Here is a 144,179-nt window from a genome sequence, read left to right as displayed (position 1 = left end):
TGCTTCTCTTTCTCTTTTCTACAAATACTATAATGGGCACTGCTCTAAAGAGCTAGTGTCTCTTGTGCCATCTACTAAAATTTATTCTCATGTTACTCGTCATTCAGTTAAGTGTCATCCTTTTTCTGTGACTGTTCTTAAGTGCTCCAAAAACGCTTATTCGTCTAGTTTTTTTCCTCGAACATCTGCTCTTTGGAATTCGCATCCTTCATCTTGCTTTCCTGATTCATATAATTTGCAATCTTTTAAGTTGTCCGTCAATCGTTATCTTGCTCTAGAATCTTCATCTTTTCTCTTTCAGTAACTTTCAACTTTAATTAGTGGCCTTTTTGGAAGTGAAGATGTTTGAAAAAAAAAAAAAAAAAAAAAATTTAAACATAACTTATTATTTTAAACCAAAGTGGAAAACAGTTTACTTCATACTACCAGTAAAGAATTTGCAAGCGTGTTTTTTATGTGATTAGCAGCTTTTGCCTCAGATTTCTAGTCGGTCAGTTCGTGAGTTTTTTTGTACAAACAAAATATTACTAAACATTTTGCCTTTTTTATTGATTCCGGGAAAATACCATAGTTTATTAAACATTTTATAATATAAATAATGGTCTGGAAATGCACATTTTTGGTTTATATTAAAATAGATTTGGATTTATATTAAAATATAATGGAAAATGATCACTAATATCAGTTTTGAAAATATCTGACTTACACGACGTTTTCTATATTATTTTTAATAAAATTATTATCAAATGCAGTTGCAAAACCTTTTGTTGAACTAGTTGGTTTGTTTATAACTGGTAAGATATTTTATTTAAAAAGCATATCAAAAATAAATTTTGCTTTTGAATATTTTTTCATGCTTCTTTCTTAACCGATGTTGCAAAACTTGCCCAGTGGTGGGGTTTGAACCTGCGTTTTTTCTGAGGCAAGTGCGCTACCACTGCACCATGGTAGCGCACTTGCTCAAGAAAAACAACCCTGCTTCAAACCCCACCTCTGGGCAAGTTTTGCAACATCGCTTAAGAAGGAAGCGTGAACTTCCAACTCAACTGTTTTAAGCCTATAAAGTGGAACACGTATGTTAAATAATGTTGACTTCTCATTTTTCAAAAGGTAATATGATTTTTAACTCAATTTTCAGTTTTCTATAGCAGTTTTTATTAATATTTTATTCTGTTATTAGTTTGTTTTTTCTTTTGTAATAGGTTTTCAATATGCAGTATTTATGGATACCATGATACCAGATATATTATGCATAATGTCTGATATAAAAAGTCTTTATCTGCAGTGAATATCCTGGAGGAAAAAACTGAGCTTGAAGATTTATTATTTTTTTATGATAAAATAAATGGTATAACAAGGTTTAATGAAAGTGAAATAATTTGAAATAATAAAGTAAAGTTTTATTTGTTGTTAAATTCTTGTTTAAACTTATGCATAAAGTTTTATGTATAAAGTAAAATGTGATCAAATTAAGTACATTCTATAATTTTTTAAGGTATTTTTTAGCGTCTGCTATTAATGTTTTGGATAAAATTATTTATAAATGTGTTATAGCAATGTTTAAGTATATTGAAACTTCTGGAAATAAATAATTTAAAAAAACTGTATTGTATATAATAATTTTAGGTAATTTTTTAATAAATGTGGTGTGTATATTGTTTATATTGTTCCTTTTATATACTGTGTGAAATTTTACATTACTTATTTTTTATTATTATTATTTAAATTTTGATTTATTTATTTATATGCTAGTAAAATGCATGAAAGATTTCTATGGTTATTTTGTTTTTAGTAACATTAATGTCACATAATGCGAAATTCAATTTAGTTGATGAGTTGGTATTGCGATCGTTTGTAGAGATCTTATAAAAGAATAGCATAAAAATTACTTTATTATGTTTTCGTATGCCTAAATTGTAAAAATTAAACACAAAATATTTAAACTTTTAGTTATATATCCAGATCAAGGCTGTTAGACCGAAGTTTTTATTTGTGAAAAGGTTTTTTTCTGTATAACATAAGTTATTTACTTAAATACTTATACTTAATAGAAAAATGTTTTTAGGAAAACGGTAAAAACGATATAACGTTATATTTAGACTTAATAAAAATTGATAAATTACGTATTCAGAAAAACGTCCGTTAACCCCTTCATATGGACGTTCAAAAAACCAATAAAAACTGTTTTTGTTGGGCCCTTAAAAAATGATCACAAATGTTTTTTAAAAAATGTCCGGTCACTGTTTTATATAGACGTTTAAAAAGCTATTAAAAACGTTTTTACGGGGCCACTAAAAATCGTTCGCAAAACGTTCTTGATCAAAGCGTTTTTTTTCAAGCTTTTGTAGTTGTGCTACAACACAGTTTGTTTAAAAAATATTGGTGTTTGATATTGGTACAAATAAAATACAGATAGCTTTGATACGTTACCAGCAATCGTTTTTTGTCTCCATAGCCTTACAGTTTTAAAAACAATTATCATTCATTACTCCGACTCTTTAAGGTTGTTTAATTTTAATTTCTTTTTCAATGTTTAAATTTCAGCGAAGAGTTTTTTTACATTTTTTATTTTTTTTTATAATCATTTTCATCACTGCTTTCAGTAAAACAATCAATACGAGATATCCGTTTTTTCGATTTTGATCCTTTATATCAACAGATTTTAACTTTAGGTCGTTGTTGTTTGGGGAACTTTTCCCCAGTACTATCTTTACGCTGGGTAAGTCTTCTTCAACTTAAGATGTTTCTTCATTTACACTCTTAATCTAACTGTTGCAGGCAAACGAATTTCAAGCTTTAATATCATTCCTTTTTTACGTCTTGAATGTTTTTTTTTCGAACTTATTCCAATCATATATTATTCATTAAATTGTTTCTGTGAAAAAGATTACGAATGTCTCTTTTTGTAGTTTTAGAAGCTTTTTTATCATTACTACGGTAACAAGTTCAGGTTTACTTCTTTTAATTTAATTTTGATCGACATAAAAAAGTTTGTTAAATAACTATGTGTTTTTTTTTAACGTTAATGTTTTTTAAAACGTTAAAAATCCTTTAAGCAACAAATGTAAGCGATCGTTTCCGAGTCATGCGCAGACTCAAATATAACTATAAAACATGAAACACTTTTCAACGAATTAAATGCATGCTATTTTTGGAATAAATGACTTTTTAGACATTTATATTTAAAGTCTAGTTAAATAATATTAATACTAAGTTAAAATTAATAAAATGAAATAAATATTAAAACATATGTAGATATAAATTAGTCTTTTAAATACTTTATATTTTATTATAAAACAATTGTTTTTATTTAAAGTATTCATAATATTAAACACTTTCTTTGAGGAACTATAATGCGTTTTAATTCATCGAGGTTGCAAAAAACATTTTCACGGTACCAGATTTTCAAATTCGTGATATTTGAACAACAAATCCATTTATAAACATCTTCAATAAAATTAGTGTCATTGTGAAGTTGAAGATGTAATTTTTCACAAATACTGAACCACGGGAAAATATTTTCTTCAAAATCCCTTTTAGTTATAGAATAACGTGTTATTGATATCAATAGCATTTCAATTTTAGCTTCAGGTTTCCACCCTTTGAAATTTGTCGGACGCTTTAAGCAGACTTTGCGAACATTAGTTAAACATTCAATTAAAAGAGCTTTTTCTTCATCATTTAAGTGTTTTTTATCGATACTTAAATAAGCTAACTTTCCTCCAGATTTTATGTAATGATGTACGAAATATTTATCACATGCAATTTCGTAAGATGTTTTTCCATCGTTAATAGAAATACTCAAGTTGTTCATTTGTTTATAAATGATTGATTTTATTTCATCATTAAAAAACGATTGACTTTCATAAAAGCATTCAATGAATAAACTTTCTTTATCTTTATAATCATTGCTATTACTTAGAAAATCTAAAGAAAAATTAAATAAAAATTATTAATATGAACAAACAAACGAGAGGTAATATAATTATTAAAATTATAGTATTAAATACATTATAATTTTCTGCATACTTATATATACATCATATACTACGTATTCATACATACATCTGATTTTGAGGAGTTGCTACTGACAATCATCAAGCAAACTTACATGGATATAGCTTGCATTATTCATAATTTGTTAATCAGTAAAATTTGTTTTATTATCCTAATAGTCCAGATATTAAAATATAATTAAAAATATAAATATTTTATGAAAGTGTCCGCATTGTTAGAAATATCAGAAGTAAATTATAACACCGTAAAAAATTTGTTATTTCATCATTTACATTATTGTTCATCTGGTTATGTCACTTATAAAGACTTACATCTTCTTCACTCTAAAGACGACGAAATTCAAAGTAACTAGTAAAAAGCAGAAAAAATTACATATCAAAGTCTTCACCCTGGTAATAAGAAGCAAAAAGTTTGTCTCGCACTATCGATTTTTAGATGAAGCAACAATTGCTAACTTTAAGGGGTTTTTTCCATAGAGATGTGATATTTCTTGTTTCAATTTATAGAACAAATGTGATTACCCAAGTAATAATGAATTACTAATGCAATTTTTTTTTAAACTGAAAGGAGATATCTTAGATAACTCTTTTACCTGAAACAGAAAAAGTTGCAACAGCAAATGCTGATGACATAGCAAAGAAACTGATTAAAAGAAGCAAATGATTGATAAAATTTGGTAATAGAAATTGACAAAAAGAAGCTAAGAAATTGATAAAAAAAGCAAAGAAATTGATAAAAATAAGCAAAGAAATTGAAAAAAAGAGGCAAATATTTATCTAAAACTACAATTAATGTCTTCTTTAACAGTTAATGATAATTATTTTCACTGCAGGAAAAAATGTTAAAATTTTTAAAAGTAGAGAAAAAAAACCTAAATAGACAACAACATAAAAATAAATAAAAACGTAAAAGAACACAAGTTTTTACAATTAACTTTTTTTAAATTCCAACTGTTGTCAATTTAAATGTGTAGAGTACAGGTATAAAAATATATATTTTGGATACAAAAACATATGTATATATATATAGATTGTTTTTGTATCTAAAATATGTGCATGCATACACACATATGTATATATATATATATATATATATACATATATATATATATATATATATTGGCTCTCATAAAAGTGGTTTTCAAAATTTTGAACTAAATATTGAATCTGAAAAAAAGAATATAAAAAAACAAAAAAGAAATAAAAATTTGACTTGGTTTAATATAGGAAAAGTGCTTTTAAAATTGGCCAATAAGCACTTCCCGTCTTCTAATTAAATTAAATTTTTAATCGAAATGCAATTAAAAGTAGCTACAGTTTCACAATACGCTCAAAGCAATGGTTTGTTTAACATAATAGAAATCCGAAATGAAAAAACGACAGAAAATTGTAATTGTAAACAAAAAAAAAATTATCCAATGAGTAGAAACTGTTTATCGAAAAATCGTGGTATATAAATGTGTTGTTCCCTCTAAGAATGCACCTGTTTTGCAATATATTGGTAACAGAGGGTGAATAGAAAAAGCCTTTCTCCAATCATAAACAATCCTTTAAAATAAAAATGTATTTAAATAACATTATGCTGTTGGAATTAATATGGGAATTAAAAGATAAAAATATAGACGATTTTATACTAAATTGTTCCATCCTTAAAACAGCACCTGCATATAACAATATTTACAAAAAATGCATCTTATATCTACAAGTAATATTTGAAATAATTATACAAATGAACCAAGAATGTTTGTTAAACAAAAAATCGGAATTGATTTCTAAATGCAGGCACGAAAATAAGTTTCTCCTGAAAAACTATAAGAATAAGTGCTCAAATAACAATTACATTAAATCCTCCCCCTCCCCCCCCCCACTCACTCCCCTTTACAAATTATTTTAATAAAAGCAGAAGTAATCATTTTCTAAATCAAATTCTATTAAATTCTTTAAATTTTATAAAATTTTCAAAATTTATTATTATACAAAATAAGTTTCTTTTAATATTATCATCTTGATAGTCCAAATATTAAAATATATTTATTTTATGAAAGTTTTCACATTGTTAAAAATATCAGAAGTAATTTATTACACTGTAAAATCTTGTCTTTTTTTTTTTTATAAAAAAATGTATTTTTATAAAAATGCATACTTTTTACTTTTAGTAAAGAAGTCTTTTTTTCTAAGCAGTAAAATCTAAAATAATATTTTTTTTTATAAAATGATAATTATTTTTGACATTTTTATATAATTTGGATTCTTTTGAGACCTAACATGATACACTTTTAAATAAATTTTATTTTAGTATAAAGTGTTGTATTAGTACAACCAAATTGAAACAATTTATTTCACGAGAAAAAGTACTTCAACAGGATTGAAAATGTCAAGAAGAAGACTTATTTAGCTATATCACCGAGCCCCAAGTTTCTTTAAAAAGATTTTAAAATTTTTATTTAATATTATTTCAACTTATTTGCTTTTAAAGAAGTAAGTTTAGTAAAAGAATGTGTCACAGTTATTCTGAAAACGATTTTTATGTATCACTAAGGTACCCAAACAAATACTGTGCGCTGCTTTACTTTATGTTTCATGTTTCTAAATTTAAACACGGACAATGAAGATAAATATACTGTTTAATGGGCAGAAAATTCCATATTTTAGTAACACTTTTAAAAAATCTATGTATAAAATTGTCATGTTTTCAATTAAAAAAAAATACATGTTTGCCATGTTTAATATGTTTTTAGTGAAGAAGAGGAGCAAATCAAAACAAATTTTAAAGGAGATAACTTTATTAGGATGTGCATTATTGCGTAGGTCATTATATTATCGAACTTTGTTCTCCAGCATATGAGAGGGTCAAGTTTAAAGTTAGATTTAGATATCGTATTTACACTATATACACTAGAGATAAAAGAAGATAAAAGATTAGTCCATTGTTTTAGTTATACTTAATCATATTCTGAACAATTTTCTGACATTTTTTAAACTGATATGTATTTCAATTTAAAAGCGAATATTTTGTCAAAGTTTTATAATATAATTATGATCATCCTGCTACTCGTACCATTTAATCTAGTACAACCTGTCTTAAGCCCTATTGCTTGTTGGATTCGCTTTTCTGCGAAAATAATTTTTACTAATTTGGGGCTCACTATTGATAAAAGCTAAACTCTTTATTAAGAAAAAGACGCTGTTTAAATAAAAACAGTCATCTTTGTCAGTTATTCACTGCGTCCAACAAACGATTATTTGAGTTAGAAAGAAGTTTCACTAAATCAACATTAAACCCGATATTTATCTAACAGGCTTTTACATCATTAATGTAAATTTGTGTTATTATAAACTCCCTAAAATAATAAGTGCTAGATCTTTTTGACGTCAATCATATTTTTTACTTTTACCTCCTTGGTAGTAGCTAACAGTTCTTTTTGTTATCACCTAATAGAGAAATAGCTCTAAAACTCTTTTAAGCTCTGAAGTTGACTGCTAGGATCTGCAAACTCTTTAGGAACTCTTTAAGAACCTTTTATGCTAACCACACTGATTGACTTGGCTTCAGTATTATTATTCTAGCTGGCTCTAAAGTTCAAAATTTTTATTTTCTCTATTTCTTACTTACGAAAAGTAAATTTATGATTTGTTTTCTGAGCAACTCCAATCACATAACTTTATTTCTTGACTTATATCTTGTCTTTAGCTCTACCTTGTGCATAGGTACTCTTTGTTTTTTGGTAACAACCTTACCAACATTAACATCTTGTAACTCTTCCATACAATATTTACACTACTATTGAACATCTTATTACTAACTTTAAACTGACATGGGTTTTTTCTAGATGTTTTTGTAATCTTTAGTATAATGTCTTTTTATGTCAATTAGTTTTTATTTAATATCCTTTACAATCTTAGTTTTTAACTATTATTTAATGTCCTTTTTAATCCTGATTACAAAAACGCATGCTTTTACTCCTTGTTATCGGTTTCAACTTTTGTAAACCATTTTAACTAATTGTTTTTTTTCCATAGAAAGTGAGTTAAGAGCTATTTCTCTTGAAATATCAAGGCTTCCAATTAAGTATGTTATTTTTGTCTTCTTAACGAGTTTGCTCTAAATAAGCTTTATGAGTTGTAACTGAGAAGGTTTTCAATATTATTAAACTAACCTTTTTTAACATTATTATTTTCATCTTCACAAAGAAACACTCTCTTTCATTGATAGCCTTTTTAATCTAACTTCTAAAGCACTACAAGACAGGGGTGGCTGAACAATTTTTTGGTGTTTGAAACAACTAACTTCCAGATATAGAGCAAACTGTAAACATATGTATGTTTATACTTATCTTAAATAAAAATGCTTTGCAAAACACTGCGATGATTGGAGCCTGGAAACAAAAAAGCTCCAAAAGTTTGTCTTGCCTTGTCCCAAACTTAAAAGCAACAAGTTGATAAAAGTTTTTAAATTTTTAGGAGTAATAGTAAATATTTTAGCGTTTAAAAGTATGACCACATATAGTTTGAATTCTCTTAAGTTTGAAGGGGTTACAAATTATATGTTGTCGTAATCTTTGAACGTTAAAAGATTGTATTATGAAACTTAAAGTTTTTCGATGAATATAACGCGACGTTAGAATTACTAAGTTAAAATGTTGTTTTTACATGCCATCTCCTAAAGTTTTTATTTTTCAACCGTTTTATCTCAAACACAAAAATTTAGAGAAAAAAATAATTCTATCGTAGCCATAAGCCTAATTGAGTAGTACAAAAATACTTCATCAACTTGTTGCTCTCATATTTGAGGCAGGAAGGACCCAAATTTTGGGGCTATTTTGTTTCAAAGCTCGAATTGACGGAAATTTTTCAAAGCATCTTTATTTTACTTTATTATCAACGTATAAACGTTTGGAGTTGGCTCCATGTTTGAAAGTTAGCTGTTTCTAACACCAAACGACTTTGTAACCTCCCCCTGCTGTCAAACCTCCTGGTTTGGTCGCCCCCTGCTATAAGGTTTTTAATTGAATTTGTTTTAAAAAATGTTTTTAGTTATTTTCATCGCTTTGATTTTAATTGAAGTACGTATGAGTAACTCAGATAATTTATTTTACTTTAAAAAGTTGTTGTAAGGGAAACCATTTGTGTAGAGGAAATCATTTGTGAAGGGGAAGTTTATATGGTCGATATTTACTTTTAATTTTTTTGGTGTTTAGAAATTTTTAGATTAATAAGGTAGTAACTTTTGAAATGGTTTTTTTGGTTTACTTAATAAATTTCCAGAATTATTCCTGTGTTATCTTTATCACATATTTTTTGATAATGTAATAAAATAAAGATCAGATGATTGGTTTTCTGTTATAAGAGATAATCATTTTTTTTTGTCGAGACTGAAATACAAAGATGTTTTATTAGAGAAAAATAAACCTAAGTGGTTTATACTTTTCTAATGAAACATCAATGTATTTCAGTCTTGAAAAAAAAATATTTCTTATAACAGAAAACCATTTATCTGATCTCTATTTTGTCACGAGCTTCCACTGGTTGGTGATGTTTAAATTTAAAATCTATTTTATTCAGTGCAATCAATTTTAACAAGATTATTAATATTATTAACGAATAAAAATCTTAATGAATGTTTTATGTTAAGTTTTCTTTAGTTATCATTCACTATTAAAGAAGAAAGCCCAAGATTTAACACTTGGATTACCATCCAAGCGTTAAACCTTGGGCTTCCTTCTCAATGGTTAGTAAGAAGAACTTCTTTTCGATAAGTATTACCACGCTTCCTGTTTAAAATTTTATTTGTTTGATTTATTTCTTTGTTGCTTTTCAATTCTTTTCTTGTTTAAATATTTTTCATAGTCAGATAAAGTCTCCCTTAAAATCAACTGTTTTCTGTTTTCTTACTCTGAATGTATGCATACTATAGTATTTTTAGAGTATAACATGTTTATCGGAAAGATGTCTGCACAGTGCATCTAATGTTTCTTTCCATTAAGATATTATAGATAAAATCTGCTTCTAAGAGTTTAAACTAATAATGAAGATATAAATATAAAGAAGAAACATAAATAGCTAATACTTTAATAATAATAATAATAATAATAATAATAATTAATTAATAATTATTAATTATATTATTAATAATACAAGTTAAACTTTCATACCTAAAATACTTATAATTCCAAAACAATCAATCACTCTTTTTTTAGAGAAGAAGTTTCAGGGTTAGGGTTAGGGTTAGGGTTAGGGTTATTTTTAAATTTCTTTTACTTTACAAATAAAAATTAAATATATATATATATATATATATATATATATATATATATATATATATATATATATATACATATATATACATATATATATAAACAAGAAGAAAATCACTCAGCAAAAATATATCTCATTTAACACTGTGTTTCATCAATAAAGACTCATCAGAAATCCATCAAATTATTGATGAAACACAGTGTTAAATGAGATCAATTTTTGTTAAGTGGTTTTCTACTTATTTATAATTGTTCTGTTCTTTTAAGAACATTGAGCACTCTATTTGTAGAATACATTTTAAAATTGTTCAAATATATATATATATATATATATATATATATATATATATATATATATATATATATATATATATATATATATATATATATATATATATATATATATATATATATATATATATATACATATATATATATATATATATATATATATATATATATATATATATATATATATATATATATATATATATATATATATATATATATATATTTATATATAAAAGTAACCAAGGTTAAGATGTATTTATCGCTCCTCGAATAACAACGTAAATCTACTAAATCAGATATTGTGTCTGTAAAAACTGCATCTCAATATCTAAAATCGCTCGGATATGTCTATTGAAGAGAAATCCAAAGGGACGTTATCCATAAAAAATAAACTTTCAACACATAATGGAAGGGAGAGAAACTAAAAAACTTGTTCACAGTTTATATAAAGCGACATGTAATAAAGTAAAAACAACAGGCAAGCGAGAGGTTTTAAAAGATGAATATAATATTGCTTGAGTCTTTAAAGTTGGCCTTAAGAAACTGCATGCCTATGTATTTTATAAAACGCAAATAAATGACCATATACACTCACTCAATCTTGATTGAGACACAATTACAAAAGTCCAGTAGATAATTCATTTGTCTGTAAACTAATACCTTCAACTGGAATTTGAATTAAAGCTATAAAGTATACTAAATTACAGCAATCAAACCAATATTGAATGTACCAAAAAATAAGTGATTACAAATTAAGAAAAAGTAAAGACCAGACTGATGAACCTTGATGTAACTAAATCAAAGAATTTGATGAATTCATCAAATTCTTTGATTTAGTTACATCAAGAATACATCATTAGGTCCTGAGAATTTTGCGGACGCTTTTGCACTACCCTTAACACTTATCTTCATTTCCTCAATTGCAACTCCAGTAGTTTTAGATATGTAGAAGAAATTGAAAGTCACGCCAATTTTCAAAAGAAATGTGCGTCAATTTGTGGTAAAAATCGACCAGTCTCGAAAAAATTAAGACCGCGTATAAAACCTGAGGAATTAATACACGAATCAATCTCTGATTTCTCGCTACCAACAGTTTAACTACTAAAGCTCAGCAAGGTTTTGTAAAAAGAAAAGGATGCACAACAAATCTGTTGGAATAATGCAACACTTTTAATATTAACAAACCTGTCATTATTGTCCATAAAAACTTGTCTAAAGCCTTTGACAAAGTATCACACGAAAGACTTATACATAAGTTAAATGCTAACAGCATACAAGTAATGGATCAAATTATAGCTATCCGTGCGTCTACAAAGAGTTACATTTGGACATGAAAAATGGTTGGTAAAAAATGTAACAAATGAAGTTCCACAAAGATCCCTTTTAGGCGTCTTACTTTTTGTGATAATCATAAATAACCTTCCAGACAACATTGCTAACTATATAAAATTTTATGTGGACGATAGCAAAAATAATAAAAATAATAAAGACAATAGCTGATCCTTGCAAAACAACATTGACAAAGCCGTTAAATGGACTAGAATAAAATGCATGCTTTTGAAATTTTGATAAGTTTTAAGATTGATCATTTTCTAAAGTTATTTTAGTGAAACATTTTTGTTGCAAAAAAACCTTATATAATTACAAAATGTTAGGCCTAGACGGGCTTTGTCATCCATTCAAACGTACCACAGTCTGATTATTTAAAAATAAGATGACAAGTCAATGCAGTAGCAGCAAACACAAACTAGATTCCAGGTAATCTAAAAAAAGCATTCAGAGGACCCCTAAGAGGCAATATTAATAAATTAAAACATTGAGTAACTTCAACATTGTGTAACAAAATTAATAAACTCTCTCAGACAATGCTTATGAACAAAAATTAGAAGCACTGAGACTGACGACACTTGAAGAGAAAAGGAAAAGAGAAGATCAAATAGAAAAATTTAAAATTGATCAAAATCTTGAACAATTAGATTTTTATGTACCACAACGTTATCATTTTTCAAAATCAACGTCAAACAACTTAGACGGAACCACGTGTTTATGCTTCAACGACAACTAGTCAAAAACTTTATAGAGAGATTCTTTTTTACAAATTGCGTTTGTGCACCATAGAATGCACTTTCTAGCAACACCATCAACACCATCAACTCAAAATCTGTAAATCAAAATCTGCAAAGGTCAAGGTTGCAGCATAAGAACACTCGCAAATAAAAAAAACTATACGTATCAAACTCATCAGCAAAGCATGGCCTGAAGCCAAGCTCCGTCAAACTTCATAATATTTTTTGTAAAATTTGACAACTGAAATAACTAAAATAGATTAAATATATGCATGTTTATCTAAAGTCACTAATAATATTCCAACAAAATTTGAAAACTTACCAAAAACAGAAGAAGATTCTTTTGAAGAATTTAGGCTAACAAGAAATTTTAATAAACTATTTTGGTCTTTATTGGCTAGTCCACAAATCATTGGTAAACAACTTCTTAACATTTTGTTTGTCATAATATCTTCCATGCTTAAACAATTATATGCATATACAGAGGCACAAAACTCCATTATAGTCAAATGTGAGAACTGAAAATTGTAGCCTAGATTTGTTTCAATCTTTTCAATAAATCCAAAAAGACTACCATCAGTCTGATCAAAGCCGCTGACAAAAGTTTGAATTTCTTCTTTTGAAAAAATTATTTTATTTTTAACAAACAATTCATAAGCAATTTTACAAATATTTAAAATACTTTTTATAAAAAGGATCTTCCATTATCTCGTATATCAACTTATTATTATTGATAATATGTTTTTGCAAAAAGTATAAAAATATATTTGCATACAAATCTGTCATTGTTAAATAGGAATTTGTACGCATTATTTCCGAATCACTAATAATTTTGCACATGGAAGATAAAAAAAATGGAACAGAAGCCATAGCTTTTGCAATTGGAAAATTCTTTAAAGTTGTTTTTACAGGTTTCTTTATTTCTTCTAAAACGTTATTTTCAATATAATTGTTTATCCCATTTTCATTAAATCCCATAATTTGAATAGTTAATTTATCACAATGCTCTGTATATATACTTTGATATTGATCAACTGCATTAACTCTACCAGATATCACATGTTTAAACTTTTGAATATCTGCTAAAGCATTAACGATTGGATAGTTAGAACTCAAATTTTTATTTGCTAACTCATTTAAATATTTGAATTCATCTAACCCATCAATTATAAAAAGTGCATCACAACTACTAAAATTAAAACCATTTATAATATCTTTATAGAAAACATTTAACAGTTCATTAATGTTCGAAATATTCTGATGTTGATTAAGTCTCCTGCATTCCAAATAAAAAACAAGTTCAACATTTTTCCAAATTAAATTATTTGACCAATCAAGCAAACATTTTCTAAGCAACCAAGTTTTTCCAATACCAGCTATTCCAGATATTAAAATTACAGGTTTTTCTTCCAGAAATATTTCGTCATATGAAATTGATGTATAACTCATTTGCTTCTGAAGAAAACCCTTCAATTCAACATTAAAAACAGCATTTCTTTGAACAATTACTGCATCAACAATGCATAGATCAACAAATTTTTGATTTAGATCAACATTTGCAGGAGCTTTTAATAGTGTTTGAACTTCATTTGTTTTTCTATAGTTTACAAGGTAATATTTTTTTAGAGCTGTGCATATCTCTGATATATCTAAACATAAATAATATGTCATCATCATCATTATCGTCATCATCATCATCATCATCATCATCATCATCATCATCATCATCATCATCATCATCATCATCATCATCATCATCATCATCATCATCATCATCATCATCATCATCATCATCATCATCATCATCATCATCTTCATCATCATCATCATCATCATAATCATCATCACATCATCATCATCATCATCATCATCATCATCATCATCACATCATCATTGATATTTTTAACTACCTTTATTGACCTCGCTAGCAATATCAGGTGGATTTGACGAATCTAAATGATAGTTATATAAAGTTACTTTCTTCTAATCACTTACATATTAATTGAGATTACAGTTATTTTCATTAATAAAAATATATATTATTATCAAAGTTAAATAAAGGATTCACATAACTTCAAACATATTATTAGTTATATGTAACAACTCAAAGTCGATCCAAAAGTATCGTATTTATAGCACTTTTTGAAATGGCAGTTTACTGATGATTGCAGACGATAAAAAATTTATTTTACCAAAATTGATATTAAGCTTCTATAATCAAATATGAACTTAAAAAATTAGTATTTGATTTGAGTCAAACAAACCCTCACTCAATGTTGAGAAAACAATATATACTTTATTCCATTAAACACATAAAAATTAAACATTCCTCTTAAGTTGCGCAAACTTTATTGAAATAACATAATTATTTAAAATCAAACATGTATAAATTTCTTAAAAATTCATGTGGATAAAAATTTATCCTTACTTCCCCACATAAATTAAATTCAGTCAAAAGTTATTAAATTATTCACAGATTGTATTAAGTTTGATAAGTACTCAAACAACAAAACTTTAGTATATTTATCGGATAGAAAACCAACTTGCAGAATTTTGGGCTCTGAATATAAATGAAAACATGCAAAATCTCCTACATAAGCTATGAACATGATTGATGGATTTAAAATAGTTACCAACCAGCATATAACTTGTATGTACAGATACTTCAACAAAAACTTTGAAATAAGTCTTAATGAAAAATCTAATTTATATTCAAATGGAAACAATAAGAATAAATTGCCTCTGAAATTTAGTATACTCTCAGAAACATGTATAACCTAATCGAGGACCTAATTTATGGAATGTATGTCAAAACAAATATTAGTTTATGGTAAAGTCCTTAAATTCATAAACATTTTAAACAAAAAAAAATATTTTTTTAAAATTTCATTATTGGAAAAGTATTCCAATAATTTTCATATTAATTTTTTTTTTTTTTTGTGACTATTTAAGGGTAAATTTATTTTTACTTTTTTTTTTTCTACCAGTTTTTTATCATTGCGGTTATTTAAAACGGTATATTATTTAAATAAAACGGTATATTATTTAAACAAAACGGTATATTATTTAAATAAAACGGTATATTATTTAAACAAAACGGTATATTATTTAAACAAAACGGTATATTATTTAAACAAAACGGCTCAATTATAAAACTTATATCGTGTTAAAAGAAATAATAAAAAACATAAAATGTCTATATATAATGTCGTCAGCATAGTTTGTTTCTATAATGAAACCTAGGTACTTTAAACCTAGCTACTTTAAAGCTGTTTACTAATATATTGAATGTAAACAACATGTCAACAGGTCGGAGATTATGAAGTGTCTATTTTCTCCCCGTGTTCATTGTGTCCACGGTCTCCCTTATATGCATGAAACGTAAACTTCATGATGATGACACACCAGAAAGTGTGAAGAGGTAAAAAAGTTATATATTTATATTTCAATGGGTATTAAGTTGTTTATAAGTTTTTTTGATATTGAGATTTATTTATTTTTCCATAATTAGTAATAAAATTAAAGTTATAACACTTAAACAACACATTTTTTTTAAAAACATCTATATGTGTAATTACATTGCAAACTGTATTAGGAGCAAAAATCGTAGACTTAAATTATAAACCTGAAAGAATCAATCTGTAAGGCTCAATCTGTAAGCTCAATCTGTAAGCTCAATCTGTAAGCTCAATCTGTAAAAGTAATGTTTTGAAACGTTTATCAAAAAATATGAGTGAAAATAAAAAGGATAAACATCTTGATATTGTTAATGATATCTCAATTTAAGTTAAAAGAAAATGATACAATCGTAAAATGTGTGTAGATACGCATTTTACAATTGTACCATTTGGACAATCTTATTCAAGATGATAAAGATTAATAAAGATTCAAGAACACCTTACCACGTGGTCAAAAATATGAAAAGAAATTTCGCAAAGCCAAGCGTGATAAATTTTCTTTAATAAAAAATAAACACACACGAGTCAACACACACGAATAAGTAACGACAGCATTTAATTCAATATTAAATATTATAGAATTTAGAAAGTATAATAAAATCATTAGTACTTAAAAAAAATTACTTGCTATTATATCAATTTCTCTCAGTAGATCATTTCGCTTCATCTTCCGTAAAGCTGTTTTTAACATTCCAAGTGTTGGATTTTTATTTATTTGCATCCATTTACTTAACATAGAATATCCTTTTTCATTGGTTTTAATATAATCATGATCAATCATGTCTAAAATGTTGTCTTTAATTTTTAACCAACGTCCAAGAGTTCTCCAATATACTCCGACGGTATCACTAAGTTTTAATTTGAACACTTGGTTAAATATAACATTTTCATCGTTTTTTGGAAATGCATTACTTTTTTTCATTTTGAGGTTTCTATAAAAAAAAGAAATACATAAACATATATATATATATATATATATATATATATATATATATATATATATATATATATATATATATATATATATATATAACCTTTCCCATAAAATACCCGCTTTGTACTTTTTTTTTCGTAAACCTTTTCTAAATACCAGATATATTTCAAAAACTTTAAATTATTTTCTTTTTTATTATTTTATTTTACAAACTAAACTCTCAGTTGATGTAGCAGCACTCTCTTGAAGAAGCAGTCCATAAGATATTCGCTGTAGCAGCACTTCTTGTTGCAGCGCGATAGTTGATGCTGCAACACTTTGCGCATGTTCTTCTGTAAAAAATTTAAAAAAATTTTAGTCTTTTAATTTGCGAGTTTCCTCAATTTAATTAATGCACATTGACTTAATCAATATTTAATTATGTCTTGAGAAGTTAAGAGCTGTTTTTTACTTCAAACGGTAAATTTGCAAAAGGTATTTGAGATTTCCTATTTATATATATATATATATATGTACATTTATTTATATATATACATTCAAACTTTCTTGTTAGTACAGTGTGCAATTTTCGTAAATATTATTATATGCAGGTGCTGTTTTAAAGATGGACCAATTCAGTATGAAATAATCAATATTTTTTTCTTTTAATTCCCATATGTATTTTGAAATGTTCTCTTTTGAATACTTTTTATTTTTAAAGAAATGCTTATGATTGACAAAACGTTCATCTAATTTCTGTTGAAGCCAACATATTATTTTTCAGGTACATTCTTAGTAGAGAAAACACATTTATACACCACGTTTTTTGATAAAGAATTCCCACTTATTGGACAGTTGTGTTATTGTTTACAATTACAATTTTCTGTCGTTTTTTCATTTAGGATTTCTTTTTTGTTTAACAAAGCATTATTATGACCATTTATAATTCTTTTAACATTTTTTATGCAACTGTAGCTAACTTTAACTGTATTTCGATTAAAGATTTTATATAATTTATTAGAGGGTAGGAAATGCTTATCGACCGATTTTAAAAACCCTTTTTCTATGTTAGTTGAAACATTTTGATATATGGGGAAGGGGGAGGGTTAAACTAAGTAACTTTTCTAGTTCTATTTCGTCTTTTTGTATTCTTTCTTCCAGGGTCAAGTTTAGGTTTAAAATTTTTAAAACATAGTTATTTTTTGGGCTCATACTTATTCTTTAGACTAATACTATTACTTTAACTTACTACTACTCTGATGCTGATTTTGATTTTTTTAGTGACTTTCCTAATTGACGGTCTTCGGGGTAAATCTTTTCTATCTCCACTTACAAATGCGTCACCTACTTAACCTCTTAACAGCTATGCCTATCCTACTCCATACTACTTGTGCATTTGCTATATTCAGTTGTAATATTTTGTTTTATCTTTTTTAAAGGTGCAATATTTTGAGTAAAAACTTTTTATTTCTGCGAGAAATCAACTTAAAATGATGACAACCTGAGGCAAAGTTTACTGAGAAAAGTAAAGCTTTTCTCATTAAACTGAGAAACGCTTTACTTTTCTCACTAATTGGAATCTTGAATTTAATTGTTTTACTTTTCCTGCCATTCCTGTTAATCAGGTTAGCCCATTGTTAGTTATCCAGATCACTCCGGATACCATTTCTAAAGTTAAATAAACTTATATACGGCTTGTTGTTCAGAAAAAATTCCGCTCATTCAAAAGTGCTCTGTAGGACTTTATTAGTTTTCTCTAAACTTTTGTTTTAAGCGTTTGATTGAATCTCGTTTTCTTGTTTTATTTAGCTTACTCTCTGTGAATCAATAAGATTATAATCAAAAATATGGTTCAATTTTCCTATACTACGCAGAATTGTTAACGGCTAGTTTGCAATAATTGTAAACTGCATTACTACCTTTCTCTTCATTGTTGTCAACTAAACAGAAAAACAAACAAACAATTGATAGTAAATTTTTACTTTGGTAGTAGGTTATTAAGTAGGCTAAATAGATCTTTGGTCTATTTAATCTGCTCTAACAGTCTACAACCTTATCAATAAACTATAATTTGATTGAAAACTATAATGATTTTAAGAACCTGAAATTTTAAACCTACTTCAAAGGAAACTTTGTTTTATCTTTTTTAAAGGTGCAATATTTTGTTACAGTTAATTTTTAACTTCATCAACCTTGTTATTGTATTTATAAGATATAATAACACAAAAAGTATGATTTGTTAATTGTAATACAATAACTTTTAACTGCTAATTTCTATTAATTGCTAACCAGTGGCTAAACGATTCTATTGAACATTTAGATGGCGGTAGAGAGGCAAAGATTATTGCTCTTGATATATATTTCTTTATTGCTTAGATATAAAGAAATATATATTAGAAGAAGAATGACGTCAGATAGTGACTATTATACTGCGTTTGGAAAAAAATGATTTAATAATTTAAAAAATTTTCCAGAATCACCATATACACAAGGTCATGAAAAAGACCAGCATGCGAAACTTTATTAAAAACTTAAAACATATTGAGAGCAGTAACCTTTGCTTCTCAGCCTTTATCTAATCCACGATAGAATCATTTAGCCACTTAGCCACAATCAAGAACATCAAGGCTCTCTCTGAGGTCCTGTATTGTTTATCTACATTAATGATTTTCATTACTTTATATAAAGTTCTTTTATATAAAGTTGCTCTATTTGCTGTCAACTCAATTTTCTTGTTCAAAACGTTTATTACTTTTTCGATCACTTAGAAATAATTCTAATTCAAAACCGCTTCTCTTTCTTAAAATAAATTTAACTTCTCTTTTCAGTGTTTAAACAATTTTATTGAAATATTTACAGAATTTTTGTTGTATTTAAATAAATAAAAGATTAAATTGTGATAAAAAATAAGTAGTGACAAAGAGTAAGTGAAAAAATTATTTTTTTTGAATATTTAAAGGTCTTGCACTTTCAAATTCTAATTACTTTTTATAGTCAATTTAATTCCATTAATTTTTTTTTTGTTATTTATTCAAATATTTTATTATATGGTTTCAATTTAATCACTATTTTTACAAGTTAACTTTCTTCAAGTAAACCAACTTTCTTTTTAAAATTTTTTTTAACACCTGCAAACAAATTTATTTGCAATCTTTTTAGAAATTTTATTTCTCTAGTATTTTATTTGTAGTTTTTTTCTAGATTATGATTAAATCACATTCTATCTGTCAGGGGCGACAACATGGGAGTAACCCGTCAGGGAGCAAAACACTTTTTTTCAAAAAGATCTCATTTATTTTGTTATTATATTTAGAAATTTTTTAATATAGAGGCCTTCTTTAGAAATAAAAGATTGTGCACCTCTACTTCAAAGCCCGAGTCGTCGGCCCTAGCTGTAAAGTTTTTTTTATATTAACTTTCTCTAGTATTCCATCTGTAATAATGTTATTGATTGATAATAAAAGATGTTTTATAAATTATTCAATATATTTTTATTTGTCATCTGATGCAAGTAATCTGAGTTGGTTGAACTAATTGAAAAAATTTTTTTTGTTACTTTTCGATATCATAAAAGTTGTTTAAAATACCTAGTAGTAAGCAACCCGTTTTACGGGTTAGTAGTAATTAAATCATTAATAACAGTATAAATTGAGATATTATCTAAAAAAATATAATTAAATACAAATTTATTTATAAATAATCGCATATCGTGTAAAAATAATTATATACGATAGATGCTTTAAAACTGTAATTTACCAACTCTACAGGATGTTTAACTCCTGTCTATTAATGCACTTTCAAAAGTTTTCCTAAATTCCAAAACATTGGTGATTCGTATATTCTTTACTTTAACACATGGTGAATCTTAACACTGATCCCAAACTATTTATTAAGATCTACTAAACATAAAAAGAATTAATTGAAACAGTTACTGGTAAAAAATATTTTGAATATTTCATATAATAACTAAAACTATTTTTAAATTAAAATTTAGATAACTATAGCAACCACTTTATTGTGACGCCTTTACACTTCACAATTAAATAAAAACTAGTTAAAAAAAATTTTTTATCAATATAAATCTATATAATTAAAATGTTACACAAAGAAATACACAAATGAATTTTGAGTTTATAAAAAGTGAGGATAGTTATCAATTTAGATAAAAAGTAAAGAAAAAAAAAAGTTATTTTAAAGCTGTTTAACTTTTTCTAATTCTGCTTAAGTAAAACTTTGAAACTGCGACAAACAAATAATAAATTTGACAATGGAAGCTAAAAAATAACAAACATGCATTCGTATTCATATCATATTACAGTGTATTATGATATGACTATGAATGTGTTTATATGATTTCAAACAAAAATTACAATTATTGTTCTACAGCACATTATCACATATATAATACAAAACTCAGTTATATGAAATGAAAGTGAATGTGTGCTTGTAATTACTTAGCTATGTTTAATTTAATACTTATTGTTGTAATAAGATTTTGACTAAAGAAAAAATGGGTTACATAATAGTATATAAAATATATGACTCTGTATACTGGAATTTAAATTATTTGATTACATTTTTATCTATCAAATGTTATAGCAATTCTCATATTTAATTTTTTCTATTTTTCATTTTTTTTTGAAAGGTATGTGCGTGTTTCAGGTTTATGGTATTTTTAAGTAAAAACTTTTGAAAGCGTTTTTAGCGTCTAAGTTGTAACGATGAGTTTCGTGTGTGTTTTTTGTAGTTACTCATTTTTTATTTACTTTATCGCAATTAAAAAATTATGTTGAATTATTTTTCTAACTTATATAATTTTTTATGTACTTGCATAATTTCATAGAAAAATAATTCTCTTCTGCCCTATTATCTTAGAAAGTGGAGTTATCGAACATTTTATTTGTTCTTTGTTGATGTTTGGGATCTTGCATAAATAGTGTACGCAGTAATGGGAGAAGGGGAGGTTACCTAAAAGCGTTCAAACACGTGGATATTAAAGGAAGCAAGTACGAATACGGTGTGATTATATCTCGTTTTCTATTTTTCCTAAAACTTGTTTTACATAGATATTAAAAACTCTACGTAATAGTGATATTTCAAGTAACTAAATTTTTTTATTATATTTTATATATTTTTAAACATTTATGCGTTGGGCAAGGAGGTAGATATGATTTATATCAAGTAATGCGTAAGTACGCAGAAGAAAGAGGGTCAGTAAAATCAAAAAGATGCTTAAAAGGGGGAGAATTTCCTATATCATAAGCAACCGTAACTCAGTGGTAGCGCACTTGCCTCTGAAACAAAGGATCCGTGGTTCATATCTCACCTCTGGGCAAGTTTGCGAAATCGGTTCGGAGGGAGGCGTGAACTTCCGTTTAAATGCTCGTCCGCGGTGCTCTGTGATAAGACCGTAAGGACTTCTTAAGGCACCTAAAATACTGCGTATATAATTTGTATTTGCCCCTTTATGTAAAATAAAAATAATAATCTGATCCAAAAATACCTTTTGTTAAATATCAATTTTTAGCGATGGTCATAAAACTTAGTAAACTAATGATAATAATTTTTGTACAGTTATAAGCTTTAAATAGAAATTTGGCAATTGGTTTTTTAGGCTCTTTTTAATGATTTATAACAAAATGTTGTTTAGATAGTTTCAACTTTTGCACGCGTAACTTTTAAAAAAAGTTGCGTTTATAATTACAAAAGTAAATTAGAGAGTTAAAATAAATTTTGTTATATAAACTGTTCCATTCGTAAAATCTGTTCCATTATTTTTACACTTTTGAGTCTATATAAAAACAAAAAAAAGATTTACTCAAAAAATTATAGGTGTTATTGCTTATTATATGTTTTTATTCACAATATCCAATAAATTAAGTACATAAAATAGATAAATAAAAACTAATACGTTTTTATTTATCTATTTTATGTACTTAATTTCTAATAAGTAATGATACTTAATTTTTAATAATTAAATAATAAGTTTTGCTCAGATTTTATTTTTGCGATCTCAATTATCTATATTTAGACATACAATATGTACCATCTAGTTTAATAACCCTAGGAATATTTCAGGACCACCCTATACTACTTCTGACCACTTGAATGGTCATGACAACTTTTTTTAGAACAAATATGCCTCGATTCAAAACTCCCCACCCGCAATTAATCATATTTAGAAATTCAATATGACCCATCTAATTTAAAAACTATCAAGACATCCCGTGACTAATTTTGACATGCCCTAAATAACGATTGGTATGCAGGTATACAGGAGTGGTAAACCATATAGCAGCAGGTGATGCCATAATTCGTATTACAAATCTGAACCGTTTGTAAATGTTTAGCGTTTTACAAGTTTAGCGTTTATTGTGAATTGTACGACTTAGATTAGGATTTTGAACTTTTAATAAAACGCAGACTCAAAAGCCGTAATCTCTTGATACTAATTAGTACCAAAAGTATATATAAAACTAATAGAATTATAGAATTAAATATAGAGCTAATAACTATAAGTAATTATATTAATACAAATACCGACAATCATTTTCGACACCTGCGTTTTAACAAGTTTTCAAAATCTTAGTTTAAATCATTCTTAAGAATGCCAACCTTTTCAAAAAGCTATATATTAGAAAAGATTATTGCGCAAAACTACCTAAACAAAACAATATAATTTTAATGCGCTCGCTCTTAAAATGACGACATTGCAAAATAAAATGTAAACATTTATTAAACAAATTTTTGTGATATTATGCAACTCTGATGAATAACTATAAGACGCTTGACGTTAACAACATTTCATTTTCTTGTTTCTAACAACTGAACACAGTGATTAGTAATCTTCTTATATGATAAGTAAAGTTTTGTAAAATCCTATCAATAAATACTAAATGGAGTAATTAATATATAAATGGAGTAATTAATGTAAAGTAAAAATAGTAAAATTGATATACTTAATATTCTAAATTTCGGTAATTTTTGATTTAATAAAATTAAAATATTATTATAAATTAATAAAATTTAACATTATTGACATAATTTTTTTTTTAAATAAGATCTTGGTGATGACGTATATCATACATAAGTACATCAAGAGCACCTTAGCCTCCACAGGTTGATTGGAGTCTTTCCCTCATTCACTCCTCCTCATTCTGGAAGCCTTAGTATTGTAGCTGCAAAGCATTTTCATCATAAGATCATAGTTTGTCTGGAGCTTGAAAAACATTCATTGTATGGTGCTCTCTTGTGTCTTTTTGTGCTCTCTGTTATTTTTGTGTAAAAAATTTATGTGTATGAAATGACTATTTTTCACAAATAGTTTATTATTTAATGAACAATATTTATTATTAAATAAACAAAACCCATTTGACCTTTTTAAAGTACAATTTTCTAGGTGAAATGGCATTTTAGAAAATTTATTTAGACGACATTAAAACCAAAAGTACTAGATGATATAGTTTTCTCACTTTCAGTACTACGAGAAATTAAATAATTTCTCTTTTTTAAGCTAAACTCTTCTCTTTACATAAATACAAACTCTTTGCATGGATAAATACAATTTTTATATCCATAAAAACAAAAAATTAATCTTCTTTTCTATAAATATTTTTTTACTCATGTTCACATAAAATTAACACAACACAATTATCCATAAAAGTGGAAATTAAAACAGTACTTAAACATAAGAAATAGTAACTAATAAAAAAACCATTAAATTGAAATCCCAAAGTCGTCATTGAATGTTCCATAACTTTTCACAAAACATTAAAAAAGCTAAAAAGATTTTGAAAAGATTTAAATAATTAAAACTGTTTTTCATGCGTCTTCTTTAGTTTTTTAAAGTAAGATCTACAATTGGATATCATTTATAATAAAATACTTAACACCTAATGCGCTCAGCTGAGTTCAGAAAATTTGGTTTTAAAATATTGCCATTTTCGAGGTAAAATTGATTAGTAAGTCTAAGATACTGACCTCGAAAATGATAGTAGGGAAACATTTTATCAATTTAAAAGTGCTGGGGTCTCTAAAATGCATTTATAAAAAAAAATTACTCCAATACAGAAGTTGGCTTTAAAGCATCACCTCTGGCCCACTGAGCAAATTTTTGTACTTAGTTCAAAAAGATGACTTTTCAATTGGAAATTTAAACAATTTTTATTTGCGTTATAGGCAATATCTAGACCTAATGCCTTCGCCTGTACATTTATTCTATGCATTATTCAATCTTTAAAGACAAATTTAAGGCAATAATAAGTAATTTCCTTGAAATAAATAGATTAGATTTGTTTAAACGCTTTTTTGATTTTTAACTATGAATACGGTGCGTGTGTTTCAAATAAGAAAACTTTTATGAAAATTTGAACAATGCTTTAACTTTGAAAAGTCTTTATTTCTAAAATAGCTATTACAATGACCCCTAATCAATCACTGTAGTGAATGACGTCTAGGCTTTTGCATTTAATTAATAAGTCATTCTGGTTTTGATAAATAGAATAATTTTTGTTGTTACTTCTGTTTGCAAATATGGTATCTATAAGTTTTTATGTACACTGTGAAAAATATCATTGTTAAAAATTTTTTTTTGAGTCGCCTTAGCATTCTATTCGGAATTAATGCGGCTGACTCTACTTTTGGTCTGACGTTAAGGTCTTTAGAGACCATCACACTAAGTTCTCGTTCGACTACAGTCTTTTCGAGTGGATCATGCGTGCCGTCAACGTTAGCCATTGAATTATTGCGCGTCGACTTGTTACATGCGCTGCCAACGTGCATTACTTTGCATTTCTCAATTTTGAAGTGATCGAACCGTTTTTGTTTCACATCTTTATTCTTTCTCTTAAAGCAGGCTGTTTAACAGTTTATCAGGAAACAATATGTTGCATTCAAAAAAGAATGTTTGACTGAGCATGGTTTGAACATAAAATTTGGTTGACATAGTCAACCAAAAAACCAACGTATTTTGTACTAACTACTTTACAAAAAGAATTTTCATTGATCTGTCAAAGACTTTGATACTGTTTAACAACAACATAAAAATACAAAAATTTTAATATTCGAACAATAGAAAACATTTTATATAATATTTGCAAAACCAAACAATTCTATATGCTGTAACATGTGTGACTCCCCAGGGTTCTATTTTACGACCGTTATAATTCCTAGTGAATACAAATGATTTAAATTTAGCAACAGACTTATTAAATTGTATTCTTTTTGCAGATGTCCCTAATCTTTTTTATTCTAAAGAGATATTAAAGCACTTTTTAAAACAGCTAACGAACATTTGGGTAAAGTTAATGAGTGGTTAATAATTAATAATCTCTTGTGGATAGTATATTTAAATAATTAAGAGAATTATATATTAAAATTTTAAACTTTTCCAATCTAATTTGAACGCAAAAAAGGAATCTATGGATAAACAAAGTTCAAAAAGTTTGACAAAGTTGCAGTTAAATGAACGTATCTAGAAAAGCAGATTGAAGAAACTGTTCAATTTTGCAAATATGCACTTGCCGATTAAGTGAAAAAATTTAGTAAAAAATTTTTTTTAAAAAACTTTTGAACATAAATAAATAGTAGAACTTACACCAAAAAACCATGAAATGTTTAATACTAAATATTTGCGGTAGTAAATATTAAGTATTAAACATTTAAATATTTAAATTTAGCTACACAAGCATTATTATTGGAGAGAAAAATAAATGACTAAAATTAGTTCAAAGGAGGGGGGGGGGGGATTTTTTTAAATTGTGTTTGATAAGTTCAATAATTAGTATACGAGCTTTTAATGAAAATTAAACAAAATGAATCTTAAAAAGCACCCACTTAACTATTTTTATTTTAAACAAGTAAATAAAATTTAGTTCAAAAATTCATTAAAGTAATTTGAATAGTTCAAAACTCAATATTTTTAAAATTTTCACTATTCTATGTTTTATCAAATAGTATAAAACATCTTATATAAAAATAAAATTGTAGAATATCTCTACAAAGTTTTAAATAAAATAAACAATTTTAACTATGGATAAATAAAAATAAATGTTGCAATATTGTCAATTCGAAAATAATATTTCTTTTATAAGTATTAAAACTTATGAAATTTTTTTTTTTAAGTAAAACAGTTTTTTTCATTCACTTTTTTGAAGAAAAAAAAAGATTTTTATTTTTTATATTATTTAATACATAATAATAATTTAATTATTGAAATATTAATGCAATTGTAAGTAATTTTATTATTGATAGTTTATTTTAATATTGAAATTTCATTTCAAAAAAAAAGATAAGTTTTAGAAACACTTTGCACCTATTTAAAAAAAAATTTACATAGCATAAGTTCCAAATAGCATAAATTCCACAAAGCATAAATTACAAATAACATAAATTCCAAATAACATAAATTCCAAATAGCATAAATTCCAAATAGCACAAATTCCACATTGCTTCAAACAGAGCTTATTTAACTTCTCTTAATTTTCTTATTTAACTTCTTCTCCTTTTTCTTTAATTTTTATTTCCTTTAAACTGAAAGTAAAATAATCAATATTTTCCTGCGGGTAGTTTTACGCTAAAGTTCATATTATCAACTTCTGATTCATTGTTATTCAAAGATAAGAAAAGAAAAAAAAGAAAGAAAAATACAAAAACAACAAAAAATGTTAAAAAAAGTAATTCTTACTTCGAGTTTTTTTAGTTTTATTTTAAAGCTAATTTATTTTCTTTTTCGTTTATTTGTTATAATATTTAACTATTTATTTAACTATATTTATAGCATTTTTAATGAATAAAACTATTGTTTAATAAGTAGTATTTAAGCCATAAAAATTATTTCAAAAAATGTTTGTTTTTTGATCACAAATTTATAAATAAATACAAAAAAACATTCCATCTAACCTCCAGACTCCCCTTTATATTTATATTAGTTATTTAAATTTATATTTTATATTATACTTTATATTTATATGAGTTATTTAAATTATACCATGTTTATACCATTATAAATTATACAAAAACAGAAATAATTATCAGTAGTGTAAAAATAATAATATTAAATGAGTTTTAGGAAAGTCTAAAAAATCTAAAATAATTTTGCAGAAAATGTAAATTAAATTTTTATATATAACTTTGTGCATGCATGTGTGTATAAATATAATTTCGAAATATTGTAGATAATTTGAAATTTACTTTTTTATTTGATCATTATAAAAAAGATTAAAGATCCTTACAAAAACGCTCAAGTTAAATATATTATTTTTAATATATTATTTTAAAATATTATTTTCCTAATATATTATTTTTAAGTTGTATAAATATTTTTTTTCAAAAAGTCGCAAAAAAAAAGTTTAAAACAATTTTTTGTACAAATAGTAAAAAAAAAAAAAAAAAAGTGAAGCTAATATTAATTATCAACTGTTATACTGATTTTTATTGACCAACTATTTATTTGATAAAATTGATTTTTAATCTAAAATAAACCTGCTCAATGTGATGTAACAACAATGGAAATTAACATGTTACTGTGGAGATTTATTTCAACTTGGGATCAGGAAGTTGTTATTTTGTGATTTAAAATCCCTTTTAAAAATGTTGAAAATATTAAAAATATTGAGTTCTAAACTATTTTGTTGTCTTATTTTTAAATTTGCTTTAAAATTTATTCCATTCATGAATTTTATCTTCAGAATTTCTTTTATTATTTACTCCAATAATAGCTAATGGTGAATAGTCTTAATTAAAAAAAAATCCCTTTTTTGCCATAACAAGTTGATTTCATAAATAGCTACATTCTATCCACACCCTAACTTGCCAGTTGATGTATGTGCACCTGCTACACATATACGTCAGTTATAGCCTATCCAGCATTTCTAAGTAAGTGCATATATAATATTAGCAATAAGCTTTAACTTGATATTGCAAGTTACAGTATTATTCTTTTCTTTAGCAATTAAATAAAATAAAATTTTAAATTTATTTGGTTTTTAGCTATTTTTTTAGTTATGTGCCATTGTGCAAATAAAGTACCTGGTAGTTTTTTAAAATGAGCTGCACATTTTTATGCTATTAACAGACAAACCGTTTGTTAAAGTGAAAAATGATCTGACTTTTGTAGATAAAAAAAAACGCTTAACTACTTTTTTTCAATATATACAATTCTCTTTTGAATATAGGAAAGTGCATTTAACTTTGTGTCTTTTTTTGTTTTGTGTTTTTGTTTCATTTTTTTTTTCTCTTGAGTGATCTTTATTAAGTGGTATGTTCAGCTTTTGTTGTCTTTTTTTTTAGATATAGTCAAACCAATAGTTTTTTTTGCTTGATTAATTTCCATATATAATTTTAGACATTCATTCATTCGTTGCAGACAAAAAGATAAAGTAAATAAAATTAAAAAAAAACTAGTTTATTAATCAATTAAGCAAAATGCATGAATAGTTTCATCTATGTAACAACAATTCTCACCATTTCAGTCTTTTAATTTCTAGCAATTACTGAAAACCCAGAATAACCTGTTAAATTCTTTTGCATAATTAACATGTTAAATCATTTGATTGCAGTTCTAGATTCTAATCAACGATATTTTTAAAAAGGTTCTTAAATTGTTTTAAGGAGTTTTGATTAATCTGCAATTGTCAGCGCCAGGGGCCATATTCACATCTTTCCGTTAGGCGTAATTTAGCTTTATAAAAAATTACCAATATTAAGAAAATTTTAATAAAAAGTATTAATAACTAAAACCATTAATAACTTAAAAGTCTCGCCTCTCACTTTTTCATCTGTAGGTTTAACAATCTAATCAACGGTTTGCAATGATTTATCAACATTTTTATCTAAGGCCTTCTAAAAAAATATTTCATGATTGTGGTCATATTTCAATGATTATAAGTAATATAAAAATGGAAAAATGGAACTAAATTTATTTTATTCCATAAAGTAAATTAGAAAGTATTCTATTCAATATTATGGACTTAATTTGTGAAAAAACTTTTCTTAGATTGGAAATATTAAAAAGGATAGTATAAAACAATTTATAAATGAATTGAAACAAGTGTTATTACTAATGGATTTTAAAATATCCGATTTTAAATGCTTCTTTTAAATTAAAATTCAATTATTTAAAAAATGTCACAGATTGTATCAACTTTGTATGAGATAATTAAAAAAAAGTTTGAGTATCCAGCGTGCAAATTAGTTTTAGCCAAAAGAGAAGTAGTAAAATTATTCTCACAATAGTTAGAGTGTTAGTATTAGTAATTTTATTCTAAGTTGTCGAGAGAAAGTTATGCAGATTATCTAGAAGAAGTATGTTTTTCAGCAGTTTTTATTAAATCAATGATTTTTGTTTATGTTATGGGACGCGCCCGGTTTGCATTTTGTGGAGTGCACTTAATTTATTCAAAATAAGGTACAAGTGGTTAAAGATTATAGAAAAGTTATATTTATAAAACGTTGTGTACTGTGTGTGTATTTTCTTTTCTAAAAATTGATATATTATACAAATATTTTTCAATTAATTATATGTTAACAATCGTGGTCCAACCTCCACATCCGCCTAACTTTCTATCTTTATTTATTTTTTGAGGCCTTTATTTCTTCCAATAAGTGCTGGTACAGGTCATTAATCATTTTTTCCTCTTTTGCTTTATATTCAAAAATTTCTTCAAAGTTTTTAATGCATTTTTCCACCTCCTCCACCTGTTTTTTGGATAGGTATATATGCTTGACTTTTTTTTTTGCGTTTCTACTAATAGACAGTCATACACATATATATACACTCATACTTAAACCAGTGTGTATATCTACGAATCTTTATGAAAATGAACATTAATGTGTACATACATGTATATGAACTTATACTACTAATGTACGCACGCACGCACAAACACACACACACGTGTCTATTTACCTAGTAATAAGTCGTTTTAGTTGATGTTGTTAGAAATCTATTATTTATAAATTAGTTCAAATTACAAGTTAAACATAATGTTTAAATGATATAGTCCAGTTTACAAAAATCTTTCAATTATATCAAAAATTTGTCAGTGTTTGTAGTAGGTGCTCGTTTTCTGTTGTCCATGTTCCGTGGAATTTCTCTAAAAGTTGAGTGTATGAGAGTTTCTTTAATAGATTTTAGGTTTTTGCATGTGATCGTTGTTCTTTGATTGAATACTTTTAAGGTGTTTGTCTTTTTTGATTATTTTTCAATATTTTAGTGTTTTGCCTGCAATATCTTTTCCTATTGGGTCAAACGGCATCACAATTGGCTTTTTGGTTTTTCTTAGGGTGTTGGTGTGAGTAGATCCTTTTGTGTTTTTTGAGGTGCTTCTGCATGTATTAATTGACTAGGTTAGGTCGGTTTTTTTTGATAATGATTATTTTTGTCAGATTTTTAAGTTTTTTTAAGTCTATGTTATTAGTGGTTAGCCTGTTAAACCTTGCGTCTGTTCGTAAATAATGCTTTCTTGGTGGAAGTGGATTAGACTGTTCGTATCAGTAGTTTTGCAAAACAAGGTAGACTTGAGTCTGCAACTTTTTTTTCTTTAGAAAAAAATAGATACATGAAAGGTAGAGATGCAATTGAGGTGGTAAAAGTAAACTTGTTTGGCTCATGCAGGTTGTTCATAAATTCTTTGACACCCTCCAGCTCATTCTCCGACCGGTGAAACGTAAAGAAAATGTCGCCAAACTTATTTTAGTTTTTTATAGATTTTGGGAACTTTCGGGAGGTTGCTTGATAAATTTGGCCCATAAACAGATTAACTTATGGGGTGCTATCCTTGTACTCATTAAGGTTCTCAATAGTCGGTGGTAATAGGTTCTACCAAATTCAAACGTGCCGTTTTCGAGGATGGTCTGAATCAATGTGATTATGTGGTTGATTGGGGGAATGGCTGGTGTTAGTGTTAAGAGAAGATTGAGTGTTTTGTTAGATATTATTCTACCGCTTTGAATCCCTAATTGTTGGGTATGTTTGTAAAAATATTATTCTACCGCTTTGATTCCCTTATTGTTGGGTATGTTTGTGAAAAGGTAACATCTGCTGTGACCAACCAGTAGTCTTTGGTAGTTATGTCTTGATTGGAGAGCCCACGTAGTAGATCGGTGTTGTCTTTAAAATAGGCAGGTGTTCTTTCTGCAAGGGTTAAATGTATTCTGTGACAAATTTGAAGACGTTACCCGTGAGTCCATAACATCCCGAGACAATTGGGCGGAGGGGTACTCCTATTATGTGAATTTTCGGTAACTTGTAAAATTACGGACATCGGCATGGGTTATCTGGTCTAACTTTTTCAGCTTTTTTCTCAACTATAAAGTATTTATTACGCATATAGTCAATTAGAAAGATTGTAATATTGTATTCTCTTGTATGTTTTAGGATCTTCAAACATGCTCAAGACCTGAAGTTTGTAGTCGTCGGAGTTCATTGCGCAGATCCACCTTACACAAAGGCATCTTAAAGTTGTCTCGAAAGTTGGCTTAAAGATGTCTTACACTCGTCTAATTTTTTTAAATACATAAAAAGAAAAAAAAAAAAAAATATATATATATATAGATAATAAAAACAAAAATAATATATTTCTTAATACAATATTCTATTTTTAATTGTTTTTCAAATTTATTTAAAACATTTTTTATTTTACATTTACTTTTTTGTGATCTTTTATATCGATATTAATATTGGAATTGCTTATTTATTATTTTTTATTTTTATTTTTTTTTTTTTTAATTTTTATGTATAATATTTAATAACATATACTTGCATAATGGAATGTGTGTATGTGATGTGAATATATTGTTTACGGAATTTTAGGGGCTTGGTGACAAAACAATTGCGTCTTCTTTTTGCCCCAGCCATTGGTAAATTTTAAATACAAAATTTATAAACATGTATTGACGGCTTACAGAGAAAAAAAATAAATAAAAGGAATGCACACACTCACATATATATATACATCATAAAAAATAAGGCGTACTTTTTATATAAGATTTCAAGAATATTTATTGTATAAACTTTTTTACATCCTCGGTAATAAACAAATGATAAAATTAAATCCTATACATAAAGTTAACAAATATATTCATAGCTATATAATCAAATCATAAGAATGCTCTTATTCAACGCTTTAGAAGAAATTTGGATAGACTAAAGTTATTTTTTGAGAATCTTGTGCTATATATATGATTTACTTTTTTTAAATGTTGAGTAAAATAAAGGCCGACATAATAAAATAAAAATCATCGGTCCTAAAGTCCTTCTTTAACTTTTTGTTTTGTATTGGTTTCAAAAAATTTAAAAAAGAAAAAAAAAAGGAATTAGTACAAAGAAACTGTATCACTAAAAAGCTTCTAAGCAAATACACATAATCCTAAAGCTTTTCTTTTACACCAGCATATACCTTGAAATATGTGAATAATTCTTAAAAACCATAATTTTATATATATTTATATATATAAAAAAAAGAAAAGAAAAAATGAGAAGAATTTAAACACTAACAAGTGGCATAATCCTTTTCAAAAAGCTAGCTGCATAACAGTATTGTTGTTGATGATGATGATGATGAGGATGGTGATCATCATCATAATCATCAGGATATGGTTTTCTGTTCGTTGTTGCAACAAGGTCATCGGCTTCTTCAAGATCTTCGAGCCGATAATGATAAACCTCTAGTTGTTGTGTAAGTTACAGAAGCAATCATTAAAACTTCAGAAAAAGCTGAGGGCTACGTTGTTCATCAGTAGTTTTTGCTTCAATTTGTTCTTAAATTCATTAGGCATAACAATTGTATTAAGTTCATTAGTTAATGTTTTATTCCATAATTTTGGCCCTCTTGTAGAAATTGAACAATCAGTCGCCACAAAATAACTTTTGGGTTGAATAAAACTGTTATTTGAAAATCTGGTTAGATATCTGATCTGATTTGTATTGAATAATGCTTCAGAGTGTGTATAACGGCCCACATTTGAAATAATTTTGATAGCATGCTTTTGTTTATTAAATAATTTTTTTATTTTATTTTTATTTTTACTGCACCAAACAATGTTTGCATAGTTAAGATGGCAATGAATGAACGAAAAACATAAAAGCATTAAGCAAGTTGCATTTAAAAAAGGCCTAGCTCTGCGTAGCAGGCCTATGTTCCTCGAGATTATATTTCAAGATATTGTATGTGATCTCTTCACGTTACATTTTCATCAAGAAGCACGCCGAAAAAAATTAATGTGGTTTCACTTTTTATGTTCTGATTGGCAATACAAAGTTTTTGAAGTTTTAAAGGAATTTTATCTTGGTTATGAAAACGATGGGAAAAAAGTATTATTTGTTTTGGTTATATTTAGAATTGATTTGTTTGCATAAAACCATTCAGTAAGGTTATATAGCTCTTTGTTCACTGACTTAAACAGAATATTTATATCATTATGTGTATAAATAAATTTGCGTCACCTGCAAAGAAAATTGTTTCTAGTTCAGTACAATACATCATTAATATAAATGAGAAATAGAAGTGGTTCTAATATAGATCCTTGAGGAATCCCATATGTTATGTTCATATTGGTCATTTTATCTTCATTATAAGAAATGTATTGTTTTCTATTTGACAAATAGCTTTTAAACCACGCAATATTTATACGTTTAATACCATACTTTTCTAATTTTTTTAGTAAAATGTAATGATCGACAGCGTCAAAAACCTTACTGAGATCAATAGATACACCTAATGTATAATTATTTTGATCAAATGATTTAAAGATATCAAGAACAAGATGAATAATAGCCTGATCAGTAGAGTGGTTCTTTTTAAACCCTAATTGCTTACTATAGAGAATATTTTTTACATCTAAAAAATAATACAATCTTTTATACATAATGTGTTCTAATAACTTTGAAAAGCATGTTAGTATGGAAATGTAATTAAAGACACTAGTCTCTAGTTACATCTCCAAACCTGGAGATGTAATTAGAGACTAGTGTCTATGTTGAAAAGCATGTTAGTATAGGCCTGTAATTAGAGATACTAGTCTCATCTTCTGATTTTAGTATAGGTTTTACCCTGCAAATTTAAGCATTTCGAGCAAGATTCTTTGGTTTAAAGAGAACGTAAATACACACAAGCGGATTTTTTAAATAAGGCATTAATTTAAATACTACATTACTGCTTACACTATCAACTCCATAAACTTTATTTGGCTTAAGAAAGTACATGGCATCAAGCAATTCTGTTTATGTTTGCCTACTATTGTCCATTGTATTATTATTAGAGTTTAGGTGTGATTTGAAGCAAGTTTTACTTTTTTTATTTTTGATGCTAAACTTGGACCTGCGCTAACAAATGCATAGTTAAACGAATTAGCAATTATGGTGTCCTTAATAATTTCGCAGTCATTTAAAATTAGTTCTTTTGGCAAACGACTTACATTCATATCTTTTTTACCTATAACCTCTTTTATTAAATTGCAAGTTTTTTGTATATTATTTTTGTATTTTAGTAATTGGCTACTAGGAAAACTTTTTTGAGCGCTTTACAATTGTCACAAAATATTTTAGTTTTTAAAGTTTGTTTCATTTTTAAAAGTTCTTTTTTTAATGAACTTTTCATATAATCGTTGCTTTTTTTTTGAAAATTTTATGATTCCGGGTGTTATCCAGGGATTTTGTAGATTTTTTGTTTTAATAAAGTTAGTTGTTATTGGGAATGCTTTATTGGTTTATTTACATTCAAAAATATGATAAAATTTTTTTTTTATACTGTTATTTAGGGGCCCCAAGAAGACTTAACGGTCTTGTCACAGAGTACCGCGGAAGTGCATTTAACCAGAAAGTTCACGCCTCCTTCCTTACCGTGACCCGAAAATATGTCCAAAGCTCGTTTCGAACCTGGATCTCTTGCTTATAAAGCAAGCGCTCTAACCACTTCGCCACGACCGCACATTTAATATAACGTAACATTTAACATTTTTTTTTTTATTAACAATTTTTGTTTTCAAAACAGTTTCCCAGTTTGTATAAAAGGCTAATAAATGTCACTAGAAATGATTCGTCCTTAATTGCTCGTTTTTTAGTTTTTACTTTTCTAGAAATAATGATTTAATGATTAACGATTTTGATTTAACGATTTTTGTGCTGTTATAAAAACCGGAAAATGATCAGATATGCCAGTATTCAATATTTCCGTTTTAATTTTTATGTTTTTGAATTTATTAATTATAATTTGATCAATTAAAGTCGCAGTATTTTTTGCAATTCGAGTAGGTTTATTTATAGTAGGAATAAATCCATTTTGAAACATAATATTATCCAGATTTTTTTGTTTAGTATAAGCGATTCAGTCAAGGAATATTTTCAATATGTTCTTAATTTTTTTTTTAATTTTCGTAAATTTTATAAACAAATTGAAAGACTAACTTTACTCTCACTTTAGAATGTAGGTATAAAGAGTGCAATGTGATTGTAATAATATGCCTTATTTCACTCACTAGTTGCACGCTCCTTAGTCAACTCTTTTTCACTTTCAATAAAATCTTATAATATGATTTTTTTCTCTTACGGAACACCTTTTTCTTCTACATTGTTTAATTGATCATGTCGAGTATTAAGATGCTTATTCAAAGATTTTACTGCCTCTTTCATCTGCACCAGTTTGTAAAACACTTTCCTTCAAAATCATGGTTTATTGTCAATTAGTATACTGTATTCATATCGGCCAGTTTTTCACTACAGTCTTTACAAAAACACCACTGATGATAAAAAAGTTCAGTCTCTACAAAAACACCACTGATGATAAAAAAGTTCAGTCTTTACGAAAACACCACTGATGATAAAAAAAGTCTTAGTCTTCCTTAGAGCTTCAAGAAGAGTTCCATGGATATATTTTTTTTTTAATAAAATAATACTTCTTTGATCCATTGGAAAACATCATTTCTCTGAGTAGCAGAGGCAGTACTTGGATGGATGCCATTCAAGCAATCAGAATGTGGCGCGTCTAAAACAGATTTAATAGAATAAATCAATGTTCATAAAAAGCTTGAGCATTTCAAAAATGTAATCTAACAACAATAATTTTATAAATTCATAATTTAATAATATTTATGAACTGTTGATAAAATAAATAAAAAGTAACACATTGTAACTTTCGCATTTTAAGACCTCTCATTTTTGAGTTTATTTAGTATGAAATTTGCTAAACTAAAATAAAACTAAAATCATTTTTCAAAATATAGGTTAATAATATAAGAAAAAAAAATAACTCATAGATCTTCGTTGAAAACAAGACAAAAAAAAAGCAAGTTAAAAATATATATATTATATACCTCTATGGAATGAAGCCTTTATCAATAATAATCATACATTTTGCTGTTGAGTAGCGCACACCACAACTATATAACATAAAAAAAAATTTTTTAAACCCAACACGATTAAATTAGGCAATTTTAATCACATTATGATTCACTCAGTACCTTTTAGACCATCTGAGACAACAGGAAATAAGGGATTGAAAACTCTTCCAGAAGATAATGCAATGCTTATAGCTAAACATGGTAATCCAAACTAACAAAACACTATTTTTATATGGAGAACTGAAAACAATATTATAGGTTGTATGATAGATTGATCTATCATTTAACTTATGTAATATGAAAATTTGGTTGAGAGGGAAATTGTAAAACACATTTTAATTTACGCTTTTTGACTGGAGAAGATTCTGCAATAACATGTACTTCTTGGCATTCAAAATCTAAATTAAAACAGTTTCAGTTATAAGGTAAAGAAGTCTTGCTAAAAATAGACAAACATAAAATTAAGCAATACAAAGAAGTAAATAGTAATAACGTTTTCTTCCGTAACCTAGTACAATAATTATAACACCATATGGACAACAAACTTTTTTGGACCAATTTTGGATTTCTTAAGAACAAAGTTCTTCTCAAATATGCATTTTTAAAGAAATCTTCATAAGCAGAATTTAAAAAACATTAGAATTAACACCTAATGATAAGTTCTTTAAAAAAATGTAAAAAATGGCTATTACGGCCTTCGGTTCTTACGGCCTTTCTTAGACCAAAAAAAGAGAAATTAAAAGTAGGGTAAGTCACTTGTATTAACTTATGGTAATCAGAACCTAATGCAAAAAATCAGAAAAATCCTATTTTTAAATTAAAAACAAGTTTGGTATCCTAATAATACAAAGAAGTTTGTCACTTTAAATATCCTTAATTAAAAAAAAAAAAAAACTTTAATTATGTAAAGGGTTAAAAGCATTTAAACTACATTAATGAATTTAATAGTTTTAAAAAGAGATTTAGTTAACTTAACTAATAAAAAAAAAAGTTTCTCTAACCCAGAGTTTAATCTTCTTTAATTTAATGGTTGTCGCCATCTCTTAATCATCTGTTAAAGGAGTAATTTAGGAATTAATTTAATTTAAAAGAGTAAATTATAGAAGACCTATTTATAAAGTAGAAAAGAAGGATGACAAAATTGTTTAAGTTTCAACCAATGTCATTATTAATCTAATAATGAACTTACCCTCTTCTACCACAGTCTAATCTGAATCTGTACCATATGTTGTATACGCACAACTTTCACATGACTCCAAACTACCTTACCAACAAAACTAATCAACTTTAAAGAAAAATAAGTTGATTATTCATATTTACAGCACAACCTTAATAACCATTTCTATATAAGAGCTCTTGCTAGGTTCTTTTATAACCATTTTTATATAAGAGCTCTTGCTAGTTCTTGCTTCTTCTTGGTTCTTCTTTTTCTTCTTGGTTTTTGTATAAAAAAAGGTTAAATATGATAATCTTTGACATTAAAAAAAGTTTTAACTTCACTTTCAGAAAAAATATAAAGTCTATGTACTTGTGACGTTCCTGTGTATAAGTTTACCATACAACCAGTCTTGACATCTGCTTCTTTCTCAAAGCACGTTTTTTTTTAGATTTTAGTGGGTATCTAAAAATACCTTTATCCTAAAGCTTACAAAGTGGAACCACACCTTCTTTTTCCACAAGCACCCTATTTTCAGTTTTCCGTTTTCAAATAGCTCGAGTATAGCATTGATCTTTACTCATTTATTTTTATACTGCAAAATGAATATGAAAGAAAGTATGAAAAAAAGATACATGATTTATTATAAAATATATTTCAATTATATATTTCATTTTATATATCACGCAACGCCGCACAAGACGCAATTTAGACTAGATAATTTACAAAGCCACGCTTGAACGGTAAACAAACACAATTTCGTTGTTCATTTTTATGAAAAGTGAGCTTAGGAAAATTTTAGTTTTTTTCTAGGAAGTAAATTCCTAAAAATTTTGAGTCAATTGTATGATCATAAAATGACTTTAAGCAACTCTTTGTATTAACGTCACATTTGTAAGTCGTATTATTATATGAAAATGTAATAAAAATAGTTTCTCATCTTCATTAAAAAATCAATCATCACTGCTGCTTGAAGCAACTTTCTCTGCATTAATTTTTATATTGCTCTTATATTTAATTTCTTCTCTGATGGCACGCTTTATTATTTTTACATTTAGATTGTTGGGATTCTTGACAATTTTTTTAGCTTGTGCAAATAATTTTCAAATGGAAAGCAAGATATTTCGTTCAAAGAACAATTGAAACTTTCTTCATCATCGCATATGCACAAAATTATGAATGTTTTCCACACAATATATGTTTTACCAAAAATTTCTTTGTAATTGTTCACAAAATAATTAAGTAATTAGTAATCTTAATAAATTTTATATATAATAATAAACTTTTTATTAATTTTTATATAAAATAATAAACAAAATAATTAAGTAATTAGTAATTAAACAAAATAGTTAAGTAATTAGTAAATAAAAGTAATCAGACCATTTTCCGGTTTTTATAATATCAACAAAACAAACGTTCGATCAAATTTCCGAAAAAGTAAAAATTGCTAAACGAATAATTAATGAGACTTCCATTATTCATTTTAAAAGCCTTTTATCTTCCACAGATTGGGAACCTGTCTTGAAAACTACAAATTTATATATTGATTATAACAGTTTCAATCAGATATTTTAAAACAACTATAATAAAGCATTTCCAAAAATTATAAAACTTATTGTAAAAGAAACATATCAAAATCCGTGGTTAACACCGGGTATCATAAAATCATCAAAAAAAAAAAAACAACGCCTCTATGAAAAATTTATTAAAAAAAGAACCTTTGAAAATGATTCGAATTTTAAAAACTACAAACGACTTTTTGAATCAATTATAAAGTCCTCAAAAAAATCACACTAGACTAACCAGTTAATAAAATTTAAAAACAATTCACAAAAAACATGGCGTTTAATAAATGACGTCATTGGTTTAAAAAGTATAAATTGTTACAGTCTTCCGTAAAAACTCACTATAAATAACTGCGAAATTGTTAATGAATCTTTAACTGCACAATCGTTTAATCATGCATTTGTTAATTCAGGCGTAAATTTAGCATCAAAAATCAAACTCAATAAATCTGATTTTAAATCATACCTAACCGCTTATAATGCCATAATGGAAAATAATAAATTAGCTGAAAAAGAATTATTAAATGCTGCCTCTAATTTAACACCAAACAAAGGTCTAGGCGTTGAGGATGTTTGCAGTAATGTAATAATAAAATCAATTTCTTATTTAAAATCTTCGCTCAAGCATATTTTTACTTTGTCTCTTGAACAAGGAATCTTTCCTGATAAACTTAAACTTGCAAGGATGGTACCAGTCTTTAAATCTGGAGATGATACCAGCGTTTCCAATTACACACCAATCTCAATACTACCATGCCTTTCAAAACTATTAGAATACATTATGTATCATAAACTATTTACTTTTCTAGAAAATAACAATATTCTTTATAACAAACAATTTGGATTTAAAAAAAGTCACTCCTCCGATCTAGCAATTATTCATCTTGTACAGAATATTTTTCACGCGTTTGATGAAAATTACGGGATTAAGCATTCTTATTTTAAATGGTTTCAAACCTAATTGTCAAATAGGAAACAATACATTTCATTTAGCTGCGGAAAAACTGATAATATGAATATAAAATGTGGTGTTCCACAAGGATAAATTTTAGGACCACTCTTATTTTTAATTTATATTAATGATTTAAGCAAATCTTGTAAGTTACTAGACACTATTTTGTTTGCGGATGATACAAATTTGTTTCACGCTTATCACGGGACTAAAACGTTGATAGTAATAATAACTAAAACGTTATTCAGTTAGCATGGAACTCATAAAACTCACAGAATGGCTTAGTGCAAATAAATTATCAATTAATTTAGATAAAACAAAGTAGTCTTTTTTCCATCGCTTTCATGAACGTTATAAAATCCCTTTAAAACTTCCAAAACTTTATATTGGCAATTAATTTATAAAAAGACAACAATGATTAAAATTTTTAGGAGTACTCCTTGAGAAAAACGTTACTTAGAAAAATCATATACATTATTTTGAAAGTAAAATCTCAAGAAATATTGGCCTACTTTATAAAGCAAGGCCATTTTTAAATCAAACAAATTTAAAATTGTTATATTTCTCCTTTGTTCATAGTTATCTGAATTACGCAAACATTGCTTGGTGTAGCACATATCAAAACAAAATTAAAAAATTTTTTAATAAACAAAAACATGCAATGAGAATAATATCTAATGTAGGCTGTTTTTCTCACTCCAAAGAACTATTTATAAAGCTGAATATACTCAATTTCTACCAAATTAATATTTTTCATCTTTTAATTTTCATGTATAAAGTTAATAAAAGAACAACATTTTTAATTCGTTATTCAAAATAAATAAACATAGATAATTAACCAGATTCTCAAAAAGCTTAAAATTATTTTTGCCGCAACTGAGTTTTTATTATCCATTATAGGACCAAAAGTATGGAATGAAATCCTATCTAATAAACTTAAAACTCTTGAAACTCTTGACGAATTTAAAGTAAAATTGAAGCAAATGCTCCTAGTTAGTGATGGAGTGCTTGACTTTTTCGGGTGACACAGATAAGTTTTTTCGACTTAGTTTAAAGTTTTTCTTTGTCAACCTTTTTATGGATTTGGTTGAAGCATGATTAAATACATATAAATATATATATATATATATATATATATATATATATATATATATATATATATATATATATATATATATATATATATATATATATATATATATATTTATATTTATATCTATTTAAGCATGCTTCAACCAAATCTATAAAAGGGTTGATAAAAATATATATATATATATATATATATATATATATATATATATATATTTTTTTTTTTTTATTTGTATAGGGTGATCTTCTTCTCAATTCTGGGTCTTATTAATAATTTTAGTATTTAATCTTAATTAATTAAAAAAAAAAAGGTGTTAAAAAACCGTTTTTTTTATTTTTTTTTTATAGCAAGCTTTACTTTGTGCAAAATTATATTAACGTTTATAAATTTATTTAATATTTATTTCTAAGAATTTGTTATTTTACTTTTTATTGATTACTTTATTACTTTTAAAAAGTAAAAAGTGTCCTTATTAAGTAAAAGTTGCAATAAATTTTAAAAATTTACTAAATTTTTAGCTTTAAAAAAAAAAAAAAATTCTTTTTCACCTTGTAACTTTTTGTTTTTGTTTTATCTTTTTAAAAACAAAGTCTTATTTTATATATATTGGTAACATTTATATACTTTATACGAAACTATTTATTTTTTACAGAATCAATCTCGGGCCTTGGCGATAAGACAAATTGTTTCTTCTTCTTGCCCCGGCCATCTGTATATCGGAAATATTGGTTGTATTTACATTTTTAAACGGCAAAAATAAAGAAAAAAAAAAAAAAAAAATCTTTACAGTAAGTTAAAAGGCTTTTACGTAGGTTACCTTCTGGATTCACCAGAATGAAGACTGAAATTGACAGTGAAATATAGTGTTATAGACAAGTTCAGAAACAGTTTCTTCAAAATAAACTGGTCCAGTGTATAAAAGAAATTGCCTGAAATCAGTTGCTTTCAACCTATCAACTTTTAGGAATGATGGAGGCCTTCTGGCAAAATCATTTGAAATGTAATTTCTAAATTCGATTAAGTTTTCAGATTTCTTTAAAATATGTGCCTAGCCATAGGGCCTTTACGAAAATAGTTTGAGATTCTTTTTACAACCCCAAGACATATCAAATGCATAGAGTCAAGGCAGAACCCGTAAACACATATAATAACAGCAGCTATAAGAAAAGAATTTCTGATGTTAGCTTATACGACTGGCAGCTAAAATTGTTACCTGTTCTCCTGCTAAATTTTGTTCTTAATTAAACACTGCCCTTCCTTCCCAAGAATCTTTAATGACGCGCTTTTCACCAGAAAAAAAACCTGTATGGCCAGCAGTCCCTTTTAAAAATAATCTTGCTGGGGCATTGCAGAAAAAAGCTGTAACTTCTTCTAAAACTGATTTATTCAAAACTAATTTATTCTAAAACTGATATATTTAAAAGTGATTAATTTTAAAACTAAATTATTTAAAACTGGTTTATTTTTTTGTAATTCTTTAAATAATCTTTTCTCGACGCATGGGTATCTTTATTACTTTTTAACAAAAAAACTAGCTTTCGTAATTGTGTACTCGGTCTAGTACGTAGTTAGAGACGTTATGAACTGGTTATCACAGAAGATGTATTAAAGTTGTCTCAAACTAGTTGTTCTTAAAATACGCTTCTTAAAGGCGTGTTAAAGACGTCTTTTGTTGGGTGGGATACTCATTACTCCGCAGTGTTTTAATTTTTAAAAAAAGTGTTTATTAACCGTAATTATTGATAGTAAATAATTCTAAAGTGAGGTTGTTTTTTTCAAATTAGTTTAAAGTAATTCGATATACTGTTTCAATTATTGCGTTTTAAGTTAATTGGCTTTTCCAAAAACCATTTAATTTAAAATGCAAAATAAAAATATTTTTTTTTGCAAAAATGAATCATTTTTATTAAAATGCTTACAAATTCGATGATACAGGTCTATAAACAGGTCTATAGTACTGATACAGGTCTATATTTAGCGACTTCTGATTAATGATTATTTTTGTGAACTGGACATTAGGGGAATAAAATAAACAACTTTACAATACATCCTTTTATACAACCCACGCTCCAAATGAATTATAGTTCCAAAAGGATTTTTGATAAAATACACAACTCTAAATTTATTTTAAAAAAAGAGGTGGAAGAGCTTTTTTACGCGGCAATTTTTATTAAACTTATTTAATAAAAATTTGCCTCGCAATTTTAATTTTTGATTTAACTTAATGCTATGTGAGCGAGAACTTTTTTGTTTTGTTTATTAGTCACATTTAGCTTTGCGTAATTTAATCTAATCATAAAATAAATTGAATAAGGCATTGCAAAAGCAGTTATTACACAACCATTCTATCTGTCAAACAAAAATCCTATTGCAACCAAAATATAAAGAGACGTTTGGAAAAAAAATTAGATTTACTATGAAAAAAGTAAAAGTAAACCTCAAGAGTTAGTAGGAACAATATTTATTATGCCAGCAACTTTGCAAATAATTAACCAATACACCAGCTTGGCATCAGACTGTGGAAATGCGAAAAGACAAAAAATAAAATTCACATAAATTTTTAGAACTAAGGGCTAATTTGAATTTTCCAATAATCGACAAAACATCAGTGCCAACTATAATAGATTAAAGTTGATTAAATAGAGACAAATAAAACGCAAAAAACCAGGTACTTATAGATTTGATGATATATTAGATGTAAAAAAAGAGAATGGATGAATGAATGGATGGAATTTGGTTGCATTCTGAAAATGAAAATCTTTATTTAAAGCAATTAAAGACATCAATAGAATTGGGTATACTACAATGAAGCCTGATGGTTCTAAAAAAATTCACCCTTCAAAGAAATTTAAAATTGGAAACATTACATCAATTTAATCAACTTCAATTTTGAATGAATACACAAAGGAACATGAAAGTAGTAATGCGTCAGTAGTGACTGGCAGTGATTTTGAATCTTTGACAAACCAATTTAACAGCCTCTACTGAGGGCAGTCGAGGCTGTTAAATTGGTTTGTCAAACAAAGCTAGATAATGAAAAAGTTGCCACAGCGTTTCAATATCTTTATATGGCTGTTGTCAATCATCCTGCACCAACTCAACCAGCAATCAATATGGCAGTCATCAGAAAAGGTATATATTTACGAGATAAACTGAGAAAACAACTAAAGGTCAAGAATTGGTATTTGCATTTTGATAGCAATAAAAGAGCTGGGGTGAAACATCAAGTAGTTATGATAAAGAATAATAAAAAAGAGGTTTAACTAAAGCCAATGAAGATTAAAAACATTGAAGATTGGAAAGACAGAGACGATTTCTGAGGAACTTTGAAAATTTTTAAATGAATTTGATTAATAGGGATCTATAAAAATAATTGTGATAGACACTGCCAATGTTAACACTAGGAAAACAAGTGGCGTAATAGAAAAGATGACATATTTTGAAAGTGTTAGCTTTCAGAAACTTCTCTGAGTTGGTTTTCAACACCATCTATTAGATTGATTATTAAATCAGTTATATGCCTGGATGCCTTTTTTTAGAGGTAATACCAAATCACCTGAGCTGTCTTATTATTTTGTTGTAGCAAAACGCAGTAAATATTTACTATATATCATATAACAGTATGACTGTTTAACATTGAACTTTGACAATAGCGGTATGCAATTTAAGGAGAATGAACTGAAATGAAGAGAACATGCAGATTTTGAAGCAATTGATTAACAAAGTGAAATTGATTAAAAAAGAGAAACATTTAGTAAAAACTAACTTCTTAAGGTTAATTTTTAAAGTTTTCAAAAGATTAGCCAATCTAGAGGGCCATTTATTTACTACTTGCTTACATACTAATTCATTCAGAAAGACAACGACCTGATATAGCAGTTAAGCTTTTTGCTGGAAAATCGGCAGATATCTGGTTTTCAAACCAAATATTTAACCCTGAAATTGATTAAGAACTGGATGAAGCTATTAAACTTCAAAAGGCTACCAATACATTCACGAAATTTTGGCGTGATATTCCTTCGCCTATAGATACGCAAAGATCAAACATTTGTGCCGAACGAACAGTAAAAGTTTCAGAAAATAACAAAAGTGTTAATGTAGTTTTATCAATATAGTTTTTTAATATTTTGATGTTTTGCTATTTTATCAATATAGCTTTATTTACGAGATATACAGTGGCGAGCAAAATAATAGGTGCGAACCAAAAAATTAACAAATACGAGAATATCTTTGAAACAAATAAAATAAAAATTTGAATTTTTATTAGAACTTTTATTTTATTACATGAATAAACAGAAATTAATAAAAATTAAGTTATTAAATATATATAATATATTTTAATTTAAAAAAAATAAATTCCACACCGAGCAAAATAACAGGTGTACAATAAAAAATGAAGATGGAAGTCAATAGGGTTGCAAATTAATAATATTTTGTTGCATACCCTTTATTTTTTAATACTTCCGTGCATCTTGATGGCATTGAATCCACTAGTTTTCGGCAAACTTCTACAGGAATGCTGTACCAAGCCTCCTGGAGCATCATCCACAGTTCATTTCTATTTTTTGGATTTTGTCCAGAAATTTTGAGTTTTAACTGCCTCCATAAATTTTCAATAGGATTTAGATCCGGTGACTAAGGTGGCCATTCTAAAACTTTTACATTATTGGTCGTAAACCACTCTTTCGCTCTTTTGCAGCGTTGGATTTCGCAGTCCTGTTGGAAATGCCAAATTATCGGCATATTTTCTTCGGCAAATGGCAACATGACATTATTTAGTATATCTACGTATGTATATTGGGTCATAATATCTTTGATCCAGAAAAGTGGCCCCACACCGTACCAGTTAAAGCAACCCCACACCATTATATTTCCTCCGCCGTGTTTCATTGTTTTCGCAGTGAAGCGAGGTGAAAGTTCTTGCTTTGATGGTCTTCTTACATACTGTTTTCCATCAGAATTAAATAAATTAATCTTAGTTTCATCACTCCACAAAATATTACGCCATTTTTTGGTCAATTCCAAGCAATATGATTTTTCTTTTCATAATGTTCTTTCTACCAAGTAATGGTACTTTCCTCGGAGTTCGAGCTGGCAACTTACTTTCTAAAAGCCTTCTTCTAACTGTCCAAACACTAATATTTTCATTAATTTCATTTAATATTTTTGTTGCTGGCTTGAATGGGTCTTTTTTTAAAATAATTGTAATGTGATCATCCGTACGCTGACACTTTTTGCGTGATCTTCCTCTATTCTCACGTGATTTTTCTGGTTTTAAGGCATTTGTAAATTTATTTTGAGAACATCCAATCGTAACTGAAATTTCCTTGTAAGTTTTTCCTTGTTTTCTTAAATTTCTAATAAGTTTTCTTTCTATCGCTGTGCAATGTTTTCCTCGTCCCACTTTATATCTAATTCTAATTCAATACAAATATGATATGTTATTATTTTATATAAGTTGCATAAATATTGACCTTACCTTTATATCAACAACAAATAAAAATAATAAAATGTTTTTAATCCTACAGCGAACAGGTTTAAATAAACACACACCTATTATTTTGCTCCGCCAAATTTGTAGGTTAAATATATAAATACGGTATTTCCCTCATAAATTTGTAAGAAATTGGAAATATACTGCTCTCTGTTATAATAAAATAAGCATAGTTTGTGTAGCAATCAGTTCCTAGATGTCACTTTATAAAATATACTGTAAAATGTCAATTTAAGTGAAATTTACTATTTACACCTATTATTTTGCTCGCCACTGTATATCTTTATTACTTAATTGAGCATAACATATTATTTTAAAACAAAGCGGAAAACAGTTTACTTCAAATTATCTAGGCGAGTTTGTTATGAGATTGGCAGATTTTGGATCAGATTTCTTGTGGGTCAGTTCGTGACTTTTTTTGTAGAAATATAATACTACTGGCCCTACATTACCCTTTTTATTGATTCGGGAAAATACCTTTCTTTATTAAATGTTTTATAGTATAAATCAAAGGTCTAGAAATGCACTTTTTGGTTATATTAAAATAGACTTGAATTTATATTAAAATATAATGGAAAATAATCACTAATATCAGTTTTGTAAATATCTGACTTACATGACGTTTTCTATATTATTTTTATTAAAAATATTATCAAATGCAGTTGCAAAAACTTTTTTGTACCCTAATTGGTTTGTTTATAACTGGTAAGATTTATTTAAAAAGCATATCAAACTAGATTTTGCTTTTGAATACTTTTTGTCAGAATGTTCAAACTTTCACCGGCAATATACAAACTTTTTTGTTTACTTTATTTGTTTTTAAGATTGCAATTTTTATAAATTTTTTAAACAATTTAAGTTTACTACTCGGCGGTTGATACAAGCCCCAACTGCAATTTTTTATTTTTGTCACTTATATTTTCAACTAATAAACTTTCATATTTAAGATTTAATTAACATAGTTTATTTTTGAATTTTGTACGAATTTTTGTCAAAAATATATAGACCAATTCTTCTTCAAGCTTTTTCACGCGGTTGACTAATCAATTTATATTTGGGCATATTATACTTAGACTTAGAATCAAGTGTTTCATGCCAAGTCTGTGAAAGAGGTATGTCGTCAAACGTGTAATTTATAATATTTAAAAAGCCTTTAAACTTGTCAAAATTTTGAATAATGGTCCTACTATTTATGTATAATATAGAAAATGAATATATTAACCTTAAATTCATAAAAATCCAATTGCGGTGTTTTTCATTAAATTCCTTTGAGTTTCTTGAAAAACATTTGTGTTGTTTATTATATTGTCTTAATTATGGTCAAAATTTATATTTTTAAAATCGTTTAAAAAACATAATTCGAGTCCCTTTTTTCAATTAAAAAATTTTATTGGAATTTAGCTTCACCCAGAGAGCACAAGACGTTGATTATACGTCTAAAACACGTAATAAAATATGTTATTACGTTATATTAACGTATAAAACACGTTTTGTGTCCACTAGGTACATGTATTGAAAAATACCTTTAATGAGGTATTAAATTTCCGAGCTTTCAGAGTTTTATTTTTTTTGTTGAACTTTATAGACAATTAGTTTAATATTCACAGCTTTAGCATAAAAGCCATTTTATTAATGATTTTAGCCGAAGCGAATAACTCTTTTCGAACTTTTCTAGTTGTGCTACAATAATCTTCGTTCAGAAAATATTGATTTTTGGTATTGGTGCAAATAAAATACTGATAGTTTCGATGCGTTGCCAGTAATATTTTTTTTTGTTCCCATAGTCTTGCAGTTTCAAAAACAGTTATCATTCCTTACTCCAACACTATGCGCTCGATTAATTTTGATTTCGTTTTCAATGTTAAAATTTTCAGCGAAGAGTTTTTTGACTTTTTTTTTATTCTTTTTTAATCCTTTTTATCGCTGCTCTTTGTAAAACTATCGATAACAATGCGATAACTATCGATAACAATACGATATCTGCTTTTTATCAACACAATATCTGCTTTTTATCAATACGAAATCTGCTATTTCGATTTTGATCCATTATGACAACAGATGTTAATTTAGGTCGTTGTTGTCTCGGGAACCTTTCCCCTATATTATTTTTACGCAGGATAAATCTTCGTTATCTTTACATGTTATTTCATTTACACTCTAAATCTAATCTAATCGTCGATTTTCATTTACACTCTTATCTTATCTAATCTTTTCTAATTGTCGCAGGCATCACAAACAAATGTCAAGCTTTAATAACATAAAAATTCTTTCTTAGATCTTGAATGTTTTCTTTTACTTAATTTTTACAGTATTCATATTGACTGTTTCTGTAAAAAGGTCAAGATTGTCTCTTTTTGTAGTATTAGAAGCTTATCATGTTTACTACGGTAACATGTTCAGCTTTATATCTTTGATATATATTTTATGTCTTTGATAGACATAAAAAGTTTGTTAAATAATGTTTCTTTCTGCGTCATGCGCAGACTCGAATATAATAGTAATACTAAATACTAAATAAATATTAATAAAATAATCTCGTAAATATAAAAATAAATTTAGATATAAAATAATACATTAAATTTTGTATTTTTTTATTTTATAAAAATTGTTTTTAATCGATATATTTATAATATTAAACATTTTTTTTGAGGAACAATAAAGCGTTTTAATTCATCGAGGTTACAAAAAACTTTTTCACGGTACCATATTTTAAAATCATTGATATTTAAACAACAAATCTTTTCGCAAACATCTTCAAAAAAATTTATGTCATCGTGAAGTTGAAGATGTAATTTTTCACAAATAGTAAACCACGGGAAAATGTATTCTTCAAAATCCTTTTTAGTTTTACAACAACATGAAATTGATATTAACAGCATCTCAATCTTATCTTCCGGTTTCCACTCTTTGAAATTGTTCGGAAGTGTTATGCAGACTTTGCGAACATTAGTTAAACATTCAACTAAAAGAACTTTTTCTTTATCATTTAAGTATTTTTTATCAATACTTAAGTATGCTAACTTTTCTCCAGATTTTATGTAATTATATACAAAGTATTTATCACATTCAGTTTCGTAAGATGTTTTCCCATCATGAATAGAAATACTCCAAATGTACTTTTGTTTGTCAACGAATAATTTTATTTCGTCATTATATAACGATTGACTTTCATAAAAGCATTCAATGAATAAACTTTCTTTATCTTTATAATCATTACTATTATAAAAAAAATCTAAAGAAATTAAATGCAATTATTAATATAAACAACAAACAAATGATAACTAATATAATAATCCAGATTATAGAAATATAAACATAATTCATGAAATATAGTTATTACATAATTCATGAAATATAATTATGACATAATTCATGAAATATAATTATTACATAATTCATGAAATATAATTATTGTTATTATTATTTTTATTACTAATACTATTATTATTGTTATTGTTGCTGTTATTGCTATTATTATTATTATTATTATTATTATTATTATTTGACGTCAGAATTCATTCCATTGTTTTTTTTAAATTTTGTAACGTTATTTTAGTTTTTTTTAAAGTTGTATTTTTAAACGTTTTTTCTTGGTTTAAATATATGGCTGATGAGTGCCAAACGACATGAAACTTTAAGTACCGTAAAAAATTTGTCTTTTCTCATCTAACCCTCTATTTATTTATTGATTTATTTTGTGATTATTCCACGACATATTGATTACTCTCAAATCGAAAAAGAGTTGATTATTATCACATAATCAAAACAACGATATATACATAAATATATATACATATATATATATATATATATATATATATATATATATATATATATATATATATATATATATATATACATATATATATATATATATATATATATATATATATATATATATATATATATATATATATATATATATATATATATATATATATATATATATATATATATATATATATATATATATATATATATGAATTCTCGAAAACAACACATTCACCAACCCAGATAAAACTCAGACGAGGCAAACAAAACTACGACATACGAGAATAGAACAGATTTAACGTAGGGAATAAAACAGATTTAACAGAGAAGATTGAAAGTTAGCAAAAAAATCAGCTCTTCTGATTTTTCATCCGTAGTGGTAGAGTGCAAGAGCCTTGATAGATGACTTGTTTTTGTTTAAGACTTGGCTCTTGGAAGATTCTAGACATGTTAAAGAAGAATTAATATCTAAGCCAAAATCGGTTTTTTTGCTTTAAGCTTTGACGAGTTAAGATGCTTTTTTAAATATTGGCAAAAGTGTTATCAATAGCTCTAGGGAAAGAATTACTTTATGCACATTAAAGTACCATATTAATAATTTTAACGAAGAACTATTAAAGATAAACGAGTGGTTTACAAGTTTTAGGCTTTCGTTAAATGTAGAAAAAACTAAATTTGTTCTATTCTCCAAACCTAGTACAGGTGATGATGTTTCCCTAAAATTACCTTATCTTTTGATTAATAAAATTTTTATTAAAAGGGAACCATTCGTTAATTTTTTAGGAGTAATATTAGATAAAAATTTGTCATGAAAACCACATATAAAAGCATAGAAAATAAAATCTCAATAAATATTTCCATATTATATAAAACTAAATCATATCTTAACACCGCTTCCTTGAAAAAAATAAACTTTTAATTTATTCATAGTTTTATCTCTTTCTGTAATATTGTATGGGGTAGTACTAATTATTGTAAATTAAAAAAATTTATAGTAAGCAAAAACACGCATGTAGGATTGTATTTGGTGCACACAGAACTTTTCATTGCGAACCTCTTTTAAGGAAGCTTGGTGCCCTAAGTATCTATAAACTTAATATACACCAAGTTCTACAACTCATGTGTAAAAACATGGGCTTTCTCTTATTGTATTTCAGTCTTACTTTAGAGAAACCTCGCACAAGTATCCTACTAGATTTTCAATTAACAACTTTATGGTACCAAAAACTAATTTAAAACTAAGTTCTTACCAAATCCAATTCCGTGGACCGTTTCTATGGAAATACTTTAAAAATTTATTACAAAAAAAAGAATATTTAAAACATCTCTTTGGAACAATTCAGGAAAGAATCTAAGAATCTTTTATTACAAAATGACTTTGATTTAAAATATCTCTTTTAAAATAAATACAAAAATAATATAAATTATCTAAAAAATAGTCAACGACACTACTGGTCTTTTGTTGCAGTTTTATTTTTATTTAATTTTATTTTGTTAAAAAACTTTAATGCCTTTAATGTTGTTGTTAATCTTTGATAAATTGCGTGATAATTCAACATTAATATTTATATTATATTAATATTTATATTGTAACTAACATATGTAAAATTCTTATTATGTACTTAACTACTTTTCTTTTTTGTATATAAACTGACGATTCTTTCAATGTAAATGGGGCTCGATGATAAGACAGTTTATGTCGTTTGCTTGCTCCAGCTCTCTTATTTATTAACACGATTTATTTCATTGTAAATTTTAATATACGGCACATAATAAATAAGATTAAAAAAAAAAAAACTGTTAGGCAAAAATTGTTTTAGTTTAAAAAAAAATTGTTAAACGGAATACGCAATAATTCAATTTGGACGAAAAATCTCAAGCTCCTTTGATAAAAATCAGTTTTCAATAGGAGTTTTTTTTGCCCTTTATAAGACTTTAATTTTTAACGTAAATCATAATAATTTGTTTCAAAAACTTAAATACTACAGTTTAAATAAAAATCTGTTAAAATGGTATTAAATTAACTTAAAAGAACAAAAGCAATAAATTCCGTATTGCTAAGTAACTTTAATTTGTATCGCGTTGGTTCAAATGTAATAAATTAACTAAAATACCAAAAATCTTTGATCTTCTTTCATTCGCTTTCAAAACAGCGGTTTTTGGCCATCAATATTTCCTCAAATATTTATTGATAAAATTGAAATGAAAAGAAATTATGTTACTAAACTTTTAGGTGTTTATTTTAATGAAAATATCACTTAAAGTTTTGTATTGCTCATCGCGGACCTCTCAAAACAAACTAACATTATGTTTGCAGATGATATAAACTTGTTACTCTTTAACAGTGCTATCTTTGATATTTATAAAACAACTAACTAAGAGCTCATGCACGTAACCATATCAAAAGCATTTGATGGTTCAAAAGAAAATCTACACGTATATCGTAGGTGTTCAACCAACTTTGAGATTTAACATACCAGTTGGAAACATATTTAGTTGATGTATCTTACATAAAGCCAAATTGACTCATAAAGTAGTTCATTTTCATAAAGATATTTGTATGCTCTGTTGAATTTGATTCCTTCAGAGATTGTGTGCTCTATTGAATATAAATCCTTCTGAAAATGTGGAAAAAACAGAGACTAGATGAAAATAAACTTTTTTGTAATAAAAAACATCAAAAACGGCATCCAGAAACTAGAAAAACACAATTATTCAACATAGTGCAAAAACATGAAACTTAAAGATAAAAATCACATAACTTTATTTCAGCTCAAATCACATAACTTTATTTCTTGACTTAAATCTCGTCTGCAGCTCTATCTTGTACATAGTTACTCTTTGTTTTCAGTCGGTGGTTTAAATTATGTAACACTCTTACCAACATTTACATCTTGTAATTCCTCTACACAATATTCACCCTAATACTATGCATCTTACTAGTAACTTAAGACTTACAAGTGTAATAATACAGTCTCTCACGCTGAAAGACTGTATTATGAAACTTTAAACTTTTGATGAAAATAACTTATATTAAGAAGAGTACAGAAATACTATATCAACTTGTTGCTCTTACGTTTTAAGCAGGAATGGAAAAAAATTTAATGCTTTTTTGATCGAAGGCTCCAATTAGCGCATTTTTTTGCAAAGCATCTTTATTTGACTTAATTAAAAACTAATAAATGTTTGGCGTTACGTATCTGGAAGTTAGCTATTTCAAACACCAGATACATGCTTCGTCGCCCATGCTACAAGGTTTCACTATTTCTAGGACTATTCCTGTGTTATCTTTTTTTCAAGTTTCTTTATAATGTAACTTCTAAAGTAGCTTCTTTTTTCTGATAACACATCTATGTACTTCAGTCGTAACAAAAAAAATATTATAGAATAGACAATCAGTCATTTAATGTCTATTTATAACGGCTTGAAGCACCCACTTGCTGGTGATATTTAACCCAAAAACTCACTTCTTCGGTGCAAACAATTGTTACAATATTGTTAATATTGTTGAGGAAAAGCAACAATCTTTCTGAGTCCTATGAATTACCATTTCTTCTAAAACCATAAACACTCTTTATTAAAAAGTTAATAAATGCTAAGGTTATCTATATTTATCACTGCAACCTTTTTCTAAGTGTTGCTAACCCCCCCCCACCCCCAAGCTGCACATTTTGAGGTTCCTTCTCATGGTTATATGGATGAATCTATTTTTTTTATCGATAAATGCTACCATGCTTATTGTCTAAGTTTTTATTCCTTTGATTTTTTTCTTTGCTGTCTTAAATTCTTTTATCGTTAAAATGATTTTTCAAGTTTAATTGTTTTTTCGAGTGCATACTTAAGTATTTTTAGAGTATACTATGTTTATAGGAAAGATTTCTACTTAAAATATCTAATATTGCTTTTCAATAAGTTTTTCAAAGGCAGCTTTTTAAATAACTTTCAAGAAATTGAATACGTTCTTATTTAAAGAATTTTGGCTTTGCTTGCTTTCTGTTAAAAATGGGGTTTGTTTTAGAATTTCGGGTGGATGGATGCGGGTGGATGTGGGTGGATGTGGGTGGATGTGGGTGGATGTGGGTGGATGTGGGTGGATGTGGGTGGATGTGGGTGGATGTGGGTGGATTGCTTCAAATAAAATTACTTTACATATTATTCATCCTTTTATTTTTTTAAGAGAGGTGACGAGGCGTGACAAAAAAATTCACAAATTTTAAATTGATAATTATTTCAATTTGAAAGCTAATACTTTAATAAAGTTTTATAATATCATCATAATCACCCTGCATCTGGCAAGACTTAATCTAGTATAACCTGCCTTATGTTCTGTTGCCTTGTTGGATTCGCATTTCTTTGCAAAAAATTCAACTTATTTTGGGTTCTTTCTTGAGTAAAAGTTTGAGATTTTTTTATTCAAACACTTTTGAGAGTGTTTGAATAAAAAAACACTCAAAACAAATTCTTTGGCAGCTTTTAACATCCAGTTGCAAACTGTATCCAACAAAGCATATATGGGTAAGAAGAAATTTTAATTAATCAACTCTGTACCACGTCTTTATCTAATAGGTTAGAACTGATGTGCACTTGTAATATTGTTCACTCCCTAAGATGATGAGCGCTAGATCTTCCTGACTTCAATAATAGTTTTTACTTTTTTTGACTTGGTAATAGTTAGGAGTTATTTTTGTTATCACATAAATAAAAATCACATAATTACTCATTCTTACATTCTAATATCATATAAATGTGTGATAATGTGTGATAAACGAATACTAATATCATATAAATGTGTTTTTTCCACCAAGTCAATACAGACAAAGTATGCTTTTAAAACTAGTTAGAAGCTTAAATATTAAAAAAATTAAACTTTCATACCTATTATACTTTTAACTTCAGAACAACCAATCACTCTTTTTTTAAAGAAGAAGTTGCCTATGAAAATTCATTTTAAATGCAATAGAATTTTAACTTGTTTAACTTTTCAAAAATGAAAATAAAAAAAAAAAATAATAAAAAAAAAAAAAAAAATAGCCGGCGTAAACCAATAAGTTTACTTTTATGATAAGGTAAAACCCCTATATTATTTAAAGTTAAGTTACTTATTGTAAGGTAAACGAGATTCGTTATGTTAGATGCAAAATGTTCGCTATTTTTACGTAACTAAAACGTAGCATTTTACCTAGCAGTAGCTTACACTGCCCAGTTAGCACAAATACGTGTTTTTAGCATCTAAAATGTTAACACCTTTAGACGTCTAAATTCAGATATAAGACATCTTATAATAAATAAGATATAAGACATCAAGTTGATTTACATTATATTTATTTAAAATTTTGTAAATGTAGCCCCTTGTTACCAATTGAAACCGATTGAGGCGTAAAGTAACTTTAAAATGATATTGGGTTAATGTATACTACATCATGTTTGTATGATTTATCCTTTCATAATAAAAAGATAGTATATTAATTATACACTAATTAGATTTTTAAGTAAATGTTAACATGACATAAAATACCATATATATATATATATATATATATATATATATATATATATATATATATATATATATATATATATATATATATATATATATATATATATATATATATATATATATATATATATATATATATATATATATATATATATATATATATATATATATATATATTAGTAGAAAATCACTTGACAAAATTTTTTTTCCATTTTACACTGCGTTTCATCAACAAAGATTCATCAGAAATGAATGATCAAATTAATAAAACTTCAATTTATACCAAAAATTAAATTGCAGGAAGTTGCAAATGTCTTAACTACTGTAAATTTTCACACATTTGTGGAATTTGCTGACACTATTATAAAAAGAATTCTTTAGAAATGATTACTTATGCTGTTTTTTTTAATGTTTTTTTAAAAAGGGTAGTTAATGTAAATATTAATTGAACTCATTTATTTTTATAGTTTTTTCGCACAAACTTATTTTCGTGCCTACATTTAGAAATTCTAAATGTAGGCACGAAAATAAGTTTCTCCTAAAAAACTATAAAAATAAATGAGTTCAAATAATATTTACATTAACTACCCTTTTTAAAAAAACATTTTAAAAAAATAGCATAAGTAATCATTTCTAAAGAATTCTTTTTATAATAGTGTCAGCAAATTCCACAAATGTGTGAAAATTTATAGTAGTTAAGACATTTGCAACTTCCTGTAATTTAATTTTTGGTATAAATTGAAGTTTTATTAATTTGATCATCCATTTCTGATGAATCTTTGTTGATGAAACACAGTGTTAAATGGAAAAAATTTAGTTAAGTGATTTTCTACTAATATATATATATATATATATATATATATATATATATATATATATATATATATATATATATATATATATATATATATATATATATATATATATATATATATATATATATGTATATATATGTATATATATATATATATATATATATATAGATATATGTATATATATATATATATATATATATATATATATATATATATATATATATATATATATATATATATATATATATATATATATATATGTATATATATGTATATATATATATATATATATATATATAGATATATGTATATATATATATATATATATATATATATATATATATATATATATATATATATATATATATATATATATATATATATATATACACATATGAATATATATATAAAGGGTGTAAAGGAAAAACAGGGAATGTCAATTTTTCACAAACTGAGAGAAGTATTACTTCTGCTACCTGTCAGTGAAGCGTAGCGTAGTTTACTGTTTGTTTGTCTGTAATCAGTATCCAGACAATGTTTGAAACAAGTTTATATAAAAAGTTTTTAATGAAAGCCTTATGTCACCCATGTCCAAAAATGACATTCCCTGTTTTTGCGTTGCACAAAATTTTTTTCTCTTATAAAACTAAAGTGGACACTCATAAATGACAAAGAGACTTAACCAAACATGCAACATTGTCAGAAATAACAAGTATGCTACATTTACAAGCTACAATTACAAAAAACTAAACATAAAATAGAACAAAAAATTAAAACATAATTTAAAATATATTAAACTCATTTGACTACAAAAATATTTTTAAATCAAAATATAAAAAGAAAATTCAAGAAAAAATACAAGGAAAAAACAGGCCTTGATAGAGGGCAGCAGCTATTCATAATTAATTTTCCTCTTCATCGTCAATTCCAGAGGCATCAATCTCATCGTTGTTGACGGTTGATTTTTCATGATATGGAAGACTGCTATAAAAATCTTTTGCCTCCTGTCGGCAAAACTCTTTAATTTCTGTAGGTCTTTGAACTTAGCGGCTGAAATAAGCAAAGGTAACCTGTTGGATGGTTGAAGGGCTGCCTGTAAAGTTCTTTTTATACCAACAGGCATTGACATAACAGCTGTGATAAATAATCGATTCCAGCTTTCATGAAACTGCATCAGACGAGGGTGGTCTTGTGAGAAGATCAATTCACGCAGAGGTTGTGTCTTGACTGGACAAGATGCTAAATAGAAGTTGTAAATGTAATTTTCCAACTTCTATTTAGCAATTTTTATTCAGTAGCATAGTGTTAGTTACTGTGACAACCTTGAAAAGAGTAGATTTTTTTCTTGTTTCCCTGAAATGCTGGTACCATTCTTCTGGTGTGTTCATTGGTTGTTTTTGATTTATGACAGCCATGTCCGCGAATAGGAAAGGTTAGTTTCACATTGGTAAAACGTCTTTTGTGGTGAACCATGAAATGCCGGAATTGTATGATGGTCCAGTTTTTGTTTTGACCAGGGCACGAATCACAGAATCCAGCTTTGTAACTTCAGCAGGTAGCAGCTCTGTGAAAAAATAAAGTAGCATAGAAGCCACGTCATTAGAGCCTTTTCTCCCCACAGTTTCATCATAGGAGAAAAGGTTGACGTCACCACTCCATAAATTGTGTACATTAAAAGTATACGTTGATAATTGTCGCATGTAGTAAACATCATTCGTTGTTATATTAGATTTTTCCAGAAATCAAACGCAACTGCAGCAAAATCTGGAAGTATCTGGACTTTCCGCAAAGCTATAGTTTATCGGTCATAAAAAACTTGACACTTCCTCAAATGTAGCTCATTTTCTGTTGTCAGTCGCCTTAACTCCTCTTCTGAGTGATCTTTGGCAACTTCTATTTTAAAGTGGTCGCAAGTCGAGCAAGTATACTTGCGTGGATACCCAAATCCAATGTTGAACTTATAAACAAAGATGCGCCTGTTTGTAACAGAAAAAATACATTATTAACTTTGTTGTTTACTTTGTTCGTTAAGTTAAGAGTTTCACACCCACCAAACACAATAAGGTCATAACTGAGGCAGAAAAGGTGACTGAGCAATAAAAGAACCTAGCTTAATATAAGATGGGACATAATTTTATATTATTTTTTGTATAAGGTTACAAATTTTTAACAGTCAACGAGCCACAAAATAAAAAGTTGTCAAAATATAAAAAATTCATTAAATCTTTATTTTACTTGATTATCCACTCTGAGCAAACCTTAAAAAAAAAATTGTAACAATTCTTTAAAAAACAATAATCTTAAGCTAAATTATGTAACAACCCAGAAGAGGCAAGTTTTTTAAACTAGCAGTACTACATAGAAATCAGATACCTGTAACTTTCTCTTGAACATGCTTTTCCTCGATGAGCTGTCAGATACATTGCATGCATTTTGGTCAAATTTAGCTCCTCTGGGAGGTAAAGTTTTTTGTATCCTTCAAAGTATAGTGAGACTGTCGTCCTCGAAATGAACGTATGTGATTTATGATGGAGGTTACTTTCTCCTCCATGAAGGATTTCGGTCTGTTGTTGTGCTTGCCTCTCTTGTCAGTGGGTGTTAAACCTGTGAAATAGATTTCAGATATAAAGGTGTTATTCTACACTTCTATTAATGAAATTACAGCTAATTTTGAAGATTAAGCATAAAAATACAGCTAAAAGATCTAGATTTACTCACTTGATGATGTCAATGTTTTCTGAATTCTCTCAAGTCTGGATTTTGTCACTCCAAATATTGACAATATTGCCTTTAAGCAAATCTTCATTCTTGAGCATAAATCTCCATCAGGAATTAGCAAATGATACTGATATGAATAACTGTGCAGGTTGGCCTCAATCTCCTCTTTACTAGGTCGTCTTTGTTTCACCGTTTTTTGAATTATGACGTCCTGTTTGTCTTTTTTACCCAGCCTATTAAACCTGTACAAAATTGTCTGCGTTGCATGCATACTAATGTTTTCAAAGCATTTTAACCTTGCACAGTTGCAAGCTTCTCCCATTAAGTGACTTGACAGCTTCATTTTTTTTGCATTTTCTGTTTTTCTTCCATTTATTGGCCGTTTTCTTCCATTTATTGACTGTTTAGATGTGTGCTTACATCCGCCATCTTGAATTGCTGTCACGTGACAAAAATACGGCAAATACATAGGTCTCTAGTGAAGCGGCAATTTGACTATCCTTGTTTTTATGTTGCAGAGGACTGACAATCCATGTTTTTCTGTAGCAGAGGTATTTTTAATTGGCTATTTTTACCTGACTATACTTGTTTTTTCACATCAGTACTTTGACAGAAGCTAGCTATCGCAGTGCATAATCGGCAGGCAGGGCTATCTCAAAATTTCGAAAAACTGACATTCCCTGTTTTTTCTTTGCGCCCTTCATATATATATATATAAACTACAAAAACAACCGAAATTATAATAATAATATTCCCCATATTTGGAAAAAATAAAAATAAGCACCTCTAAAGAATTCTTTTTGTAATGTTGTTAAAATGTTTCACTATTGCAACATTTTTCACATTGGTCACACTAATTAGTGTCACTAATGTATAAAATGTTGCATAGGTGTAAAAAGTTGTGGTAGTTAAATGTAAGACTTCCTGCAATTTAATTTTTGGTATGAATTGAAGTTTATTATATTTAGCATTCATTTCTGAAGAGTCTTTATTGACAAAGCATTGAGTAAAAAAATTGAAATTAATAAGTGATTTCTAATAATTTATTATTGCTCTGATCTTTTAAGAACATTGAGCACCCTTTTTATAGAATACATTTATAATTGTTGTTATATATATATATATATATATATATATATATATATATATATATATATATATATATATTATAATAATTATAATAATTTATAACAATGTAATAACGTTTATTTTACAGCAAAATTGGCTAATAAGATAAACTTCACTTAACCGAAACATTTTAAGAACAAACATAGCTTTAGAAAATATAAAATGAATTTATTTTAAAACGCCTCTTTGTCAAACCGTATGATACCGAATCTACTATTTGTTTATACTTTGTTACATATGGTACGTTAGATCCATGTTGGAACAATGTATTTTACGGAGAAAGTTCTGTATTTTATTTAACGGACTTTTTCCGTTGATTTTTACGAAAAATTGAAATTTTGGAAACCGCTAATTTTTTAAAAATTAAAGTATTAAAGTTATGAATATACATAAGTATATATATATATATATATATATATATATATATATATATATATATATATATATATATATATATATATATATATGCAATAAATGTTGGGTAGTATATTTTTTTGTTTATTAGTTTCTATAAAATTTGAAATTAATGATAAAGAAGGATTGGCTTTCCAAAAGCTTAAGCTTAATCGAATAATTCTTTGTTTAATATTTAGATGATGACAATAACATACCAAGTAAGTTATTCTCTTTGTCTATTATATAATTAATGATTCAGCCAAGGTTTATGTTACTTGAGAAGTAATATAAATCGTGGTTATAAAGATTATTGTTATTTAATCATACTGCGTATGATTAAATAACAAGTGTTATATAATCATACACAGTATTATTGTTTGATATCACTGTATGGTATATAGAAAGTCCTATATTACAAGAGTATAGCAATAAAATAATGATTGGATGGGCAGTAAAGCTATTTATATGCTTTAAGACGAAATCGTAAAAAGGTTAAATAAACTTCTCTTTGTTGAAATCATACCAAAAAGAATTTAAGCGCAGTCGTGGCGCAGTGGTAGCGCATTTGCCACAAAAACAAAGGACCCCTGGTTACCTCTGGACAAGTTTTGCGACATCGGTTAGGGAGGAGGCGTGAAATACTAGTTAAATGCTCATCCGCGGTGCTTTGTAATAAGACAGTAAGGACTTCTTTGGGCACCTAAATAAAAATAAAAAATAAAAAAGTTTTAAAAAAAGTTTTTTTTTTTGGTGTTGCACTTTATTTTTATTATTATTTTATTAATAAAAATTTGTTATTTAATTTAAAAAAGTTTGTTATTTACTTTAAGATGTTTTTTAAACTAAAAAGCTGATCTATTGATTACTGTCAATATTTTTTGTTTTTCAAGAAGTATTAAATTGTTATAATTAAAAAGTTGAATAACATTTTTGTATGTTTTCTACTATAGTTTTATTTTAGCCTAATAAAATATTATTCTAAAAGTGAAATAATCAATTTATTTAATTTATTACAACATCATTACATGTTTTAAAGGTCACGCAGGTAAAAAATTCAGTTTTTTCCTTAGGTGAGGTGACAACCTCACCTAAGAAAAAGCTGGGCCGGGAAAACGCTGGGCACCTAAGGAAAAAGACAAAGCTTAATTGTTTGCTAGATACTTTCCATGAATTTAATCTCTTGATTACTCTAAACACATCTTTTGTGATATAGCCGCGAAACAGGCTAATCTATTGTTTGATATTCGAATCACTCCAGTTTCTATATCTAAATTTATTTCCTCCTTAAACTCTTCTACAGCTTGTGGTCCAGACAACAATCCTGTTTTAGTCTTGCAGAAGTGTTTTCTGGAGCTGTCGTATATACTTTCAATCTGTTTATTAAATGCTTATCAGAGTCTTGTTTTCTAGCCGCATCTGTATCTGTTATCCCTTTCTTCAAAAATTCTGGAGAACAATCTACTTGTTTAACTACCGTCCCATTAGCCTACTTCCTTTCAGAAGCAAGGTTTTTTTAGTCTTTAATTAAAAAACATTTAATCTATCATATTGAATCTAATAACTTACTTTCTGATCATCAATATGGATTTCAATCTTCCTGTTCAAGTGCTGATTTGTTAACGGAAATAACCTATGGGTTTATTCGTGCATTAGATAGATGTGGAGAGGCTAAGGCTTTAGCTCTCAATTTTTTAAATGTTCTAAAACCTTTGATAAAGTTTCGCCTACTGCTTTTCTTCATAAGCTCTCCTCTTATGGTGAATTAGGTAACATCTTTAAGATTATTAAACACCTTCTTACCCACCGTAGTATTAAAGTTACTCTCGTTGGACATCATTCTTCCTTTTTCCAGTAACATTATGGTTTACTCGTTGTTCTATCCTTGAATCTATACTTTTTTATTTATTTACATAAATGATCTCCTTGAAATTCTCATATCTAAGGTGGTATTGTTCGTTGATGATATTACCATTAATTCTTGTCTTGATAAGAAATTAACAATTTAAGATTGCTTGGATGGAGCATTTGTGCTTAAAAAGGATCTGCTACGGCATATGGATGTTTAACTCAAATAACACACAATAAATTTCCGGCTAATCGTAATTGCAATAATCTAGATTTTCCTATATTTATTATCTGTAATGTACTCAATTAGTCATCTACCTTTTTGTCTTTTAAGAATAACTCTTACTTCCAATTTATCTTTGAAACCATGTAGTAAACTGATTGCAAAGTTAGCGTCTGCTAAGGTTGCATCTGTTTATTGTGCTAGACACTTTCTTTCTCCAGATTCTATTCTTTGTCTCTATAAATCTCAAATTCGTTATTCTTTGAAATATTGTTGCCATATTTGGGGTGGATGATGCCCTTTCTCTTTGAGACAAGGTGCAAAAACTCATTATAAACATAGATAGACCTGCACTTGCAGCCAACCTTCAACCATTGTCACATTGTCATAATGTTGCTTCTCTTTCTCTTTTCTATAAATACTATAGTAGGCGCTGTTCTCAAGAGCTAGTGTCTCTTGTTCCGTTTACTAAAATTCATTCCTGTGTTGCTCGTCAAATAAGTACTCATACTTTTACTGTGACTGTTCCTTAATCTTTGAAAGTTCTATATATATATATATTCATATAAATAATATAAGGTGACAGTTAAAATTTTTAACAACAAAGTCTAAATCCTTAATAAAAAATAAGAATAACGTTGGACCCATAGCGCTACCCTGACACTATCCACCAATAATAGTAGATGGTTTTGATAGTAAATTTCTGAACAAAACTTTCTGCTTTTTATTGGAAAGATATGCTGAGATCAAATTATTTTTATTTACTTTACTGGAGTTTATTTACTATACCAAACATTGCAAGTTTTTTTAAAAAGTTTTGTTTAAGGTACAAAAAGACCAATGGTTTTTGGAAATCGTTGTATCCTACGTAAGTATTTAAATGGTTATCTAGACCTTTTTTCTAATCATTTACAGATTCAAGAAGGTTTTCAAATGGAAAGGACTACAGGAGAACAAAACCCTCACTTTTGTGCAATAAAGAAGATCTTGATTTGATAAAAAGTGCCACAATTAAGTTACGTAGTTTTGAAATCTTGCTGCGTTTGCAAAAAATGAAGAAAATATAGTTATAAAAAAATGTGTCACCAATGAGAGTGTTGAAGCATAAACTTTAATTAGAAGAAAATAAAACTAAGTGTTAAGATTTAAAAAATTTAAATTTTTTGGCATTGAAGCGTGTTTTAATTAAAATAAAAAAATTTTTCGGCAAGCATTATTTATAAAATCACCAGCTGCAATTTCCCAATGAAACACTATCGTCATCTGTTGGCATCGCAACGTTTAGATGCAATAAGAAAAACAGCACTAAAACTAGTTACTCCAGCTGGGTAACGGGGAAAGTTTTTTCGAAAAAGTTAACAGAGTAGTGGAAATGGAACCTTTAATGGCAGGATTAGAATATCATTTATCTCAGTTTCAATAGTTGCCGTATATATATATATATATATATATATATATATATATATATATATATATATATATATATATATATATATATATATACATATACATATATATATATATATATATATATATATATATATATATATATATATATATATATATATATATATATATATATAGATATATATATACTATATATATATATATATATATATATATATATATATATATATATATATATATATATATATATATATATATATATATATATATATATATATATATATATATATATATACGTATTTATGCAGTGGCTTGCCTATTATTAGACGTAGTAAGAAAAACAGACAATCCCAGTGGGCATCAACGTCTCTCTCACGTCGATGCGATGTTGGTTTTAGGTGAGCGACGTCGCCAACGTAAAGTCAACATTGCACCAACGTGAGAATGACGTCAAAAAATAACATTGAGTTGCAATGTTGAATCAACATTAAAGCGACGTATGACTCGTGAATTTATCCAACATTGATTTTTAATTTGGAAATGAGATCGCACAAACGTCGTTAGACAATGTTTGATCGAAAAATCACTGGAGAATAAATTATATTATTAAAATTGGCACGCGTTGATATTCAAGTTAATTCAACTAATAAAAAATGAACTCTTATTTAAAACGTTGGAGAAATAAAAACAAAGATATTAATAAGTCGCTGATGAAAGAATTCGATTGGGATTATTGACAACACAGTTAGATTTTTAACAGAAAACAATGTTAATGGTAAAGTTGAAAATGAAAACAACGAGTTGAATCTTAAAGACGATGATTATGATGGTAACATTAACTCTGACTATGCATCTGATTCATTTTCAATTTACCAAGCTGCAAATTGAGACGTTTCATTGCTTGGTAATGCTCTATCAGACAACGAATCATGTCAAATAACATCATCTATACTTGTTAATAAATCTGATGTGCTAGCTAGCGATATAGCAGCATGAGCTACACGCAGTAAATGTACAAGAAAGGCTGTCATTGAGCTGTTAAGTATTTTGAAAAAAAATGGATTATCTTTTCTCCCAAAAGACTGTAAAACACTTCTAAAAACTACTAAATACGTAAATAAAAAAAGCTGTGTGGTGGTGAATATATTTACTTTGGCATTAAAAAAGAAATGAAAAAATCTTTGAAGGAAAAATTGTTGAAGGAATTGAGATGCTAATAAATGTTGATAGATTGCCTTTTTGTAAGAGTACCAGCACACAATTTTGGTCAATTTTTGCAAAGTTTTCAGAGTTACAGCCATTTATTGTATGTCTATTTTGTGGTAAAAAGAAACCAGATAATTTATACGATTATTTAAATGAATTTTTAACTAAGTTTAAAATTCTTAAAATTAGTGGGATTGAACATAATGAAAAAGTTCTACCTATTTCAATTAAAGAATTTGTTTGTGATGCGCCTACACGTTCTTTTTTAAAGAATATTAAAAGTCACGGAGGATATCATTCTTGTGAGCGATGTTTAGTTGAAGGAGAATATGATAAAAGGGTTATTTTTACTGAAGTCGATTGTCAAATGCGAAGTGATGAATAATTTAAAGAATATATTTTTTTAAATCATTCATTAGGAAAAAGTAATGTTTACTGTGAGCCTCATCAAGTGTAGGAGTTTGTTATTGACTATATGTATTGTGTTTGTCTTGGTGTTATGAAGCGGCTAATAAAATATTGGTTTGAAGGCCCACATATATGTCGCCTATCAAGTCAGCAAAAAAGCAAATGTCAAATGAATTGGCTTTTTATCATGACAAAATGCCCAGTGAGTTTGCTCAACAACCTTTTTTTGTATTAAATCTTAAAGGGCTTTATGGGCCACAATTTTATTCTTATAAGGTTCATGCTTTGCTTCATTTACATGAAGATGTTTCGTATCATAACTGTAGTAAATGTATATAATAAATATTAATTTTAAATAATTTAAAAATAGTCAATAATAATAAAATAGTTTTTTATAATTCATAAAAATTTACATTATATCACGCATGAGATCCTTGTTGTTGAAGCTAACATATCATAAACATGAATAAAATGTTGGAAGAGCCATTTTGTTGGGCTATTTGGAATGAAGATGAAAATGAAGATACCTCAGGTGTTATCCCATCGATTTGGGTAAATACTGGAAGCCATGTTTTTATGCCACCTAACAATAATCTGCAAGTGAAATATGTGTTTTATGGACAAAGGGAGCTTGATCACTAATGGAAAAAATTTCCACTAGTAAAAGTTAAGGTTTTTGGTAAGCAGTGTTAAACATAAAATGTTAACTATTATATTCTCAAAACATTTTCTTTATGTTTTTCAATTTTAATTTAGGAACATATGAGTTTTGCAATGAATTGTGCAATACACAAGTCGACTGGTTCTTCACAGATAATGAAAAAGTCTCACCAATAAAGAAAAATAATTAAGAAAACAAGTAATAGCAAGTTGCTTTTAAATACCTTATGATAGTTTAGAGAATCAATAACACAAAACAATGAGGAAAATAAATTTTAATTATCCAGTATAGTTTTTGCTTTGCAAAAGTTTACCTCTATAATAGACTTTTTGTGTTAATTAATTATTTAAAAAAATTGGGTTACAACAAATTAATTTAAATATTATTTTGCTATAATTTGTAGATAACAGTCAAAATATTGAAGAGTTTCCTACTTTACCATCGCAAATATATGTTCATCAAGGTATATGCAAATTTGTAATCTGTTTAATTTTTATAAATTAAAAAATTGTTTTCCCCTTGAAATTAGCAGGCAGCTTAATTGATTTTTTTGTAGTCATTAGGGAGTTATTTAATGTATAGAGTCTTTTCTGAAAGTTTGTACGCTGGACTAGATATTTTCCATAATATCTCTTTTTTTAAAACAAATTAAAAATTTAAAGTAAGTTTTAAAAGGTGAAAACTTCTAAAGCAAATCCTGTTTTACGACATAATCACTCAGAAGATGACGATGTTGATCTTACCCTTAAGTGGAATTTGATATTGTATTTATATATCCTTTTTCTCCTGGATTAACTTTAGAAAAGTTATTGCATTATGAGAATCAGACATCAATTGCAAAAAAGAATGAAATGTCAACTAATTTCAATGAAAAAGTATAGCTAGCTATAAGTTATTTTTCTATTTTATTTAAATATTTTTTGACTAAAGGCGATGATAATCATCATGAAATAATTATGATTGACAATGATAAATATATAAATAAGTATATCATTACTTTATTTTTCTAGCTAAAAAAGTTAAAAAGAGTGTTTTTACCCAGCAATGAAACTGAAAAACGAGTAATGAGCTTTTAAAAGATATTAATTTTGTAAAGTTACACTGTTATATAATCTTTATTTTTTCTTAGGTTATGTTATGATCTATTTTTTTATTTTTTATTTTTTAATAATAATAATTTTTACTAAAAATTATGTAAATTAAAGAAAATCAAATGAATAATTCATAATTTAATTGATTAAAAATCATTTAGGAAGAACATTTTACTAAAAGTCAATATAGTAGAAAAGATACATCAACATAGCCAGTTAAAAGGTTTCCGATAACTAAGTCAGGTATCTTTGTTCAATTTAAATTTGCTTAATTATTGTATTTTTGAATAACTTTTAATAATATTAAAATTTTGATTTTTTATGCAGAATTTTAAGCTAAAGTAATGAAATACTTGATCAAACAAGATCAGATACTTAAAAATATTGAGAAAATTTTATTAAATTTAACATCTCCTCCAGTTGGAGTAGCTAGAGAAATATCCCTAATAAGCAATTAAGAGGAGTTGCATAATTAAAGGAAAAAATAGTAAATGAAGAACAGTTTAATAATCTGTTTAAAAAATTTTTATGTCTTTTTCAATGTCACTTTGATTTATGTCATAATATTTACGTCATATGCCAGTTTATGTCACTTATGTATGTAGGTTTTTTTCCTTAAATCAATTAAAGTGATTTTTAAAATGTTATTGTGTCTATGAAATACTCTGCTGACCAAGACATAATTCCACTATATGATCTGGCCTCTAAATAATTTTGATTCAAAGAATCAAATTTTTTTTTTTGTTAATTATAAGCTCTTTTTTAATCGGCATCTATAAATGTTGTATTTATTTTGACTTAAAATTTGGGTTTTGATAGACATATTTATTAATAAGCACTTGAATAGATTAAAAATGGGATCTAGAATTCTCCAAATATTTTAATCAAGTATGCGGTAGTGGAGTAGTGGTAAAGCGCTCGCTTTATAAGCGAGAGGTTCCGAGTTCGATCCTCACCACGCCCCTGGTAGTACCGCGCTCAACTTGTTTCTCCGCGCAGCAGCCTTGTTCGTCAAGGTTCGTGTTTCGGAGTTATAGAGTTGAGAGAGGGTTATAACCACTATTAAGTAGCCTCCTCATCTGTAGTGGCCTTCTCGGCCTTGAGGAAGTGAATAACAAAAACAAAATTAAAAAAAAAAAAAGTTTTCATTAATGAGCGAAATCAATCTAAAGAAAATGGTTCCTTTTATATATTATAAAATAGAGGTGGTCGGATTCTATCAATTCAAAATAATATGTAAAACATTTTCTGTATTTTGTTAGTGTTTTTGAACTTTAATGTATATTATTAATGTAATAATATAAAAATATTTTATCTTGCTATTAAATTTTATTCCATTTTCTAATTTTATCAGGTTTTATCTCTCGCTTCTGCTGGGGGTAAAGATGTTACTGATGTTGTCAAGAACATAAAGGAAAGGTTCTCAATATGTTAATGATTTATAAGCTATAGCCTTACCCAGTGGGCATTTGTCCTTTAAAAGTTCTAAGAATAACACATGTCCACTGGGTATAGTGAATATTGTGTACTTTATAGCAAATAATCTCCTTAGATAAAATAACTAAGTTTGAACACTTGTTCTTATCATATAATCCAACATATAAGTTTATATTAAGGTATTTCATTTGGAGTTCACTACTGGTTTCGAATCCGTCTCTTTAAATAAAATTAATATTTTGTTTTAGCGTCGCTAAGTAACCACTGGTGACAAAAATTTGGCACAATCAAAAGCTAAAACTTATTGAATTTTTAGTTATCCAGTCTTAATTTTTTAGTTATTTTGTTTATAAAGTGTTACTTATCTTTTACTGAAAGTTTTATTTACTTAGATTAATTAATAAAAAAGTTATCCAAAAATGAAGTCGACTACATTAATTCAACAAGTGTACAACTATTGTAATTAGCATCCTAACGCTAAAACGAAGAGCACCGTAGAGTATTTTGTTGCCTCTAATCACCCCGAAAGAACCATTAAACGTTATATGGCAAAGTGGAAGAACAATGAACCAAAGTCTCGTAAACCTGGATCAGGCAGAAAACCAAAAATTATGACTGCTGGGAACATCAATCGCCTAAAAGGTCTTTTAAACAACCGGTCTGGAACTTCAACAAGAAAAATTGCAAATAAATTCAAGTGTGATCATTCCTACATTGTAAAAACAATAAAAAACAAAACAAACATTTGTTATTTTAAGAAAATACAAATCCCTGATCGCACTGAGAAACAGTTAAAGCAGTTGCAACTGAAGTGTGGAAGAATTTGTCGCAAATTCAGAAACCGCAACTTTGTCATTGACGATGAGTTTTATTTTACATTTAAACATACAAATAAAAATTCGAATGTTGGATTTTACTCAGATGACGCAAAAAATGCACGAAAAAAAGTAAAATATAAGCGCAAAAGCAAATTTGAAGAAAAAATTCTTGTGTGGATTACCATATCCCCTCGTGGAATCTCGAAACCATTTATTGTTCCTGCGAGACTGGCAATTAACCAAACAGTATACAAAAATGATTGCATCATCAAACGATTGATTCCTTTCATCAACAAACATCACAGTGATGGTAATTATGTATTCTGGCCTGACTTGGCCTCTTCACATTATGCTAGAAGTGTGACCAATTACTTCGATGAGGAAAATATCCGTTATGTAGCAAAATTTGATAATCTAGCATGTGTCCCAGAATTACGACCAATTGAAGATTTCTGGTCAATCCTTAAAGGCTACGTGTATGAAAACAATTGGGAAGCTGAAAGTGAAGATCAGCTGCAAAAAGAAATCCATTCCTGTTTAAAAAAAAATGATAAAAATATTGTACAAGGCATGTGTGAACATGTATACAAAAAAGTTGATGCCGTACGTCGTAATGGCGAGAAATCATTATTGCAGTCCCGAAAATAAAAAACTAATATATTGTTTAATATTCTGTACAATATTTTTTGATCATTAAACTTTTAGTTGTACTATTACTGTCTGTGTTTATTTTGTGCCAAATTTTTGTTATCAGGGGTTATGATGTGTTCGCCAAGTTCAATTTAGAGGAACTAATCGCCTGGAAAATAATAAAGACTTAAGACCAAAGAAAGAAGCTTTTAAAAGTCTTAATATATTCATAGTTGTGTGCTGTACATTTTATAAATTACTTCAGTTTTTAGAAGCTTTACTAATTTTTATAACTATGTATCTTATTACTTTGCTTATTTTTCCACTTTTTTTTTACTTTTATTTCCATTTTAAAATATTAAAGTAATATAAAATATGAATTGGTTTAAAGTAATAGCTTTTAATTCCTTTTATGTTGTTGTTATAAAAATAATTATTCAAATTATTATGAAAGTTATTATTTGAATAGTTGATTGGTTTAGTTTTTAAGCCATTTTTCATATTTCAGGTGCTGCAACAAAGGATAAAAGATTTAACAAAGAAGGCGTCTTAAACTGCGTCAAAGATATTTTGCGATACGCTCCAGACAAAGAAGACGATCTTCAACATAAAAAATGTATATCATTTAAAAGAAATATTTAAAGTAAATAACTTGTAAATTATGTTTTATATTTGAATAGAGTAATTATATTATATTTTGAAAATCTTTTTTATTCTTTGTTTTAACTTAGGATGTAGTCTATATTTAAATAATAATAACCGACGATGTGTGAACATAAGTCGGAGTTTGAGTTTTTTTGTTGACAAAGATGTTATTCCATCACCATGTGTTGTCAGCTTGAACAGGACGTCGTATAAAAAGGTTGTATGAAGTGTTTCATTTTACAAACCAAATTATTGGAACATCTTGTTATGAAGATTTTATGTGATAAATATTGTAAATTCTATCATTCACAAAGAAGATGTATATATCTTAATGCTCACATTTTTTAAACAAAAATTTATTAAATTATTTTTTTTATGAATATTTATGAATATTTTATGAATAAAAGTAATCTTGTTATATACATTCTTGTAAAATTTTTGAAATATTAAAAAGTACAAGCATTTCGCAATTTAAGATAGTTGAGATGCTCAACATTTAACAAAGCAAAAACTTAATTTTGACATACCTTTATGACCTGCTCGTAAAAGCGCTTGTGGCTATAAAAGATTAACAACACCCAGGATTGATAGAAAAATTAGAGATATTTGTCTATAACAAAGACAACACTCTGTTAACTTATTGATCAAGATTTTCAATAAACAGGGACTTGATATTTCCCAAAGGACAGTCCACAGACGTCTTAAAAATCTGTGACAAGTCTTTGTTAGAAGAAGAGTAGGTGAAAAATTGCATTAAGGCTGCATTTTGCCAACCGTAAAGCATCCAGAGGCGTAGAAAGAATTTTTTGGTGTTCGAGATAACTTCCAGACATGGAGCAAACTCCAAACATTTATATGTTTATACTTATGTCAAATAATGAAGGTTTGCAAAAAATTGCGATGATTGAAGGCTGGGAACAAAAAAGCCCCAAATCTTTTGCGACTCCTGCCCCAATAGTGAGAGCAACAAGTTGATGAAATATTTTTATTTTAGATTTTATTTTAAACTATTTTAGCGTTCAAAAATTATGACCATAGAAAGTTTAAACCCCCCTCAATTTGAGGGGGTTGCAAATTTTATATGGTAATAATTTTTAAACGCTAATAGATTATACTATGAAACTTAAAATTTATCGATGAATATAAGTCTAGTTAAGAATAGTACAAAAAATACTTCATCAACTTGTTGCTCTCACGTTTGGGGCAAGGAAGGCGAAAATTTTGGGGCTTTATTTGTTCCTAGCCTCCAATCATCGCAATTTTTTGCAAACCCTCATTATTTGACATAAGTATAAACATATAAATGTTTGGAGTTTGCTCCATGTCTGGAAGTTACCTATCTCGAATACCAAAAAATTCTTTCTACGCCTCTGAAAGCATCCTACATCTGTCATGGTGTGATCAATAATTATTTTAAAGGTACTGGAAAGCTGCATATAGTAAAAGTGACAATGAGACCAGGCCTTGTGAGGAGACGCGTGTGATTGAACCGCATATAATTTTTTTTATTGATAAATTGGCCACCATTTTTTTGCATATATTAAAAATTGCGCTTTTAAAAAGACGCTGAAAATCAAAATGAAATGATGCTTATAAATTATAATTATGCTTTTAATTACGTTTGTATAAATAACTTGAATAAAAACATATATATATATATATATATATATATATATATATATATATATATATATATATATATATATATATATATATATATATGTTTTTATTCTAGTTATGATATATGTTTTTATTCAAGAAAAAAAATAAATATATATATATTTATATATATATATATATATATTTATATATATTATATATATATAATATATATATATATATATATATATATATATATATATATATATATATATATATATATTAAATAAATAACATTGATCTTTATAAATGTTTTCATATTACGCAAAACGCTTATAAATAAAGTTTTAACGTTGCTATTTACTTCTGTTGACAAAAATACATTAAAATTAAGGAATATACATTCTTATAATCATTTTAATATATTTTAATAATATATAAATATAACATATGTAATTATATTTTTTTGTTTATGTTTTTTTAATATAGATTTAATTGTATAAATATTTCTATAATTGATTTATTTCTGTTTTTCTTGGATACGAGAAATCTTTAGCGATCTATCTAAAAAAAACCAAAACCTTTTTCCGCTAAAACATTTTCTTTATTAATTGCAATAATTTTTATTATTATTATTATTATTATCATTTCTTTTTTTCCTCTACAATCAGTATATCATAAATATTTACATTATTTTATACTAAATCTTATATTTTTTTTACTAATTTAAATCGTTTGTAAATATTTCTATGATTAATTTTATAAATAACATATAATCAACGCATATATAATTAGTCGTAAAAAAAATTATTAACAACTACTATTGTAAACTAGTTTTATTCAATTGAAGCGTTGCGATTTAAAATCACATAAAAACGTTTCGCTGTGAAGTCATTCCATTTTTTGCAACAATTAGAATCGGAGACATCAAAGCAAAAAAACAGCACAAAAAAACTATTTTTAATATATGCAAATATTTTTAATAATGCAAAAAAAAAAATTGTGGCCAAGTTTTCAACAAAAAAAATTATATGCGTGGTCAAATAAGAGATAGATCGCACGCGTCTCCTCAGAAGGCCTGATGAGACAATACCAGTATTGCAAAAATTTTTAATGTTTGAATAATATCACAAATGACACAATGGTTTTTAAATAAAGAAAAATGTATTTATATGGGACACCATGTTTCAAGACTAAAACCAATACAAAGTTTTTGAAAGAAAAAAATACTAATGTCTTGCATTTGCCTGGAATTTCTCCAGATTTAAATCAGGAGAAATTCTTGGTTTTGCCTGGAATTTCTCCAGATTTAAATCCGATTGAGAAATATGGGAGCTGCTCAATCAGATTCGGGCCAAAAGCAAAATAACATCAAAGCAGGAGTTGGGAAAAAAACGAATATATGAATGGAATGTGGTAGATTATTTCATCTGCCTGATATATTCCATCCCACTTCGTAAAACTGTTAAAAGTGTACCTAAAACACTTTGTACTACTTTAATAAACATAAACAAGGAAAAAACGATTCGAGGATGAGAACTCTAGAAATAAAGTTTACATAAAAGTAATTTAAGAAAGGCAATATATGAACAGCGGAAGTGATAAAAAATAAACATTTATAAACTGATGAGTTATTTATTTACATAAAAATATTGTACAAAAACTTATTTAATATAAAAGTAATTCTAAACATATGATTCACTGAACTATTCAGACAGATATAAATTTATATCTGTTTGAACTATTACCTCCCCTCTTGTAAATTGCTTAGTTATTTATTTACATAAAAATGTTGCACAAAAACTAATATAATATAAAAATAATTCTTTACGCTTCACTGAGTTTTTCAGACTGATTTAAATTTATATCTGTTTGAACTATTACCCCCCCCTCCCCCCCCTAGTATTAAGTTTATATCTGTTTGAACTATTACCTCCCCCCCTATAAATTGCTTAGTTATTTATTTACATAAAAATGTTGCACAAAAACTAATATAATATAAAAATAATTCTTTACGCTTCACTGAGTTTTTCAGACTGATTTAAATTTATATCTGTTTCAACTATTAACTTCTTTTTGTAAATTGCTCGGTGTAAGAAGGTATTATTAATGGTATTAAATGATGGTTTAATACCGTAGTTTATAGTGGTAGAATTTCCACTATAAACCAATCAATAATTTAATTAGTTTTTAGCGGAAATTCCACCACTAGGGGAAAGCAGGGCAAGATGGCGAATGGGTTAAGATGGCTTTTTTATATAGCAACTCAACAAAAAAACATAAAAATGAGTGAAAACGAAACTATAATTACACTTGGTATTTTAAAACGTCAAATGGTTTTTTTTAAATACAAATAATGCAATTTTCTACGCAGAAGTTTACTTTTTTTGCTTCAAAAAAAATACTTTGCTTTTGGTTATTCACAACGAATGGTGAATACACCAACGAATGATGTCCTTTGAGTGTAACTTTTTGAAGAATATTTTTTTTCGACGCGTGTTTATTTTATGTTTCTTTAGTAAGATTAGTTGGTAATTTTTAATTTTTTTATAAAGTTGAAGTCAGAAAGTGAAAAAGAGCAGAAATCAGAAAAAATCAGAAAACACATAATAAGTCATCTTGCCATGGTCACGTGATCAGACGTAATACTTATGAACTTTTTATTTTAATTTTTTGTTCAAGTTTTTTCTACTTTTAAACTAAAAGTTCATGCAGGCAATGAATTATTATGATAAAATGAACATACTTACAAAGCAATACTGCGTCATGACTGATAGTTTTGCAATAACTTAGGGCTTTGAAAACGTTCGCCATTTTGCCCGCTTTCCCCTATATATTAAGCAATAATATGTTTATTGTTGCATAACTTCTATTTAAACTAACTAATTATGTTAACTATATAGTTATTTTAAAATTGTTTTAAAAAATATGTCTGAATTAAACTTCCCCTCCTACTTCAAGTAAATCCTTAAACATGCGCCTGAACTATCATCTTCCACCTATTTAAATATTAAATAAAATTAGGTGCTATAATGGTATTTAGTGATGTGGTAAAAAGTATTAAACTTTAAACCATTAGTTATATATTTAACTAAAAATAATTTGAAAATACTTTAATAAGTTTCTGAATTATTACCTCCACGTCAATAAAAGATGGTGCGAAAATTGTTTTAAGTAATAAATGACTAAAATTATACAACTATATATTAACTATAAAATTATGTAAAATTAATTTACATATATACTTATATCTGTCCGAGTTATCACATTCTCTTAAGTAAATTCTCTTAAGTGATAAAAATGATATAAGTTATTATTAATATTGCGCTCTAATTTTTATAGATTTTAGTTATAGTACTTTTTTTTTACTTTAAAAACATAAAAAAAAATTGAGAATTTTTATTTAGTATAGTCATTAGACCCACATATTTTAATTATTTGAAACATACTTTAATTATTTTAATAATTATCTTAACTATCGCATATTTTAAAAATTATCTTAATTATCACTCATCACTATTTTTTACAATAATATTGTTATAATCTTTTCATAAATGATTAATCTTAAAATGAACTGAAATATCTTAGTAAATATAAAATAATATTATTAAAGTAAAGGCGTTTGAAATCATAATTTTTTCTTTGCTTTTACAAAAATAAATAATTGATTATATTTTAGATGAAAATGTAACGTGGAAAGAGCACATACGTATAATTCATAATAAAATCTCAATAAATATTGGCCTCTTATATAAAACCAAACAGTTGTTAAATCAAATTTTTTTGAAATTTATTTATTTTTCTTTTATTCATTGCTATCTAAATTACGCAAACTTTGCTTGGTGCTGCACTTAAGTATCTAAAAATAAAATTATAGGAAATGTGGATTGCCTCTCGCACACTAAATTTCTTTTTAATAAATTCAAAATACTTAACGTATTTCAACTTAATTTATATCATATTCTTAAATTTATACAAAGTAGATAAATTTTTGAAAAAATAAATCATTTATACCCAACAAGATTTTCAAAATACAAAATATTCAACCAAAAGCATATTATTCTGCTACTAAGATCTCGATTGCAATCCGAGGACGTAAATTATGGAACACCTTATTGGATAGTGAGTTAAAAAAAATTCCTTTCCTTGATCAATTTGAAAATAAAATAAAAAATAAACTTTTGATAACTGATAACAAACTAGACTTCTACTGAAACTTCTAAATAGGAGTAATCAATCGTTTTATTTATTTGTTTTTTACTTTATTTTTGATTATATTTATTTTTAGTTTAATCTGAATCTTTACCTTTCTTTGACGTTTATGTTTTATCTCTTTTTTATTAGTTTATAAATTAGAAATCTTAATAAATAAAAGTTTGAAAAAAAATAAAATTGTATATATATAAAAAGTGTTTTTTATGTTTGTATATATATATGTATTTTATGCATATATTACATTGTGATAATGGTAATTTTTTATTATTATTTATATTCTTGTTTTGAAAGGGCTTGGCGATACGACTGAATTTGTCTTCTTCTTGCCCCAGCCGTGAATACACATTTTGTAAAAGTCTAATTTTGTAAAAAAAATTATTTATGGCGAAATGCATTCAAAATACAAATTATCATAACTATTTTAGCCCAATGTAAAGATTTTATAATGTTATATATTTTGTTAAATTTACGAATTTATTATTATCTATTCATGTTTTGAAGTTCTATTTTTGCTATTTTTTTTTAATCTTTATAAACTTGTACTGATTCTGTTATATTATAATGAATTTTTTTTTATTATAATGATTTTTTTTTGATTTTTTTAGCTTGACCACAAAGTTTTGCGCTACTTTTTTATTTTTCTCTAGTTCGACTACTTTGAAATGTGGCTTTCATTTAGTAAATATTCATGAATTGAAATTTACTTTAGTGACCATTAGCCCACAATTAGGTAAAAAAATTAAGTTCAACATCATTAAGGCAACAATAAATTTATTTTCTGGTAGGATCATTTAACAGTTTTTTACAATTATTATCTAATCATTGATACATTGTGTAAATACTTATCATATATATGTTAATATGTTTTTACTTAAATTTTTCATAAATTTGTTTTTATGTTATACTTAACGTAAAATTAGGATTATAATAATTTTTTGTATGCTTTCAGAAAAAATTGATAATTCTTTTTTTAGAAGGGTGTTATACTAATACCAAGATACTTTAAAAATAAACCTATTTAAAGCCTATTAAAAGTTTATTAAGTTAACTCATTAAGTTTACAATAACTTGTTTTTAAATATATGATTTAAATCAAGATTTAAATTAAAAATACATTAAAGAAAAACCAGAAAGCCAAGTCTTTCAAGATATATAAAGCTAAATTAATAAATAGTAAAACTCATCTAAAGGCTTAATTGCTACAATTGAACACCCACAATCGTAATTCAATATTTGGACAAAGACTCTTACAATTACCCCAAATCTATGGTCAAGTTTGTCATTTTAGGAGATATTGATATCATAGTTTAAGCTTAATGAGAACTTGACACGGTGCATAGGAACATACTCTAAGACCTTGCAACTTATCCCCAGACTTTTTATTTTTGAATAACATTTCAAAACATTTCCTTTTTCAAAAAATGTAAACGACAATATTTTTTATTGGGGGCCTGGGGAGAAATCACATATGATAGGTAACTAAGAGGCATGGGGCATATCTAAATTTTCAATATATTTATACAGGTGTCAAATGAGGATGACTTGTAAAAAATTAGAGCAATTGGAGCTAAACCAACCTTGCCCCGACCCCTAATTAGAACTCCTTATTAGAACTACGTCTCATTTGATTGTAAAATTTTTTTTTTATCATAAACTAGATCAAAATTCATCAACAGATTTCAAATTTCATTAAAAAATCTCTTTTAGTTTAATATTTATAACCATGCAAAGTTTAAAATTACCCCTGAAATAACTTTAAATAGTCTCAAATTTTAAACAAAAATTTTTTTTGATATAATTTGAAATCTGTCGATGAATTTTGATCTAGTTTAATATAACACAAGCAAAAGATTAAAAATTGTTTTTAGAAACCATACTTTGGGGAGGGCTACATGGGTTTGGGAAAGGTTTGCCACAACTAATTATTACGGTAAAAAAAAAATTTGGTCTTTTTGAATAGATTATGATTGATATTTTATATTACAAAGTCATACTAAGCGTTTGTCATAGAAGGTTTAAAATTTTACTTTTTACAAACTACATTCCTGCAAATAGAAAGCGACTTTAAAAGTGATTATAATTGAAAGCATCAACCGCGTTTTTTAGGCGCCTCTGTATAGTTTGGGTTGTGCTCTCCAACTTTTCTCATTCGCCAAAACTGATTGAAATCCCTGATGAATGGATTTGAGAGCTTGTTTGTTCTAGTAACCTAAGCCTATAGAATAGTAGAAGTACAACACTCTTTTACACTTCTTGATAATATAATACCTAATAACTTTTATAATAACAGTCTTAACACAGGTACAATCAAAGCTGACTTATAGCAAATACTAATAACATAATAAAAAACAATATTCTAAAACTTCCGTATTTAGGCGGCAGATCAATGAAAACTCTGTAAAACGGATTCAAATCGTTTTAAGGAACAACGTTAATTGGAATTTGGTATTGCAATCAAACAATGCTAACAACTCATATAATCTATTTCTTAGTCAATTCCTCAAGCATAAAACAGCGAAAAAAAAAATGATTGTGAACACAAAAACAGTTATGACTCCATAGATGTCTAATAGGTTACTAAAATCCTCAAAAAGAAAACAAGAATTACATGGTAAACACTTTAAAAAAAAACTTATAAAAACAAAATGATATATAAAAATTACAAAAATGTATTCGAAAAAACAAAAAGAAACTCTAAAAGGCTTTATTATGCAAAGCTATTAGACAAAGCAAGTGGAAACACTAAAAAAACCTGGAATGTAATTAAAGAAGTAATTTGGTAAAAATAATTATGCGAGAAAAACCCCAGTGGACTCGAGGCGTAAAAAAGACGTTCTTTGGACGTTCAATTAGCGTCCAACCGTCCCATTTAAATTCTAAACGACTTTTTAACGTCTTTTTCGCGTCCAATAAATTTTCCGTCGAAAAACGATCCAGAATGCTTTATTAAATCAAAATTAAATTAGTTAAATCACGCAATTACTAAAACTAATTTTTTATTTTAATTGAAAACGCATTTATAATGCAAATGTAAAAGGAACTTTTAAATGTAAAGGAGTTTTTTATAGTATCTTGAATTAATAATTGAAAAGCGATATAGACAGGTTCTTGCTAATTTATATATACATATATATATATATATATATATATATAAATGCATATATATATATATATATATAAATGCATATATATATATATATATATATATATATATATATATATATATATATATATATATATATATATATATATATATATATATGTACATATGTATATGTATGTAATATATATACATATGTATAATATATACATATATATATACATATATATATGAATATATTTATATATATATATATACATATATATATATATATATATATATACATATATATATATATATATATATATGTATATATATATATATATACATATATTATATATATATATATATATATATTATATATATATATATATATATATATATATATATATATATATATATATATATATTATTAGAAAATCACTTAACTAAATTTTTTTCCATTTGACACTGTGTTTTATCAACAAAGATTCATCAGAAATGAACGATCAAATTAATAAAACTTCAATTTATACCAAAATTTAAATTACAGGAAGTTGCAAATGTTTTAACTACTGTAAATTTTCACACATTTGTGGAATTTGCTGACACTATTTTAAAAAAGAATTCTTTAGAAATGATTACTTATGCTATTTTTTTAAAATGTTTTTTTTTAAAAAGGGTAGTTAATGTAAATATTATTTGAACTCATTTATTTTTATAGTTTTTTAGGAGAAACTTATTTTCGTGCCTACATTTAGAAATTAATTCCGATCTTTTGTTTAATAAGCATTCTTGATTTGCATGTGTAATTATTTCAAATTTTTCTTGTAGGCATAGTATGCATTTTTTGGAAATATTGTTATATGCAGGCGCTGTTTTAAGGATAGACCAATTCAGTATAAAATCATCAATATTTTTTTCTTTTAATTCCCATATATATTTGACAGCATGGTGTCTTTTGAATACTTTTTATTCTTGAAAGATTGCTTATGATTGGCAAAACGTTTTTTCCATTCACCCTCTGTTATGCCAATATATTGTTTATCAGGTACATTCTTAGAGGAAACAACACATTTATATACCACATTTTTTGATAAACAACTTCCACTTATTGGACAATTGATTTTTTGTTTACAATTACAATTTTCTGTAGTTTTTTCATTTAGGATTTCTTTTTTGTTTAACAAAGCCTTATTGTGACCTTTTATAATTCTTTCCATATATTTTGTGCAACTGTAGCTAACTTTAATTGTATTTCGATTAAAAATTTTATGTAATTTATTAGATCGCGGGAAATGCTTATCGACCAATTTTAAAAACCCTTTTTCAATGTTAGTAGAAACATTTTTGCTATATGGGGGGTTGAACCAAATTACATTTCTAGTTCTATTTTGTTTTTTTGTATTCTTTTTTTCAGGGTCAAATTTTAGTTCAAAATTTTCAAAACCACATTTTTTTAGGGCATCTTCAAATATTCGTTTTGAGGAATGGAATACATTTTCATTTAAGGAGTTTTGGTTTAGTCTGTTATTAATTGAAATCGGGATTTGTTTTAGAACTTGGGTTGGATGGTTAGAGTTAATGTTAATATATAATAGTCCATCGTTTGGTTTTTTGAAAGGCTTATATGAATTTTCAGAAAGGTTAAATGTGACATCAAGAAAATTCACAATTTTTAAATTTATGTTTATTTCGATTTGAAAGCCAATATTTTTTAAAATTTGATAATATCTTTTCCAATTTTGTGGAGCTGTGGACCAGATTTTCTACGCATTACTATTAAACCATCGTCGCGATAAAGGCCTAAATCTTTTATATTGATTATTTTACTTAACAAATCTAAAATGTATAGTCCAACAAGTTCACAAATTTCTGCTCCGTCATAACTGCCCATTGTTACATCAAAGCAGTCATGTATGTTTTTCTTTTGACAAGTTTCCTTATTAAAATAAAGTAAGGTTTTTCTACAATGTTTTATTATAGGGACTGTGTCGTCAGGAATAACTGTGTGGCTTTTTGCAAATTCAATAGTCTTATCTAAAATATCTGCGGTTATTGAGGGGTAAAAATCATTAATGTCAAATTAAATAAATGTACAGTCATTTTTATTTTCGATTATGGAGAACCAATTTATAACATCAGCGGTATTTTTCCACTGTTGCAAATTTAATTTATTTCTAAGAATATTATTAATTTTGTCCAATTTAATTTTGCTTACAAGTCCAATCTCACTTTTTGAGGGAACCAATAACCTACAAGGAAGTTTGTTTTGAAAATTTGGTTTATGGTCTTTTAGTGTTACAAAGGCTTGGGCAGAGGCAGTTGATTCGATTCTATTATCAAGGTGTATTTTTTTAGCAATATTTTGCGAAACAATATATTGGCATAACAGAGGGTGAATGGAAAAAACGTTTTGCCAATCATAAGCAATCTTTCAAGAAGAAAAAGTATTCAAAAGACATTATGCTGTCAAAATATATATGGGAATTAAAAGAAAAAAATTTTGATGATTTTGTACTGATTTGGTCTATCCTTAAAACAGCGCCTGCATATAGCAAGATTTCCAAAAAGTGCATACTATGTCTAGTTGAAAAATTTGAAATAATTACACATGCAAATCAAGAATGCTTATTAAACAAAAGATCGGAATTAATTTCTAAATGTAGGCACGAAAATAAGTTTCTCCTAAAAAACTATAAAAATAAATGAGTTCAAATAATATTTTACATTAGCTACCCTTTTGAAAAAAAAAAAAAAAAAAACGTTTTAAAAAAATAGCATAAGTAATCATTTCTAAACAATTCTTTTTATAATAGTGTCAACGTATTCCACAAATGTGTGAAAATTTACAGTAGTTTTGCAACTAAAGACATTTGCAAGTTCCTGTAATTTAATTTTTGGTATAAAATAAAGTTTTATTAACTTGATCATTCATTTCTGATGAACCTTTGTTGATGAAACACAGTGTCAAATGGAAAAAAATTTACTTAAGTGAATTTCTACTAATATATATATATATATATATATATATATATATATATATATATATATATATATATATATATATATATATATATATATATATATATATATATATATATATATATATATATATATATATATATATATATATATATATATATATATATATATATATATATATATATATATATATATATATATATATATATATATATATATATTCATATATATATGTATATATATATGTATATATTATACATATGTATATATATTACATACATATACATATGTACATATATATATATATATATATATATATATATATATATATATATATATATATATATATATATATATATATATATATATATATATATATATATATATATATATATATATATATATATATATATATATATATATATATGCATTTATATATATATATATATGCATTTATATATATATATATATGTATATATAAATTAGCAAGAACCTGTCTATATCGCTTTTCAATTATTAATTCAAGATACTATAAAAAACTCCTTTACATTTAAAAGTTCCTTTTACATTTGCATTATAAATGCGTTTTCAATTAAAATAAAAAATTAGTTTTAGTAATTGCGTGATTTAACTAATTTAATTTTGATTTAATAAAGCATTCTGGATCGTTTTTCGACGGAAAATTTATTGGACGCGAAAAAGACGTTAAAAAGTCGTTTAGAATTTAAATGGGACGGTTGGACGCTAATTGAACGTCCAAAGAACGTCTTTTTTACGCCTCGAGTCCACTGGGGTTTTTCTCGCATAATTATTTTTACCAAATTACTTCTTTAATTACATTCCAGGTTTTTTTAGTGTTTCCACTTGCTTTGTCTAATAGCTTTGCATAATAAAGCCTTTTAGAGTTTCTTTTTGTTTTTTCGAATACATTTTTGTAATTTTTATATATCATTTTGTTTTTATAAGTTTTTTTTTAAAGTGTTTACCATGTAATTCTTGTTTTCTTTTTGAGGATTTTAGTAACCTATTAGACATCTATGGAGTCATAACTGTTTTTGTGTTCACAATCATTTTTTTTTTCGCTGTTTTATGCTTGAGGAATTGACTAAGAAATAGATTATATGAGTTGTTAGCATTGTTTGATTGCAATACCAAATTCCAATTAACGTTGTTCCTTAAAACGATTTGAATCCGTTTTACAGAGTTTTCATTGATCTGCCGCCTAAATACGGAAGTTTTAGAATATTGTTTTTTATTATGTTATTAGTATTTGCTATAAGTCAGCTTTGATTGTACCTGTGTTAAGACTGTTATTATAAAAGTTATTAGGTATTATATTATCAAGAAGTGTAAAAGAGTGTTGTACTTCTACTATTCTATAGGCTTAGGTTACTAGAACAAACAAGCTCTCAAATCCATTCATCAGGGATTTCAATCAGTTTTGGCGAATGAGAAAAGTTGGAGAGCACAACCCAAACTATACAGAGGCGAAAAAAACTTAGTTAAGTGATTTTCTAATAATATGTAATTGCTCTGTTCTTTTAAGAACATTGAGAACTCTATTGTGTAGAATACTTTTTAAAGTTGTTTAAATATATATATATATATATATATATATATATATATATATATATATATATATATATATACATATGTATATATATGTAATATATATATATACATATGTATCGTATATATGTATCATATATATATATATATATATATATATATATATATATATATATATATATATATCTATATATATATATTTTTATATACATATACATATGTATAGTATATATATATATATATATATATATATATATATATATATATATATATATATATATATATATATATATATATATATATGTATATATATATACATATGTGCATATGTATATATATGTAATATATATATATACATATGTATAGTATATATATATATATATATATATATATATATATATATACATATGTATATATATATATATATATATATATATATATATATATATATATATATATATATATATATATATATATATATATATATATATATATATTTATATATACATATCTATATATATATATATATATATATATATATATATATATATATATATATATATATATATATATATATATGTGCATATGTATATTTATGTAATATATATATATACATATGTTCATATGTATAAATATGTAATATATATATATATATATATATACATATGTATAGTATATATATATATATATATATATATATATATATATATATATATATATATATATATATATATAGTTCTATAGTTTGTTGGCTTTAGGAGAGTGGAAGGAAAAAAGTGATTCTTACGCCAACACATACGTCACTTTTAATTACTTTTACTTTTTTGTCCAACATTTCCGTGTTGGACGAAAGTAAAAACCATTAATTTAATTACAAATTAATCGTTTTTTAAAAAAACCACAAAAACGCAAATTTAATTGACCAGAATGTTTTTAAAAACATTCTGAATGTTTTTAAAAACATTCTGAATGTTTTTATAACATTTTGAATGTTTTTAACAATATAAACAAAGTTTCTATTTTTATTTTTTTTAATAAAATGTTTTTATTTTTATTTTTTTTAATAAAATGTTTTTATTTTTATTTTTTTTCTGTAAATCATGCGCGGAGTGTTGCTACATCGACTATCTTATAGCCTGACTCGCAAGGGAGTGCTGCTACATCGACTGACAAATAGCCTGACTCGCAAGGGAGTGCTGCTACATCGACTGACAAATAGCCTGACTCGCAAGGGAGTGCTGCTACATCGACTGACAAATAGCCTGACCCGCAAGGGAGTGCTGCTACATCGACTGAGGGTTTGGTTGGGGCAGGCAGTCTATCATTATTAAAAAAAAAAATTCCGGTCTTGCATTTTAATTTTTACTTTTTGTCAACAAAATATCGAAAAAACTTTCGGACAACATCTAAGGGTCTATATATATATATATATATATATATATATATATATATATATATATATATATATATATATATATATATATATATATATATATATATATATATATATATATTTATTTATTTATTTAATAACTTAAAAATCGTGTTAATAGTGATAGCGATTCCATGGCTTAACAAAAAACATTTGACGTTTGACAAAAAACACGTAATTTTCATAAACTTTGCTCTGATATCTTTTTGTATGGTTTAGCAAGCGCCTTGAGGTTTTTTTGCATCAGTTAGTGTTACTCAACTTCTTTCCAACCATATATAGAAAGTTTTGTATGGCTTCATTTCTATATTACCCATATCTTGAGAACAACTTTTGATAAAAAAAATTGCCGCGGGAAGTTTTTTTAAAACAAAGCTTTTGAAGGTAAGGATTCTATAGAGTTTAAACACATCTAATTTTTATGAAACTTTCCATATTTATTAAGAAAAGTACGAGGAATCAAATAGAATCTGGACGTTTTTTAACATTTATACAAAAAATTTTAGTTCTCAGCATTTTATGACTTCAAAGGTATAACCATAAAGGTTGATTTATATAGAAACCAAAAGTGTTTTTGAAAAACGCCCAGGTGTAAATTGCAAGTTTAGCCTGTCCTCTATTTATAACACGTATTTATTTAACTTTGTTTTGGTTAAATTATGAAAATTAAATTGAAAGTGAAAGTATAATTCATAAAATAATCTTTTTACTTTTTCTCAAGTAAAAGGTCTACATTCTTCAAGAAAGTTAAAATCTTGACTTTTACTATTTTATCTTCAAGTTGCTTCTATTTAAAATGTTTTCAAAAGAAAAACCTAAAAATATATTCAACAGAAGCTTACGAAAATGGAGTTGTGTAAGAAATTCTTTATTTCTTTTTATATTTATTTGCCTCTATTTGTTTGTTAGTTAAATACTATGAACTCTAGTAATAATTATTTTCATTCCCTTTTTTTAGGTGTTGAAATTAACAATAGTCTCAGCATAATGGTTGCTCCATCTATAAGTCAAGAAAGTAAGTCATAATTATAAATTAGGAATACAGTAGCACAAATTTTTTTGATTTTAATAATTTTATTTATTAAAACTAAAATAATCCACCCCATATTTTTCTTTATGTCACTTAAATTAAGTTTACTTTAAATTTTAGCACCCGACACTGTTTTGGATTATCTAAATATTAATGGAGCCATTGTATCCCTCAAAAATCCAGATTTGGTCTTAATCAATCGCCATTGTTTACAAATTTGTAAAGAAAAAGATAAATTTAAAACAAGAAAAATCGGAAATAAAAGTTAATGCTTGAAGATAAAGGGTAGATGACTCGTGAAGTACATTACTGTTCATAAATATAGGAAGGTCAAGATTATGGTGATAACGATTGACTGAAAAAAGTTTTCTTTGAGTTAAAGTTCACCAACCACTGTGAGCTCCATGCTGTAGCAGAAGTGAGATTCTATTCAAGCTTAAATGCCCCCTCCAAGCAATCAGAGGGTGTTGGTTTCTTATCACGATAAGAATAAATGGTAGTATCAGTTGTAGAACGAGACGATCGAAATCCAAAGTGATGATCAGAAAGTCAGTTATTAGAATCAAAAGGAGAGCTTATGTCTTTCTTAATCAAAGACTCGAAAACCTTGCTTATAATTAGACCATTAGATATATCTACCTTCTTCAAAAACGTCAATTAAAAGTTACGAATTAAAATTTCATTATTTGATAGGTGAAATCACCAGATATTATAGGTATTTTTTTATCCAAATTGGAAACTGGGAGATTCTCTTCATTAAATTGCATTTTAATAAGAAAGTTTTTAGAACCATTTCCTAAAGGGATGTATACAATAGAAGTTGGGGTAACAGAGCATGAAAAGTCATTATTAGCAATTTTCAAAATTAAATCAGAATATTCAAAAACAGTAATTTGATTGGAAACAATTTCACTATTGTGAAAAGAAGTAGGGGTAGAGCAAGCATCAGAAGGTAACAAACCAACAACATCAGAGGACGCATCATTAAAAGAGAAAACAGAGCTTAAAAAATCTTTTGTTAATTTACACGAGATTTTTTTTTTAAACATCTTTATTTTAACAAGGCAACCACTGCAGGCAAACACTTTTAAAGTTTGAAGTTACTGGAAGAGCCAAGACAAAGTTTATATAGCTAGATAAAAATTAACAGACGACTTAAAAGATTGCAAAGAGATGGGTAAGTCCATCATGCCAGACTTTATCGAAAGCCTTTGATATCCAGAGCAGTAGAATTTGCCTAACCACCTCTATCTAATGCTATGAAGTACCTTTCTGTAACAACAGTTAGCAAGTCAGTTCTAAAACAAGATGATTAAAATCGATATGTTTCTTATGTCATCTGCAAATAGAGTTATCTTTAAGCTTTTCAGGATGATCATTAGTTTTGGTTAAAAGTTAACCTATTACTTAGTGACACTAAGTAATAGGTTAACTTTTTAATGTGTGAATTAGGAGCGTTTAGTGCCACAGGGTCTGTGTGTTTTGTGATTGTGATGTTATTGTTGTGACGTTTTGTGTCGATAGACATCTTGGCAAACCTTCTTGATGGTGTTTATTGTTAAAAATGATTATTAGTTTGTTTCGTTACTGAAACTTGCTACTTCTAATCATTCACTAAAAGCCAAGAAATAAGTTTTAGAATAAAAATATTTTTTTATGTTATTTTCATTTTTTTTATCTTAGGCGTTTTCATAGGTTCACATAAATCTTAAAGAATAAGTTTCTTATTTTATACTTATTTAGTTTTAAGTGTTTTTAATTTATATATTTTTAAAACGATTTAACAAAATATTTTTAACACGTTATTGTGTATCTGTGTTTCTAATAATAATTTTACATTTTTAGATGTAATTTCTGCTGTTACTTCTGCCTTTTGAAGTGTAAGTACTCCAAATTTTAGAAAGTTCGTTTGCTGTAAGTTATTTTCATTTTAAAATTAAATTTTAACTTTATTGAAGAATCTTTTGTCTTTTAAATAGGTCATTCTGAATAATTATGACAGATTTCAATGCCCTTTTACAGTAATTTACTAACCGGTCTGTAAGTTATACAATAATTTCAAAATGATGTATGATTTGGATTCCATGATTCCTTTATGCATATTTGTATGATGTAATTATAATATAACCCCAAATTTTATTTTCTAAAACTAAGTAAATAAGTGAAAACCCTCAGGCTGTAAAATAGATGATTCTGGTAAATCTCGTCAGTTGAACAAAAAAGTTTTGGGGTATTTTATTTTCTTAAATATGTTGGATCACTATGGAAAATTTAAAGTCAAATGTAATAATGGTTCAAAAGTTATTTTAAAGTTAATATGACACCTAAACTAAGAATATAAGTAAAAAACCTCAGTCTGTAAAATAGACAACTCTGGGTAATTCCGACAATTAATTTTTTTTTTCATTTTGTATTTTATTTTCTTATAGTTGTTGAATCAATATAGAAAATTTCAAGTCAAGTGTAATAACGGTTCAAAAGTTATTCAAAATCAATATAATCCAAAAATACTCTTATTTTCGGTGCCATAACTGCAATTTTTCCATACTTAAGCCTTTGACTTAAGTAGACTTAATACATGACCTTTCGTCAAAAAATCATCAATTATTGCACTACAAAAAATTTAATAACTTTGGATCCGCTTAACTTCAAAGGCCGAATAACCCTCTCATTTTTTAAGTCAAGTCAAGCTCTATACAATGATAAAAATTACATATGCTCTTTTGAATTATGAAAAAATTGTCTGGAATGGCTAATATTGATACAGAAATTGATACAGATATTAAAAGAAATAGTTTAAAACTGAGTATATTCTCAGTTTTAACCTGTTTCTTTATTTATAATATACTATATATATTTATACTAATTATATACATTATTTGGTTTATTTGGTTACTTGGTTCATTATATAGTATATTAAGTATAGTACTTGATATATCAAGAAGCAAGTTCTGACTATGTGAAAGATTTAGACATTATAACCCTAACCCTAACCCTGCACGAATCGCACCGGTTTTTAAGATTGACGATGACTCTATTATTTCTAATTATAGACCTATATCACCGTGTTTCTGAAAATTGCTTGAAAGAATAATGTACAATAGGTTTTTTGATTATTTATCAAAAAATATTATGTTGTATTCAAAACAGTTTGGTTTCAAAAAAATGTTCCACTGAACATGCAGTGGTTGAAATTGTCAATCAAATAACAAACGCATTATGTACTAACTACTACTAATGTAAAATTAGGAGTTTTCATTGATCTGTCAAAGGCTTTTGATACTGTAAACCATAACAGACTAACAAAAAAACTAGAATATTATAGAGTAAAAAATAATAACTTACTTTGATTAAAATCTATTTGACCAATAAAAAGCAATTAATCCAATTTGAGCAAAATCAAACAATTCCATATGCTGTAACTGTGGTGTCCCCCAGGGCTCTAATTGAGTACTCTACTTATTCTTAGTATATGTAAATGATTTAAATTTAGCAAAAAATTTATTAAATTATATTCTTTTTGCAGATGACTCCAAACTTTTTTATTCCCAAAGAGATATTAAAACAATTTTTTAAAACAGCTAACGAAGGGTTGGGTAGGGTTAACGAATGGTTTATAAGTAATAAACTGTCTCTAAATGGAGATAAAACCAAATTTGTTTTATTACATAAAGTAAATAAATTAAAAAAAAATCCCATTAAACTGCCAAATCTATAAATTAATAACGCTAATTTTAAAAGATAAACTTCAGTTAACTTTTTGGGCGTAATATTAGATGAACATTTAGGGGTCATCCATAAATGATGTTAGTGTTTTTTCTCAATTTTTCGACTCCCCCTCCCCCTTTGTCAAACTCTATCAATTTTTGGCCAACTCCCGTTATATATGATGTCAGTGTTTGTGTACTCCCCCCCTAAAAAACAATAAAAATGCTAAAAAGCCATTGATTTTTTTTCTGACCAAATTATACATTTATATAATAGTAGATCTCATCAAATTACATTATTTAATAGTTGATATCTCATTAAATAATCAACTAAGCAAATAGTATTATATATCTTTAAAATAATCTTCCCATGGGTTGTTGAAGTGATCATCGATTGAAACAATAAGATATCGTATTCTTGAGGTTCAATTAAATTTGTTGCGTCAACTTCATTTTCATCTAACCATTCAGATGTTTCCGAACTCTTCTGCAAGGTAATGACTGTCAAAAATTCTGTCTGATGCTTGGCAGCTATACGAACAGGTTGGACCCTTTTGATTAGAGGAGTTATATAGCAGAGGAATGGATAGAAGCGTTCTTTTTCAACATAGCTGAGAGGCAAAGTAGATATTGCACTTTTTACAGATTCTATCAGCTAGGCTAGACTGAATTGATGGACAAAACGCATCATACGGCAAAATTGGAAATCCTTTAGCAGTACGAGGAAGAATACTTTTAATGTTTGATGCGATGAGCAGAAAAAGACAGCTGATGGAAACAATTCTTTTGCTCCTTCTGAAACATCTACTGCTTTGAGCCCGTCTCTCGTTTGGTTGAAAGAGACAAGTGGCGGAAGAAATCTTGCTCTAATTAGAGTAAAGTAAGAGCTTCAAGTTGTCCGACAATAAGAACAATTTTCACATTTAACAGTTTGAGTAAAATATTGACTTGTATGAAGATGAGAAGTACGAAGGCTCCTTGACTCTAGCTATGATTTGTCTGGATCAATTTACTCTGCAATGGTTGGATTACCGTCAATTTATAGATCAGACTAAATATCAGCCAAAACCTATCCAGAAAAACCAAAGTTCTGTTTTTCAAAATTTTCATATATTATCCTGCCTGATTTAAAAAGATATGTTGGTTATTATAGGTAAAAATTATAATAACATTTTTACAAATTAACTTTTGTCAATGTAATTACCTTGAGAATCAAGATGAGTTCTGTAATGTTCGTGCGGAAGAATCACCCTAGATAATTCTTTACTTAGAGGTGCCATTCGTCGCTCAGCTCTGTTGAATGCACTGCGGCCTAGAGCGTTTGTCATGATGAAAAGAGCGTCAAGGTTATTTTTCAAAAAATGCTGAATTCCGATTTCAATTACTTTCTGGTATCTAGGATTTTTGTCGGATCCTCCTTCGACGCTAAACACAGCGATAGACTTAACCATCTTAATTTGAGGATCTCTGGTAATAGAATCGAATTCTTTGATATTCAAGAGCCGCTGAAAGTCTAATCCATGAGCGAAGGCGGTCGAGGATGCGTGTTTTCCTAATCAAACTGCAATGTAATTAAGGTCCAGAATAAGTAACAGCATCAGCTTTTCCGAAACCATCTTTTTTGATCGTAATTCCAGCGTATACAGATGGTATAAGCTTGTTTTTAGCAGCCACGTCAGGGTCAGGGTTAGGGTTATGGTTAACCTAACCCTGGTACAGGAGAGTTACCCGGACTCCAAATGCATCAACAACGGCGCCTATTTTTTGGCTGCTGTAATTCTAATTGGCACTCTAGCCTTGTCATCTTAGCTAATAAAACACACTTTATCTGGCTCTAAAATAGAACAAACTTCTTCCACATATTTTATAGTTGAACTACAAAAGAGTCCGTCAACATGTTTTAAATGAGATTCATTCTGAGTACTGATCAATCTAACAGCGACTGTTTTGACGTGCCTTTTGCCTTCTAATGTTTCGTAACTTCTCGGAAGTGGACAAGTATAGAGGGCGCTCTTGCTGACTGCAAATCCAATTTTGTTCATCTCGAACGTCAATTCGTCGAGAGTTTTAATGCTCTCAATAATAAAGAAATATATTTGCATATAATTAACTTTCTTACAGAAAACGGGATTCATTTCGTAAATTATATTCAAATCAAATCTTGAAATTAGTTGTTAACATTTCAAGGATATTTACAATAGTGCAAGTATTAATTAAGAGTAAAATTCTAAAAAATCCAATATTAACAAACATAGCTGAGCTATCATTACCCGAAGAACTGCTGACCGACGTCTTTCATCAGCGGACCAACCATGGAGAGCAATATCCATAATCGCCTTCAAAAAAAGAAGGTGACCTATTTCTGATGACGGTTGACCAGGTTTCTTTCTGATTTTTAGTTTTTCTTTGACTTCTGGATGCTCCAAGCAAATTTCCTAAATTCTAGCTTTTTTCAGTTCTCTTGTTTTCTTCTGTTGAGCTTGATCATACTTTTTTTTGGCCAGTTCTTTACATAGATGAGCTAGTTTCTTCTTTTTCTTTTTCAAATCATCCTCTTCAGCTTCAGCAATGAATCCATTTCTCTTTCTAGTCTTCAGTCCAGCAACTTCACAGTTTAAAGCTTCAATCTCAGAATTAAGTCGATCTCGAGCCAGTGTTCTTGCATTTTTTGGTTTTTTGTGGTCAACAAACTCAAATTTAATGCACTTTGTTGATCATCAATAACAGATTGCTCATTGGTGAACTCAACAAACTGTGAGGAATTCTTGTCAAATTCAAGTGGAGTATACTTGGGGACCGACCGTTTTAGAGTATTGGCCCAAAATGATAATTGCTTTTCTTGAACTTCATTGCCTTTTTATTAAATAAATTGATTAAATACATTACTCTTGATTCAAGATCCTTATGCACCAGTTTTTCTTCTTTTAATGAATTCCATATTCTATAGACTTCTTTCTGGATATTAGCCTTTTTTTATCGGGATGAGCATTTCAATATGAGATCATCAATAAGTTAAGTAATGTGGTTTTATTCATATTTTAATATTTTTTACATCACAATCAGAATAATGATTTTGCTCATCGTTAGCGCAAGCTTTTTAAAAGAGTTTCTTCAACCCGCTTCACAGTGATTTAGAAACACTTGAAATTTGGCCAAAATATAGATTTTTTGAGTAACGAAATTTAAACAATGTTATTAGCTAACTATTTTCTACAGTTTCTTGTATTTCTAACTGTATAAAAAATTAAATACTGAAATAATAGATTTAATTGTTAATTTTTGTTTGAAAATGAAAACAGCTCATTTTTATCGTTAAAACTTTATCATTACTAAAACTTAATTTTCGTTCTAAATACAAAACCTTTTATTTTAATTTTCATTGTATACAAAGATAATTGATAAATTTATCTTAATTTATAAAAAAATGTAAATATCTATTGATACATCTTATAAAAATGCATTTAAAAAATGCAATTTTATGAGTTTAAACAGATTTTTATAGTGCTAGGACTTTTTACCTTAGACTTCCTTCGCGAAGCCAATTCTTTTTTTAAAGAGAGTTTGATCATTCTGTTAAAATCTAAAAAAGTTAGCTGCCCCAATTTGCCTCATTTTCAAATAATGTGGTTTTAAAAACCTAATTTTATAAAAAAATTAACGATGTAAAAGCTAATACAGTGTTTCTAGATCACTGTGCACTAGGGAGAAATTAGCGTTTCGAATTTTCAATAGACTTTATGTGTTTGCATTGCATAACGTTTACAATCAACTAGAGAGCAATTAGAGTTTCGTGATTGAAATAACAACAATTTAATTTCAAAAAATGACAAATTTATGACCACATTTTATAATCCGCTAGGGAGCGAATAACGATTGTGAATTTTATATACAAAGAGTTAATATTTCTAACATAATTTGATTCGCAGTCAAAAGGTAATATATCAATAAAACGAATTTTTATTTTATATTAGTAGTTGTTATTCTATTAATGGCTCTGGGAAACTTATTATATTAATTTATAATAGTATATTATAAATAATTTAATAAAATATAATATCAAATTCCCCACATTTAATATTAATTTCCCCACAAGCAAAACATCATTTCTATACCATTTAGTAGATGTAAATACCGTTAAAATCTGCTCATTAAAATTAAAAAAATAATTTAAATTGACATCATTTTGGCCTCAACCATCCTTCCCCATTGTCAATTAGTATCAAACTTTCCAGCTCTCCTCCCTCCCCACTATATTTACTGACATCATTTATGGATGACCCCTAACGTTGGAGTGAACATATAAAAAGCATTTAGATAAAAATATCAAAAAATGTTGCCATGATATATAGGGCTAAACCATTTTTAAATTATAAATCTTTAAAAAGTTTATATTTATTCTTTCATTCATTGTCATTTGATTTACTGTAATATTGCATGGGCAAGTATAACTTATACAAAATTAAAAAAATTGTACAGTAAACAAAAACATGCGTGCATAACATTATTTGAAGCTGAAAAAACTGTACCAGAAAAAATTGTACCTTTTCTGCTTATACTAGGCGCGTTAAACGTTAATAAAATCAACTGACACCAAGCTTTAATGTTCATGTATAAAATAAAGATTGGACTATCTCCTAAAACATTACAGTCTTATTTTGAAAAAGTAGTGCATCAACACCCGACAAAATTTTCAGATAATAACTACATTGTCCCTAAATATAATTCAAAACAAATTGCATACTCAATTCAATATCGTGAACCGTATTTGTGGAAAATGTTTCCAAATATTGCAAATACGAAAAAAGTTAGTAAACAACAGTTTAAAAATGAAATGAAACAGGTGCTATTACTTATAAATTTTAACATATCCTATTTTAAATGCTTCTGTTAAACTGAAACTCAATTATATAAAATATGTCTCAGAATGTCTCAAAATTAATCAACTTTTTTTTATCATTAGTTCAGTTATGGTGTTTCCTCTAATCTTAATAGTTATTGTTGAAATCCAATCTGAGTTCTTGAATTTTTTTTTTTAACTGTTAATGAATTGTTATTTATTTTACTTTTATTCAAATAGGTTTTAAAATATACATAAATTTTACGGTATTGTAAATTAAGTACTCATTTTTTTTAAATTTTTCATTCTTTTATTTGTATTTTATTTTCATATTTTTCAATGCATACTTTGTATAATATTTGTAAATAGTGTGGCTCTCGTAAATACGTGCTCTTTAGATAATTTATTTATTTTTTGTTATTCTTTTTTACTTTTCTTTCAGTTTTTCTTTTTTACTTGATTATTACTCTTAACATGAAGTATTTCTTAACCTAATTGTTATCTCCAAATTGAAACTCAAAAACTAGACTCTTGAAAGAACAATTCAAAGCTGTCAACGGTTTTAAGTAATTTATTACAAGTATTGCCTTCTAAACGATGCTGCCCTTGGTAGGACACTCTGCAGATTTTTATCTTAGAAAGATATTGATTAACAAACTGTAACCCACACTCCTTGTTTTCAAATAAATGTTTTTCAATCTATTTTAAGATTTTGTCTACAACACCTAACATTATATGTAGACCAGGAATGTTTACAAGTTCTAGTATTTTTTTTTTTTGTCGCCTGTTAATATAGGGGGATTAACAACATTTATGTACTTTTTTGCTATTTTATAATTTGCACTATAAGCCATCCATTGGTCGTACAATTTACACAAAGACTCTAAAGTAATCAACTTTTTGAAAGTCAGGAGATGACGTCATGCAATACGGACAAGAGTGCTTTGATGTTACAGTTTGTTTTCCAACCATTTGAAGCAAAACCTTTAGATCTTCAGATACTGAGTAATCTAAGGATGAAATGTTTAATTTATCTAAAATTAACTGCATATTATGGTATTATTCGTTCAAGACAAAATGGCTAAATCTTTAAAATCTTTGCACACATATTCGTCACACTTGCTCAGTTTCTATGGAATTTTATCATTTTTCAACTCCGGTTTTAGGGTTATTGACAGTGTAACTTTAAGGAATCCCTGTACTCCATCTGCAATACAGAATAGGAGTATCTTTTTCTATTAACTATACATTCATAAAAAATCAAAATGAATGATACAAATTGCAATCTAACTATAAAAATATTTGTTTTTTTTAACAGTTTACATACCTCTTCGCTTTCATTTAATTCTAATAGCAATGGGGAGATTATCACAATTGAATAATTTTCCAATCATTTTGTTGTTCTCAATCAGTTTAATATTGAAACCAAATTCCACACTTTTCTGTCCAGCCTCACCTCTCAGAAATCGTGCAACTTCAATCAAGTTGTAATTACTAAGGAATCATAATGAAGTTTACAAAAATTGGCTTTAAACTCATAATAAATTCATTTTTTATTGTAGTTTTAATTGAAGTTTGTTCAATTTATATAAAGAAAAGAAAGGTTTCTTATGCTCAGTCTTTCCAAAAGAAACAGTGAGTTGCTTCGGACCAAAAGTTTTCAAAACTAAAGTGTTCCCTGAGTCATTTGTGTTGAAATCTTTGATAGAGCTGGACAGAACTTTTTCTTAGGTTGTTGGGGATGTTGATTTTACAATGGCAGTCAAATTATTTTGTCTTTCTAATTTCGTACAAAAATATGGAATTCTTTGTCCCACTTGGGCATAGCAATCTTGACAAATTAGTCTTTCTGCAGGTTTATTTAAAACATCTTCAGCGCCTTGATAAACAAGTTTCTGACACACATTCAATAAACAAAAATACTTTTTCCATTTTTGATTTGCGCCTATTTTCACAAATAAAACATTCACCTTTTCTCCTTCTAATAACTCTGATATTATATTCATTATATTCAATATTTATTATATTCTGGTATTATATTATATTCAGGTCTAAATTTTATAGCATATGTATAGCAATTATAATAACTAAAATAGCGAAACTAAATTTTTGAAATTACTGAAGTAAATTAAACATCATTATAGTTACAATTACCTTAATAACACGGCCACATAGTAAAGTAAGGATCAGTCCCTGCAAGCCTTTTTCAACATTTTGAGCAAAGCATGGTAGGAAGGTCAGGGTTATCTGCGGATTAACCTTTCCAGAATATAGTTTTGATAAGGTTTGAGTAGTTATTTATTTTTATTATTTAGATTTAAATAAGTTGTTTCAGCATAATTTAATGGTCTTAAATACTTGCCTTTCCTGAAGCAGCATATGCAAAATTTTTATCAAAATCACTATGCTCTTTTGCATGTTTAGGCATTTTAAATGAATGCTTCAAATAAAAACTTCTGATATAAATTGATAATATTGGCACGATATATCGGTCATATCAATCAAATCTCAATATAATGGCTATAAACATGCTTTCAGTTGTTATATAGACGCGTGCAAGGAGTCATTATGCAACTGTTAACAATTACCAACTGCTAGCTTTTACTAATTGTTAATATTTAAAGGTTGCTTTGCTTTGTTTTAATGTCAATAAAAATGTATATAGAAAGTAATAAAAATTACCTATCCGTCTGTAAATTTCAATGTTAAACAAACATTTTTAAAAACTTTAAAAAAAAATTGATAAATCTATCACAGACATTTCTGAAAATCTAAATACAGGGGCATAAGCATGATTTTGTGGTGTTCGAAATAATCCACCGACAGATTTCAACTTACATCAAAAAAAAAATTTTTATTTAAAAGTTGAGACCATTTAAAGTTATTTCAGGGGGTAATTTAAGAAAACGTAATTCTAGAAAGGGGGCAGTTTGGAGTCGGGGCAGGGTTGGTTTAGCTCCAATTACCCTAACTTTTTGCAAGTCATCCTCATTCGACACCAGTATCAACATACTAGAAATTTGAGTATGCCCCATGCCTCTTAGTTACCTATCTTGAAAAATAAAATTCCTGGGCACTCCCCTAAAATATACGATTTATCCTCAGGCCCCCACTAAAAAAAGTTGTCGTTGGCATTTTTTGAATAAGAAAATGTTTTCAAATGATCAAAAAAAAAACTTCATAGGGATGTGTTGCAAGGTCTTAGAGTATGTTCCTATGCATCGCGTTGACTCGTTCATAGATATTCAATGTGGTAGTGGTGTAGCGGTAGAGCGCTTGCTTCATAAACAAGAGGTTCCGAGTTCGATCCCCATCACGTCCTTGGTAGTACCACGCTCAACTTGTTCCTCCGCGCAGCGGCCTTGTTCATCAAGGTTCGTATTTCGGTGATATAGAGTTGAGAGAGGGTTATATTGAAAATTAAGTAGCCTCCTCGTCTGTAGTGGCCTTCACGACCTTGTTGAAGGTGAATTAACAAAAAAAAAAAAACATATTTATTTAATCTAAATTAGATAATAAATTTAGGTAAAATAAATTAAGCTCTGGCTTTTGAAAAAAAAAAAAAGAATAAAAAACCTATAGCAAAGTATGACTCTTACCTTTTTTTAAAACCTCATAAAAAAGAGATTTCCAAAAGAAAAAAATCCAATCAAGAAAAAAATTATAAATTTTTATAATACAAATAAAACAAAACTCTATCAGCTTTCAATTAAAAAAAAATTATTTTTTTCGTTTAAAGTCAATTTTTTTTTTTTAATTTAAAATTTTTTTTTTAATTTTAAAAAAAATTTCAAACTAAATTTTCAATTTTACAAAAAAACATTTGTTTGTTTAAATTTTATTTTTTTTAATTCGAGAAAGTTATTTAATCTATTTCAGTAGTTTCACATTTTTTTTGAATTATTTTACAAGTTCAATTTTCAAAAGGATATTTATTTTATCTTTTTGTAAAAAGTATAAAATTTGTGAAGAATTTTTACCAATCATTTTTTTTTTGTTCAAGCCTGCCATGAAATTTTCGACATGGTTAGCTTGAACAAAAATGTAATGATTAGAACTCATTGTAACCAAGTGCTTAAGCAATCCTCAGTAAATAAACTATTATGCATTCAAAATTATGTCAACTGTTTATCCAATATAGATATAGTTACACAAAATAGATGCAACGTAATAACAATTAAGAAAAAATGTTTAATGGAGTTACCAGAAAATTTTTAAATGCTCTATTAATCAGAGAGTTTTTACTGATGATTTAAAAATAGCAAAAATTATTCCTATATTTAAAGAAGGAGAAAAAACTAATGTGAAACACTATTGTCTAATTACTATCCTCTCTTTTTTTTTCTGAAATTTTAGAAAGAATTTTGTGCAACAGAGTATACAATCACCTTTTATCAAACAAATTATTATATAACATGCAATATAGATTTAAAAAAAATAATTCAACAGAGCATGCTATTATTCTGCTTACAAGAAGTATAATAGACTCATTTAATAGTTCTAAATTCACATTGGAAATATTTATTGATTTAGCGAAAGCATTTGATACCATTGATCATAAAATTCTTGCTAAAAAATTAAAATATTATGGTATAAAAGGCAACGTTTTAAATTTGTTGAAAAGTTATTTAACTAACCTTAAACAATTTGTTTACGCCAATGAAGCATTTTCATTAAATTTGTTAAATATTACATGCGGAGTTCCTCAAAGATCCATATTAGGACCTCTTCTTTTCTTTATCTATATTAATGATCTATACAAAGCCTCGGGTTTAATAACATTTATGTTTGCTGATGACACTAATTTATTTGTCACACAAAAGCATTCCTACTCTATTTCATTGCGTGAAAATGGTTAAAGACTGACAAATTATCTCTAAATATTGATAAAACTAAATGGATTCTTTTCCATCCTCTTATCAAAAAAATAAACTGCCAATTAACATGCCTCATCTTGTAATTGACAATATACAAATTAAACAAGTAAGAGTAACCAACTTTCTAGGCGTTTGTATAGATGAAAATCTTACATGGAAAAATCATATTAAAAACTTATCAAGTAAAATTTCAAAAAGTATAGGAATATTGTACAAAGCAAAAAATAATAAACATACTTTAGTACAATTATATCAATCATTTATTCATTGTCACACAAACTATGCAAACATTGCTTGGGGTAGTACAAAGAAAAATAAACTTAAACCTATTTATTGTTAGCAGAAGCATGTAGCACGTCTTATATATTTTAAAGACCGCTATACTCATGCCAAGCCTCTATTATTTGAAATGAAAGTTTTTATTATATATATATGCGCTTAACATTTTTAATATTCTTTGTTTTATGTTTAAATGTAAAACCAATTTAACCCCTATTTCTTTCCATAGTTTGTATTCATTAAAAGATAAAAATAAATACATTTTACGCAATGATAATTTTGTAAAAGTAATAGATATATAAAGAAACACGCTATTTGAGGAAGTGGTATATTTGACAATTTAATAAACTTATTTAAACGAGCAGCATCATCAAACGTAACAAGAGTGTCATCAGCTATGTTGAAGAGGTTAGCTGCTAGCGATTAAGGAAAAACTGAAATAACTGCTGCTAAATCAGCAGGGAAAGAACTTTCAACATCAGCAATAGAAGCTGCTAAGGATGTCGCAGTTGAAAAAGGAACACAGTTAATTAGAAAAGCATCTTCTAAAGTTTCACAACCAAATACAGTCGTTAATAATAAAATCAATGACATAATCTCAAATTTAAATAAAAAGCTGATGAAGTTACACCAAATAGAAATAAAAATAATGATGGGGTCTGCAATAAAATCAACAGCTAAAAGGATAGAAGATCTAGTAAAAAAGGTCGCGGTCATCGATTGGCTTAATTTTTTTATATGTACTTTCCATTAAAAAATTTATATATAAAAAAATAGCAACTTCTGATGTATTAAATTTTACTGAAATCCCAACTGTGGATGATGGAATTGAAAGATTTGAATTCCATGAATATGAACCAGTAGCTCGCACAAATCTAAATAGCGCTGGAGAAATGATAATTAACATTGAGCTACAAGATTTGTTCACACTTCCATCTGAGGCTTATCTCTTGTTTGAAGGAAGACTTCTTAAACTTGATGGGACAGCTTATGTTAATTCAGATGTAGTGTCACTCACAAATAATGGTATTATGCACTTATTTAGTCAAATATCATATCAATTATCAAACCAAGAAATAGAGTCAGTTTATCATCCAGGTCAAGCAACAATAATGTTAGGAATGTTTAATACCCAAATGACTTTCAATTAGCACAAGGATTAAATCAATTGTGGTACAAAGATTCTTCAACAACAACAGTTGATAACACAGGGTTTACATTAAGACAAACATTTATAATTCAGAAACCCACTACAAAGGGAACATTTTCATTTTGTATACCTTTAAGACACATTTTTGGATTCTGCGATAATTACAAGAAAGTTATTTACGGATTTAAACATACACTAACTCTTGTTAGAAAAGGTGATACCGAAGCAATTTTTAGAAACGCTCTTGCAGCTGCAGGAAAAGTTAATCTTGATAAAATATCACTGTTCATGCCACATGTGATTCCATCAGATTTAGAGAGAGTTAATCTTTATAAAAGTATTCAAGAATTAAAAATGACGCTTCCATTAACTTTTTCGCAAGGCAGTGTGATACTATAACTGTATTAAATCCAACAGATACTAATTCTCAAAGAGTAGATATGGAGCTTAAAAATTAAACCGAAAAAAAAACTGGGATAAAATAGAATTTTCTAGTATCATTAAATCAAATTACATAATTTGAGAAGAACAATAAAGATATAAGTATGAATGTATACGGATACGAGAATTCAGTTTAATAAAAAGTTTGAGCAAATTAATTTCTTTACAAACATCAAAAAAAAAATGTACTATTCACTATTGTAGAAATTGCTTACATGGATTTAATTCTGAAGAATCATTATCTAAACACAAATCGTATTGTAATACACATGATTCAGTGCGTATTGAACTTCCTAAATCAGGTTCGACATTGCAGTTTATCAATCACAATAGATCGATGAGAGTACCATTTGTAGTATATGCTGACTTTGAAAGTTTCATCAAACCCATCAACACTTGTGAACCTAATTCTAATGAATCCTGTACTAAACAGCATCAAAAGCATATATCAAGTTCGTTCTGCTACTACATTAAATGTTTCGATGAAAGTTTTTACCAAAGCAATCCAGTTTCATTTACTTCAAGCGATGAAACGGATGATGTTGCACAAATATTTTTTGACAGATTGCAAGAAGATATCATGAAAATTTGTAACAGGATTAAATTTAAAAAGAATATTGTATATACACATGAAAATAAAAATGATTTTGATGCAGCGACTGAATTTCACATTTGCGGAAAATATTTAGATAATGATAAAGTACGTGATCACTGTCACATTACTGGAAAATATAGAGGTGCTGCTCATAATAGTTGTAATTTGAAATATAAAATTCCAGATTTCTTCCCAGTACTATTTCATAATTTATCTGGTTATGATAGTCACTTATTTATCAAGAAATTTTCAGGAGGTAAATTGAGCTGTATCCCAAACAACGAAGAAAAGAATATTAGCTTTTCTAGAGAGATTAAAGTTGGAGAGTTCGTGAAAGATGGAAAAAGTGTTGAATTAAAGCGTCAGATTTGTTTCTTCGACAGTTATAGATTTATGCCTTCTAGTTTAGATTCTTTATCAAAAAATTTATCAAAAGAGCAATATAAAAATATCAGAAAATTGTATTCAATGAAAAAATTAGATTTATTACTAAAAAAAGGCGTTTAAACATATGATTGAATAGACTCTGTTGATAAATTTAATGAAACCCAATTACCCAAAAAAGAATCGTTCTTTTCTAAATTGAACGATGAAGATATTAGTGATGATGGTTACTCACATGCACAAACTGTATGGAACGAATTTAAATGTAAATCATTTAAAGATTATCATAATTTGTACAATTTTTTAGATGTACTTTTACTAGCAGATGTTTTTGAAAATTTTAGAGATGTTTGCATGAAAAATTATAAATTAGATCCGGCTTGGTATTATACATCACCAGGATTAGCTTGGGATGCAGCATTGAAGAAAAAAAAAGTAAAGTTAGAACTGTTGAGCGATTACGATATGATACTAATGATAAAGAAAGGAATACGAGGTGGAATCAGTATGATATCGAAGAGATTAGGAACATCTAATAATAAGTTCATGGATAACGCATATGATAAAAGCAAAGAATCAACATTCATCCGCTATCTAGACGCTAATAATCTATATGGATGGGCAATGAGTAAGCCACTACCAACACATGGGTTTAAATGGATGGATAAAGATGAGTTGAAAAACTGGAAATCGATTCCATGTATACTAGAAGTTGATTTAAATGATCCTGAACATCTGCATAATGATCATAATGACTTCCCACTTGCTCCTGAAAGAGTAAATATTGATAAAGTTGAAAAATTAGTCCCTAACTTGGAAAATAAGTAAAATTATGTTATCCATTATGAAAATCTTAAACTGTATGAAGGATTAGGTCTCAAGATCACAAAAATTCTAAGTTTTGAACAAAGCGCTTCGTTAAGCGAATACATTGAACTAGATACTAATCTAAGAACCAAGGCAACGAATGATTTTGAAAAAGACTTTTTCAAACTGATGAACAGCTCAGTATTTGGAAAAACAATGGAGAACATTGAGAACAGAGTTGATGTTAGATTAGTGACGAATAGAAATGAAGCTATTAAATTAGCATAAGACCAAACTTCGAGAGTCGAACGTTATTTGATGAAAATTTAATAGCGATTCACATGAAGAGAACTAAGTTAATGTATAACAAACCATTTTACTTAGGCATGTGTAATTTAGATTTGAATAAAACTCTAATGTACGAATTTCATTACGATTATATAAAGAATAAATATTCTGATAGAGCAAAACTATTATTTACAGATACTGATTTGCTGATATTTCTGAAGATGTTGAAAGCAAATTTGATACAAGTGAATTTGATCCAAAGCATCCAGCAATAGAACTTGTTGGATTCAAAGTTGAAAGAAATAAAAAAGTAATTGGAATGTTGAAAGATGAGTCTGGAGGAGCACAAATTAAGGAATTGTAGGATTAAGATCTAAGTTGTATTCCTACAAAGTACACGGTAAAGAAAATAAAAAATGTAAAGGAATAAAGAAAAATGTTGTAAAAAATCATATAACACATGAAGATTATAAACATTGTTTATTAAATAAAGTGAATCAAATTAGGAAAATGGATGTAATAAGATCACATTTAAATGAAATTTACACAGAAGAGGTCAATAAAATAGCATTAAGTGCAGACGATGATAAAAGAGTCATTTTAGAAGATGGAATTCACACATTAGCATATGGGCACTAAAAATTAAAAGAAATCAATAGCAAACAGGTCAATTAGGCAGTGGGAATAAAAAATAAATTTACAAGAAAAAAAATTATTAAAATTGATCTAAATAAATTATTTATATATATAAAATGGCAATTGAAAGTAATACTAATAACAAACAAAAGTTGAAATTAAAAACTTAATTAATTAGAAAAGATGGCATAATAAGGATAATAAAAATACTGATAAATAAGATTGATGAAGTTGAGAAAATAATAAAAGTAGTAAAAGAACATTAAAAATATCACGGTGAAGATTGTATTAACAATGTAGATTTTTCCATTTATCTAAATATGATCCATATAAAGGTTACTACAATCACATTGAAATCTATATATAAAAAATTTTTATAATATGTTATATTATAAAAATGAACAAATTTATTAATGTTGAAGGAATAATTCTACCTAATGAACCTTTAACAAATTTTCAATTATTAGAAACAGCAAAAAAACCGAAATAAAAATTTTTAAAGGTGTATTTGTAAGAGATCAATTACCCAAAAATACAAAAAGAAAATAATGTGGAAAATTAAATACAGGAGATTCAAGTACACAGGGTTTTCATTGGATTTGCTGGTACAAAGACGGTGAAAAAAAATTAAGTTTTGACTCTTATGCACAACCTCCACCTGTCGAAGTTGTTAATAATTTAAAAGACTCTGTTTATTATAATAGTGATAGAGTTCAGTTTGGAAATACCTCATTCTGTGGACATTTGTGTCTCTATGTTTTAAAAAAACTAGATGAAGGATATGATTTCCAGAACATTATTAATAATCTAATATAATTTTTTAAAAAAGTTAAAAAATATTTTCTTTTCATATAAAATGCCTGTTGATAATTTCGTACGTACAACAATTAATTCAACTACAAATCGAGTTGTTTCAAATGGATTAACAGCATCTCAAGCTAATAGTTTGTTTATTAGAAGAGATGGGCAAAATAATGCAACTAGTGATATTGACATGAATACAAATAAATTAATGAATGTAGTAGAACCTACAAATCCAGATGATGCTGCTACAAAGTATTATGTTGACACAATAATATCTAATCCTAGCAGTTTAGAAATAGTACCAAATTCAAGTTTAACATGCATAGGAGTAAAATCCCAGACTCTTGATCCAAATACAGGTACTGATGGAACAGCAATTTTTATTCAAAATAGTGGTCCTGGTATTCTCAGAAAACTATGGAAGCATTTAAAGGAACAAATCCTAGTGGAAGTGTATTAAGTAACGTATTTATTAGGGCATATACAGATAATACGCTTTGCATAAGAAGTATTGGAATAAATACTATTGCTTTAGCTTGTGATTTATTATTCGCTCCACTTGGTGGACCATTCTATACTAACTCTTCACAAGGTTGTAATATACACTCTAATATTGAATTAGGAGGATACTTTACACTTGATTTACCATTTAGAACTAATTTAGAACTAATCTAAATATTGAATTATACAATAAAACTGGAAATTTACTTACATATTGGTTGCAACCTTTTATTACAATAAGTTCAACACAACAAGCAAATATTATTTCATTAATACCCCCACTTAATTCAGATCTTAAACTATACTCATCAACATTTAGATATTTGAACACAACTTATGGTAATGAATATATATTATTTTTTTTTTTTTTTATTTATATATATATTCGTCATTATTAATATAAGTTTGTACAACACTTTACCGTGAAATATATGACTGGAGCAGTAGAAGACAATAGTCTTATCATCTTATTATTGAACACTTCAGGTAATAAAAATGGTGTTTATTTAAAATATATTAGAATGCATATTATCGGTAGATCTGGAAATTGGTGGGAATCAATAGTACGCAGGTATGACGCAATCAATTCTCCTAAAAACAATGACTCAGTTATTCAACCTTGAACACCCTATAACTATAGTACTTATACAATATTTCCTGGATATGAAAATAATAGCAGATGTATATACTGCTCATCTGGTTTAGTAGATTTTCATCTTTATTCGCAGAATGACTCTCATATTACCTCATTTGCTAATAAATCATCTGAGCTATTGTATAAATCAAAACTAAAAATTGATTCTACAACTACTATCTCTTTTTACAGAAATTTTGGTAAAAATAACTCCATGCCTAGCGTTACCAATGGTAGAAGATGAGTAGTAACAATAAACTCTGGTGATGAGCAAGTTGGGAAGTCTGGAAGTTTTTCTGATTTAATAGGAGTAATTTACTATAATGCGTAGGACCTCATTGAGCTTAGATTTCAGTTATGAAGTTATAGCTTGAAAAATTAATTTAAAATTACAAAAAATTTTTTTAGCTCAGAGTTATAGTTTGTAACCATAATATATTAATATATTATGGTTGTTATACTACCATTATCTTTATATTTTGGTTCAGACATTTATTTTGAAAAGGCACTTTTTTTATGAGCTACAAACAGCATTTCATACAACGACTGGTTTAAATGACTTATGAGAATATGGTTATGTTTATAGTTGAAATATGATATGAGATTATGGTTAGAGATATGGTTGAAAACAAAAATAAGCCAGGACCCGCCTTTTTCTACTACTTATATATATATACTTTTTTAGTGATCTTCCTTTTTACCCTCTATTTAACCATTAATTTATAAAAATTATATATATAACATTAACAACTATAATATTTAATAATGTATCTTGTATTTGTAACGGAATATTTTAAGTTTCTTACCTCGGTAAGTTATTTCTATTTTGTAAATATCTTATAAATTTTTACACGATCATTTCTTAGCGGTACTCGATGACAAGATCGTATGGTCTTCTACGAGTTCCCGCGTTCTTTTATTATTTAATAACGATCATTATATATATATATATATATATATATATATATATATATATATATATATATATATATATATATATATATATATATACATTATTATATATTTGTATTTTAAATATTGTAATGAAACGCTTTTTAAAATGTAATAAAAAGAACAAAACAAAATTAAAAAAGAAAACAAAGTTATTCTTAACTTAATGGTGTTAAGTTCAAGTTTATTGCCTAAACAGTTGGCTGATGATAAAAAAACTAAATTTCAATTCATGAAAATTTACTAAATTAAAACTATATTTCAACAGTAGTCATATTAAATATAAAAAACAAAGTAGCGCATAACTATACGGTGGAGTTAGATAAATGAAAAATAAATAAATAAAAATAAAAAATTTTTTTAATTTGCTTTATAAATAAAATCTTTTTCATGAAAAGATAAAAAAATTAATTATAGTTTATATAGATCAAAATATATAACAAAAATAGAACTTAAAAACATAATAAAAAATGCACAAACATAAAAGAAAAAAAAAATTAATATAACATCTTTTAATTAGACTAAAATAAATATGATATTTTAGACCAAAAATTATGCACATCACACAGTTTTTTCTCATGATCAGACAGAAAAAAATTTTCTAATAAGTTAAAAATATCTTTTTTTATTAAGCACCTCTAAAGTGACTAATAATATTTCAACAAAATTTTTTAAACTTACTAATAATAGAAGACGATTCATTCGAAGAACTTAGGTTAACAAGAAATTTTAATAAACTATTTTGGCTTTTATTGGTTAATCCACAAATTATTGGTAAACAACTCCTTAACATTTTATTGGCCATTATCTCTTCACTGTTTAAACAGTTAAATGCATATACAGAGGCGCAAAACTCCATTATTGTTAAATGTAAAAACTGAAAATGACAGCCCACATTTGTTTCAACCTTTTCAATAAATCCAAAAAGACTACCATCAGAGTGATCAAAGCCGCTGACAAAAGTTCCAATTTCTTTTTTCGAAAAAATTACTTTATTTTTAACCAACAATTCATAAGCAATTTTACAAATATTTAAAATACTTTTTTTATGAAAAGGATCTTCCATTATCTCATTTATCAACTTATTGTTGTAAATATTGTGTTTTTGTAAAGAGTATAAAAATATATTAGCATACAAGTCTGTAATAGTTAAGAAGGAATTTGAATACATTATTTCTGAATCACTGATAATTTTACATATAGAAGATAAATAAAATGGAACAGACGCCATGGCTTTTGCTATTGGAAAGTTGTTCAAAGTAGTTTTTACAAGTTGTTTTTTTATGTCAATAACGTTACTTTCTACATAGGTATTTATTCCATTTTCACTAAATCCCATTATTTGTATAGTTATCTTATCAATATGCTCTGTATATACACTTTGATATTGACCAACTGCATTAACTCTACCAGCAACTACATGTTTAAATTTTTGAGTTTCTGTTAAAGCGTTTACGATTGGATTTTTACTCTTTAGGTTTTTATTTACTAACTCATTAAAATACATAAATTCATCTAATCCATCAACTATAAACAGTAAATCAAAACTATTAATGTTTAAATCATTTAATTTTATAATATCTCCGAAGAAAAAATTTATTAGTTCATTAATATTCGAAATATTCTGATGTTGATTTAGCATTCTACATTCCAAATAAAAAACAAGTTCAACATTTTTCCAAATTAAACCATTTGACCAATCAAGCAAACATTTTCTGAGCAACCATGTTTTTCCAATACCAGCTATTCCAGATATTAAAATTACAGGTTTTTCTTTCAGAAATATTTCATCATATGGAATTGAAATATAACTCATTTGCTTCTGAAAAAAATCCTTCAATTCCACATTAAAAACAGCATCTCTTTGAACATTTACTGCATCAGCAATGCATAGATTAACAAATTTTTGATTTAGATCAACATTTGCAGAAGCATTTAACGGTGGTTGAACTTCGTTTGTTTTTCCATAGTTTACAAGATAATATTTTTTCAGTGCTGTGCATATCTCTGACATTTCTAAACATAAATAATTTGTCATCATCATCATCATCATCATCATCATCATCATCATCATCATCATCATCATCATCATCATCATCATCATCATCATCATCATCGTCATCGTCATCATCAATATCATCATCATCATCATTTTCAACATTGTTATATCTAACTTTAAATTTGTAATTTAGAAGCTAGTACAAAACTGCTATTTTTTTATATTTTATTATTTTTTATACTTTATTATTTTATATTTTTTTAACTGCTACAAATTTAAACGCACATTATATTTTAAAAAAGCTGTTTTTTTTTTTGCAAATTCAATGTACTGACTAAAAACAGGCCTGTCCTACTATTTGTGTACTTTAAATAAATTTTTTTTTTAATGAAATAGAATTTTTATATTTATACTAATTTTAATTTTATATTTACATTTATACTAACTTTGCTAAGTCTAGTTGTTTCAAAGTTTCAGTTGTTCTTCACAAAACAATGTCTAGTTTATTTGTAGACATTGTTTTGTTAAAAACAACAGAAATTTTAGGAAAAATATTCTAACACCTTATTTATTATTTAAATTTATTTGTAATTTAGTCAGAAGGGTTAACCAAACATTACGGTTCTGTTTTTTTGAGAAAAACCAAACCAATTCTTTGGATTCTTGCATCATTTATCTTTTATCAAAGCGGTGACGAGGAAAAATCCAAAAAGGTGGATGACGACTGTTAGGTTAGGTATCACCAGCCGCACTTATTATTTATGTTTGTGTTACAAATTCTCCTTTTACACGTGACGTCACCTGACCGACATGGTGCTGCCCTTTTCAAGCTATGACTTTAGAAACACGATGCACTTTGGTTACCCCAGTTTCATCCAGGTTATAAATTTGGGATTATGTGAAATTATATCGTGTAATATGATCATGAATTGCTCTTTTTAAAATCTACTACTGTCATTCTAATGTAACTGGTTATTCCGGAGAGACTCGTAGCGTCAGGTGATCGTATTGCTAAGCTAGGTTGGCGTTTTATAAAAACATGAACCAACCAAGTTCTGCAGACTTCTATTCCATTCATTTTTGTTGATACTTTATAAAATTTCTCTCGGCATATTTAAAGGCCAAACGTAGTTTTCGGTGTTAGGTGTTTCTTCGGAACATTGCTGAGCATTTAGTTAAATATTCAGCTAGCGAAGTGTAGCGTAGCGAAGCTTCCATAAACGGAGAAAAAATTGACCTTTCTTGATATTAGTTGTTACATCAACAGTTATTAAATCAATATTCTGATTTAGTCTTTTTTATATGGTGAAAGAGTCTTGATTTGCTAATACTGTGTTTAGCAGCACTCTTTCTGATAGTCAACTTATTTGTTTGGACATCTTTTACAGCTTCTACTAACTTTTCAGGTGAGAATGTACATTTGGTTTTTCTTTTATAGTTTCTGGTCATCTTCTGATTGAGTTGTGATAAAAATAATAATAAAACTGAAAACTTGCTAAAAGTCTTAAACTCTTTTTTGTTTATTGTAGTAACTACAACACTTTATTTATTTTTTATTGCAATAAACAAAAGAATAGATTTTAGTGAGCAATGAATTTCGTCATACGCCAACATAGACATTTTTCACGGTACATACATATGCACAGCATCAAAACACCCTTATGCATAAACAGTCATGAACATCTTACCTCACAAACATTTTTGAATGTTTGTGCGGAATTTTTCTACTACGGAATTTTGGTGTTGCAATCGTTAATGACTATAGGGAACTGCTATTTAGCAATCATTACAAAAGCATTAGATATTTGACTTTGAACAATGTCCAAAATATCCAAAGTCTCTCCATAAAGAACGCATTGAAAAATCAAGAGAAATGTTACAAACATATCTATAGATTACAAGTGCTTACATTCCTAAAGTTTCTCAGTTAATCGCTTATTAAAAAAAGAAATTGCACCAACTCTGGTAGAGTTCATAACTAAGATCTGAATGATTCACATGGATTTAAAAGTTTCACATTAAAGAATTAAAAAACCGTTTTTTCACTCTAAAATCTGTATTTTAGCGGAAATTGTCATCTAAATATTTTAAAGCTAAAAGCGTATGTGTACCTACATATCAACCATAGACATAATAGTCCTAATGTTACCAGGATAGGAGACTTCAAAATGTCCATTCTTTCCTTGTGTCCAAAGTCTCACCAGTCTCCCCATCAAACATCATTCAAGTTGATTATTTCTTTTTCAAAATGCTTTTTATGCCTTTAAGTTTTGTTGCAATTAACAAATGATGGTTAAAAAAGTTTAAAAACACTAAGTTGCTATTTTCTAATTTAATTGATTGGTAAAAGTATGAAATAGATTGTATCTGATTTTAAAAATATCACAAGACATTGTGTCATTAGCGAACATCAATAACTCCTCAACTCGACGTATGGTAAAAAAAAAAAAATTTGTAAAGTAGATAGAGCCAAGCTTTGTAAATACGACATGTAGAGCAACCATAGCGCAGAGGTAAAAGTTCTTGTTCCGAACCTAAAGGTCCGAGGTTCGACGCCAGCTCTAGATCAAAATATATTGTAAAAAAGAAAAAAATCTTTGTAAAGTAGCATAAAATCCTTAAAAAAATCCAAATTTAAAACTTTTTCAATCAGTAAATTTTTTAACAATTTTTTTTTATGGTTTTTGTTTTTTAACTTCTTGGAACTTTATTAAAAACAGTATGCTATATACAATATATATAATATAAATATTATATAAATAATATTATATAAATAAATATTTTATAACAATATTAGTAATTATTTAAAAACATTACTTGCTAAAATGTCTGCTATTCTTATTAGATCTATTCTCTTCATGTTATATAAAGCTGTTCTTAACTTTGAAAAGGTTGGAGATTTATTCATTTGCACCCATTTACTTAATATAGAATATCCTTTATCACTAGCTGAAGTCAAATCATGATCAATTGTGTCTAAAAAGTCGTCTTTAATTTTTAACCAATGTCCAAGAGTTCTCCAATCTTCACCGACGCTTTCACCAAGTTTTAATTTGAACTTTTTGCTGAAAATAACATTTTCATTTTGTTTTAAAAATGCATTACGTTGTTCCATTTTGATGTTTCTATAACAAACAAAAAAATTTTCTATCTTCCAAAAAGTTAAATTTATGTTTTTATAAAAGTAAAGTTAAAAACTTATATAAATAAAGTAAAACCTTTTTCTAACATAAGATTTACAAAATAACAATAAGTGTTTATTAATGTTAATAAATAAAATAATGTTATTTTTTAATATTTTTTGATCCTCCTTTTTTTTATAACTGTATGAAGACGATTCGCCAAACTAAAAATGCAATTTAAAGCCATTTCATTCAAATGTGCATAATGCTAAATAACTTTTCCAATCAATTGGTTCCTATTTGTGACCTTTTGATGGTGGGCTCCATCTTGAAAAGACGGGTTTTAATGACCTTTATTTATTAGTCCTGTTTCATTATTCCATCCACAATTACAGTTAGACCAAAGTCACTACAAACCAACCAAAAAATAACTTTTGGAGGATAAACAACTGGAATTATACAATCTTCATAGAAACTTTTATTAGAAACCCTTTTCACAAATTAAGCTTTTTGAGTCATAGTTTGTATGGCAGACCTATCGCTGAAACATGTCTGGAGAAACAGATAAACACAATTATTAAATTTAAACACTGGAATATGAGAAGAAAAATTTTTTTTTATGTATTTTTGCCGCTTTTTGGTCATCGTTAGTGAAACTACAGAACTTCTTGTTCTTGGTCGAACTAAATATAGCAATCGTTGCTACGTTTAGTCCCACCTCATTTAACGTTCTGGTAATTGCTGAATATGAAGCAAGTTTATTTTCTTTCACTATTTTTACTAGTTTTCTCTCAGTCCTTGCTGCAATTGTTTTTTGACCGCACTTGCTTTGAATCTGAATATCTAATGTGAATTTTTCAATTTGTCTTAGACTCGATTTATGGTGCGTTTTGATATCGAACATTTTATGATATTTCACTTATCGAGTAATGCTTATTTGTCATAAGACATAGAATAATTGTTTTTCTCCACATTTCGTTATTTAGAACTTTAAGACAATATTTTTACTAAAAAATTACTTCAAAACAATAAAAACAATCTTGTTTAGAAAATATTAAAACAAAGTATACAAAAATGGCTCAAAGTATACTATAATATAATTATAATGTTATTAAATCACAACAATTAACAAAAAATATTACTGCACTTAAAGAAAACATAGTAAAACCACCCAAATGAAAAACCACAAACGTCATAAGCTAAACAGATGCCTTTTGTCCCCCTGAAGTTGTTGAAACTCTGAAAACAACTTGATTTTACTAATTGTCTAAAAGTGTTAAATTATAAACTAACAAACATAAATAAGCAAATAAAGAAATTGTAAGGGAACGGTTCCTAAATCATTAATATTACATTACATTAAAGATGTATGTTATGCTTAATCCCTAATAACACGACTAATTATATTGTATAATAAGTCATGAATAAAATAGTAATGAGTATCTCTTGAAATTAGTTTTAAAAAGGTTTTTAATGACAAGAATTCACATAATTTTCTGCGAGTTCTCCTTGATACATAACTGAATAATTTTTTTTGGTCAGTATTTTTCACCTCTGCGAAACTCCAGTTAATTATTAATGAAATGAGATTATTCAAATGTAAAGATAATCGATGTAAAATATGCGAAATTCTACCTTCAAGAAGTAAAAACATTTATAACGTCAAATGGTTCCATATGTAACATTAAGAGTTATATAACTTAAAATTTAAGACTTCGTACAAATGGACATATTTCAAATTATAGAACCGGACAATCAACAGATAGAATCCAATTATAGAACCTTTGTTCCAACTTTTTTGTTTTTTTGGAACTCAAAAACAAAAAAAATTTAATTTTCAATGAACAACATCTCCATAAACGAAAACATGCCGTTTTAATTGACTATTTTTATTTAAAATCAAATCAAAATTGTCATAAAGATTGAACAACTGAAAATTATCACTTCCTCTTTAAAAATAGGAAAAAAATATTTTGATAACAAAACTAGCATGAGTGATAATTTTTCGAAAGGCCTCTAGTGTTAAAAAATATAAAACTTAGATTTATTGTATCTTTATTTAAATTACTTAAAAGTAAAAATAAAAGAAATAAATATTTCAGATGCAATGCTAATTTGTTTGACTTCTACTTAATAATATTTTCCTATTTTTAATCAGGAAGTTATGATTATCCATTATTTAATCTTTATAACTATTATAGTAAATTTTTTATTTGATTTTATTCAGGAAAAATCAATTAAAAATATCATGTTTTCGTTTGTTGAGATGTTATTCATTAAAAATTTTTTTTTTATATTTTGGAGTTCTAAAAAAGACAAAAAAGTTTATAAAATATATATACATTAATATATATATACATATATATATATATATATATATATATATATATATATATATATATATATATATATATATATATATATATATATATATATATATATATATATGTATATATATATGTATATTATTATATATATATATATATATATATATATATATAAATATATATATATATATACATTATATATATATACTATTATATATATATATATATTATTAAATATATTTATTATATATATATATATATATATATATATATATATATATATATATGTATGTATGTATATATATATGTATATTATATATATATATATATATATATATATATATATATATATATATATATATATATATATATATATATATATTATATATATACTATTATATATATATTATTAAATATATATATATATATATATATATATATATATATATATATATATATATATATATATATAATAAATATATTTAATAATATATATATATAATAGTGTATATATATATAATATATATATATATATACTATTTTTTAATTTTTTCCTAATTTTTTACTTTTTTAACACTTACACAAGCAGAAAAACATTATATATGAGTGGTGGAAAAAATAATATATACACTATGTAAACATTTAGAAAAATGCTTTTTATTCACAGCAATTGATGTTAACTGATATAAATTTATATGTTTTTATAAATTTTGTTGTTAAAAATCATATTTTTTAAAAAAAATATGACGTTTTTTTTATTTTTTTTCATGTTACTAATAATTTTGTTTAAAGTAGCCGGAAATTTAGTGAAAAAATAATAAATACAGAAATGGTTAATTTGATCGTATGTTTGAAAAAATCAAGAAAATTCAATAATTTCAGAACAAATATTTAACAAAAACAATTAAAAACAAGTAAGAACAAAAACAAACTTTTCTTTTTTCCAGAAAAAGGTTTATCAACCACTTAATATAATAATTATAAAAATTGCCTAATATTTTGTTGCATGTCCTTTATTTTTAACTTCGATTAGTCTTTTGGGTATGCTGTAGGCCAATTTTTGGCATGTTGATTGTGGAATAGCGTACCATGATGTTTTCACAGCCTCAAACAGATCCCGTTTTTGAGGTTGCAAAACAAAAGCCTCGGCTTTTGTTTTGCAACCTAATCCTTTACAATTTTCCATAAATTTTCTATTGAATTTAAATCTGGCAATTGTGCTGGTCAGTCCAATTGTCTTAAACCATTAATTTTGAACCATCTCTTTGTGATAGAAGCTGTATGTTTTGGATTGTTATCTTGTTGAAATATCCAGAGCAGCGGCATGTTATCCTTAGCATAAGGAAGCATTATTTCTTTAAGTATATTAGTATAAATATTAGCTGTCATTGTGTCTGGTATTAAAAAGGACCAATACCAGATGACGAGAAACATCCCCACACCATAATGCTTCCACCACCAAATTTAAGTGTTTATTTAGTGTATTGTGGGTCAAACTCTTTATTTGGTGGTCTGCGGACAAACTGTTTACAATTTTTTTTTTTTTTTTTTTTTTTTTTTTTATGTGTGTATTTCGCCATGAAGAATTATTTTACAAACTTAGACATTTGCAAAATGTATAAACACGGCTGGGGCAAGAAGAAGAGAAGAAGACAAATTCAGTTTTATTGCCAAGCCCCTCCAAAACAAGAATATAAATAACAAAAAAAGTATTACCGTTATCACAATGTAATATATGCATAAAATGCAAATATAAAAAATACTTTTTACACTCATAGTTTTATTTCTTTTCAAACTTTTATTTATTAAGATTTTGAATTTAAAAATAAATAAAAATGAGATAAAACATGAACATCAAAGAAAGGTAAAGACTCAGAATAAAATCAAAAATAAATATGATCAAAAATAAAGTAAATAACAAGTAAATAAAACGATTGATTACTCCTATTTAAAAGTTTCAGAAGAAGTCTTGTTCGTTGTAAATTATCAAAAGTTTATTTTTTATTTTAATTTTAAATTGATCAAGAGAAAGAATTTTTTTTTAACTCATTTTACTATAATGTGTTCCATAATTTAGGTCCTCTGATTGCAATCGAGAACTTAGTAGCAGAATAATATGCTTTTGGTTGAATAAAATTGTTATTTGAAAATCTTGTTGGATATAAATGATTTATTTTTTCAAATAATGAGTTAAATAAAATGGGTGCCATTTTATTATCTACTTTGAACATAAATATAAGAACATGATATAATTTAAGTTGAAATACGTTAAGTATTTTAAATTTATCAAAAATAAATTTAGTGTGCGAGAAGCGATCCACATAATATTAACAGCGTGTTTTTGTTTAATTAAAAGCTTTTTTTAGAAACATTAGTGCTGCACCAAGCAACGTTAGCGTAATTTAGATAGCAATGAATAAAAGAAAAATAAATAAATTTCAAACAGGTTTGGTTTAACAACTGTTTTTCTTTATAAGAGGCCTATATTTTTTGAGATTTTATTATGGATTATACGTATGTGCTCTTTCCACGTTACATTTTTAACTAAAACTACACCTAGAAACAACAAAGAACGCTCTCTTTTGACATAAGAGTTATTAATAAAAAGATCATGAAGTTTTAAAGGAACGTTGTCTTTATCATGAAGACGATGGAAGAAAGTATATTTTGTTTTTTTAATATTTATGGACAATTTGTTTGATATAAACCATTCGCTTAGTTTCTCAAGCTCTTTTTTTCATTTCACCATCTGATACAAAGATATTAAATTTAGATTCATCTGTCCACAAAACTGTGCCCCATTTTTTATTTGTCCATGCAGAATATTTATGACAAAACTCTTTTCTGGCTTTTATATGTCGATTGTTCAATTAAGGCACACTTCTAGATGATCTTGAAAACAATTAATCTTCAACTAAACGCCCTCTAATTGTTCGTGCTGTTACGTTAGCTCTAAGTTTTCTTTAATGGTGTTGCTGGAGATTAATGGATCTTTTTTAGCTTCACGAATAGTTAATTTATCTTCTCTGTAATTTGTTTTTCTTTTTTGACCTCTAGTTTCCCTTACATATTTTTTAATTTAAGAGCATTTTGAACCATTCCAACAGAACGCTTAGTTAATTTTGAAATCTCTCTATAAGACTTTTCACTGTTATCAAGCCGTTGAATAACTAAGTGCTCAGCTGAGGTGCAATGTGACTTTTTACCCATAATATCCTAAGTTAAAACTAATGTATGAATAATTTACTAATATACATACTAATATCTCCATATCATATTTTTAATATTGAAAATACTTACAGATTAAAAGTAAGAGGCAATACCTTTAACTTCAGCAATGTTTTTTACTCAAATTGTAATTAATTAACTAAAATGATATTAATACAAGATCTTAGTAAACTGTAAATAGTTAACTGAGCATAAATAAAAAACTTATTGAACATACCATATTTCAAAATATAAAGTAAAATATTATTCAGTAGTCTAGGAAGGTCATATCAATTTGAGGGGAGTGACTAAAATAGCCAGGGTGGGAGATTTGAAAGGGAACGGTGAGGGAAGTGACCCTCCTCTTAAATTAATATGGGGGAAGAAGCTATTATCTCCTCCAAATCCTCTTCCTACAAGGTATTAATAGTAATGGGAGTCAAACACATACTTGAAAAGTAAAGACAGTTAAAAATTAAAAAAAACAAAAAGATTAATCATTACCGTATTTATTATTTTTTCCAGTAAATTTCCGGCTACTTTAAACAAAATTGTTAGTAACATGAGAAAAATTGAAAAAAAACTTCATAATTTTTTTACAAATATGATTTATATTTTTACAAACATGATTTTAACAATAAAGTTTATAAAAACATAAAAATTAATATCAGTTAACATCAGTACTTGTGAATAAAAAGCATTTTTCTAAATGTTTACATAGTGTATTTATTATTTTTTCCACCATTGTATAAATATATTTAAAAATAATCAAAAAACAATACTAAAAATGTTTATTTTTTATATGATAATTGCCTGCTAAGTCCAGAACGCTAAGTCGATGTAGCGGCACTCCTTGCGTGTTCTATTAATTTACTCAAACGATATATGTACACCTCTCGCATTTATAATCTAAAGAAGTTGTTAGAAAAAATTAAATACAAATATCGCAGCCAACATTGACAAACGGGTACCGTATGGTTTTTGTCTGGACTTACGGGAATGGAATTTCGACGGGTAAATGTTTTGGTTTATGGACGGACCCCATATGGTTTAAAAATAAAGCAAATTTACTAATTGGATTTTATCTTGTTTTTACCAGGGCTAAAGGGTCTGAGGATTTGACAGGTTTCCCATAAGTTTCCCAAAAGGTTTAAACTAATAATTAAAAAAATCATTACAAAACTCACTCGATGGTTGCCATTTACAATTCATATTGTGTGTGAAATAAATTTAGAAATTTAACTTTAACGCATTATATTATGCGTATACATTTTATTTACATTTTAATTAAAAAGAAATCTTTTCGGTGTATTTTTTCACTGTGAAACTCTTTTAAAAAGATGTTATTTTTGAATTTTATTTATTTATTACCATTACAAAATAATTTTTTTATTTTTTTTTGAATATACAAAGTTTAACATGTATGCTTAACATATGTTCGATTAACTATTAAACAGTAGTAACTATTCCATTAAGACAATGTTTTGATTTCTAAAGTTATCAAAATTTGGAGTTTTGATTCTGCTCGTAATGGTAATAACTGCTTTGAAGTTGCTCAAAAATCTTTCAGTTGCAGTTCAATATCCAGTAAATAAATTTCAAGACTCAGCAATAAAAAGCCAGCTCAAATATTCAACAAATCTTTTTCTAATTAAAACGTAAGCATAGAACTTGTTAGAAGAACATTACCAAAAATGGTATTGGGTATTACATTTGCAATAAGAAAGTCTATCCTGTCAAATATGGACCAACGCAAAAGACGAAAATGGTGCAAAGAACGTTTTTATTGGTCAGTTGAAGATTGAGAAAAAGTGATGTGGAACGATGAGGCAAAGTTTCGAGTTGTGAACTGCAAAGGAAGAATACATGTTAAAAGATTCGGAAGTGAGAATTATTGCGAGCGCTGTTTACAAGCAAGACAAAAAAGTGGTGGAGACTTAGTAGACATGGTTTTTCCCACAAAGGCCTTGGTTTTTGTGAGCTGTATTATGGCCGTATCAGCCAATGTACCTACAAAAACACACTTGAATTGACTCCTTCGACAAGAATATTGTTCGACATAAGCAAGCAATACATTTTTCAGCAAGACGGGGCATCAGCACAAATAGCACATAGTATAGCAAACTGGTTTACCACATAGTATCAATTTGTTGCCTTGGTGCCATAGGTCACCAGATATCAAATAGTAAATATTTCGTCACGGATTGTGACCAAATTGGTAAACCATCAAATTCAATCAATTGAATATTTAAAGCAACCGTTGAATGAGTACTGATTAAAAGTGCCACATGAGATGTGCATGAAGTTAGTCAAATCGATGCAGAGACAAGTTCTTTTTTGCTATCAGGGCAACGGAGGACACTTTAAATATAAAATTTATATATTATTTTTAATTTTTTTGTGTTCTAAACCTTAACTCAATTAAACTTTTATGCAACTTATTTTATTGCTATATAGTTATTTATTTAATTTTTTTGAATTATCTAGTCTTATCGATGTTAATTGTTTATATCTAATAGATTGTTCTTTTGAAAATAAAAAAAACTAATTAAATTCATTTTCCTTATTTTTTTCCAGTTAAAAAAACCTTGAAAAGTTCGTTTATATTTAGCACCTAGGTTGAACTTTTGTGCATAAATGTATGCATATATATATATATATATAATATATATATATATATATATATATATATATATATATATATATATATATATATATATATATATATATATGTAGGTATATGTATATATATATATATATATATATATATATATGTATATATATATATATAAATATATATATGTATATATATATATATATGTATATGTATATATATATAAATAAATATATATATGTATATATATATATGTGTATATATATATGTATATATATATGTATATATATATATATATACATATATATATATATATATATATATATACATATATATATATATATATATATATATATATATATATATATATATATAAGTTATGTTAGTGCATTCTACAAACAGAGATCTCAATGTTCTTTAAAAACAGAGCAACAAAAGGTAAGTAAAAATACTTATCTAATTTTTAATTTCTTCAAAATTATGTTACACCATCAGTTGGTTAATCAGAAAGAATCCTGATTCTTTCTATATATATGTATATATATATATATATATATATATATATATATATATATATATATATATATATATATATATATATATATATATATATATATATATATATATATATATATATATTCATCTAAATACATCTATAAATATATATACTATTACACTGCAAAGATGAAGTAGAAATAATTAAAAATTCTGGAAACTTAAAAGGAAAGAACATTTATATAAACGAATATTTTTGTGGCGAAACAATAAAAATACAAAAGGAACTGAAAGAAAAAATGTTAAACGAAAGAGCATTTGGAAATTTCGTTTAAGTACAATTTTTATTTCGTACGACAAGCTTATTGTTCGAGAATGGAAACCGAATAAATGCAATGAAGGCAAATAAGTATCAAAATTTTTTAGTTTTACTGTTTTGATTATTTGAAAAATGCCTTTTTAAATTAATTTTTTTTAAAAATAAAACATTCATTTCAAGAAGAGAAAATTTAAAAAGAAATTTTTTTATATCAAAGTTTTAAAATACTAAAATGGAGTAAAATCAAATAAACAGTTTTGAGTTAAATACTTTTATTTTTTTTCAACCTAATGAATTTGTTCTTGATAAAGGATCGGATCCTGATTTAAACTATTTTAATGAAGCAGATGCTTTGTTAAATAACTGCTCTTATTTTTATAACAACGAAATAAAAGAATTTCTTGAACGAGATCACTTTAATGTGATACATTATAACATAAGAAGTTTGAAAAATAGGTTTGAAATTTTCCGCAATAATAATGAGAAAGTGTTCAATATTTTTAGCGTAATTTGCATTACAGAAACCTGGTGTAGATCTGACGGTGTTAACTCTAGTTCAAATTACCATCTTCCTAGTTTTAAAATCATACACTTAGCACGCCATACTAATAAGCGCGGAGGTGGAGTTTTATTTTACGTAAAAGAGAGAATGAGGTTTGTTAATAGGCCCGACATGAGTTTTTCTGATGCCGACAAAAAGGTTCTAACAGTTAGAATTTTAGCCTAAGAACCTAAAAATATACTTTTAAGTTATTGCTACTGACAACCACCTAAAGACATTAACAATTTTAATTCATTTATCAATAAAAAAATAATAAAGAAAAGTACTAATGAAAAGAAATTAGGCTACATAATAGGTGACATTAACTTAAATGGAAATCTTCTAAAATTAAAGGAAAACTTTATATTAAATATTTGAAATTAAAATCAGAAAAGAAAGATAATTTATAAAAATTATACAAAGCAATTCGAGATTCAAAGAAAAAACTTAAAAAAAAAATACTAGGCAAACTTGCTAGATAAATTCAAACATAATTCAAAGCGCACATGGCAAATTTTAAATGAATTTACAGGAATTAAAGTTATCAAAGTTAACAATAACGTTTTATATAATCCAAAAGAGATAGCGAATGAGATGAATAACTTCTTTGTAACTGTCGGGTCGAATTTAGCTAAAAATATTCCAAACATAATTAATAAAATATCTGAACCTATTTTTCCATATAACTCAACACTAAATATTGATATTTCATTAAAAGAAATGATATTGTTTATAAAATGTTAAAAGTGAATAAAACCTAAGGGTAATTTAATGTTACACACACGCTACATCATCAAAAAGACATTTATTTAGAGCAGCAAGCCAACCTTTATAAGCATCATAACAACCAACTTCAGACGAACCGTAAATAAAGAATTAAAACTTAAGGAAAACTTATTGATTTTTGCTAAGTTTTTTGCAACTCAATTTGCCGAATTCAAATCATCTAATGCAACTCTACCGAGTTAATTAGTTATTGTGCATTTTAAATATAACTTTATTTTGTTCTCCACATTTTATTCTCTAATTGTAATAACTTTTACAATCGTTTGAAATAGTAGAATATGCATAAAGTTGTTTTCTGCTTAACCTCCCAAATTAACTTAATCTCGCCCACAGAATAAATATATTATTGCCCAACGCATTTAACCTCGCCCCTTTTGAACGAGAATATATGCAGCATGTTACGTTAAGACATATTTATGAAATTTAAATCTTTTGCTTAAAGCAGTTTTAAAAAAAACCTTTCACCGTGGCTCCTAATATTTTTTTATTAGGTTGGAATGATCAAAATCAAGCATTAACAAAAAAAACAAGTTACTGAAATCAATTGTTTGATTTCAGTAACTTGTTTTCAATAGTATTATTTATTTTTAATAAATAATACTACTGAAACTTGCATTTCAATAGTATTATTTATTGTTTTCTTAGGAATTCCAATCATTAATTGTTCAAGAAAATAATTTTTTAGACTTCGATTCTTCTATGGGCGCTGGAAAGGTTGCTACTTTTCTAGAACAGTTACAAAATGGTACTGAAAAAGATAATGCAATTCGCAGTTTGCTACAAAGAAACGCTTTTATTTTAGAAGCAGAAGTTGTTGTTCCTGATAAGCAGCATATTTGGTCAATCCAGTTGAAGAAAAAAATGTTGACTTCATTTTGAATAGTTTTAGTAACACTCTTACTAAGGTAAAAGAAAATGAAATCTTAGAACCACTTATAACACCAAAATTAAAATCTGCTACAGTTTCAGATTTTCCATTTTTTCAATTTCTGTTCTACCTGTCTTCTATATATATATATATATATATATATATATATATATATATATATATATATATATATACATATATATATACAGAGAGAGAGAGAGAGAGAGAGAGAGAGAGAGAGAGAGAGAGAGAGAGAGAGAGAAAGAGTGTGTTTGTTTTATTTAATTGATTTATCAGTTACAAAAAGAGTGTTTTAATTTTATTGTATGAATCACAAGCATGTGCTTATTTATTACAAGAATATTTTAAAACGTTGAAATAAACGTCGATTATAAAATTTAAGGGTTATATTTTTCTACCATATAAGGTAAAAGTTACATTTTTTATCTGTAGTGTTGGGAGAAATCATAAGAGTTTTATAATAAATTAAAGTTAATGTATGTGTTATCTATAAAAATTAATACTAACAGTTAACTTTAATATTTTTACTTATTGAAACGAGATATTGTGTAAAGAAAGAGGTTTTCAAAGAAGTAATTTTCGCAACAATGGTAAGCTAAAGTTAGAAACCATGAATTAGAAACCATGAATACAATCGTCAATCGATTGTATTCATGATTTCTAAAGATAACCATGAATACAATCGATAGACGATAGAAGAATTGTTTAAAAGTTTGCCTAATTTAATCAGTATAATTTTAATATTTTTTATTGTTTGAAATAAACAAATTAAGTTATATAAATTTGCTTTTTTTGTAAAATTTAATTAATTCAAACGTAGTTTTGCAAGATTTGCAATGGGTAAACCCGGCGAGCATACCCATATGGGCCCCAGAGGAAAACCGCGGCCAAGATCCGGTGGGTTCCCGATGGGCTTCCATATGGGTTCCAGTTGCAATCCCAAATGGACCCCTTACGGTTTTAAAGTACGGGATTTGACTGGGACCCACACGGATCACCTGGCGGGCATAACAATCTAGGTCCCATATGGAAACCGTGGCCAAGATCCGGCGGGATACCGTTCGACTTCCCATACGGGACCCAGTTGATAAACCGTATGGGCCCAAACGGTACCCTTATGTCATTTTTGGCTGGAATATCAATATCTAACAACGTAATACCTTTATGTGCGTGCGTATGTATACACATATATAATGTGATTTTTTTATATATTGTTTTCTGCTTCAATTCGCTTTATCTAATCGTAATATTTTTTTAAAAACTTTTTTTGAGAATAAACATCTTTTTTTATTATTGCAAAAATAAAAATTTTGAAACATGATGATCTGAGGCAAAGATTAATTGCTCCCAGTTTAGTAATGGAGAGTTCCAGTTTAGCAATGAATGATCTTATTACCTTTTCAATAGATAAAATAGAAATAATTGCAAGAAACTTTTGACTAAAGAATCTAATGAATATACTTTTTCTGCCATATCAGTTAATCAGGTTGACCTATTATAAGTTGGATAACTAACAACAGCTACCTGGAGACTAAATTGCTTAATTCATTTCTCAAAAAAACCCTTCTACGGCTTTGAAAAGTGTTCTCAATAAATTCTTTAATTCCCTTAAAACTACTATTTGCTATTATTTGTTTGACTGAGTCTTGATTTCCTTCATGTTGGAAAACGACACCTGTGGTTCCAATTTTAAAAAACTCTGGTGAACATTCTGACTACTCAAACTATTGTCTGATAAGTCTTCTCTGTGTTGTTAGCAAGGTCTTTAAGTCTTTAATCAACAATAGTCTGACATCTTTGGTCTAATAACTCTCTGAAAACCAAATTTGTTTTTAATTTTCTTGTTCAACCGCAGAATTTCTAACTGATGTGATTTAAAAAATGATGTGATTCTACCGTGCATAAGATGGAGGCGAACAAGCAAAGGCAATTAGTCTTGACAATCCTTAGGTATTTGACATACTGGTCTTTTTTATGACCTTGTTTTTCAAGGTGAATCTGGAAAAATCTTGATATTATCAAATCATTATTTTCTAACCGCAGTATAATAGTCTCTTCTAAGGCAAATTCTTTTTTTTATTTCCAGGCTTCTTCTTTTCCAGGCTTCTAGGTTTATATCTAAAAAGGCTCTTTTTGCTGACAATTAAACTTTATTTTCCTGTTGGGACAAAAAAATATCCATTTTTTATCTCTTAGAACAGAATGTCGACCATGAATCTAAACTTACTTGCCTTACATGTTGATGTTTGCTGTCAGTTATTAATTTCAACTCCAACAAAATTCAATTACTAATTTCAATCAATATTGCAAATTAGAAATATTAAAATCGTAATACTGTAGTCATTTTGGTAAGGCATATGAATGGCAACCCTCTCTTTAAACCCTCTTTTACGTCGGTGAATCTGTTTTTACGTCTTCTCGGATTAATATTTACAAATGACCTTGTATAGTAATCATACATACAGCAGATTGTAAATTTATCATCTGTCTTGTTTTCCTCTCTTTACCTTGCCATTAAAATGACATAGGAAAGTCAGGAAAATATTTTCAAAATTTAGGTTATAATATAGTGTTAAAGAAGACCTGGATCCAACCGGACGAGCCTTTTTTTAATTTATAACATTAATTTCTTTCGTTAAAAAAATAAGCTGAAAGAAAAAACAGTAAAATTAGTTTCTTTTTTTATAATGTTTTAGGTAATTTGAAAAAAGCTTTTAAAAAAACAGAATTTGTAAACAAATTTTGCTGGCAGAGTTGAGGTAATCAGTTTCCAGTTTATAACGTTAAAATTACTTTTCTGCACTTTTTTTTCGAAAAAATTACCTTATGATAGTGTTATGTACAAAGTTATATGTAAAAAAGTTGCAGAGAAAACATAAGTTGTAAAATTTTTTATATACCATCTACTAAAGTTTTTTTTTTTTTAAATCATTTTATCTCCAAACTCAAAAATGCGGAAATAAGATAATTCTAAGATAATTCTAACGCCGCGAGTTATCACATGACTTGTGAAAAACATGGATAACTTTTGTATAAAATTGGTTATACCTCTCTTTTTTTTAAAAAAAAATATAAACAATCAACTGAAGAAAGCCTAATAATGACCTTTGAGGCATTCTATTTCTAATGCTATTTCAATTCAACAAAAAATTTTTGTTTATAAAACAGAAATTTTTTTTAAATCAACAGAGGCCGTTTATTTAACATAAGTTAATTGTGTTTAAAAGCTAGCCTTTAGTTTAACATCTATAAGTTTATGCAGCACAATGCTTTTTTACTTCTGCGAAACATATTATATATGTTAATAGCCTTTTCCATTTATTAAACGCACTAATTTCCCATGTTTCAAATAGGTGTAAAAATTTTTTTTTTTGAACAAAATCATGTTGATTGGTAAGTTTTGACTAATAAGGTAAAAAAGATTAGAGTGGACCCTACGGAATTTGCGCTATGTCTCGTAAAAGTATTTAGATGGCAAATAGTTATAATTTTTGATATTTATGTTTTATCTCAAAGTTGGAATGTATTACAAAATCGATAACAAATCTGAGATTACAAAACAAAAATAAAAAATTTATTTACAAAAAATTATACCTTATACTCTCAGACATATGTGTTTGTAAACATCATGGCATATCCAGCATTTTTTAACGTTTAAATATTGTAACCTAATCTCTTAGTGTTAAAATTATGTCATGCCCACTAAAGCTGAGGTGGTTCAAACCTTATCGACTCTCAACTTGTTGCACTCACATTTGGGGCACAAGACAAAAAGTTTAGGTTTTTTTGTTCACAGGCTCTAATCAATCAGTTTTGCAATACATCTTTTGAATTGCACATGACAAACATATTGTAAAATTTAAAGCTAAAGTTCTTTTTTTTACAGAGCTTTAGACAAAATTTATAACTTTTTTGTTTCGGAAACCTGATTTCGAACCTGATCTGAAACACTTATACTTATCCCGAATTGTTAAAAGTTATAAATAAAATTTAAATCAAAAAAAAGATTAAAAAGTAAAAGTTTACCCTAAAGTACTCTTTTGGTTTTCATTTTTGAATTATAAAAGTATACACTTATTGTGTTTCAAAAAAATATGGCAACTAAATAAAAGACGATAAAATTTACATCAGAACTAGAAAAACTCAAAACTCAAACTTTAAAACTTAATAATTCAAATTTAATACTTTAGAATTAAAAAATAAGCAATGCTTTTTAAATACCAAGCCATATTTTAAAACTGCAATTTACCAACCTACAAATATTGATTCCACAAGGATGCTCAACTCATGTCTTTTAATGTATACACTTGAAAAAAATTTCCAAAATTACAAAACAATAGCGGTTCTTACATTCTTCACTTTAACCTTTAGTGATCCTTTACACTGATCCCTAATTCTTATATGTAATCTACTAAGCATAAAATTAAACAGTGAAAACAATTTCTAATAAACAATTTTTTGAATAATCACAATAACTTAAACTTCAAATTTAAAACTATTAAGATAAGAAAATTAGATAACTACTTGGTTGTGTTTTTACACAAGCAACAGAGTAACTGCTATTTATTTTAAATAGTAAAAAATTGAATATAAGTTTTAAAAAAAGAATTAAACAAAATTTGTCACCGTTTTTAAAATTCATTATCAAGTTAGAAAAAAGAAAAAGAAAAAAAAAGGAAATGCAAACTGCTATTCTAAAGCTTCTTGATTATTTTTAAATCTGTTTGAATCACACTTTCGAACTGTGTCAAGCTAATTATATAATTGACATTTGAATCTAAAAATAACAAACGTACTTTCGTATTCATATCATATTATATTGCATTACTGTAATATGATATGAATATGAATGTTTTCACATCATTTACAAAAAAAGTTAGACTTACTGTTATAAAGCATACAATTACACTCATCACTCATATCATAAAACTCTGTAATATGGAATGAAAATGTATGCATATATTATTTAGCTATGTCTAACTTCATATATTTTTTTATAGTAAGAACTTAAAGATAGAAAAAAATTGGGCTACACTATAATATATAAACCATATGAATGTATTTGTTCGGAAGCATAAATTATAAATACTATTTATAATTTAAATTATATCTATTTTACTATTATTTACTATAATGATTTCGTATTTGATTAAAGGAATTTTTTATACATTACTTGACACGAAGAACACTACTAATCACTGCGCTCTGTTGTTAGAACAAGAATTTAAGATGTTGTTTAGGCGTTCCAAATTGTTTCAGACTTAAAATATGGAATAATAGCATTACCTCCTGCTACACGGTATATCATTCTAGTATACCTGTACACAACATCTCTTCTTTGTTTTCGCCGTACCTGAGTTTTGTTAATAGTTTTAATATTTAAACGAATTACCCTAAACTTAGATTTTTTACAGAGGTGTTCAATAATCGAAATTGTTTAAGATACCTATAAAACTAATCATTCTTTTTTTAATGCGGATATTGAAACAATGAAAAAATTGTTATAAAATATAATAAATTTTTCATTAATATAAAAGTTAAGTTAAAAATTCTTTAATGAACAATATATACTTATAAATATATATATATATATATATATATATATATATATATATATATATATGTATATATATATATATATATATATATATATATATATATATATATATATATATATATATATATATATATATATATATATATATATATATATATATATTTAAACAACTTTAAAATGTATTCTACAAAATAAAGTGCTCAATGTTCTTAAAAGAACAGAGCAATTAAATATTAGTATAAAGTTACTTTATTTTACACTGTGTTTCATCAGTAAATAGTCATCAGAAAATGATGAGTATTTATTGATGAAACACAGTGTAAAATGAAAAAAAAACTTTGTTAAGTGATTTTCTACTAATTTATATGTATATATGTTAATATATATATATATATATATATATATATATATATATATATATATATATATTTATATATATATATATACTATATATATATATATATATGTATATTTATATATATATATATATATATATATATATATATATATATATACATATATATATATATATATATATATATATATATATATATATATATATATATATATATATATACTATAGTTTTGAGTGGCATTATACAGATTTTTAAAAATGCAATTTTAATTACTATACTGAATGAGTTTTCTTTCATTATTTACACAGTTTGTCAGGTTAAATTTTAAAAAACTTTTAAAAAAGAATACATACCTTTTTTCTTTTTGGAAAATATTTTGCCTTCTACTTCTCTTTGCTCTGCCAAGTACGTTTAGATTGATCATGACAACACAAACGGTTTTTTTAGGGGTGGTCATGGAATTTCTGGTTTGCCAAAACTGTATATTCTTTATTTTTACGTTTTTCAATGAAATTAATTTCTAAGTAATGTAAATTAAAACCTAGAAGTTGCCAGAAATTGGAATTTATCAACACAAGTATTTTTACATGTATATAGGGATAACATTAATCATAAATCAGTGCATCAAGTGCACCTAGGCCTCCGCATGTAAACTGGAGTCTTAAATCTTTATTTGACTCCTCCTTAATATAAACATCTTCGGATGCGAGCTGCAAAGTATCTTTGTCACAAAATCATAATTTGTCTGAGACAGTGTTTGTTTAAGTTTAACACATTACAATAATCTACAAAACTTTTATTAAATTACCGCTAAAACATAATAAAAATAATCTTTAATAAAAAAGAACGATAGAAGAAAAAAATAATAGAAAAATCGCATCGTCATCTATCCACAAGATATTAAATCAAAGTTGCTTTAAATAGATTTAATATCTTGTGGAAAGATTTATTCTTCTAAAACTTGTTAGAATCTATTTTAAAATTTATTTAAAATAGATTCTAACAAGTTTTAGAAGAATAAAAGTCTAAAACCGTTCTTCAAGCGCCTTTTTCAGTTTTTTAAAGCAAAAAAAAAATTTGGATATTAGGGTTTTGACATTTTTTTCAACCCCATGCTTCTGTACTGTAGTTTGATGAACTTTTATCTAAAATGCACCAAATGAACTATTATTTGAATATATTTTGAAAAAAGTCCACCCCGCCATTGAAAAATTAACTTTGACATAAAATCGGTTTTTTAATGGCGGGGTGAACTTATTTCAAAAGGTATACAAATAATAGTTCATTTCGTGCTTTTGAGGTAAAAGTTCATCAAACTACAGTACAGGAGCATGGGGTTGAAAAAAAGTTATAGACCTATTGGATATCATTTATAACATAAAGCATAACTTCTGCTATAAAGTTGTATATTAAATGTAATAAAATTGTAATAGAAAGTGTGATACTACTAGTTTTGCAAATGTGGTATCTGCAAGTTTTAGTATACTATTACAAGCATTTTATGATGTATTAATTATTACCTTTTACTTTCTCAACTAACTAAAAATATCACAACACCGTTCAGTAGACCAAAATAGTTCAAAAAATGGCAAAACTATTTATTTATCGAATGTAAACAAATGATTTATGGTACTTAGGGACTTTGTATTTTGTTTATAGGCTTAATTTTAATCTTAGAGTGATCATTTTTTCAATTAGATTTACTTTTTTATGTTTAAATATATGTAAATTATATCGTTGAATTAAAATCAAAGCAAAACTGGTGTCTTGGAGAGATCATTAAGGCTCAGTTAGTCATGTTAAGGGTGGTCATGGGTGGCCATGGGATAGATGGATATTCATCTAAGTGAGAGATGCTGTATATTGAAATATTGGTAATTAATGTCAAGAAGTATAAGTCTGAGCTTTTTTGGCATATTGGTTAGATTATGATTGTACAGGGGGTTGTTTTACATGTGGTCTCTGTTTGCAAAAACTGTATTCTCTCTTTTTTTAATGTATTTTGTGAACATAATTTTTTTAATACTCTGAATATAAACATACAAATTACGATAAAAATGGAATATATTAACATTACTATATTTATATGTATAAGGTAATGTCATTCATCACAAACATAAAGAGCTGCTTGGCCTTCTCAGGTAAACTGAAATCTTTGACTTTTGCCATTCTAAAAATCGTATAATCGTAGCTGTAAAGCATCTTTGTCATTCAATCATAGTTTGTCTGAGACATTATTGTTATTATATTTTGCTGATGACATCGTCAACTTTTCACAACGTCATTAAAGCTCCTACTTAAAATAGATTATAACAAGATTGAGATGATCAAAAGTCTTAAACCGTTTTTAATCGTTTTTATTGGTTTATTAAGGCAAAATAAATGACGAAATATCATTTATAATTAATATTGTTACGACTATAAAATAACTTAACTGTCGACTAAATCAATCAATATATAGTCGACCTAAATCGACATTTTAAAAATTGAAAAAGCCAACTTAAAGTTCATTTAGTCAAAGTATAGTAATAATTTATTTTATTAAAATAAGTTGCCATAAAAATAATAAAATAGTTTATTTTTGCTTTCTATTTTTAACATCATATTATTTAAAGTTAAGGGAGCAAAACAATATCAGAGAACGGCCGCTCCGACAATTTATTCCCAGACCCCAATGGTTAAGGGATGGCCTAAAATACTTGATCTATATTAATGTTTTTATAATCATATTAACAATGTGATTGTATAGAAAACATTTTTACTTTGAGCTTTACGACCTGATTTTGCCCCAGGGCCCCGTGCCATTTTGAAACAGCCCTGTATGAAAGTATTTATGAAAATCAAAAGGATTGAGTAAACAGAAGAAAAAAAATAATAATGAAACACATAACCGATTGTTTAATTACGTACAATTGTTTTCCTTTTTTTATGAAGTTATTAAGGTCTTCTCAGAAGACTTACGGTCTTATTATAGAGAACCGGAAAGAGTCCAAATAGTACTAAAGAATGCTAAAAGTTGCTATGAATTGGATAAAAAATTTTAAAAGTAAAAAAAATAATAAGTAATGGTTATAATTAGAGACGTTATACTTCCTAATATAGCCATTCATTATGTACACTGCCAACGACAAATAATAAAATTATTTAAGCAAATTCTGTTAGGAAAATGTTTCGTGTTTGCTGACCAACACTTTTAAGGGTTTGCTGTCTAATTTCAGCGAACGGTTTATGTAAAAACTAATATCATTTGAAATTGGAAGTATTCTTTTTCACATATTTATATTGGTTTTGTTTATAAACAAACAAACAAAAATAAAAAATTGGAAAGTTAAGTTGTTGACAATTACAAGTTAAAAAGATTTTAAGATTTTCACTCGACTTAATCGACTTTCATACGTGTGCACTTTTTTGTAGAGACTATTTTAATCGTTTCATTTACATTTCTTTTTCTTACAAATTTGAGATTAATCATCACGGTGCTACTTGTCACCGGTGATGGTTCATCGGTGTCAAGCAGCCTTTCATTAAAAAGGATTTTTCGTATCGTTTTATCTCAACCGTGTAATTGACATTCCTATTAAAATTAAACGCTGTTTTAAGTTCAGGTTGTAGTAAAAATCTATCTGTATCAACTTCTGAAATAGCCTCTGAAATGCAAATACCTGAGATTTGAAATGCAAATACCTGAGCTGGTTATTTTTGTAATCTTTTTTTAATTTATGGACGATCCTAAAGAATAATTCAAAGTAGCGTATGTTATTTGGCACCAGGATGGCAATTTGTATTTGAACTTTAGGGAAGAATGGGCCAAGTAAAAACTTGGCTAAAAAATGTTTAACTACAGCAATAAAGTCATAAAAATTAAATAAAGGTATATTTTATGTTTTAAAAAACGAAAGTGAAAAAAACTTGGCTGAAAAATGCACAATGATAATAAACATTTCGTATTTTGTTTGACATCTGGCTTTTCACAATACCATTGACTAACAATTTTAAAACTATGGGAGTATTTGCAACATGATAATAAATTGAAAACTTTAACTTTTATTTTAATTGCTTTAAATTAGGATATATAGCGTCTTCTTTTTGCCCTGGTCATCTGTATTGGCCTTATAATATCTATAGCAATTATTTGTTTTTAAGGCAAAAATAAATATTTAAAAAAAACAAGGCTAAAAATTCCTTAAGTAAAATATTCATTTTTTAAGATGCAATTATTATGAGAAAATCTTTTATTAAAAATTTCTTCCTAATTTTTCTTTACTAAAAAAATGCCAATACTGAAACCCAGAACATTTTTCAGCCTGCGGTTTTGGTACAAAAATATAATAGATAAAAGTAATTATTTACAGTTTATAAAGTTATATAGTTGTAACTATTGTGTTTGAATACAATAATCAGCACAAAAAAAAATTCTTGTGAGGAAAAGGTGAAAGATGCTAAGACTTTAAACATAATGACAAGTGTCCCCGCATTTTCAATACATCAAAGTTCGTTTCCATAGGTGATTTACCTGCTAATAATTCAGCTACAAAGGCAACAGCAAACAATCCACAACTAAAATCATCTGTTTGTCATTGTACAGGTAGAAAAGTTATAAGTAAGTCTTCATTACTATTAACATTGTTTTTATATAAAGACTTAACACATTTCAAAGAAACGGGATTCAGTGAATTATAAAGACTATCACAAATATTGATTCTTCCATTAAAGGAAAATGTAAGAGACCAATGGCATGAACCATTATGCAGAAGTTGAATATGTTCATTATTGACTGGCTAGTATGGATTATTTGAACATTTTTGAGTCAACTGGATTGATTGATTACTTGATGTGATTTACAAAATGTTTGTTCAACTGTAAACCATGAATGATTTTCTGCACAATTGATAATCCATGCAGATTTCCATTTTTCATAATTGATAATATTGTTCAAGCAAGCTACAAATCCACTAAAGGGTCCAAATATTTTTAATAACTTTTGAATACTTACTTTTGAATACTAATTTTATTTCATTGCATTAAATTTGAGAGTTCGTGATCTTGAAATTTAAGGAAAATACTCGCAAGAAAAAACATTTTTTTTGTTGCAAAATGTTTTTAAATCTCATACAAGTATGATATAACGAATAATATGTTTCAATACTGTAATATGTAACAATACTGAATGTTTTCACTGCAATAATCGATATCATTTTAACAACTTCGTCAGGTAACATGCACCATAAACTTGTAATTTTCTCATCAGTTTCAACAAAAGAACTCAACATATCATTATTTAATGACTTTTTATTTTTATCAATATATGGCTTAAGCAAACGTTGTGTTTTTTCTTAAGAGTAGTATTTTTTTGGTTAACCAGAGTGCACAAGTTGTTTTTAGAAATTGAATGTACTGTATATTGACCAAGCCATTTAAATAAAAATTTTCCTCCTTTTCTATCTATCCTTTTTTGATTTTTTAAAAGAACTTTATCACAAATTCCAATCAAATGAGGTGCTTGATGGCGTTTACTTTAATCTTTCTGCTATTTATTTTGAGCAGCTTGAATGTTTCCAAATGCGGTATGGTAAACTTTTTCTCGTAAAGAAATAAAAGAAGTAAGAACTGCATCAAAAGTTTCCCTGTCAAAACTTTCAATATCATGCTTTTTAATATCAACTAAAAACAAAACTGCTGATTCAATATGCAATTGAATTAGCAGTTTTGTTTTTAAGAGATTTAGCTTCTGACCATTTGTAAAATAGTCTATACAGAAAACAAAATGTTTAAAACCATCAACCTCTGGCAAGTTACAAACATCAATTTCAACTCGTTCCGTTGCTTTACTTACAATTGGAATGAAATGCAGTTCTGTTGAAGAACTTATTATTCTACCATGTTTTCGACATTGATCACATTTTTGAACAAACTCTTCTACGTCGAATTTAATATTGTGCCAGTAAAACATGCTGAAGGTTATGTGATGAGTTGCATTGCTTCCACGGTGCGAGGGCATTGCTTTTGCTTTGGTATTTTCACTAAGACCAAAATGAATGTCAGATATTATCTTTTGAAGTTGATCTTTACAAGCAGTGACTAACTTTTCGCTACAGTATTATAATTGTCCAGATAAAATGCTAAAATTCTTGTTAGCTTTTCGAAAATTAGATTTCTTTCCTTTATCAGCCTTAAATTCAAGAGGATAAACTTTTTCTATGAGGTCTTTTTTAATTGCTACAAAATCAGCATGTCACGCCATTTTTTATTCTAAGGATGCGGAAAATTTACTTTCGATATTGAAGGAACAATTTTACGACACAGCGATTCATCGCGATATCCTAAAATGCTTTTTTAGCCTTGAACTGCTAAGTTCACTTGGTTTTTATTAAGTTTAGGAACTAAACTGTAGCTTAATACTGCTCAGTTTACCACAAAACAGAATTCACAAATGTAAAATCAGCTGTCATTAAAAGATTGCTTTTCGAATTTAATTTAAATGGTTATAAGTACTCTCATTGGAGTACTTATTTACTAAAGGGAGTATTTATTTGCTAGCCTAAAATGACTGGGGAAGTACTTTTTGACTAGGAAATAAGTACTCCGGGAGTATTTATTTACAGGGAGTTATTTTAGGCTGCCACACCGGTTTAAAATTTGCGCGGCACAAGTTAATTAAATCATTAAATTTAATTAACTTTTGTTAAAATTGATTTAATTAAATCGATTTTAAATAGTACGTCAAATGTTTACAAGCGAAAAGGAGTTTAAAGGAATTTCTAAATTCTGAATTCTTTGTATTTAATTACTTGCCATGGCTTTTATTTTTGCAAATAAAACATCACAACACATTTTTTTTTTAATTATTTTCCTCTTCATTTAGTTTTAGACGCAATTTAATATTTTATTATTAATTTGATATAAGCAATGCTTGCTTCAAATATTTTCAAAGTAACATAATAATATGAGCGTTCGGGATAGCCAAAATATAGAAACAACTATTTTGGTTTCGCTTTCAAAACAATTATTTTGGTTTCGCTTTCGAAACAATTATTTTGGTTTCGCTTTCGAAACAATTAAATTGGTTTCTGTGACTATTTTTTTCAATGTTTTTCACCTTTTGCCTTGTTCTCTAAAGTTCTATTAAATCTCACTTAACTTGTCATTAATCTCACTTAACTTGTCACTTAATCTCACTTAACTTGTCATTCCACAAAGTCTTATTTAGCAGGGGCTATTCTAGATCTTTTTTGCATTTTGAAACAGACTTGAAAAAATTTTAGTGACATTTAGATGCCGCCCAAATTAATTTTATAAAACAGCCCCTGTTTGTTACTGTATCTGTACCTGCAAGTTTTTAACAACACTTTAACCCTTTGGACTCTCTACCATCTTCATGTTTCCTAGCTTATACAACTGGGTAATTCCATGTCAAATGACACAGGACATGTTAACATACATATAAGATTTTGCTGATTTTTATAAATTTAAGAGTACTTATAAAAATCAGAATTCCTTGAAAACTTTAGCCTCTGGCTCCAAGAAGATCCTGAAATATGACTGTTTAACTTTAAGCAGATCTTGTCCCTTCCCTCCCATTTGATTGGAGGTTTCAAGGCTCTAACTTTGAAAACATTTGATCTTTTTTTTAAAAAATTTATAACTTGCTAATTATTGGGGTGATGAATCCAATCAAATGATCAGAAGTGTGAAAATTTATTATTTTGTACGTGTAATTATCAATTTAAATAAATTTAGGCAAGTTTTTATATACCTGTTTTTAATTCTTAAGAAACTCATGTGGCTTTGATGATATAAATAAAATTGCACATCATTCTATATTCATTGAACCTAATACACAAAACCAGTGTCATGCTCACTATCTTCTGACAAGAAACAAAACAACTTTTCTTAAAACTTTTAATAATAAAATTTTAATAATCACTTAATCCAAAAAATTTTTTTTTTCATCTTAAGTTTAATCTTTATCACTTGAGTTAATCATAAGTTATTGCAAAGTTATTGCAAAGTTATCCTTAAGTTATAGTAAATTCATCACTTAAGTTAATCACTAAAGTAAAAGTAAAGTTATCACTTAAAGCTTCAGTAGATTTAAACATGAGGAGCTAGTTCAGCGAATATTTTAGAGAAATTAATTGATCTTTAAATAGTACTTGCCATTGCACTTTGAATTCCTTTCATTTATTAAGTGGTCATTTATTAAAGCAAGCGATCTTTGGAAACACCTTTTAGGTTATTTGCATGTGATAATAACATGTTTAGTTGGTTTAATCAAACCTCCTCTGTTTTTGAATTTTGAAATGAAAAAAGAGTGCTTGTGCATTCTGACATTTAATAGAGATTTTTTTTTTTTGATGTCATTTTAGCTACATATCCAGCAATATATGAGATTAAAGCTTTTTTGTATTCAGATAGATTGCTGCGAATTTTCAACCCAGTCGAAAAATACACCTTGAACAGATTTAATTGCTGCCAAATATCCAGTCAAACCAGTTCTTTGGCTCAGCAAGACTATTTGCATACCAGTAATATTTTTAAGACTAACGATATAATTATATGCCATGCCAAGAAATGAAAACCAAAGAGCTATGATATGCAGGTAATGCTGACTTATATTCTTTAGCAAATAGTTTTCTTGAATTTAATATGTCATTTAATCAATCTATTATGCAAATAAACTTAACATTATTTTTTTTTATTGCTTCCTCGTGGTTGGCTAATTAGTTTGTAATTTGCCAAACTGTAATTAGAATTCAACTCTAGAGGACATTCTGAATCATGCCAAGTTTTCTGACAGAGATATGACGTCGAACGTGTAATTTATAATAGATAGAAATTCTTTAAACTTTTCAAAATTTTGCCGCATGCTTCTTATGTTTAAGTGTAATATAGAAAGTAAATTTAAATCTTTTTTGATTTTAAATTCATAAGGATCAAAATAGGGTGTTTTTATTAAGCTCATTTGAGTTCCAGTACACAAGCTCATTTGAGTAACCAGTACACAAAGAATCTATACTAAAACAAAATGGCTGACTACGATGCTACACCTATTGTTACAGACAAGCCAAAAAAGAGAAAGAAAAATGGCAGTAAGAAAGACATAGCAAAGAAACAGAGGTTGTCATCTCATGTAACTGGCCCTGACTGTAAATGTATAAGACTTAAATGCTTTCAAACAGTCAAAGAAGAGAAAAGAGCCTTGCTCCTTGAGTCATTTAATGCATTACCAACAAAGGATGCTCTGGTGAGTTCTTCTTTTAAGTTTTAAATTAAACTCTTTAAATATAGTTCTAGACTATTTTTCATTTATAATACTAGCTCTAGATTTAGGTCTAGACCTAGATTCATAATTTTAATGCACCTGTTATTCCACCATGAACATGTTGATTAAATAAGACAAAGAGTTTCTCATTCTCATTTTCATTCAAATTTAGTTAGGTCTAGAATAGCTAGACCTGTACATCTGAATCATAACTATGATAGACATCTGGTTGTATTACTGTGTTATGATACCCAAGGATGGTATTGTATGTTTAATAGGCATTTTTAACTTAGTTTTTTAGTGGGGTGGACCCAATATCACATTTCATTGTTCTATTTGAACGCAGCATACAAATTTATTAATTCTAACAAAGTAGGTAGGCTTATATATTTTTAAATTTTATAAAAATGCTTGTGTTTCCAAAGATGTGTGACCGGTTGCGTTAATAATCTTATATTGCTTCTTTTTACAGGATTCCTATCTTGCTTCACTGATCACAGTCGCGGAGATTAGCCGAAAAAGACCACGAAAGGAAGAGCCTAAAAGTGCAAACAGTCACAGCTATCACTATAAAGTATTCCTGAAGAGTACAGATGATGTTGACCCAGATTCATTTGCCTATGTTTGCTTTCAAGCCTTCGTCTCCGTCTTTGGAATTAAGAAAGGGTGACTTGAGACTATCAAGAGAAGTCTTGCTACTACAGGTAATTTATACTATTAGCAATAGTTTTTTGTTTCAGTTTGTGGAATAAAAAAGCTATTTTTTCTTATCATAGTTAATGTAAAAAAAATGCACATTTTTCTATAATCCTTTCTTGTCTATATATTAATATTTCTCAATATTTAAAAAGAAATGTTGAAATTCATAAAGAGTGCTGTTATTCTCTGAACATGTATTTTTATAACTTTTTTTTAATTTTTTTTTAATTTTTTTTACTCACCCCAGGCCTGCCTCCTGTTGATGGTCGAGGAAAGCATGGCAGTCATCACAAAATATCTGATGAACTGCGGAAGAGAATAAGAGACCACATCTCTTCGTTTAGGGGTCGGCAGTCTCATTACTCACAAGAGAAGACGAGACGGCTGTACCTGCCAGAAGAACTCAGCATCTCCAAGATGTTTGATTTATATCAAGAGAAGTGGCCAGGAGACAGTTTAGTGTATGAGTCATACAGGCTTATATTCAACAACGATTTTAACATTGGCTTTGGGTACCCAAGAACCGACACTTGCTCAGCCTACGACCAGTTCTTGGCAAAAATAGAAATTGCTACAAAGACTCTTGAATCAGACCCAACAAATGAAGTCCTCATAAGGGACCTGAAGCAGTTAAAATTTCAAAAAGATCTCCACCAGCGAAAGGCTGACACATTCTACCGGAGAAAAAGAGACGCTAAGCGAAGGGCCAAGATTACACCTCATCTTGAGGCCTTTACGTTTGACTACCAAAAAAATGTCAACCTACCCAACAAGTGCACCAATGACTTTTACTACAACAGAAAGCTCACATACCAATCATTTAACATTCACCAACAATCAACTGATGATGTTTTTCTTTACTGCTATGATGAGACTGTCGCTAGGAAAGGTTCAGATGAGGTGGCTTCTTTCCTGTATGACCACATCACAACCAAGGTCAGCGAAGAGGTTACTCACCTTGAACTATTCTGCGATTCCTGCTCAAGACAGAATAAGAACTTTACCCTGATTCGGTTTTTAGATTATATGGTGCACCATATAAAAAGGTTTACCTCAGTGACAGTGACATTCCCTGAGCGCGGACATTCTTATATGGAGTGTGACAGGGACATGGGTCCAGTAAATACAAAGTCTAGTGCTAGTGTTCCAGAAGACTGGATAAAAATATTTAGTGAAGCACGACAACATCCTACACCATTTAACGTGACTGATGTTAAACAGGATCTGGTCAAAAACTTCTCCGGCTTTCTAAGGCCATTGTATAACAAAGGCTGCCCGTTCCCCACGCGCCCCATTCGGGAAATGGTTTTTAACAAGGATAAAGGTCCAGGGACCGTTTGTCACAGAGACTCATGGAACGGTATTTTCTTGAAAACAAACATCATTGTTCCACCGAGAAAAAACAATTTTTCAGTATGCACAGCAGTGCTTTGTATGAAGACAGACTGGCTATGCACACCAGTAGCTTTGTATGAAGACAGACTGGCTATATCAGCTGCAAAGTACAAAGACCTCCAGGTCCTCAAAAAATTTACCACCAATGAGGCATTCTATGATGCTCTGCCGTATGACGATAAAGTTGTAGATGAGGGTCAAGACCAGTGAATGTTCATGCATTTTTTATTTTTTTATTTGTTTAAAATAGAAAAATTTTAAAATTTAATAGTTTTATATAGTTATTTCTTATGTGTTACAATAGAAAAACAGGCAAAGTCCTGATCAACGGAAAAAACAGCAGAGTCCAATCTGAACACAATTTGAAAAAACAAAATTTTCCATGAGCCAACATGATTTTCAGAATATTTATTTGTTAAAATTTGATGCTTAAATGGATGACCTTCCCTTAAAAATTAAAAGAATTGACAGTTTCTCACATAATTTGTAATAAAATGGTTTCAAACCTTTAATTTAGGTTTTCTCAAAATGTGAAAAATGTGACTCTGCTGTTTTTTCCATTGTGCTCTTCAACTTCGATCCGAAAAGTGAAGCCGCTTTTTGCCCTTTTTACAAAAGGCGGATTAAATTTGTAAACAAATATATTTTTCTTTTCATAACTTTAAATTTAAATACTATTTACGTAAAAGTGTTAAGCGGAAATTATAATAATTGTAAAATAATAATTTATGTTTCTATAATTATTTTCGATTAAAAAAGATTAAAGTTTTGAATAGAATAGTAAAAGGACAGACGCTTTTCGAAGCATATTTAAGAATTAAAATACTTTTTAATAAATATAGGCTCATAAAAAAACTTTTTAAGTTATTTATAATAATAAAACTTTGTTTTTGAATTATCTTTTATTTATTAGAAACTTTTGACTTGCATATTTAACTTTTATTCCACACTTTGGCTTCAGCTTTTTCCCTTTTTACAAATTGCAGACTATAGTTATAATCAAAAAAGCGGCTTCATTTTTTGTCCAATAAAATCCCGCAAGTTAGACATCTAGTTATATAATATATATCATTGATTTTGAGATCAGTGCATAAAATATTTTAGACATAATTTCTATTGACATATTTTGACATAATTCTTTGCCTGACATATTTGCTGTTTGATATTAAGAAAAAATCTAACAAATTTATTGCGCATTTCAGCTTAATTTAAAGACTAAAGTGAAATAGTTTAACGAATTTGTTTCGTTTTTTTTTTTTTTTTTTTTTTTTGTAATTATTAATTTTGCCGTTTAAAAATGTTTACATTGCAAATACATTTATATAAACTATTGGCTGAAGCAAGAAGAAGGCGTACTCATCCTTATCGCCGAGTCCCATTTAAAAAAAAATTAGTACTTTTTTGCAATCAATTATGCTTCATAAAATTTTAATTTTAAACCCCACAAGTAAATATCAGTTCCCCGTAAGCAAGCCCACTTAGAGCCGATTGTTGGCAACTTCATTTCGGTCCTAAATCGTCTGATG

General features: G+C 27.0%; 2 protein-coding genes across 6 annotated transcripts; both read right to left on the bottom strand.

Moving 5' to 3' along the window:
- Positions 1-3,254: 3,254 nt before the first annotated feature.
- LOC136074996 (NACHT, LRR and PYD domains-containing protein 1 homolog) lies at positions 3,255-20,899 on the bottom strand. Its single transcript, XM_065787183.1, has 5 exons — positions 20,755-20,899; positions 16,710-17,017; positions 14,538-14,579; positions 12,950-14,276; positions 3,255-3,927 (listed from the first exon to the last, which is right to left on the bottom strand). The coding sequence occupies exons 2-4, from the start codon at positions 17,005-17,007 to the stop codon at positions 13,291-13,293; spliced, it is 1,326 nt and encodes a 441-aa protein (XP_065643255.1). The 5' UTR covers positions 17,008-17,017; positions 20,755-20,899; the 3' UTR covers positions 3,255-3,927; positions 12,950-13,290.
- A 29,269-nt stretch (positions 20,900-50,168) lies between these two features.
- LOC136074995 (NACHT, LRR and PYD domains-containing protein 4B-like) lies at positions 50,169-129,816 on the bottom strand. 5 transcript variants are annotated; one of them, XM_065787178.1, is made up of 5 exons: positions 129,638-129,816; positions 113,902-114,209; positions 109,767-111,101; positions 56,236-56,292; positions 50,169-50,821 (listed from the first exon to the last, which is right to left on the bottom strand). In XM_065787178.1, the coding sequence occupies exons 2-5, from the start codon at positions 114,197-114,199 to the stop codon at positions 50,214-50,216; spliced, it is 2,298 nt and encodes a 765-aa protein (XP_065643250.1). In that variant the 5' UTR covers positions 114,200-114,209; positions 129,638-129,816; the 3' UTR covers positions 50,169-50,213. The 5 variants fall into 5 exon arrangements, with proteins under 5 accessions (XP_065643250.1, XP_065643254.1, XP_065643252.1 ...); XM_065787182.1 differs by having other exon boundaries at positions 50,169-50,805; positions 129,638-129,797; XM_065787180.1 differs by having other exon boundaries at positions 113,902-114,149; positions 129,638-129,797.
- Between the last annotated feature and the right edge of the window lie 14,363 nt (positions 129,817-144,179).

Source organism: Hydra vulgaris, chromosome 01 (genome assembly GCF_038396675.1).
Source record: "Hydra vulgaris chromosome 01, alternate assembly HydraT2T_AEP".
In the NCBI taxonomy this organism is placed as follows: Eukaryota; Metazoa; Cnidaria; class Hydrozoa; order Anthoathecata; family Hydridae; genus Hydra; species Hydra vulgaris.
This window is presented reverse-complemented; position numbering and strand designations above follow the sequence as displayed.

Bases quoted from the DNA above. Each gene is read 5' to 3' on its own strand.
- LOC136074996 (XM_065787183.1), bottom strand. From the start codon at position 17,007: ATGAAAAAAAGTAATGCATTTCCAAAAAACGATGAAAATGTTATATTT. The intron at 14,580-16,709 runs GTAATTTTTTTT...ACTATCATTTAG, and splicing joins AGAAATTGATATAATAGCAA to ATTCGTCAAATCCACCTGAT. The intron at 14,277-14,537 runs GTAGTTAAAAAT...ATTTATGTTTAG, and splicing joins TGCTAGCGAGGTCAATAAAG to ATATATCAGAGATATGCACA.
- LOC136074995 (XM_065787178.1), bottom strand. From the start codon at position 114,199: ATGGAACAACGTAATGCATTTTTAAAACAAAATGAAAATGTTATTTTC. The intron at 111,102-113,901 runs GTAATGTTTTTA...ATTTATGTTTAG, and splicing joins AATAGCAGACATTTTAGCAA to AAATGTCAGAGATATGCACA. The intron at 56,293-109,766 runs GTAAGTTTAAAA...GAATTTTCATAG, and splicing joins TGAATCGTCTTCTATTATTA to GCAACTTCTTCTTTAAAAAA.